This window comes from Dermacentor variabilis, chromosome 2, assembly GCF_050947875.1.
Source record: "Dermacentor variabilis isolate Ectoservices chromosome 2, ASM5094787v1, whole genome shotgun sequence".
NCBI classification, from domain to species: Eukaryota; Metazoa; Arthropoda; class Arachnida; order Ixodida; family Ixodidae; genus Dermacentor; species Dermacentor variabilis.
The window spans coordinates 238,858,205-239,002,383 of NC_134569.1; the positions used below are offsets into that span (position 1 = coordinate 238,858,205).

Here is a 144,179-nt window from a genome sequence, read left to right on the forward strand (position 1 = left end):
GTGTATAAGACATAACTGGCTGAATCAAAGAAACATTGGCAAATGCATGTACTTTCCTGAACCGAAGAGTGATGAGGCTGAACCAAAGATACTTACAGCATCTTTCAATGTATTATGCCAGCTGCACGAAGCTGAAAAGCATGAGCTCTTGAAGCTAGCACCAACGCTCACTTTGAAGGCACTGAACCCCTCAAACATGGAACGGCAGAACGTTAAACTGGCCTTAAAGATTTTTAACCCATCTGCTGTTGCTGCTCTCAGTGTTGCAACGTTCCAGCATGCAAAGGAAACCTCTCAATATGTCGACACCATTTTGACTTGGTGGAACATTGTTAACGTCAAGACGCCAAGAAAAGGACAGCGGTTGCGAGATCAATTGCAAGGTCCAATAGTTTCATCGTCATGTCCTCAACTAGAATTCTTAGAGAGAATAGTTCAATGGCTTGATCACTGGAGAAGCCTCGAACATGACAATGGCCGCTTGACACGTGAAACGCACATAGCTTTCAGCCACACTACCCATGCCTTGCACGAACTTGCCATATACTGTCTCAAAGAGCTCCATTTCGAGTATGTTCTTTTGGGCAAATTTCAAACTGATAGCTTAGAGGATCGCTTTGGAAAGTACCGGCAATTGTCTGGTGCCAATTACCACGTGTCTATAAGGCAGATATATGAATCTGAAAACAAATTGCGTTTGCAGAAGGTTCTGGACCTGCCAGATTTGGACATTCTACTACCACCGAGCGCGAACACGTTGGAGACAAGTGTACATTCAGGAAACGGCCAGTTTCAAGTCACTGTGACCGACTCCGACATTGAGAAAAAAACGTCAAGGCTACCGGCACTAACCTATGTTGCCGGCTATTGTGCCCATGCAGCTCTAAAAAAGCTGAAATGCGCATCTTGCAGTGAAAGCCTTGTGATGCAAGACGTCGATCTAGATGACCCTGAGAATGCATTAATCACGAAGATGACAAGGGGTGGCCTGAAGTTTCCACGAGCAGTTGTAGTTAATGCTGTACTCTTTACTGAAATTATATTGGACAAGCTCAGGACACCAGAATATGCCGTGCGATTTTTCAGCCTTCCTAGGCAGAAAGATACTCTTGTCGGCTTTGTGTTCGCTACCCTTCATGACTTTGAGGACGTCGATGTGTGTGAATTCAGTCATCCTGCACAGGAGGTAATGGGGCATGTTGTAAGTGCTGCAGCGAATACACTGCTGAACAACTTGTGCCGCACAGAAAACGACAAATTACGCAACGCCAAGAACGACCGAAAATTGCAGACCTTGAAGGCCTGAGATGTTTCTCATTATTTATTTTTTATTCATGAAGCTCTGTTTTGTTGAACATCTACGTATGTTTGTGTTGACAGAACCCTTGTAAAAAGAAACCTGTGGCGTAGCTAGGACTTATTTGCCTACATTATCAAAATTTAAAGGGACACTAAAGGTTACCAGAAACTCAAGTTAAAGTGGTAGAGCAATGTTCTAGAACGTCTAAGGCGTCAATATAATCGCGAACAGAGCTTTAGTAACCGAGAAATTGAGGTAAATGCATGACACGATTTGAGACCCCCCAGCGACATTCCGGTACTAGCCCGATGACGAAAGGACTCCTCATAATTTGTGTTACTAATACTCAACTACTCATATTAAAAATATCATTTCATTCGATTATAAGACGGAAAAAAATGCTACTTGTCTACGTCTATTCGATTCTAAGAAAAAATAACATTTTGACGTTACCCTTTAGTAATATGGGTGTTCGAAAGGTTTCGTTTTCGCTCGACTCTGCGCCGCGCACGCTTTGGAGTTTCAGTAGTTTCGTTATCGCGTCGTGCTGTGAGGGTTCTGCTGGCTCGCGAAACTTTCATTTGGAACAAGCAGCGAGAATGCCACGTCCATGTGATGTCGTGGGAAGCCCTCGTTGCTTTCCCGCTCCGGAGTGCCGGTGTCGAGGCCGCCGTCGTAGTACGCAACGACGCCGGCAGTGCGAGCCCTCAGCAGCAGGTCGCGCTCGTCGGTGCTCAAATCGCTGAAGTTGAGCCCACCATCGCGAGCCAATCTGTCGGTGTCAGGGTCCATTGCGACGAGCGCCGAAGTTAGCGTCATAGAATGAAGTACCAGCTTATGGGCGTCTTGCGCTGGAGTTTGAGGTATAGTAGCGGCGCCTGGTGGCGGTGCGGGAAACGACATCTGGGTCGTGCCAGCTTGGGTCGTATTGAGCCCTGGCTGTGGCGAAGCACGTTTCTAGGCCGAGTTTTGCGTCAATTCGCACATTTTTATGCCCTGTTGCGAGTGCGAAAAGGCTCGTCGCTTCTCATAGACCACGCCGACCACGCTGCGAGCTCGCCGCAGCCTATAGTTTAACGAAAACGGACTCTCCGTGTGCCGTGGGACGTAATGTGGGACGTAATTCGTTTCTCCTTCCGCTAGCCACGATACTCCCGCTTTCGCTCTGCTGTCGGCTCTGTCTTGGCTCTGTTTCTGGCCGCGCGTTTGCGTTTTGCGCAGAAAAGCCGTAGCGCCGTCTGCGGACGCCGTTCTACTCACTGATGGCGCAACGTCACTATGAGGCCATGATGTCAGTACTCCTCGACCGGAGGGCGGGCGATTTGAACTGCGCTAGAGGTACGCGGACGCTTCAGAACGCATTTTCTCTTAAAATAAGTCTCTCCTTGGCACGAAACAAGCGTTTCGAGGTTTCTGTGATGGTATTTCAACAGTCCACGTTGACTTAATAGTAACCTTTAGTGTCCCTTTAAACCCTGCATTTAGGCCAATTCAAATATTATTTGAGTGTATTGTGCTACCTGTTTATGATTCGAACTCTCCATGCTACCGCAATCCATTAATTGCATGTTTTCCTTTAGGACTGAGAGTAGGTCTTTCGTTTTTACTTACTTTTCACCATTATCTCAGTATTTTATGAAGACCAATAAGGCCTGCAAACAAGGCGGGTGGAAATAAAATAACCACAAGAAATGGTACAACAAAGACGGAAGCTTATTCTATTTGAGAATTAGTTGTGCGTGACCCTATAATGATAAAATTTTCACAATAAAATTAACCTCGATATTCGTGTGTCTAGCGAGGACTGTTTTACGCAATGCAAGAGTGAGAATGATAATTGTATATGGAAGATTTAAAATGTTTGTTTCTGAATGCAGTTCTTATCATTTCTGAATAAAGTATATTCTGTGTCTTCAATATGCAGTTTTCCTCTTTCTTTCGTTCCGTCTAAAGTTGAGTGACTAAGCAGCATGCAGTTTGCTTGTCTTAGTCCCGACCAAACATCACAAGCACAATAAGGCAGGTCGTGTTGCGATACACGCAAAAAACAAAAATGTTGCCAATCAAGTAATCTAAGGAAGGTATGAAAGAATGCTGCTTTCTATGGTGGTGTTGACTGCGGTGAACCAGCGGCTCCCCCTTATTTTTTGCGTCAGCTATACGTGTCTTGCTTTGGAAACGAAGCATCTGAATTTATAGGTTGCTGTCACTTTAAGGACAGCACTAATTTTCTCATGCCATAGTATCCGCGACACGCAAAGAGACACACTGCAAGCGCAACGAACCTAGGCGCGGAGACGCCGACGGCGTCGACTGTCCGGCCCATCCGACTAGCGTGACGTCACACCGGCGTGCGGAGGCCTTACATTTTTTTCTAGGTGGCTTTGGCTGGGGCCCCGTCTCTCGGTCTGGCGTGACGTCACACCAGCGAGCGCCCTCTCTCGGTAGCGCCGCAGGAGCGGCGCGCAAGGCTTCGCCTCCACCATCGATGCCGCGAGCTGGGGCCCCGTCTTCGGTCTGGCGTGACGTCACACGGTCACGTGACGCGCAGCTGCGTAAGGAGGCGCCACGACCACCGATGCGCCGAAAGTGCGAGCAGTATTGCTTTCGCAATAAAACAAAGATTGCTACGACATCCTCGTTCACGGCGGCTCCTTCGCTAAGTGCTGCGCTCACGCGTTTCCTGTTCGTGGCGTCGAATCGAGGCGTTTCGTCGAAGCCGATTACCTTATTTTGATCGGTCGCAAGGATTTTGGTGGCGAAACCGCGGAACTCGTTGCGTTATGCGTGCCAAGGTCCGGCCTGCCCAGCAAGTCGCATCAGTTTAAAGACGAGTCTTTCAAGCGAGCCGGAGGTCTAAAAAAAGGCAGGTGTTACTGCGTAGCGGGCCTACGAAAGGTGCAAGCACTTGTTCGCGCAATGGCTCCAGCGGTACAGCTATGGGTACGATACTCGAATGCCTTCGATCTTCAAATGCAACAGCGCGCTGAGACTTGTGCGGTAATATATCACATATAGCATCTCACAATATATAGGCAGTAACGTCCGTCTTGCTTTCAAAAGATAAATACGGTACTCTGCACTGAGACTAAAAACTGTAACTTAACCTGGTCGGTGCCTTGGGATAAAAACAAATGAGTTTACATTCTGTTAGTGAGTCAGGGCCGCACCTTTCTTTTTATAGTTAGCCGATACGTGCAATAAGGTGTTCTGCGTTCGATGACTGGTGCTTGTTCGTACTTGCACTGCGCAGTGTTCGAGGCAGGGCTTGCGAACACAGCTGACTCCCGCCGCACGTAGAAATTCCCAGAGTGAGTAACAACCAATCGGACCAAGTTGAGCTTCTTCCAACAGGTTTCCAAAATTTAGCAAAGATTTTCCTTTGGACACAATCACTTGTATTAGTGTAAATTAATGATTTGGAAACGAACTGAAATAGTTGGAAGTCATTTGTGTACACGGTGTCGGAAAGCAAACTAGCAGCGCTGTGCACGTCGAATGCTCCAAAGGTGGAATGAGCGATGTTTGGTGTTGTTGCTTCTGAATTTCTTGCGAGCAAATAAACTGACAACTCAACTTGTTGAATGAGAAAGCAGCATCTTCTGCTTTCACCGCTAAACTAAAGCATGCTACGAAAACGATATGTTGCCTCACGGCATAACATGCATCATGATTACTTCAGACCATCCAGGGCAGTTATCATTCCTGCTACCGCGCCTGCAGACAAAAGTACATTATCGAGAATATTCCTGCTGCCTGAAGCATTAGTAACACTAATGCTGGGGCAGAAAGCTATAAACGAACAAAAGCAAATGAAGTTTAAGCGTGCATCACTATAATTTATTAAAATGCCAGCATACAACGCACACTCTGCAATTTGAAATGCCAGCAAGATATTGAAAGCAATGTTTTGCTCGCCGGGAAGGAAGAAGTCCCGAGTGAAGTACCGTATATACTCGAATCTAGGCCGTTCCCGATTCTAAGACGACCCCCGAATGTCCGAAGCCAGAAAAAACAAGAACTTCCCTCGAATGTACGCCGAACAACAACAAAAAAATTGAGGACAGCGTTCACAAAATGAAAACAGCATTTATTGAATGTGAACATGCCGAGCTCACCCTACGTCATCATCGCTGCTAGCCTAGACCACACGCACGCTTGCAGGACGCGCGCAAGCTCGCGTCCGCAAGCGCAGACAGTGCGGCACGGCTCGCATGCGTCGAAATGCGGCGCCATCTCGATGAACAGCTCTCTCTGTTATCGCGCGCTTACTTTCCTTATCGCTGTGACCTCGTTGCGGCGCGTTCCCCGTTGCCCCCTCCAACAACGGACGTTTTTCCCATCGAAGTCCCGCCCGGCTTGAACGTTTGACGATGCTTCTGCGGCTAGCACAACGTTTCGTTTGAAAGCGGCACTATAGTGGCGTCACTTGTTTCGTGTCATTACGATAACGCCACGCTATGGGCCACGCCGCACTCATAGAGGTGCCGCACCCCGATACGACACATAGGGGCCTAATCTTATGACGGGTCGGAAGGGAACCGGTTCACTTGGCCTCATCTGAATGGTCAAAATTTTGCTTGCGTCAGGAGCCGTCAGACACAGCGGGGCGGCACCACAAATTACGATCACGTCACACATCTGTCAATCATTTCCAAAGCCAACCCGTGTTTGGCTAAGAGCGGAACCGGCGAAGGGGTAGTCCGCTTTGGGTTCCGTTGCTGTGGCTTGGCTGTTGGCTTGCGACCTTGGTCGCGCGCGCCGGTCGCGCGACCCCGGAGACACGCGGGCATCGTGCGCGCGTTGGTTGCTTCGGAGTCTATCGCTTGCCTTTGTCGCCTGCGTCGCTCTTTCGGTGTCGACCACGGCTGGAAGTGCGACACGCGTTCGAAGAGATGACGGATAATGAGTTGCACCGCCCCTGCCGGCTTTCTAAGCAGACCTTTTGCAGGCTACGTTAACAATTGGAGGAAACTCGGGTGCAAGCGTACCAGTGGTCATTCCACGCAGAGGGAGGAAATGCGCGCTACGGTTCAACGCCACCGGCCTGCAGCTCCCAGGGGCCAGTCGGACGCGAAGCATTAATCGGAATGGCTAGATCTCTGATGTCGACACTGCCCACGAAGTTGCTCTCGCAATTACTGTGTTGGCCGGTTAGAAGGGCTGGGTCAGCTTTCCCGTGACCTCCGCTTAAAAGCCAATGCCAAGGAGATATTTCCATGGTGAGATCGAATTCCCAGTGCTATCGGAAGCGTGAATAGCTCGCAGATCGCCATTCAGCAATCAGAAGGATTCAACTTAGGCTGGTCCAGCGCTTCCTTCGTTAGGCTGATAAAGCTATGCAGTCAGGGCGGAAAACTATTGCGGAGATCTCTTATTTGGCTGAACCCGCTGTGGTTGCTCAGTGGCTATGGTGTTGGGCTGCTGAGCACGAGGTCGCGGGATCGAATCCCAGCCACGGCGGCCGCATATCGATGGGGGCGAAAACACCCGTGTACTTAGATTTAGGTGCACGTTAAAGAACCCCAGGTGGTCGAAATTTCCAGAGTCCTCCACTACGGCGTGCCTGATAATCAGAAAGTGGTTTTGGCACGTAAAACCCCATAATTTTTTTTATTTGGCTGCCCTTTTTTCTCTAGTTCGGGAATGCCGCACTTTGTTCCTCAATTTCACGGCACAGCGCGCACCGTCAGCACCAGGCTCTTCGATTTTACTTCGCGCAGGCAATGCAGGGCCCGTATATCGTAATGTTCGATTTCAAGTTTCATTGCTTCTATCATGCGACGCGCCGTGGTGCAGATCGCAGGATTAGCGGCAGCGCGATGGCGAGCGAGTCATGTCCGAGCCGATGACAAAGGGCGATAAAAGAAGGAAAATTGATATAGATGTCTAGTAACGGTGACCCTAAGAACCAGTTCACAGTTTTGTCGCGCTCGCTACTTAGGAAGTGCTGGCAGTGCATACCTATTGCGTGCATCGTGCCAGCTCCTGGTAGCAGACGACATAGCGCTGCGCTCTGCCAACTCACTTACGCTTGCAATACCACCTGTCGGTTGAGAATGAAAAAGAATAACATTAATAAATTACTTCTCCATGGCGTACACGCCCGGCGCCACACGTTTATACTTTAGATCTTGCCGTATAATATTTAGTTTATATTTTATATTTATTTAACAAGCAGAAACATTCTGCAGTTCCTCTATTAGCTCGTCATATAATGACGTACACTTCAGAGGTGGCACCCTCTCATCTATTCGTCGCGACCTCCCCTTCTTCCACCACCGGCACGGGAGTGGCACATTTAGTGACGTAAGCGGCGAAGTTAACGGTTAGTTTTCCGAATCGTTATAAGATTCCGTCCCAGGTCTCGCTTCTCGTAATTAAGTTCTCGTACACTGCGGTTATATTCCGTACACATTGGTTATATTCCGCACAGGGGCAGCAATGTTTTCGGCCGCACCAACAACCCAAGGACGCAAGTAGACGTGCGGTCTGCGCATGCGCAGTACCGTCCGGCCTCGGAAACTCTGCCGTTTCCGCGAAGCAACTCCGCTTACCTTGCGGAGATCGGCGCGCGCGGCGTGCGCCGATCCAGAATAAAGCCACTATAGTTTAAGGGGCTACTCCGTAAAGGCTACCCAACAATAGACTATATTCTCACTATCAATCAGGTGATAGAGAAATGTGCGGAATATAACAACCCCGTATATATAGCTTTCATTGATTACGAGAAAGCGTTTGATTCAGTCGAAACCTCAGCCAGGGCCGCTCGATGCAAAGCAAGGTGCACCTTGTGCTTTTGGATCGAGTGGCCGTGCCTCAGCAGTCATGGAGCCATTACGGAATCCGAGTGTGGACGAGCCGTATGTAAGAATACTGAAAGATATCTATAGCGGCTCCACAGCCAACGTAGTCCTCTATAGAGAAAGCAACAAAATCTCAATAAAGAAAGTCGTCAGGCAGGGAGATACGATCTCTCCAATGCTATTCACAGCGTGTTTACAGGAGGTATTCAGAGACCTGGATTGGGAAGAATTGGGGATAAGAGTTAATGGAGAATACCTTAGTAACTTGCGATTCGCTGATATTGCCTTACTCAGGGAACCAATGGCAATGCATGCTAACTGACCTGGAGAGGCAAAGCAGAAGAGTGGGTCTAAAAATTAATCTGCAGAAAACTAAAGTAATGTTTAACAGTCTCGGAAGAGAACAGCAATTTACAATAGGTAGCGAGGCACTGGAAGTGGTAAGGCAATACATCTACTTAGCGCAGGTAGCGACCGCGGATCCGGATCATGAGACGGAAATAATCGGAAGAATAAGAATGGGCTGGGGTGCGTTTGGCAGGCATTCTCAGATCATGAACAGCAGGTTGCCATTATCCCTCAAGAGAAAAGTGTAAACAGCTGTGTCTTACCGGTACTCACGTACGGGGCAAAAACCTGAACGCTTACGAAAAGAGTTATACCTAAATTGAGGACGACGCAACGAGCTATGGAAAGAAGAATGATGGGTGTAACGTTAAGGGATAAGAAAAGAGCAGATTGGGTGAAGGAACAAACGCGAGTTAATGACGTCTTAGTTGAAATCAAGAAAAAGAAATGGGGGGGGGGCATGGGCAGGACATGTAATGAGGAGGGAAGCCAGCTCCACAGCCAACGTAGTCCTCTATAAAGAAAGCAACAAAATCCCAATAAAGAAAGTCGTCAGGCAGGGAGATACGATCTCTCCAATGCTATTCACAGCGTGGTCTTTTTACGGACTGGATTCCAAGGGAAGGGAAGCGTAGCAGGGGGCGGCAGAAAGTTAGGTGGTGTTACGTTTCGCCTACGACGCGCGGTTTAGCCGGCGCGACTGCAACAAAGCGGCAGACATTTTGGCCCGTTCGGCGTCGCCGCTACGCTCCCCGCCAAGCGCGTCCAGGCATGTTCCGATGCCACGTGTCTTCATGTGCGTGTGTGAGTGTATGTGCCATTGTGCCCGACCGGAGGCCCTACGAGAGTAGAAGTCACCTTCTCCTCCCAGCCATTGTGCCCGACCGAAGGCGCTACGAGAGTAGAAGTCTCCTTCTCCTCCCAGCCATTGTGCCCGACCGAAGGCGCTACGAGAGTAGGAGTTACCTTCTCCTCCCAGTCTTTGTGCCCGACCAGCGGCGCTACGACAGTATGCGTCACCTTATCTCATTGTACAATCACGTGCTCGTCTATTGAGGGGTTCCTTCTTGCCCTCAACTGCGAGAGTATAAAAACAGCTGCCCCCGGACGCCAAAAGAGGGCTCCGATTTCTTCTGTTGAGTAAAGTGCTCTCCCGTCTCTCTACTTCGGTCAACCTGACCGCCAACTCTTTGTGATGTTAAAATAAACAAGTTGTTTTGTTGTTACCAGTCGACTCATGCTTTGCCGGGACCTTCGGATGCTTCCAGTTGTACCCCAGGCCGCCAGGCCAACGCTACCCTTGGGGCTTGCGACCCAGGTGCAACCACGGGCGTCAGCGCCGAGTTCCCAACAGGTCGTACCATCGGTGCGACCACAACAACCGTTGCCATCGGTGGGATCCAAACAACTGTCTGCCAGCGGTGAGATCGCGACAACGGAGGCCAGCAGCGAAGAGATGCAGTTGACTGTATGCTGAGCAGCTCAACAACGATCCGGGAGCAGTGCAACGAGCCCTGTGTGATGACTGGTTGCCTGCAGCGGAACGACTGTGCTGAACTCTTGACTGCGAGGTTTGGTGAGTGCGGGACTTTCTTCTTCTGAGCTTTGCCAGGCTTTTGTTAGTGTTAGAAACAGAGCTGGTAATTGTGGTTGTCGTTGCTGCCGGGTTAGTTTGCGGCAAGACAATAGTAAGCAGTAGAGAAAGCAGCATTCAGAGCAGCCATGGATTTGAAGTCGTTGCGCAAACCGAAATTGCTGGAGCTTGCAAGAGAGTTGGGTCTGGATGTCTCAGACAAACTCAGAAAACCTGAACTGCTAAAGGCTATTCTGGAGTTAGAGGCTGAGGACGACGAGCTGTCGGAATGCCTTGAGACCATTGAAGAGAGGGAGACTGCAAAAAGACAGGAGCGCGAACTTAAAGAACAAAAAGAAAAAGAAGAGCGCGAACTTAAAGAACAGAAAGAAAAAGAAGAGCGTGAACGTAAAGAACAGAAAGAGCGAGAGCAACAAGAGCGTGACCGTCAACACGCTTTGGAAATGAAGCGTCTTGAGGTAGAGATGGAACGCGCTCGTAATGGAAGTCAGGCACACGGTGCAGGAGAACGCGTATTGTTCAAAATGACTGACCTGATGCGGCCGTTTAAGCTTGGAGAGGACATTGGTTTGTTCCTGGTTAACTTTGAGCGAACGTGCGAGAAGCAGGGGTTCTCTCGGGAAACGTGGCCACAGCGCTTGCTCACTTTGTTACCCGGCGAGGCGGCCGACGTAGTCGCTCGCTTGGATAGAGAGGAGGCAGAGGATTTCGACAAAGTGAAATCGAGTCTGCTAAAAAAGTACAGGCTGTCAGCGGAGGCGTTCCGTCGGAAGTTTCGGGAAAATGAGAAAGGCAAGAGTGAGTCATATACAGAGTTTGCGTACAGGCTTATGACAAACATGCAGGAGTGGCTCAAAGAAGAGAAAGCGTTTGGTGACCACGATAAAGTTCTGCAGTGTTTCGGGCTAGAACAGTTTTATAGTCGGTTACCGGAGAACGTGCGGTACTGGGTCTTGGATAGGCCAGACGTTTGTACGGTGGCTAAAGCCGCTGAGCTAGCCGAGGAGTTTGTGACGCGTCGGGCTCGCGGAGCTAAGGACGGTCAAAAGGGTGAATTTGGCTCGAAGTTTGAGAGGCCGAAATTCACGCCCATGAGATTAAAGGGGGACACGCGTAGTGAGGATGCGAGTGAAAGCAGTCCGACCAAACGTAAAGAGACGGCGGCAGCCAAACGCAGAAAGCGGTTCGAGATGAGGCGAGCGCGCGTTTGTTATACGTGCCAGAAGCCGGGTCACTTTTCGGCGCAGTGTCCGGAAACAACACCAAAAGTTGTGTTTTTTTCATTAGGCAGCACTGACGAGAACATGAAGCTTCTCGAGCCTTACATGCGAGACCTCCTCGTGAACGGGAAAGAGTGCCGAGTGCTTCGCGATTCCGCAGCTACGATGGATGTAGTTCACCCGTCTTACGTAGAAACCCATATGTTCACGGGCGAGTGCGCATGGATCAAGCAAGCCGTGGAAGCTCATAGCGTGTGTCTGCCAGTAGCAAAAGTGCTTATCGAAGGACCTTTCGGAGCGCTTGAGACGGAGGCCGCAGTGTCATCTATGCTGCCCCCCCAGTACCCGTACCTATTTTCAAACAGGTCCGATCACCTCCTGCGCGAGAAGGGACTTTTGTTCGGTGAGGCTAGCGTTCAGGCCTTAACCAGATCGAAGGTTCGGGAGCTCGCTGCAAAGGCGGTAGTTGCGGGGCCGACGTTATCGAACAATGAAAAAGGGTCAGAGGCGCAGCAAGCTGATATTCAGAGCACGCCCGAACTGAATAAAATTGAGTCTGTAGCGTTGAAGGCGCCAGATACTGGAGAGGAAAATCCCGATGCGGGAAAGTTAGAAGAGCTATCTACTGATTTGCTCATCGCGCCTACGTCAGACGGACTGGATAGGTTGCTAAAAGTCAGCCGGTCGGCTTTGATAGCCGAGCAAAAGAAGGATGGTAGCCTAGAAAACATACGCTGCAATGTCAAGGAAGGTATCGCCAGGAAAAATGCGCGTTTTGTGGAAAGAGGTGGAGTCCTGTACCGGAAGTATCTAGACCGCAGAGGAGTGGAGTTCGATCAGCTGATCGTTCCTCAATGCTATCGTCAGGATCTGTTGCGCTTGTCACACGGGGGTTCGTGGTCCGGACACCTAGGAGTTAAGAAAACTAAGGACCGTCTCTTGCAAGAGTACTATTGGCCAGGGTATTTTCGGGACGCAGACCATTTCGTAAGGTCATGTGACACCTGTCAGCGGGTGGGCAAACCAGAGGACAAATCGAGGGCGCCGTTTAAATTGGTACCTATCATTACGGAGCCTTTTAGACGGCTCGTTATTGATACAGTGGGACCTCTGCCGGTAACAGCCACGGGGTACAGACACATTTTGACTGTGATCTGCCCAGCGACAAAGTTCCCTGAAGCAGTGCCGCTTAAAGAACTCAGCTCAGTTGAGATAGTCAATGCACTACTGTCCATATTTGCGCGAGTTGGTTTTCCTGCGGAAATCCAATCAGATCAGGGCACAGTGTTTACTAGCGCTTTGACGACAACTTTTCTCGAAAGGTGTGGGGTAAAGCTGCTACACAGCTCAGTGTACCACCCACAGTCGAATTCCGTTGAGAAGCTCCACTCCGTCATGAAGCGCGTGTTGAGAGCATTGTGTTTTGAACATCGAACTGACTGGGAGCTGTGTCTGCCTGGGGTGATGTTTGCTTTAAGGACCGCGCCGCATGCGGCTACGGGGTTTTCGCCAGCTGAGCTGGTGTACGGTCGCTCGCTTCGGTCTCCGCTTCGCATGCTTCGAGAATCGTGGGAAGGCAGGGGCGACGACCCAGTCGTGGTGGAGTACGTGCTTAAGCTCCTCGAACGCTTAAGATGGGCACAGGAGTTGTCAGGTGAAGCAATGGCAAAGGCCCAGCAGAGGGCCAAGGTTTATTATGATCGGACAGCCAGGGCCCGTCGTTTTGAGGTGGGCGATGAGGTCATGATATTGCGCACATCGCTAAACAACAAACTAGACGTGCAGTGGGAGGGCCCAGCACGAATTGTTCAGAAACTGTCGGACGTTAACTACGTGGTAAGTCTGCCAGGAAAGCGGAAAGCACAGCAAGTTTACCACTGTAATCTGCTCAAACCCTATAAACAACGGGAAGCAGTGGTGTGCATGATGGTAAACGTTCCTGAAGAGCTTCCGGTCGAGCTTCCGGGACTAGGCTCAGTGACGAACTGGGAAGACACCGGTCAAGTCATTAGTGACTTAGTCAGTGGAGCATCGCTGTCGCCTGAGCAGAAAACCGAACTACACCAGCTATTACAAGAGTTTCAAGGTCTGTTCTCTGAGAGGCCTGGTAGGACTTCTGTACTTACTCATGATATAGAACTTACCTCCCCAGAGCCAGTACGATCCAAGGCGTACCGGGTGTCACCCCGCCAGAGCGATATTATGGAGGCTGAGGTAAGGAAAATGCTACAGCTCGGTGTTATTGAGGCAGGTGAGAGTGATTATACCTCCCCTTCGATTTTAGTTGAGGTACCGGGCAAGGAACCTCGTCCTTGCGTCGACTACCGCAGGCGTAATTCCATCACTAAGGATCAAATTTATCCGATCCCTAACATCGAGGAGCGCCTTGAGAAAGTTAGTAGCGCTCAGTTTATTTCCACCCTAGATCTTGTCAGGGGTTATTGGCAGGTTCCACTTACAGAAGAGGCTAGTAGGTATGCGGCGTTCATTTCACCAATGGGAACATTCCGTCCTAAAGTGTTGAGTTTTGGTTTGAAGAACGCGCCATACTGTTTTTCAAGCCTCATGGATAAAGTGTTGCGGGGACAGCAAGAATTCGCTTTACCGTATCTAGACGACGTAGCGATATTCTCCGCATCCTGGTCTGAGCATATGGCACACTTGCGGGCAGTGCTAACCCGCCTGCGCGAAGCGGGCTTGACAGTCAAGGCTCCTAAGTGCCAGTTAGCACAGGCCGAGGTTGTCTACCTCGGTCACGTGATTGGTCAGGGTCGTCGCCGCCCCTCTGAAATAAAAGTGGCCGCTGTGCGAGACTTTCCGCAACCGCGCACGAAGACCGATATTCGGTCGTTCTTAGGTGTCGCCGGCTACTATCAGAGGTACATCCCCAGGTACTCTGATATCGCGGCTCCCCTGACGGATGCTCTAAGAAAAACAGAGCCTCAAACAGTCGTCTGGGACGAGACAAAGGAAAGAGCTTTTAGCGCCCTAAAGAGTGCCCTAACAAGCCAGCCTGTGCTACGATCGCCAGACTATACAAAAGGGTTCGTTGTTCAGTGCGATGCTAGTGAGCGAGGCATGGGCGTTGTACTGTGCCAACGGGAAAATGGAGAAGTAGAACACCCCGTCCTGTATGCTAGTCGTAAGCTGACCAGTCGTGAGCAGGCGTATAGCGCCACCGAGAAAGAGTGTGCATGTCTCGTGTGGGCCGTTCAGAAATTGTCATGCTATCTAGCCGGCTCGAGGTTTATCATTGAGACGGATCACTGCCCTCTCCAATGGCTGCAGACCATCTCTCCCAAAAATGGCCGCCTCCTGCGCTGGAGCCTCGCTTTGCAACAATATTCCTTTGAGGTGCGTTACAAAAAGGGGAGTCTCAACGGTAACGCCGATGGCTTAAGTCGAAGCCCCTAACGTAGGAATCAGCCTCAAAATTGTTTGTTACTGATGTTTTTCTTCCTGAGGCAGGATTTTTAACATATTGCTTTTGTTTAGTGTTTCAAAGTGATGACATGCTTTCTAGTGCAATTTTCCAATTTGTGGACGCGTTCTGAGTGATGCTAGACTACTGTAAGGAACTAGGCAGTGGTATAAAAGGGGAAAGAGCCTGGCAGGGCTTAGTGAGGGTTGTGCCGTGCTTGCTGACTGAGCGGTTGAGTTTCAGCGTAGTTCTAACGCTTGCCGGGAACGAGAACAAGAATGTGAACTCTCCCGAAGTCACTTTGCAGTGTCCCGTGCGAACCTGAACGAGAGAACGAGGCCTTCTCTGTGCGCTGCGCTCAAGAAACGTCGAGAGACGCCCGACTTCGGTTATGAGCATCATCGAGCGACATCCCTCCGGACAGCGGATGCAGTCCCCTGTCCATCGGGATCTCCTTCCCCCGGCGGGGCGGTCTGTTACGTTTCGCCTACGACGCGCGGTTTAGCCGGCGCGACTGCAACAAAGCGGCAGACATTTTGGCCCGTTCGGCGTCGCCGCTACGCTCCCCGCCAAGCGCGTCCAGGCATGTTCCGATGCCACGTGTCTTCATGTGCGTGTGTGAGTGTATGTGCCATTGTGCCCGACCGGAGGCGCTACGAGAGTAGAAGTCACCTTCTCCTCCCAGCCATTGTGCCCGACCGAAGGCGCTACGAGAGTAGAAGTCTCCTTCTCCTCCCAGCCATTGTGCCCGACCGAAGGCGCTACGAGAGTAGGAGTTACCTTCTCCTCCCAGTCTTTGTGCCCGACCAGCGGCGCTACGACAGTATGCGTCACCTTATCTCATTGTACAATCACGTGCTCGTCTATTGAGGGGTTCCTTCTTGCCCTCAACTGCGAGAGTATAAAAACAGCTGCCCCCGGACGCCAAAAGAGGGCTCCGATTTCTTCTGTTGAGTAAAGTGCTCTCCCGTCTCTCTACTTCGGTCAACCTGACCGCCAACTCTTTGCGATGTTAAAATAAACAAGTTGTTTTGTTGTTACCAGTCGACTCATGCTTTGCCGGGACCTTCGGATGCTTCCAGTTGTACCCCAGGCCGCCAGGCCAACGCTACCCTTGGGGCTTGCGACCCAGGTGCAACCACGGGCGTCAGCGCCGAGTTCCCAACAGGTCGTACCATCGGTGCGACCACAACAACCGTTGCCATCGGTGGGATCCAAACAGTGGGCGGACGAGATTAAGAAGTTTGCAGGGACGACATGGCCACAATTAGTATATGACCGGGGTGGTTGGAGAAGTATGGGAGAGGCCTTTGCCCTGCAGTGGGCGTAACCAGGCTGATGATGATAAATCCAGAAGGCTGTGCCCTTTCGCCCCTCCTCTCCACTTGCCCTCCCACGTAACTGCCTCACTTTCGACTATCCTCGCACGCTCTCAACGGCCCGGCGCCAGCTTAGCCCGCTGCATGAAGTTCCATGTTTCGTTAACACTTCCGAATGCCTAAAGACAACAGGTGAGCGTGCAGAACCAAGGACACCAGAAGGCGCATGTACACGAACGCGGCCCTCTGCATGTGTATGTGCTCCATCAGTCTCCGGACGTCGTTGCGCCTTGATTGTGCTACGCGTCCCTCTTACCGGCTGTTAAGAACGGCAAGCTGCAGTGCAAGTTTGCCAGCCAGTTACGCCAGCGGTGGTAACCTCATCTTGGGATACCGCCGCCAACCTCTACCCTCGTCGCCGTTGCGAGTGAAGTTCTACGAAGCCCCTCTGACGTCGGCTCCGGACCTCACCTGTGTGTGTGTGTGTGCGGCACGTGTACGACAGCCCTCATCCTCCAAAAGGGCGGGTCATCTTGAATGACGTCGAACTATGGCGTCGTGCAGAGAGCTTATAAGCAGCGATTGTCGGCTGCTGGGTGTGCTCGTTGCGTGCTCGTTGTCGTGCTCGAAATGTACTCGTGAGCTGTGTGCTCGTAAGCTGTTTGCTGTATGTCAGTCTTGCGGGCTCCATATGGGAGTCACGCTAGACTGTCGATATATGTCTGGTCTAAGATGTAAATAATGTAAATAAATCCTGTTCACCGAGTTCCTCTCTACGACCTTCAACTCCTTCAAATGGTGGCAGCGGCAAGATCGTCCGACGAATCTAATATCTGGTTGGCAGCGGTGACATCGGCCTACGGCTCCTAGATCAGCCTACGGCTTCTAAATCGGCCTACGACTCGGAGACAGCAACGGCAGCTGACGGACGTTGGCACATGGTGACCGACCGGTATCCTGATCAAGTTGGAGGCGACGTGAGATTGACCACCTCTTGCAACTGACTGGATACGGCGGAGAAGGACTAGTGATATGGTGCTGCTTCAGTGGGTAAGCGTTTGGTTTTGGCTGTAAGATTTACCAGGCTTCAATTTCTCTGTGTTTTTTATTTGATTCGCTGGGATCTTTTACTTGTATTCTGATTTGCGTGGGTATCGCAACAAGTATTGTGTGTCAGCAGAGCCAAAGCTTACAGTAGCGACCATGGTCCTAATGTGTTTGACGTGAGCTGACCTGTTGTGGTTGTGTGAAGAGATCGAGGTAGACGTAGAGCAGGACTTGACGAAAACAGAAATTCGTAAGACAACTCTAGAAAGTAACAATGATTCGAAATTCACAGAACAAATGGGCAAACGAATTCTAAGTAAGAAACGGGAACAGGAAGCAATTAGGCAAGAACAGGATGAATTTAGGCAAAAACAGGAAGAAGCTAGGCAGAAACTGAAAGGGGTTTCGCAGGAAGAAGGCCTAACAGAAGTAACGAGGCAGTACGTTGCTGCATTGAACAATGAGATTCAAGGTTTTGAGCAGTTAATCGAGCAAAGTCAACAGCGGCTTGAGAAATCTGTAGGCTGGACGCAGCGAAAGTGGGAGGAAGTAGACAGATTTCAGTCGAAAGCCGAGAGAAGGAGTAGTACCTGTGAGAGTAGCAGCACGTTCATAAGTGAACTCGAAGTGCTAGCAGCTCACAATGCCTTAGCGGCAGCAGAGGCCGTTAAAGGCCAGAGTGAGAGCGACGAGGTGCTGTGCCAACAGAGCACTGTAGGGACAGCTAGGCCAGCTGTGAATGAATTGGCACAGTCACCGCGCGTGTGCGTTGCAGGTAATGTTAACGAGTTAGTTAACGAAGTACAGAGTACCGCTGACCCGACAGACGCGAGCACCCATGTCGAGATAACTGTCGAGTCGGGCTGCGTGCCGAAGTGCAGTGCCAGCGGGACGATGCAGTTGAGGGTAATTCTCAGGATTGCGAGCTGAGTAGCTCAAGAGAATACAACTGCATTGTTCAGGGATCGGTGCAGCTCTCCGACAGTCTAGGTAGCCAAGAGATGGATGATTTAATTAGGAATCATTCGGACTGTTCGCGTGAGACAGCGATCGATACCGACGGGCTGTGTGCCGATGCACAGCGTGAGCTGGGCAATGCAGTGGAGGGCAGTTCGCAAGAGTGCGAGTTGCATAACTCGAGTAAAGCTTACTGCATTGTTCCAGAGTCGGTTGAGCTGTCCGCCAGTCGAGGCAGAGAGAGTGTTGATTTAAATGAAAATCAAACAGACTGTGCGGGTAAGAGACCGATCCGGGCCGATGAGATGTGTAACGGCCTGCACGAGGCGCCAGAGGACGGCATAAAAGGGGAATTCCAAGAGAAAGCGCCGCAGAAAGAAGCGCCATAAGGATCGGAATGCGGTGACTAATGTAGCGCAGCCAGAGACTGCGACAGTCGCTAAAAGGCCAGGCGCGAGGAAAAGAAAGATGCGGTCGTCGGTGACGATGTTGACGCATCAAGCACGTTCGAGCCACCGGTCAAAGAGAGACCGAGAAGCATGTTCTGCACGGGCGCGGACAAAGGGCACGGGGCAGTTAAATTCCTCGTCGTTCCGTCGTTCTTTTCGAAGCTCAGCGTGTAGTACAAAGAAGCGCAATGTGGCAAGACGAGACCAGGTGGGGAGTAGCGACGCGGTCAATCGAGGTCGTGATGAAAACGGGGCGCCAGGACGCAAATTGGCAGGGGATTGTAACGCCTTGGGGGAGCTGATAGTGAGTCAGCCCTTTTGTTGTTCCTCGGTAGCCAGAGTAGCTTTCGGACCGCGACCACCTCGGGTACCGCTCAAAGTATGAGTCAGACGTAAGCATTTGGAACGGGAGGCCAAGATAGCTTCCGTGGAAGTAAAGCATGTTGTTTTGTTTTATTTTTGAGCACTCGGATAATTTTCGCGATTTATGTTTCTTTCAGTAAGTAAAAGTATGAGCTTTGTTTTTGTTTTGTTCGAGAAGCTCCGAGATTGGAAAGATGCATTTTAAGTAAACATGTAGTATCGCGAGGTGTTCATTAATAAGTAGATAGGCTTTCTTTTTTTGTGTGTGAGTAACCTGAGTGTCAAGGTTATCGGTGAGAGGCTTATCGTAACGCGCGTGTGTTTTAGTTAACCTTCTTTTTTATGCGTTTTTTTTATTTTCTAAGGTTAAGCGCGTAGATTTTCAGTTAGTGCATCATTTGCACCGAGGAGAGCTCTTAGGTCCATTAGCGCGTGTCCTGTGCGGACGGAAGTAAGCAGAAGGCTTATGACTGGGTTGCTCGTGAGTGTTGAGGGCAGCCGTATTCTGACTTCTCTAGTACGCGTGCGCAGAACTAGTCGTTAGAAGACACATTTGTTTAAAGGTTCTTCTGTGTTGCGTAAGTTACGCAAGTTTGGTTGTTCGTTTAAGGAACATGTCCTGTGTGGATTAAAGGAACAAATATGAGTAAGCGTGATGAAGACTTTGTGTATGACGCAAGCCCGTGTTCGGAAAAGGGACCACAAAGCTAGCGCGATTGTGATTACGTACCTGTGGAGTTGGCCAGACTGTTCAGTGGCAACAGTACGTGCGATAAGTACGCCACTGCGATAGGATAAGAACAGGCTGTTCGCGAAGTTAGGCTGCTTAAGTTATGTTTGGGTATTGGTGTTTGAGCGCCTTCGGTTTAATTCTGCGTAAACCTTTACTCCTGTGCAGCGCGACGGTCGGGTTTGGTCGAACTCAAGAGGAACGTGAACGATCGCTTTAGCGGCACGAAATTTTGGGGCAAAATTTTGGGATTCCCAGTTGAGTGACTTGCACTGAAATTTTTATAGGAGACCTGGTGGGTTAACAGCTGATTCCGGGCGTTTGCACGCTGAGTGGTATTGTGTTGCCGGGTCTACGCTTCTGTGCCAGTTGTTGTGAGATGGTTGAAGGCATTCCAAGTGCGCAGGGGTTGCAGAGAGCAAAGCCAGCGTCTTGCTCGCCAGCCATTGTCTTCCTGCCCAGCGGTTGCCAGCACTGGACAGTCGAGATTTTCCGGGCCATGGAGGCGCTGTTAAGAACGGCCAGCTGCAGTGCAAGTTTGCCAGCCAGTTACGCCAGCGGTGGTAACCTCATCTTGGTATGCCGCCGCCAACCTCTAGCCTCGTCGCCGTTGCGAGTGAAGGAATTCGACGAAGCAGGCTTTGTGCTGAAACCGCCAACTTCTAGCCTCGTCGCCGTTGCGAGTGAAGTTCTACGAAGCCCCTCTGACGTCGGCTCCGCACCTTTACACCTGTGTGTGTATGCGGCACGTGTATGACAGCCCTCATCCTCCAAGAGGGCGGGTCATCTTGAATGACCTCGAACTATGACGTCGACCAGAGAGCTTATAAGCAGCGATTGTCGGCTGCTGGGTGTGCTCGTTGCGTGCTCGTTGTCGTGCTCGAAATGTACTCGTGAGCTGTGTGCTCGTAAGCTGTTTGCTGTATGTCAGTCTTGCGGGCTCCATATGGGAGTCACGCTAGACTGTCGATATATGTCTGGTCTAAGATGTAAATAATGTAAATAAATCCTGTTCACCGAGTTCCTCTCTACGACCTTCAACTACTTCAAATGGTGGCAGCGGCAAGATCGTCCGACGAATCTAATACGGCAGAGAGAGCTGACAAATGGATGTTCTTCCTCATTAGAGAGTTTTAGAATAGGGGCCCCAAAGAAATAGCGTCGAAGCCACTGCGCATGCGCAAGACGCAAACTCCGTTTGGGTTTTGCGTTGGGAACGCTATTTCACTGATTTACCGGGAGCCCAAATAGCGGCCCCAAAAGCTTTGCGTCGGAAAACATGGCGGCACCCATCGAAGCGACGGCTCTAACCTAGCACAAAACTGAGTTCGATTCGCGGTAACGCGTGAAGTTCGCAAGCTAGGCGAAGTGAGTGCGGTTATCGCTTTCTCTCAACTAGCGTGTGTTATGAAGATTGACTCATTAGACGCCGCTGATTTTGAATTCGATTGTGGATATTGTTACGTGTAGCTGACGTACGAGTCTACAATATATTTACACGGAGACAAGCGGTGGCAATGATGGCGACGCTATATCAAGCGGTGGCCACGTCGTCTTCCTTCTCCTCAGTGCAGCCACACTGTGGCGGCTGTTCCGTAGCATCACCCCCGGCAGTAGAAGCGCCGTCCCGGTGCTTAATCTACACATCCGCGGCGAAAGGTGTGTGATATGGCTTTAGTCTCGCCACGTGAACGATGTCACTTGCAGCCGACGATGACGCTGAGAGGCTGGCGGGGATGACTTCATACGTGACATCGGTCACTTGTCGCACCACACGGTATGGGCCAGTGTAGCGGGACAGCAGCTTTTCGGAAAGGCCCACACGTCGAATGGGGGACCAGAGAAGCACCAGAGAACCCGGAGTAAATTGTACGTCGCGATGGTGGCAATCATAGAGGCGTCTCTGATGCTCCTGCGAGGCCTCGAGACGGGTGCGGGCGAGCTGGCGCGCTTGGTCGGCGTGTGCGATCGCGTCGCGGGCGTATTCAGTGGTTGAACGTGTGGCCGAGGGCAGCAAAGTGTCCAAGGGCAACGCGGGTTCTCGGCCATATAGGAGATAGAATGGTGAATAGCCGGCGGTGTCGTGACGCGATGAATTATACGCGAACGTCACAATATTATGGCTCGTAGGCCTAACACGGCTAAGCTTGGCTGGTGAAAGCTAGTAAAGTTGGTTTGCTCAAAACTAAGCGCAACTAATTGTTTGCTGCTTACAGAGAATAACCTCTAAATTGTAATTAAACGCGAATACACGCAAGTAAAAATTATAATTACTATCATAAAATGGTATCTTTTATTTAATTATTTCTAATAGTTTTTCTTTGACGCCGTAGTGGCGCTGTCAGCGCAAGACGCTATCCGCAAACGTCAAACCCTATTCTAAATCTCTTCACTCCTACGTGCCCCAACGCTAACACCCGCAAAGCTCTTTGGGGCCCCTATCCTAAAACTCCCTATTGTCATTGCAGTCTCATTCTGCAACTTCACTAACTAGCCCAGCTTTCCATCCCACTTTCAGTGCTTTTTCTGTGTGTCACCGTTGTACAAACGTACTAACAGCTGAAAAATTACTGTTCGTGTTTATGTATTGTCTCAGTAATCGCCGATGGGAAAACCGCGCTAACATTCTTCATGTCTAGGCATGACACGCTTTTTTCTGGAAAGCATGGGCATTGCAGTTCGTGATTATTGCGCAAAGGAGTGCCCAGTAAGTATGACTTAGTGCCTCAAGTGACGTAATTTTACTGCTAAGCATTGCATTCGTGGTGAAATAAAAGTCGTGTTGTGGGCTTATTTCAACTGGTTTTTGACTGAAGAATAGGCCTTTCTGCGAATGTTTTGTATGTGCTGCTGCAAAAGTTGACACCTTCTGCTCCCCCTTGCCACCGTTACTCAATTTGTGGCTAAGTGCAAGATAATGTGTATTTCCGTTTTTAGTGCAATGTCATTTTTGTTCTGCCATGTATTTTCCATTTTGTTCAGTAGTAATGAACATGTCAGGCATTTCATGTGCTTTTGTGCAGGTTTATAAGTAAACTGTTTTTTTTTATGGCTGTCAGTAAAACAATCTTAGCATATTATTCCATTATTTAGGTATTTTGCAAGTCATTGTTTTCGCCATTACCGGTGAATTTTCCCTTTCTTGAGTTGCCATGACTATGTCACACACGTCGTCCAGTTTTGTGCGCTATCTCCGCGACTATATCAGAAGCTCTCAGTGCGCATATCAGACGTTCTACACTTTGGTCTTTAGGGCATTATGTAAAAATCTGTTGTGTACATGAAACGGCTTTCGCGTTTTCGTTTTTTTTTTTATTTTATTTCACTGTCTGTTAACTTTTGTGTTCTTTAGTAGTCATGTACAGGCTCGTCCACTCTAAAAGGGTGAACACGGCTCACCGTGGCAGCGCTCCGCGGGGCGCCAGTGCGTCCGGCGCGGCGGCGCATCGAAGCGGCGCAGGCGCAGCTCGGGGGAGGCGCTTGGCGTCGTCTGCTACAGCGCTGGAGCGCGCCGCTCTGGCTTTGGTGCGAGTACATGTCACCAAGCGCAGGCGATCGAGGTGGCTTCGTGGGGAAGCGCGCCTCACACACTGGAGCATTTTCCGGCTGGTTTTCTCTACAGCTGGCAAACAGCCTGCTTAGGCAATGTGCATGAACAGAAACGAGCTTCTCACCACATAAATCACTTAGCACTTTTTAAATAAGAGGGTAAAAATAGTCATTTTTCGCGCTCTTTATTAGACTGGGGCAATTTTATTTTACTCTCACAGCACTTGGTATAGTGCACACCGAAAAACCTATTAGGCGCGCTCTTCTCCGTTGGAGCCATCACGTGATGAGCCTATAGCGCGCCGTGTCGCGCATACCGTTCTAGGATCACTAGAACGAATTTGCTTAATTTACTTAAGAAAACGACCGAAACCCGCAATAAATTTCACAGAAAGTTAGAGAGCGAGTCTTCAATCATGCGTCATCATGTTTGCCATCGATTTTACCATTAGGGAGGGCAATATTACTGCGACAGCAACTAAGTGACATCGGCTGCTTCGCGACTCTCTTATTGACGCGTTTTAAGCCCAGACAACACGTACGCTTGCGGACGCGCGCAAGCTCGCGTTCAAGCGCCTACGCATGCGCAGACGGTGCGGCATGGCTCGTACGCGTCGAAACGCGGCGTGATCTCGGGGAACAGCTGCGCCATAGAGTTTCCTACAAAATTACTAGAGGGAACTCTGGCGCTGCAGTCGTTGTCCTACCATGGGAATGATGGGAAGTACATGGATTTGTCTGATCTTCGTGCTTGTGGATTCAGACGTTCTTGTGGCTTTGTATATTACGCTATATAAATCTTATTGTCGTATATTTCAGCGCAATCTATATTCTTCGAAGTGTAGAAGACGCCGGGGAACGCGTACAATTGCTATTAATTGCAATGATTGAGCTTGTTTATGTGCCCAAATCGAAACGCACCAAGCGTCTCAAAGCACTGGCATGCCCGCGATAAATTCATAAGTGCGTTTCATTCGCTTGTCGATACATGCATCCGTGGCTTAATGGCCTCTGGACACGGACGCGTTTGGACGCAAGATGTCGAGCTCTGCAAGAGCGGTTTCAGCGGCCGCGTCTGGCCGTGGTAACGGGTCTTCTGTCGCCCCACCGGGCTATCGGTATGTACTACCGACTTTGCCATCAGGCGAAACTATGAAGGAGTGTCTGTTCCTACATTGTGACGTTGCCGGGAGACCATACCGCCTCGAAGACTTCCGTGATCCGCTGCAAGAACTCGGTGTATTGAAAGACATGACCGGTATTGGGCCCTTCCAAATGACGCATGTGTGGCTCATCAAGCTACGAACTCCAGAGGCGAAGGAAGTGCTGGTTAGAGCGGGAGGCCTGGAGGTAAAAGGGCGCTTTTGCGCCGTCATTGACCCAGTGCAACAAGACATCACACTTAAAGTGCACTGGGTTCCATTCCACGTTACCGGGGAAGCATTGAAGAAGGCTTTCGACCACTATGGCGAAGTGAAAGAAGTAAGACAAGAAGATTGGAAAGTGAGGGGCTTCGAGCAAGCCGAGTCTACCACGCGTATTGTGCGGATGACGCTCCCAGAGAACTTAACACCGGACGCTCTGCCCCATTTGTTCAAGATCTTTGGTGGCTCTGTGCTGGTTGTCGTTCCCGGGAGAGCTCCGATTTGCCTGCGGTGTCGACGCAAAGGACACATTAGAAGAGACTGCAGAGTGCCAAGGTGTTCTGAGTGCCGGGAATTCGGCCATGAAGCACTTGATTGCGTACGTACGTATGCAAGAGTTACTGGCAGCACGCAACCCGACGACGAAGGTCTCGAATTGATGGAAGAGGAGGTAACGGAGAAACTGACAGCGTCCTCGGAAACGCCGGTTCAACAGGTGGCAAGTGTCGCAAAAAAGGTGGCAACGCCATCTGCGTCGACACAGGACGCCACAGCAGGAAGAAAGCAGAGAGAAAGAAGGAATGAAGAAGGGAAGACACCGCCTGTGCCCGCAGAAACGGACCACGGGTGTGACGCGTTTAACGTGGAGATGGACGCGGAGCCAGAGACGCCATATGAGACGCCGGATGAGATGGTCACTGAGGAGCCAGCCGTGCCTTCCAAGAGGCACCGAAGCGATGCTCCAGAAGAGGAGACGCCGGCTGACAGTGTTCAGCGCCTGGAGCCGCAGTGGATGGTGGTCCGGTCGACGCGGGCCAAGAAAGGGAAGTCCGCCCCACCGCAACGGTCAGCGTCGCTCACCCGAGAAGGGCAGGCGACGCAGTGACCAACGCGACTGGTGTCGCGGGTGCCCGTTGAAGCTGTCTTGCCGACAGGGACGCTCAGTTTGTGAGGGTTGCTCTTTGCTGGGGGCCTTACTGTTGTTTTGCTCTTGCTCTTTGAAATGGCTATGTCGTTAGCTCCATTGCGCGTGGGAACCCTCAACGTTAGAGGTTTTAGGGCGAGACGGCGGCAGCGTCAGCTCCGACGCGTAATGTTGGAAGAAGATTTAGATATATTGGCGATTCAAGAGACTAAAATAGAGAGTGAGAGTCAGACTGATAGTATGGTTGCACAGTTTAGTGACCGCTATACTGTAAGCGTTAGTCATGCTGTTGGCACAACGGCCGGTTGCTGTATGTTTATTAAGAAAGGTTTGGGTATAGTTGAGGAAACAGTTATAAGTTGTCAGGGTGGTCGATTCGTGCTGTGCAATTTTGTATATTGCAACATAAAATACCGAATATTATGTGTGTATGCACCAACGAAAGTGAATGACCGGCTAAGTTTCTTTCAAGAAATATCGCACTATCTGAATACAGACAGATGTTTGATAGTGTTAGGAGATTTCAATTGCGTTTTGAGCTCGGACGATCGTTCGAGTGATGGATACTGGGCTGATAAGAGCGTTGTCTTTCTGAGGGGGGCCATTGGAAGAGCTCTGTTGGAAGACATTGCACATTACGCGAAAGAAGGCAATAAGCGGCATTATACTCATTTTCAAGGCAATAGCCATGCAAGGGTAGACAGAGCTTATCTTTCGCAAGAAATCGCCACAATGTGCGATGACTACAAGGTGCTGAACATAACATTTAGTGACCATTGTTTAGTAGCCTTCACGATAGGGAAAAAGATCACCGCAAAACCTAGAATGAAATGGGAAACATGGAAATTAAACGCGAAACTCTTAAAGGACGACCAATTTCTAGAAAGTGTACGCACAGAAATTGCCAAAGCAAATAATGACTGTGAAAAAGGATGGGGTGAGCGATGGGAGCGATTTAAAAAAGTCGTAAAAATGAATGCCATAGAGCGAGCAGTAGAAATACGTTTTAAAGAGCGCCAAGAGGAAAATAACCTTAAAAAAATGCTTCAGGAATTTGTGGATGCCGAAACTGCAGCGCCAGGCACCTTTATGGAAGAAATAAGGGAAACAAAGAGTAAAATTGAGGCTATCGACACGGAAAAATACCGTGGCGCACTTATTCGCGCACGAATGGGAAAGATCTTGGATGATGAAATGCCAACAAAGCGTGCATTGGGAACTGAGAAAAAGTATGCGAGGAGAAACGAAATAGTTGAGATTGAATACAAAGGGAAAATATCTAGAGATGCCGAAGAAATCAATTATGCGTTTACGGAATATTACAGGGAGCTCTTCAAGTGTAGAATACCGAGCAAGGCTGGGTATGAAAGCCATTTTCTAACCACTCTACCTAGGTTAGATGCCGAAGAAACAGATAGATTATCAGAAGATATCACAGCAAAGGAGATCGAAACGGCCATTGAAGACCTTAACCCTGGAAAATCGCCAGGACCTGATGGCCTAACAGCAGTTTTTTACAAAGCCTTTTGCTCGAAGATAGCCAACTTATTAGAGCGTGTTTTTATGGAGGCGTATCAAAAAGGTCGTTTGCCACCGTCCTTTAAAAGGGCGTATACAGTCTTGATACCAAAAAGCGATGATGCAAATAAACTTAACAAAGTAACAGGCTACAGGCCAATTACGCTGACAAACGTAGATTATAAAGTTTTAATGAAGATATTTGCGCGGAGACTACAGGGGGTTATTGGTGCTATAGTAGGACCGCATCAGACCTGCGGGATAAGAGGGAGGTCTATATTTACTAATATTCATGTGGCTCGCAGCATTCTTGAAACTTGTGATGCAGATTTTAGGAAAGTCGCTATGTTATAAATTGATCTAGAAAAGGCGTTTGACAGAGTATGTCACAATCTCCTGTTTACAATTCTTGGCTATGTCGGTGTTGGATCACTCATAACAGAGGGAGTTAAAATGGCATACAATAATTGTACAACTAACCTCATTGTCAACCATAAGCTAACTGAAAGGATTGAAGTGCGTTCCTCTGTTCGTCAGGGGTGCCCCCTGTCACCTCTTTTGTTCGCAATATATCTAGAGGCTCTCTGTAAAAGAATTATTGATAGTCCGGATGTGCGAGGATTCAGCCTAGAAGGATGTGAGGTACGTTTATTAGCTTACGCTGATGATGTTGTTGTTTTCTGTGACGATAAGGAGAGTGTTCGAGCTACCATGACAATTATGCGTGAGTTTTGTGACATGACGGACAGCAATATAAACCTGGATAAGTGTGTCGGCTTGTGGCACGGCCGGTGGCAAACAACGCCGCGTGTTTTTGAAGGTATGCAGTGGAAGCTCACGCCTGGGATTTATCTTGGTGTACCACTAGGCACACATCGAGACACTAAAGACTTATGGAATGGCAAAGTGCAGGAATTAAAAGCTCAAACTGATAAGTGGGCCGGACGTGACCTCTCTATATTTGCACGTGCGGCTATCTGCAGAATCTTCTTGGTGAGCAAGCTGTGGTATCTCATGCAAGTCCTGAGTTGTTCCCGATTCAACCTCAAGAAATTCCATAGAGTAATTGCTGTTTTTGTGTGGCAGTCTGAATATGAAAGAACAAGCAGGAACAACTTGTTTCGCAAGTTGGGTCAGGGGGGCTTGTCATTACCAAATTTATACTTAAAGCAACTGATTTCTAGATTTTTGTTCTTACGAGACACGACAAATCCTTTCTTACGAACAGTTATTCAAGTCAGATTGAGCAATGCCTTACCTAACTTTGTTGTCTCGATGAGGGAGGGTGGGTGTTACGCAACGAGTAAATTTCTACGTGAGGTGGTCGTAGCATTTAGATTTTTAAACCACCACTTTTCCATAGAATATTTGGCTGCAGTCAGTCGTAAGCGGATAAGCTCGGATTTAATAGATATTATGTTCCCAGAACCCTTATATCGATTAATGTACCGCGAAGGCCAAGGGAAAGATGTCCTAAAACGTGTGAAACGAATGATTGTACCAGGGGGAGTGAAAACATTCTTTTTTAAACTACATACTAATACCTTGCCTGTAAAAACATGGCTAGAAGAAAGAGGGGACTATTTACCATGGGGGACTAACTGTTTGATTTGCAAGAAACCAGAAACTATAGAACACGTTTTTCTGGACTGTTGGAGTGCGGTCTTCTTTTGGGATATTATGCAAAGAACTATTAAAAAAGAATTGCCGTTAACAGCGCATGGTATCCGTTACCTATCCACAGTGCAAGACAGTATACCTTATGACATGTTCTTTCTTCTCGGCCTTCACAGTATCTGGAGAAACCGCATGGCTGTAAGGAATTGTGATATAAATGTGAGAACAGTAAACTCGTATTTTGCTGAGAATATCAGTAAACTGCGGGAAGTTTTTCAGAAGTTAGCGTATGACGATGATCTGTTATCATTGATGGATGCCCTTGCCAAAATGAAAGTTTTGTAATCTCAACCGCAAGCTTCAAGCGCAGCGGTGGGAAAGTGAATATTGTCAGATGGTGGGAGCAGTATGTATTGATGTATTTGTTGAATGTCTGGAAATAAAGAAAAAAAAAAATGCATCCGTGGCTTAATGGTTTCAATATCAGGCTTCTATACTAGAGTCCCTGTGTTCGAATCCTGCAGTCGGGCAATTTTAATGATGTTTATTTAATTATTTATTACGCAATAAACTATTGAAAATGACGCATTGAAGCCGTTTGAAGCCAAAAAGGACGAAGTTTAGGCAAATCCATGTACTTCCCATAATTCCCATGCTGGGACAACCGCTCCCATTGTAGCTCACGTAGACACTAGCGCCAGAGTTCCCTCTAGTAATTTTGTAGGAAACTCTATGAGCTGCGCCACAGGCTGCGCTCTGTTATCGAGCGCTTCGGTTGACTCGCGTCGGCGCGCCTAGCTACGCAGCTACGGCGCGAAACGATCAACTCTCGGTGAAGCAGATTTATATCATGCAAGAAAGTGGTTCTTCTTTCCTTTTTACGCTGCTCTAACAGTTATAAAAATATCACAATTACGTTTTAATAAATTGAAGCATTTTGAAACACTCTCGATAACCAAGTACGAAGCGGTGCCTACCAAGGCGTCTGTGAGTGAGCCCAGCGAGCGTGCGCTGTCGCGCGTCTTTGTGGATGCAAACCGCGAGGCGCGGCAGGCGCTAGGCGCGCGGACGCGAGCTTACGCGCGTCCGCAAGCGTACGTGTGGTCTCGGCTTCGCTGGTAGGGGTGCATGGAGCGCTTTACGTGAAGTAGGAAAGTGCTCTCCCCGGCATAGCAACTGATTTGGCGGCAATTTTACTCCCCCTTTTCATCTCTCTACATCCTATAAACAAATTAAGTTCATTTTTGTTGTCGTTTGAGTAAAATCAGCGAAGCGGTGCCGGTTCTTTGACGGCTACCTGACGCGAGAAGTCACATTCTCATTTAGAGGAATCGTCGGTCAATTATTTGATATTAGGTGGAGTAAAACATGTGGCGCCGACGTTTCTTTGTGTGTATCCTTGGAGAAACATCACGCAACATGCGAATGCTGTTTGTCAAATTTTAATAGATGGCATGAGTAAAAGATCTATAATCGACGCATCAGTTTTCTAGCATACATTGTCTGCTTTGAGAAAGTTGCAAGACAAGGACGCTAAAGAGGAAAGAAACGAGTGTCATTGTTACGTTGCAGAAGTCACATACAAATATGTATTCACAATATTTACGAGAGTGACAACGATGCATAAACAAGATGGCTGTCGAGAGCGATACTGTACGAATCCTGAGCTAACCTTGTACATGTCATGCATTTCTCACTTTTGTTGATTTTCTGAGCGTGTACCTACCAAGTTATGTGAAAATATTTGTTTTTGGAAACGGAAGTCAATAAAACGAGGCCAAAGATCTGTTGTGTTGGAAGTGCAATGTATATATGTTCCGGCATATGCTGGCATACTCAAAGTATGGACAAGACTGCGCGTGTGTTAACGCATATAGAACCCACGGCGCACCACGCGCCAGTTCACAAACAATGCCTGGGGTAGCGTGCGCGTGCGATAAGAAAAAAAAAATATGCGCCGCTGACAGGCAAAAAGAAGGCAAAAGTGAAGGTGCGCGGGGCATGGGGAACGGTGGAGAGGGAGCGTGTCGTCGCAATGAAAACAAAAAGGAAAAACAAAGCGCCAGGGTGAGCAGGCGCCGCACAGCTGCTGTTCCTGTTGCCATGACAGCATAAGCAATCGCGTGCACCGTCACTTTGCCAAAGTTTTGCCTCCAGCTAGGGCCGCAACTGAAGGGGACCGTATCGCTAGCGTCGAAAGAGCCTCTGCGTAAAAACAGCCAAGCGGAGATTCATCCCTGCGGTACTGTCGCCTAAACTAAAACTGTCTTAACTCTGTGGAAGGAGGGCGGGGGGGCAGGTGAGTGCGCTAGCGTGGCCGCGCGTGCCTTATCTTCGAGGTAATCTGCAGTGTATAAAAAGGCTTGTGCCTTCGTGTGCGCTGTGTTTGAGGTCGCATAAACGCAAGTTTCGAAGAGGTGTTGCAGCCAGAGGCAGCAGGAAGCATGCGCTCGCCGCGGCAGCCACTGAATCACGCTAGCGTTCCAGCATTGCGTGGGCATTGGCCGATATCTGTTTGCCTGTGGATGCGACGCACCGTGCTTAATTCACTTGGTTAGCGAATACTTCCTGCAATTTACACAGCATATAAAACTACAAACCTTACTTCGTACAGCTGTCTAATGAATTGCTGCCATAACTAATGTTTCACCTTTTGGGCAAGAAAATGAATTTTTTTTACAACAACGTATATATTGAGGCACCTGCTAACATTTGCACAAGAATTTGCACTACTTAACCGATACCAGTTCGATACCACATTTTAGATTTCAATACACCAGTAGAATACTCCTTTGAAATAAAACATGGCCAGTCGAATATCATATCTACTTTGTTATATCGAGGATAGACCGTTTTTGCTAGCTCACATTCTCTTATAAAAATAGCAATAAGTGCCCCTTTCGTACATTCGCACTGTCAGTTAAATTTGGCAGAGACAACTGCTTACGTGTAGGAATGTGGAAGCATTAGTCCCTTTGGTGAAATGTTTCTTTCTGCGCTCGCTCTCGCCTGCTTTCTAACTGCGCCTCAGTAGGGCCAAATCAGAAGGCGCCAAGCTTCTTGTGTGATGTGTGAAATGACTCTCGCACTAGGCACACCTTCAGTCGACCAGCAGAACTGTGGAGCCACAGTAGTGTCAGGAAGGAACGCTCGTCTCGCAGTCCGGATTCGGTTACCACCCAGACAGAAGTTTAAAAAATTTTCTTTTCAAAGGCATTCATTTACTTTGTTCACAGAAACCTCCCTGACAAATGCGACGTCAATCCAAGCATTTTGCGATGTGTTTTTACTCTTTGTGGCATCGGTCATTTTTGGTACTATCTCTCGGTCAGGCCGATGGATATTCAAGTAACGGGGCATATAATGCTTTTGCATTAAAACACTTCAAACCCCAAGTAATGTAGAGGGATCGGCCAGTACATCTGTATTGTGACTCAATGTTAACCAAAAAAGATGCTCAACTCTTTACTACTACTGTACATGGTGGTGGCGATTTATTATGTATAAAAAGAAAAAAAAAAAGGCAGTCTGGTCCGAGCTGCACACTGGGTGTGCTCACTGCCACATGAACAGCAACATACTATGTGAAAACACTATGGACAGGGGCGGATGAAGAGAGCTGGCGAACATGTTCAGTCAGTCCACTTGCCCAAGACATCGCTGTCCCGAAAGATGTAGAACTCCTAGAAGAAAGAAAACGGAGCTTGTCAGAGCTCTGGTCACCCCAGTCAAGAACACGAGCCAGCAATCCTCAATGGCATACAATTTATGGACTCTACAGCTTGTCAGAAAGCTCTTTTCATTGCCTGTAATCAAGATACAATGTTTTTTTTTTAATTTCTGGAAAATTTGTCACACTTTGTTTCAAGAACAATATTTCTGCATTTCTTTTCCCTAGGGAAACATGTTCCTTGTGTGGCTTATTTCTTCTATCATTCTTTTTAAGTATTGGTGTGCAAGCTCTTTCCCAGTTTGGTGACATGAATGTCTCCTTTGAAAACTTCTGGAGTAATTCCGGTAAAGAATATGTGACATTCTTTTGATCAGTGTAAAATAAATGGACTTGAGGTAATGGCATAGTAACTAGGCATATACAGCTGTTTCAAGTACCAGCCATGCAACTGAGTGAACATTCCTAAATGAGGTAACAACTGTGGAAAGTAGTCACATAATGACCCCAGCAAAAGGTATGCTCAGAAATTAAATATAAGAAAAGTTATCCCAGATAATCAGTGTGTGTCGCCTACATGTGAATGTCAGAAAGCAAACCAAACCAACCTATTGTACAGCTGTAATTTGACCTCAGTTAATCCAACGTCTTAATTCAAATGCACTCAAGAGTACTGGGATAAAAACTATATTTTGATACAGAAAGAAATCTCATTTATTTCGGACGCATGCAACTTAATTCAATTCCCACCGACCTCCCACAAGCGCCTCCTCAATCATGCAGTGGGTACTACAGTGCAGTCCACTTATAATGATACCACCATGTAACGATATACAGTCGCCGACTGATTTTCCGGATTCCAAAAATACTGACATGCTCGATTATTCGGTCTGCTACGCGGCACCGCCATTCTCCCCATAGACTATAATGTATAACAACTGCCGAAAGTTCGGACACCTTGCAACCTCTTGTCTGATTTTTCGGACACTCCTTGACCAACTCGATGGAGAGCACCATGCACCGACTCTGACCGGTGCATGGTTCGACTTGCTGAACGCCATTTTTGTTTTGAATGAAGCCTCCTTGCTGCCCCACGAAGTGGCGCTACTGCAAATCTCCACTCATCATCACCGTTTCTGCCTGGTTCGATAGAGTGGCGCTACAGCAGTTCTGGTTTCAGCGTAGTAAGCCATGTCAAGACAACCCAGCAGCTGATTTGTTTCTTCGCGCACGACGCTTCGAGTAGGCCACGTTTTTCGTTTGTGTGACTGGCGTCGGCATGGTGGTGTTTGCTTTGTCTGCTGTGTCGAGGTCCTGGCAAGTGGGTGCCGCGAGGCCTAGGATTTATTGCCTTTCTATGAGCTGGCGTCGGCATGGTGGTGTTTGCTTTGTCTGCTGTGTCGAGGTTCCGGCAAGTGGGTGCCGCGAGGCCTAGGATTTATTGCCTTTCTATGAGCTCCCGAGTGACGCCGAAAATGTCTGCCGAGACCTGCGCAGTGGTTGCATTGCGATTCCGGACACCGTCTCATTTGACAGTTTCACAGATGCTGTACTGACATGTGCAGAACTCGACGATGGCGAGATCATTCGTCAGGTTTCTGCTGCATCACCGGACGAAGACTCCGAGTCGGAAGATGACGCATCGTGTGCATGCAGAGCGTGTACAAGCAACGACTGTGCATTCAGCCGCGTATAGTGACCGCATGACCCTCTCCGAGATTAAGACTTATCTAATTGCTCGTAAACGGAACAGCGTGCAACGGCACATTCACAATTTCTTCAAGCCTACTGCTGAGCCCGAATAAGTGCGTGGAAATAAAGGATTTCTTTTTTTTTCCCCCTTCTTAATCTGCTTTTTCAGACACCTGTTTATTCGGACATTTCCGCAGTCCCCGTGAGGTCCGAATAAACGGCCGGCGACTGTATCGGTTACAACGATGAGTCGACTTCATAGGATCAATTGATGCATAGGGCTATGAGAAAAAAAGAACAAAAAACGATGTTATTTATTGCATATCGGATATAATGATCGAAATTCTACGTTCTGGGTGGCGTTTTCCATGCAAAATTGTCGTGCAATTTGCGTTGCTAAGTTCCCCTGAACCGAGACAATGTGAAACGTTTGCATACGCGAGTTTGTACCTGCCGCCATTACCGTGCTGTGCATCCCACCAGCGCGCCGATTACGAAAGTCGCAGAGAGCATCGCAAGTTGGTGCATCGTGCCACAACATGGCTCCAGCTGCTTCGAGTCCGCTTCGCCGGCAAGGATAAGGAAAGAAGTGAACCGCGCCTGCGCTCCCTTTCCACAATCTCGCTCTCTTCCTCGGCGAGTGTGGAAAGGCGCCGCGGAAGCAGCGGTGGGTGTGTGGCAAGGCGCAAAACTCTGTCGCTTTATAAAACGAAGCTGCAAATTGCAAGACTCGAAGCACGACCTCGCGCAGTCGTTGACATCGACGATTCTGAAAACCGCGAGCGCGACGATCATGAAGGCTAGAACCAGTGACCATGCCAATCAATGGAAGTGGCGGGCTTTGCACGCCAGGGCAAAACCCCCATGTGTGAAACCAACACTGTGGCAGCCACTGACATTAGCTTTAGAATAGGGGCCCCAAAGAGCTTTGCGGGTGTTAGCGTTGGGGCGCACAGCAGTGAAGAGTTTTAGAATAGGGCTTTGCGTTTGCGGATAGCGTCTTGCGCGTGCACCGCCACTACGGCATCAAAAAAAAAAAAAACTCTTACAACGGGGGTGTTCACCTAGCAGCACCAGTTCTAGGTTTGTAGAGGTAGGCTGAAACAAGTATGTGCTATAGCGAAACGGGCAAGCAAGCACCTTCTCGGTGTCTTCTTTTCACCAGTTCCATGCCCACTGCCCAGTTCCTTCAGTACACTATTATAAACAAAATATACCATTTTAAGTTAAAAGTAATTTTGAAAATTGTGCTTCCCCGTTTAATTACAATTTCGAGGTTATTCTATTAGCATCAAGCAATTAGTTCCGTTTAATTTTGAGTAACCAACTTTACGTGCCTTCACCCAACGTTACTAGACTAGGTTCAGTTTTCAAACTCCTGTGACTGCGCGGACCAACCACTGATCCTTGCATCTCGTGGCGCTGCTGTCACACTTTGCTCAGTCAGCACGGTGCAGATGGTGCGGCGAAGCACTGTCTGCGGCTGTTCATGCGTTTTGGCTGTTTGTATAAATGCGTGTTTTGCTGCAGCCTCTGTGCTTTTTGCAACACTCTTGTTCGTTTTCAATGCCGTGTGCATTTCGACGAGTTTACGGCCCGTATCATCCAATTTCATTTAGTGACGCGAATGCATAGTTATTCTCCGTTCCTGCAGCGAGAACCTGTCTTGAATGTGCAAGTCTGCTCGCAAGCGAGCAAAGCTCACATTGGTTTTAACATTGCGTTTGTGAAGGTGATGAAAGAGTGCTAGCTATTTGAGAGAAGGTGCCTTGGATTTATTCCTACAACTTTAAATGTGCACCAATCGGCTTGCTGACCTCTACAACTGCTGACAAGCAGCACCTATTAGTACTAAATAATTACCCGACTGAACTGCGGACAGCTGCAACAGCAGATTATAGCAACTAATTGTTTAATTGCATGACTCAATAATTAAAATTCGAGGGGCACTGCGTTGTCGAAATATTTCATTTGTATATCTTATGTTCTAATAAAGAAATAAAGACGTAGTTACCCAGGTAGATGAATGCAAAACATTGCCACTACCAAAGGTTAAGGGTTCGACTCTCATCAACAATCGTAGGTTTGAGTGCGATAAGTAACCGTATTAACTTTGGCTTAAGTATCACAAAAGTAAGTGGGTTCGACTCCTACCAATGGTCGTGGGTTTGAGTGTCGTAATGAACTCTATCATAATTAAACCTGTATCTCAATTATATCTACCTTAATTAACTTCGCCTTAATGACCAACAAAGGCCGTGTATTGCACTCTCACTAAAGGCAGGGTGTCTACCAAGTTGACATTTCCAAATTCCCCGAGTTTTCCAGGTTTTCCCTGAGTGCCGTTGCACACTTCCCTGAGTGATGCAGAACTATGTTTTATGTCAAGACGGGCTGAAACCATATCGCCTGATGCTGTCACTCTCTAGTAAGCACATGAAAAAATAATAAAAAGTGACTTCATCCAATTTAAATACTAAGGAGTAGTGTTTATGTTATTCAAAAAGAGAATAGAAGGCAGGGGTTAGTAAAATGCACAGCAAATAAAGTGTCTTCGAAAAAAATTGCAAATGAAGTCGGACATTCACAAATACGAATAAAAAGGAGATGCATATAGAAGCAAATATATTCGAATATGAGCTATTTCTATCAACTGATAGCAAGCTCATGCAGTGGTATGAGGCCCGAACTCTGTCAGAATTGAGATTCTCTCTCAACCGCTCGTAAGTCAACCTCAACTGTCCTGACATGCTCTCAGCCCGCGCATGACGCCTGAGTGTTGTGTTTCACTGCTTTAAAGAGTTTATTTTGGTTTGGATGAGGGACACCTGCATCTCGCCATCAGCCAAAATTTTGTTTTTTTGAGCTCAAACTTCTTCAAAACGGCGGCAGCAAGCTTCCTTTCCCGTTTATTCCTCAATGCATACATCATTTCTGTTCTTGTCCTCATTCTGCCACTCGTTCACCCCAAGGACCATTTGAAGCATCTTGGCCAGTTGCACAGTACACGACCGATTTTTAGAACTCCCTAGGGGTCGGGAAAACGTTCGAAAAATCGGCCAGTTGGAAAAAAAAATGCGCGTCATTTACTGCCCTTAGGGGCTCAAACTGCGACAGGCATGTTCGAAAACGCTCTGAAGGCCTGTCGGTACACATATTAGGCATATCGGCGCTCGTACTGTGACAGGAAATACAGGGTGCGCGCGTGTATAATTAAGGAATGCATACTGTGTTCCGTGCCAATAGCCCCTTCCCATGCTTGTTATGCTTCACTGTAATACTTCTGCGTATGCTTCACCATGTAACATTTCTGTACAGAGGCGAAGCTGATTTTCGAGAACCGGCATTATGCAACGCACCATGTTTTCTAAGTTCCTAAGCCAATCACGAGGACCACAAATTCAGAGTCCGTGACACTGCTGACAGCAGCTAATTCTTTCAATAAGAAACTCTGCATCCAACGGCAAGAAGCTTCATAGCGAACGTCGAAGCAGCTAGACCTAGCGTCGCCGCAGTGGTGGCAACGGCTGCCAGCGGATCTATGTGCAAGAGTGCCGGTTCGAGGTGGCGAAGTAATCAAAACGGCAGCGGTGGTACCTTTGATTATTGCCGTTTCGGATCCGCGGTCACGGCAAAACATCCGGAAAATCAGACGGCGAAGAGTTCTTGCGTCCGAAATTTCACACATTCTAATACGTTGACTCTATAAGTTATGTGGCGGTGCCGCGAAGCCGCCCGAATTATCGGGAATCCAGAAAGTCGGTCGTTGACTGCACACTGGCAACTCCTCCAGCCGACGACAGTGCGTCAAAGACAATTCATTATGCTTCCTGTCTGTTGCTCGAGCCAGCATTACCGCGACTTTCGATCCTTTCAATAAAATTGGCGCTAATTTTCCCTGATAGAGGCCCAAATTCCCTAAGTTTTCCCTGACTTTTTCCAGACTACTCAAAATCCCTGAGAATTCCCGGTTGGTAGACACCCTGAAAGGTCATGGGTTCAAGTGCCTTAAATAGATCTTTGACATTGGGCCTTAATTCACACGGCCCTAATTAACACCAACGGTCACGGGTACAACTTCCACCAGTCGTCATTAACTGTGCCTTAGTTATTTTCGCCTAATTCACTCTGCATCAACTGCCTTGGGCAGTTGACTTTTTGGACCATTCTGTGGCCGCGCTACACGACCACATGACGAGTCATGTCAGAGCATCGCACATGTAATGTGAAGACGTGGGATCGTTCCCCAATCGTGGCAAGTTGTTTTATAGTCCACCTTCATTTCCAATAGTTTATAATTTCTTTATTTAAATTAGCAAGTACAAGTAATTTCCCGTGTTGTCCTTGGTGTCTTTGTTGGCTTCTTATGAAACGCTGTCTCATGAGTCATACAATGTGCTCATGTCAATAATTAGTACTAATGAGCAACACCTGATTACAGCTAGCAACCAGCTACTTACAGCTACTCATCAGCAACAGGTGATTAGAATAGAGTGCAGTGGATGGCCGGGGCTGCTGCGGCCCTGGACTAAGGACTCCACAGCGCACTTCGGGAGAGCGCAGCAGCATTTTCACATCTACATAAAGTTTTTTTTATCAATCTGCTTAATGCGAGACTACAAAAACATTAAAAAACCTATTACTGAAAACACTTGCTTGGTTCGTAAGCTGCAAAGTCAGAGGGACCCGAGCACCTCTGCCAACGCAGAGCTGCACCAGTGTAGAGCTACCTGCGACGCTCCACCCCTCTTGCGGCAAACCAAGGCACGGGGGGCGGCCCCAATATATGGCGCCTACAGAGAGTTAAACAACTGAACCTAGTCTAGCAATGTTGTCTTCACCAGCCAAGTTAAGCCGCATTAGGCCGACGAGCCATGAAATCGACAATCGAATTCGGAATCAGCAGCATCTAATGAATCAATCTTCATAATGCGCACCAGTTCAGAGAAAGCGATAACCGCTGTCACTCCTCCTAGCTTGGGAACTCCGCACATTATCAGGAATCGAGCTGTTTGGTGCTAGGTACAGGGTGTCTACCAAGTTGACATTTCCAAATTCCCTGACTTTTCCAGGTTTTCCCTGAGCACCTTTGCGAAATTTCCTGAATGAGCCAGAACTGTTTTATGTCAAGACAGGCTGACACTATGCTGCCTGATGCTGTCACTCTAGTAGGCATGTTGAAACAAAAAAATGACTTAATCCAGTTTGAAAGTAAGGAGTAATACCTATGTTATTTAAAAAGAAAACAGAAAGAAGCCATTAGTAAAATGCACAGCGAAAAAAATGGTAAACCCATTCCGAATTGAGTCGAACATATTCAAATACGAATGAAAAGGAGATGCTTACAGAAGTAAATATTTTCGAATATGAGCTATTTCTATCAACTGATAGCAAACTGATCGGTATGAGGCCTGAAAATTGTCACAACTACCTAAGATTCTCTCTCAGCAGCTGGGAAGTCAACGTCAACTGTCCTGACATACTCTCAGCCCATACACAACACCTCAGTGTTGGCTTTCACTGCTTTAAAAGAGTTTATTTTGGTTTGGATGAGGGACACCTGCATCTCGGCGTCAGCCAACAATTTCTTTTTCGAGCTCAAGCACCTTCAAAGAGGCGGCGGCACGCTTCCTTTCCCGTTACTTCCTCAGTGCATCGGTCCTCTCTGCTCTCATCCTCCTTATGCCACGCGTTCACCCCATGGGTAATTTGAAGCATCCTTTTTCAGTTGTACAGTCAACGCCCAATTTTCCGGACTCCCTAGGGACCGCAAAAACATCCTAAAAACCGGGCAGTCCGAAAGAAATGAATGTCTTTAACTGCCCTTAACTGCTAAAATTGCCACAGGCACGTCCGAAAAAGCTCTTAAGGCCTGCCAGTACACTTATTAGGCATATCGGTGTTCGTACCGTGACAGGAGACGGGGGTGCACGCGTGTATAATTAAGGAATACGTACTGTGTCCTGCGACAATTGCCCCTTCCCACGCTTGTTATGCTTCGCCGCGTAACACAGCTGTACTGAGGCGAAGCTAACTTTCGGAGACTGGCATTACGCAACGCGCTGTGCTCTGCGAGCTTCGAAGCCAATCGCGAGGATTACAAAGGCGAAGTCGGTGCCATTGCTGACAGCGGCGAATTCTTTCAATGAAAAACACGGCAGCACATGGCAAGAAGTTTAATAGCGAACGTAGAAGCAGCTAGGCCTAACCCTGCCGCAGTGGTGGCTACGGCTGCCAGTGGATCTGCGTGCAAGAGTGCCGGTTCGAGGCGGCGGCGGTGGCTTTGATTAATGCCATTTCAGAACTGCAGTCAGGGCAATATGCATTGACTATATGGAGTACGTGGTGGTGCCGCGAATCGGTGCGAATTATTGGGCATATCCAAAAAATCGGGCATCTGTAAAATCGGGCGACTGGAAAATCGGTCGTTAACTGCTCTGGAAATACCTCGTGCCGATGACACGATTCATTGAGATCCCTCTGTTACTGGAGCCAGCATTAACACGACTTTCGTTCCCTTTCAATAAAATTACAGCTAATTTTCCCTGATAGGAGCACAAATTCCCTGAGTATTTCCAGACTACTGAAATTCCCTGACAATTCCCAGTTTTCCTGGTTGGTAGACACCCTGTAGGTTAGAGCCATCGCGTCGATGGGTGCCACCATGTTTGTTAACGCAAAGCTTTTGGGACAGAGTTTGGGGCTCCCGCTAAATCAGTAAATAGCCTGTCCGACGCAAAACCAGGGTGTCTACCAAGTTGGCATTTCCAAATTGCCCGAGTTTTCCAGCTTTTCCCCGACTGCCTTTGCAATATTACTTGAGTGACACAGAACTTCGCTTTGTGTCAAGACGGATTGACACTATGTTGCCTGATGCTGCCGCGCTCTAGTAAGCTTCTTAAAAAAAAAACGACAAAAGGACTACTTCATCCAGTTTGAATGGTAACGAGTAGTGTTTATATTATTCAAAAGGAGAACAGAAGGGTGGGGTTAGTAAAATGCACAGCAAATAAAATATCTTGGAAAAATATGGTAAAACCCATTGGTAATCGAGTCGAACAATCTCTATATAGGAATAAAAATGGGATGCACACAGAAGCAAACATTTTCGAATAAGATTTCTATCAACTGATAGCAAGCTCATATGAGGCCCAAACTTAGCCACAAGTGAGATTCTCTCCCAGCAGCTGGTAGGTCAACCTCAATTGCCCTGACATACTCTCAGCCCACGCACAATGCCTCAGTGTTGCGTTTCACTGCTTTAAATAGTTTATTTTCGCCTGGATGAGGGACCCCTGCATCTCGGCGGCAATAAACACTTTTTTATAGCTCAAGTTCCTTCAAAGAAGGAACTTCCTTCTTCCCGTTCATTCCTCAATGCGCATGTCCTTTCAGTTCTCGTCCTCCTTCCACTGCACGTTCGTACCACGGACCATTTGAAGCAACCTACTGCTCAGTTGTACAGTCAACGTCTGATTTTTGGGGCTCCCTAGGTGCGATGAAAATGTCCAAAAAATCGGGCAGTCACAAAAAATACTTAATATTTGCCTTTAGTGTCCATTTAAGGGCTCAAATCGCCACAGGCACATCCGAAAAAGCACTGAAGGCCTGCCAGTACACTTATTAGGCATATCGTTGCTCGTACTGTAACAGGAGATGGCGGGTGTACGCGTGCATAATTAAAAAATGCACATTGTGACCTGTGACAATTGTAGCTTCCACGCTTCACCGCAATGCTTTCGCGTATGCTTCACCGCGTAACACTGCTGTAATGCAGCGAAGCTGACGTTCAGAAACCGGCGTTATCTAACGCATTGTGCTTTCAGAGTTTCGAAGCCAATTGCGAGAACCACAAAGGCGGAGTCGGTGCCATTGCTGACAGCGGTGAATTCTTCCAATGAAAAACATGGCACAAAACTGCAAGAAGCTTAATAGCGAATGTCGAAGCAGCTAGGCCCAGCGTTGCCGCTGCGTAGCTGCCAGTGGATCTGCGTGCGAGAGCGCCGGTTTGAGGCAGCAAGGTAATCAAAATGGCGGCGGCGGAGGCTTTGATTAATGATGTTTCGAACCCGCAGTCATGGAAAAAAAGACTGGAAAATTGGACGGCGAAGGGTTCTCACATCCAAAATTTCAGACGTTCCTATACATTGACTATGGGGGACGTGGTGGTGCTGCGAAGCCGTCCGAATTATCAGGCATCCGAAAAGTCTGTCGTTGAATGTACACTGGCAACTCCTCCAGACTATGACACGGCCTCAAAGAGGTTTCATTACTATTCCTCCCTGTTACTCGAGCCAGCATTACCGCGATTTTCGTTCGTTCAATAGCACGAACGATGTACAATTTTTTTTCTATGCTGAGCATCCGGCGCCTTTTTTATCCGAGCTTCGACATGAGGCGAGTCCTTGCTTGTGCGACGCCACAACGTGCCCTGGCACGCCGCCGAAATGATGATGTGGCTTCATGCGCAAAGGCACAGGGCGCTTGGAGGCTGTTGTTCCGATCTCTAAGGCTTGTTCTGCTGAACCGCCCGAGGGAGACGACGCACCGCCGTGTTTGCGCGACAAAAAGTGGAAACACTACTTGTTAACCAATACGTACGCAATAATGGTACTGTTTATGCGGATAGAAAACACATTATGTTCAATGGCCACTAAGTCGGGGATGTGACTTTACTACCGTATTTACACGATTGTAAGTCGACCCCTTTTTTAAAATTTGAAAGTCTGAAGTTGGGAGGTCGACTTACAATCGAAACCAAAACATGGCCCCGCCAAAAAAAAAGCGATACCAACGAGAGCTACAACATAGTTACAATTTTATGTTTGCTCTATGGTCCTACCCGTATCTTTTCGCTATCCCGCGTGTTTTTTCGCTTTTCGGAAGGGTTTTTCAACATTTTTCAGTCTTACAGTGCATGCAACACTCATAGGGGTGTCGATAGTTGATGGAGGCGCCGCTGTTCCCATTTGCGGCGGCACCCTTATAACGGCAGCGCTTGCGGGGAGTATCGGTAGTTCATGGAAGAGCAGACACCGTTCGCGGGTTTCTCTTTCTCTGTTTAAAGGCATTGGCATTGGTTTGACCAACTTTCTGACGCGCTCCACTTGACTCCCGGCTACGTGCTACTTCTATGCTTCCCCAGTCGTCATGAGTGCTGCAGGCCCACTAATCTTTCGGCACTCGTTCACAGCAGCGTTCAAGAAGGCTGCCATCCTTTACGCCAAAGAAACAAATCAGTGCGCAGCGGGCCGCAATTTCGATGTTTCTAAACGGGTGGTGCGAGAGTGGCGACTGCAGCGAAGCGAAATTTTCACCCTGTGGCGGCAAGTGAGAAATTTCCCACGTGCCGAAGTCTGGACGCTTTCCGGAGCTGTAGGCTAAGCTTGCGGCAGCGTCGCTGAAATGCGTGATCGGTCCCTGCCAGTGAAGTGTGACGTAGTCATGAAACAAGCCCGGACCTTCGGCTTAATTTTAAGGTTCTGCTCCGCCATGAGTACGAGTGGCTGGCGGCAGAAGACTGCGAAATTACGCCAACCGGACCTGTCAAAAGAGCCTCCCTGACGGCTGCGTGTGGTTGGGTGCATTTTGCGTGGGCTGCTGTTCTGCAAGATGTCCTGGTGCGGTCGTTTGCCAAATCTGAAATTTCGCTAGACCACGACGCGCTGTGGGACCGCAGCAACGATGACGATGGCAGCACTAGTGAAGAAGAGTAGTCCAGTGACCATGTCAGCTACTAATAAATTTTCGTTATCGAATGCGCCCTCGGGCTTTTTTTTTTTTTTTTTTTCGGGCAAGCGATATTGGGGGGTCGACTTACATTCGAGTAGACTTACAATCGTGTAAATATGGTACTTTTAAAACGATACTACTGTTTAAGCGGGTACGGTTTAACATGGTTTTACTGTATTACCGAACTCTGAGCACGTTGCTACTAGGGATAGAATATATGGTGCACTGATGGAGGAGTTTGTGAGTGCAGATAGCACTGCCTCGTTCTACAAAGAATCTACGGCAGGGCAATCATTGTCGCGACAGACGACAGCATTGTGCGACGGAGGCGATGACGAGATTGACAGTGGCCTTTTTTGACACAAACCCCAATGTTCACGCAAAGTACACTGTCGTCGATAGAGCCACCCATTGATTGCATGCACGCTAAATTATAGCCGCCAGTGTTCGCGCAGCCGGTGGACACGATGCACACCGCGGTTGGGAACCTGAAACTTCTGCGAAAGCAAGTGCAGATATCTGGCAATTTCAGCGTGCCTAATGCTTGACACGCTGTTTAGAGATATAACTAAACGCTTCATTTTCCACACCCACTTTTCTCAAACGTCAATATTTTATTGTAAGTGCCAAATTTGGTTTCGGAGCTACAAGGGTATGTTTGGCAGCTTTTTTTTTACAACAGTCTAGGTAATGCAATTATCTGTTATAACAATAAGATTTTTCGTTCTTGAGATTATAAGTGGACTGCACTGTATAAGGTTTGAAAACAAGAAATTCAGCAGACGATACTGCTTCCCTAGATGTGAAGCTGTTTTATCTAAATTTATTTTTATCATTTAGCAGGCAACGCTGCCAAGCTCAGCCAGTGAAGCAAGTATTGCCGCTTGTTTTGTGTTATGTAATGCTGCGCCAGTGTTTGCTCTTCGCCTCTTTCTCGATCAGTCCGAGCAAGAAACAAGAACACTGTTGACTACTTCAAGCAATAAAACAAGATTTGCATTCGTTCATTTTGCTTATGTATTTTAATTCGAATTTTTGGATAATTTGACCAAATCTTGCCATGCTGCCAGGGTCTAATTAAAGGGAGTTCACTGTAATGAGTGGAAATCTCAATTCTACACATTGCTCACATAAAATGCCACTTGTATGCGAAGTGTGTGCTGCTACCATGATACTACAATAGGACCTCGTTGATACATTCCCGGAACGCACGTTTTCCCAGCGCCAATGTTCGCAATCAAGAAAACAAAAAATTACCCAATATAGTTGCACTTATTTTTTACCGGTTCTTATCTTCCGGAAAACAATTTTTCGGCACCAACGTCCAGTACGTCACCGAACTGCAATTGTACAATGGGTGAGGCGCATGATCGAGAACAGTATATAGCTGCCCGCCACAGCAGCTTCACCACAATACTCGCTTGCCCGTCTTGGGTGAAAACGACAGCATGCATGCCTTATTCCGGTACCAGCAAGGCTCCAGCCGGGTTGTCGCATGCCGCATTCACAGCTATTGCCGCTGAACCTATTGCAATAAGCATCTTCACACATCTGTTTACAGTGCACGGTGCGTAGCGCCATTGGTAGTGCATGGCATGCTTTTATTAGGCAATAACACAAACGCGCCTCCACTTTTTTCAGCAGGCAGTGCGATGTGGGTATCGCGTTTCACTTCGGTGGGATCCGGCGTCACCCAGCAGCTCGTTTCGGTTTCCCGTCGCCCACTTAAAACACCACGTAACAGGAAAACAACAAAATGCGTCTCGCTGCCGGAGCACTACCAGCACGATATGCGTCGACATCTCGTGCCACAACGATCCGCGTGACGCTTCGCATTCCCTAGATGCCAACAATAGTTGAGACTGTCGAATTTTTTTAGGTACTTCGGATCGCATGTTTCCCGGTTAGTGTGTTTTTTCTCGCAATATTTTCCAAAACGTATGAACGAGGTTCTACTGCACATGCAGAGATGCTTGACACCCATGCTGCCTGACATATGACTTTCCTCCAGTTGTTTTGTTATCGTCATGCAGTTATAATGGAAGATGGCAAGGACGTTACAATGCAAAACCATGAGATGGTTTAGGCCTGAAAACATGCACGACAAACATTCATGGTACTCAAAGCTGAACACCAATTTGACAAGGCATTAGTACACCTTGTACTTCAGCTAACTGGCACTACTGTATTAATTAAACAAGCCATAAATGCCTTCTACGAGTTTGTCATTTCATTTGCTTTCGTAAGCAGAGCTTGCATGGTTGGCCTCTTTCAGTGCACTTATGATTACAAAGTTGGGTCGGCAGTGCAAGAACAGAGTTTGCTAACCGCACAACCTTTTTGGGTCAACACATAATATCTATTGCTTTGACAAACAGTACTGACTTGCCTTGTATGAACTTCTATGACATAGAACAGAGAAACTGCAGTTTTCGGGCTACACAGAACCCCCCTGACATAAATGCCTTGGGCCTGAACGCTGTTTGGTTGGTTCTATGAAAGCACTTGTACAGGTGCTCAATAAACATGCCGGCCACAGAGCTCTGTGTGTGTAAATGTGTAAGTGGGGAGAGAGTAATCTCTGGGACAAGCCAGAAGCACATAGCTGTTGGAGAACACATGCAGCCATTAGCGTAAGCAATGCATGCATACAGCCATTGCATGTCGTTCTCCTGCATGCACTGTACAACATGAGGCCCTCTGGACGGTTCCTGTTATGGAAGCTCCCAAAGTGACACAGAATGTTTATATACGATTTGTTTTTCCTTCTGCTATATTAATAAACTTCAATGTTTTACACTAGAAGCCATGCTTCTGGAGCAACACAGCTGAAGCTGCTAGCTTAGCTCTGTGGTAGTGTATTCGACTGGAATGCAGCAGAACTGGGATTGTATCCTGTCAGAGTGTGCATTTTTTTTCTTCTTACTTTTTCTCTTCAACATGTGGCTCATGTTAGTCACGTTCATATTGTTGTACATCATTTTGAGACTGTGAAGAGCCCATCACAGGTATCGCTCTGAAACAGGCAGAACGCTGCTTACCTTGTTTTCAATTTCCACCTTAGTGCCACCATACTCGGGCAAAAGGACCTTGTCGCCTTCCTTAACAGCCATTGGGATGGTCTGGCCAGACTGCAACATGCACAATAAAGGAGGACCCAGTTACCAATGGTGTAGAGTTCATTGCTGTTTATTATGTCAGGGTGCTAGGTACAAGTTGACACTTTCACAGCCTTGCTCCAAAGTACACAAAAATCAACCCTTGCTACCAACAAGCCTAAGGCACTTCTCTGAATGCCTACAAGGGACCCAAAATACCACTGCTTATAGTACCACAAACTGAAAGTAAACTCTGCCACTCAAAAGGCAAGACAGGATAAGTGCTTGTGCAATTGGCAGTTCACAATGTACATAACAATGGATCCCTCCACAACAGTGTAACTCGGCAACCCTATGACCTAACCAAACACGTTTTCACCAGCCTTTCTAGGTTTTCCGCTGCTGCCACAACAGTGAGGCACTAGTGCAACAATATGTTCTCACATTTCCTATTGCAGAACAGCCTCGCTCAAATTTTGCTCTGCTTATCCTCAGCAGTTTGTGCGCAGCAAAACATCACATTACAATTACTTTTTCATCTGGTTACTTCATCACATGCCGACACCTGTTACTGTTAGTCCTATGTAAAGACCGAAACAATGGACTGAAGTATACACTATTTTCCTGTTAAACCACATCTAGTGCATTGTGGTGATAAAGGACGCCATATAAAATGTCGAAGTTCTGCCAGGACTGCAAAATCACGAACATTTTTCTTTAAATTACACTGGTTTCCTGCACAGTACAACCTCTGCAATTGATGCACTCCAGCTCCAAGCACTCACTGTCACCCTGGGAATGTGACCACAATTAGACAGTCTCGATCATGTGTCTGCGACCCTAGGAAGCCATGCTTTTGGGAACAACACTCAAACACAAATGAATTTAAGAGTGAACATATGCTATTGTGCACCAATGCATAATGCAATGATAAAAAATGCTGATATGCAAGTTAAAAGTGCAAATGAGTATAGGAAGGAACAGAAGCAATTTTCTTTAAATAAGAAAGTGAAGCAATATCAGACCACTCATGTGTATCATTCTATAATTTACAGGTGAGATACTAACTGGCCGATAAAATTTAAGAGGAATAGTTTGGGTTCCCTGTGACAGATGTAAAGCTTAATAACTTTAATTAGCTTCCTCGATCTTTTTTTTTTAGTGCTGCAGCTATTCATGCAGTTCTTAGCAATATATGTATAAATCTGAAGGCTCCATTCTCAAATGATAGGAGCAGCGCCTATCTTCTTTTGTATTTTCTTACTGCAATCTACAAGGTGTTACATACAAACAAGTGTTTATAAAACAAGGGCCATGAATTTGCAATAGCTAAATGCAAGCACAATTGGAGCACATCAAGCATGCAACTTCCCATATTCAGGTTTGTTTCTTTAATTCAATTTTATTTTCCAGCATAAATATATGTGCTGGTGGCCACCTAGGCAAGAAAGCTGCATCAAACATCTCAATGTGACAAAAGTTAGGTAGGTGACAGAGCACAAAGAATAACAAAGTACTTTAGTGACGAAACATCAATGATATTAAACATGACTGAGAAAACAGATTAGAATAAGTCCATGAAACAGTATTCCCATGAAAAAAAGAATGAGTAGGAGTTTGAACTCAAGTGAGGAGTGTTACCAATGAAGCCAGTGCACCAGCCAACAAACAATCTGTCTCGTAGGGGAAACAGTCTTGGCGACTTCTCTCAATAAAATAGACAGGTCAGTGTTCCCACTAGCTGGGGAAAGAGTTTCATGGAACCAGAAGGCGTGCACACACAATGCATATAGGAATTTCCTTTGCAAAATCCTAGAGTGACGAAAAAAAAAAAGAAAAGGGGAAAAGAAAAAGCTTTTCTAATGCTTATGTGTATATGCACTTGCTTTTTCAGGTATACTTCTGCACAATTTCTAAATGCAAGTGCCCATAGGACTGCACAAGTTTGTGTGTGTTTACTATAACTGCAAGTGGTGAGAACCAGGCTTCACAGGCTTCATCAGAAAACCGATGTGCTGTTCTATGCTATCACCTGGGCGTGTGTCATCAACAGTGGATCGAAAGAAAGGAATTGAGAAAATGGAATGATTACATTACACCGACCCTCTAACCTAACAAACAGGGAAATTATTCCTAGGAACTTGTGTGGTACAATTTAATGTATGAGGTCAGTTGCTTATGTCCCAAGATTTTGGATAAACACGCTAATGATGAAACTGTCTACTTCAAGGCATCATTAAATTTGGAAGTGGAGTGCAGCCAACTACTATACTGCTGACTCCCTGTGTGTTCAGATTCTGCAGTTTACAAGCTCATCTTAACCACCACCACCATAAGTCTATTTTATGTCCACTGCAGGACGAAGGCCTCTCCCTGTGATCTCCAATTACCCCTGCCCTGTGCCAACCAATTCCAATCTGGCGTCTGAAAATTTCTTAAAGGGCCCCTCACCAGGTGTGGCCATTTTGAGCTGACAAGTGCAGAGCATACACAGCGCGATAATGATCTCAAATTTCAAACCGAACGCCGTTTTTCTTTGTCCTCGCGGCTGCCACCCTTCAAGACGTAGGATGACTTACTCTTGTACCTGCGCCTATGTACTCGTGTCTGCAGTGTGACGTTGCTCGTGGCAATATGCGACTTTGAGAATTGTTAAAGACATCTGTTATCTGTGTGATCAGATGCTTGAATTGACAAATTGAAGTTTAGAGTAATAATAAAACATACAAACGGAATGTCTGCGTGCTTTCTGTTTTACTTTGCACCGAACCAAGAGAGAGATACTTCCGCTTCGTCTGCTTGTTCCCACGGTCGTGCGGTCACATGCGCAGTAACCGAAACTATACCATTTTCTACCGTGTTCCAGCGCGTAATCATGCTCTGCGATCTGCTTGTTCTGCCTCAGCATTCGTGCAGCACTGAATTATAGCGCTAGTCATGTGTCCTTGAGCACAGCATATAAAATCGTGCTCTGCACGAAACGAGACAGCAGCTCGCATGCGACGACGTCAGCAAAAGTGCGCAGCGCCAGAAAAAAAAAAAAAAAAAAAAAGGCAGGGCCTTTGACTTATGCATCACACGATCCTCGAGGTCCGGTATGGAAGAACGCAGGAAAGGAATTTTGCTTGCCTAGGCTAGATGGGGCGAGTGGAGAGAGCGTCTTGCTTGGTAGTGCAGCCCGCCTGCTGAAATCATGGGTTCGCAGCACTGGAATATTTCTATCTCGACTATTAATGAGCCGATTTGAAAAAATTTTGCAGCAGCACGCTCCCTAGAGGACATGTAACAACTTCCAGTGTATAACCAAAATTTGCTATTAGGCCTGGTGAGGGTCTTCTTAATTGCGTCACCCCACCTAGTCTTCTGCCATGCTCGACTGCATTCCCATTGTCTTGGCACTCATTCTGTAACCCAAATCATCCACCTGTTATCCAACCTAAGCATTACATGACCTGCCCAGCTCGATTTCTTTCTCTTAATGTCAATTTGAATATTGGCTATCCCTGTTTGCTCTCTGATCCATACCGCTCTCTTTGCGTCTCTTAACGTTATGCTTTACATTCTTCGTTCCATCGCTCCTTGCGCAGTCCTTAACTTGTTTTCGAGCTTCTTCGTCCGCCTCCAACTTTCTACCCCATATGTCAGCACCGGTATAATACCCTGATTGTACACCTTTCCTTTTAACGCTAATGGTAAGCTTCCAGTCAGGATCTGACAATGTCTGCCAAATGCACTGGAACCCATTTTTATTCTATGAATTTCCTTCTCATGATCATCGTTCCTTGTGATTAATTGACCTAGGTAAAAGCAATGCTTCACAGACTCTAGAGGCTGACTGTCAATCCTGGACTCTTGTTTCCTTGCACGGCTATTGATCATTATCTTTGTATTCTGCATATGAATCTTCAAGCTCACTCTTACACTGTCTGATAAGGTCCTCAATCATTTGTTGCAATTCATCCTCCAGTGTTGCTGAACAAGACAATGTCGCCTGCATACCGCAGGTTGCTGATATTCACTGTTGATCCTTACTCCTAAGCCTACCCAGTTTAATAGCTTGAATACTTCTTCCAAGCATGCAGTGAATAGCATTGCAGAGATTGTCTCCTTGTCTGACCCCTTTCTTTATAGATATCTTCCTACTTTTCTTGGGTAGAATTAAGGTTGCTGTAAACTCGCTGTAGACATATTCAAAGATATTTACGCAAGCAGTCTGTACTCCTTGATTACGTAATGCCTCTATGACTGCTGGCATCTCTACTGAATCAAATGCCTTTTCATAATCTATTAAAGCCATACAGAAAGGCCGAGTGTACTCTGCAGATTTCTCGATTACCCGGTTGATAACATGGATGTGATCCATTGTAGAGTATCCCTTCCTGAAACCTGCCTGTTCCCTTGGTTGACTGAAGTCCAGTGTTGCCCTTACTTCTATTTGAGATTATCTTGGTGAGTATTCTATATAATTTTGCAAGTAAGCTAATGAGCCTATTACTTTTCAATTCTTTAATGTCTCCCTTCTTGTGGAGTAGTATAATATTGGCATTCTTCCTGTTTTCTGGGACCCTTGAAGTCGACAGGCAGTTCATACAAGGGGCCGCTAATTTTTCAAGCATTAGTCTCCACTATCTGTTAGGTCTACCGTGTTGGGTCTGTGCTTTGTTGCCTGTGCTTGGGCTCCTTGGTATATCTCCCACGATTGTAAAACGAACGCTCTCATTACACGATCTTTTCCACGGCAATCGAAAGGCACGCAAAAAGCCTGTACAGACCACGGCAATTGACCTAGACTGGCACGTTTTGTGCTCTCCGTCACGTGAGCCATGTCCTATGCCGCGGTCCCTGCGGCCGAAACGAAGTTTACTGCAACAGCCCGGGTCACTCTGATGTGGATTAACACCTCAAACACGACTCCTGTAATCCACGAGCGTCTTTCGCCTAGTAGCCAAGCGCAGCTCGTGGCACGTGCCGGGCCCGCGCCGCTCGTTGCACGAGCCACGGGCATGCACTCGCGCTCTACTCACGTCTGTACGGCCACCGGGTCCGACAGCGACGACCGTCGCGCTGTGCACTTTGGCCTGCGCCTTCTCCGGGATCATGATGCCGCCCTTGGTCTTGGCCTCCGGCACGAACCGTTCCACCAGGATGCGGTCAAGCAGCGGGATCAGGCGCTTGCCCACACCGGCCTGAGCGTGCGGTCAGACAAAACGGTCAGCGCTTGACACAGCGTACTACCGAACGGTCGCGCCTGCATTTCACGGCGGTCGGCCAGCGCTTCGGCAACGACCCGGCTTGGATGCAGCGGCTACCAGCGAGCAGCACGCGGCGGGCAAAAAAGAAACGCTGTCCGGCGCAGAACGATGCGTTACGATAATGTCACCGTTGTCGCTAGCGAAAATATGGTGCGGGCGCTTTGATGTCCAACTTACCATTATGAAAGTTTGCGCACGAGTTCGACCAGCGAAGCTTCTGGAAACCGTAAACCTAACGGCGGCAGCCCGGCGTGTGCTGACGAAAGGGCGACACGGGCGAGCACATGGTTTTCAAGGACGCAACGGCGCATGCGCTCAGCAGCAGACAACCTAAAAAATTTTCACTAAATCAAAAAATACCCTTTAATAAATATTAAAAATATCAACTATAAAAATAAATTGCCTTAGAAATTGCTTGTATGCAAGAATTCTCGAAAATAAGGAAATATATTTATCTGTAGTAACTTCTAGAACTTTGGGGCCCCAGAATAGCATAGTTTGTTACACTAATTAGAATGTCTAAAATGTAGCCTTTGAAAATTACCTGTTTTTTAACGTCAGACTGCTAATTATTACATCCAGCATGCAAATTACGTGATAGCTGTTTACTTTTTTGTAAAATTTAAAACTTATGCATGACGCAGACAGAGTATGCTGCTTTGGGGCCGCTTTTAACAGCTTGTCTACCGCACGTCGTATCCAACAGTGGCCAAAGAGCACCGGAGCCGGCGTGGAGCATCGTACGCAGGGGCCGATTGCAGACCAAAGTCTTTAGCATTCCTGGCAACGTTTTGCAAACAGTAAGTAGATAGAAAATGTCGATCGTTCTATGCATTCTTTCTCGTGTCTAGCGATTGACAAAGGCTGTTTTCTGCAGCTCCTAGCGGTGCGCGTGCTTTAACTAGCCCTAAATCCACGTGTAGTAGGCGCCGGCGTGCTAGTCCCTCGAGCCGGGTCGCGGCGCCGAAAGTAATCGATGTTAGTAGCTTGCAAGAGCTCTGGTTGTTACTGAAGCGCGCGTGGGCATCGCTCCCGTGTCCAGCACAAACGCGCCCGTGCGGTTTCGCGAGGCAACGCGATGTTGCGGCGCGTGTCGGGCACGGTGATTTGCTCGCGCGACACGGCGCTGCGGTGGTCACCGGTCCCTTCTTCCGTGTCTAGACCGCCGGCAAGTTGCCGCCCAAGAGCTTCGGTCTGGTGCTTGCATAGCGCTCAACTTTTCACCCGCCATAGTTGCTTAGTTGCTGTGGTGTTGGACTGCTAAGCACGAGGTCGCGGAATCGAAACCCGGTCACGGCGGCCACATTTCGATAGGGGCGAAATGCGAAAACACCCGTGCACTTAAAAATTGGTCCACGTTGAAGAACCCCAGGTGGTCGAAATTTCCGCAGTCCCCTACTGCGGCGTGCCTCGTAATCGGAAGATGGTTTTGGCATGTAAAACCCCGTAATATATATATATATATATATATATATATATATAAATAAAATTTGCTCAACTTTTTGTGGGCAATGCCTAAACGTAGCGGCCCGTGCTAGCTTCACGACTAGTAACCGCTTTGCACAGCGTATTCGACTCCAATTTAGGTCGAAGTGTGCGACTCGGAGATAGCGTGCGGGTGCCTTGCCGTCGCCTGCAATAGAGGGGGGGGGGGGGTTAGGAGGGGGAAGCTTGTGATCACCGCAGCTGTAACGACTGCGGAGTGCCCTCTGCTTAACGAGTACGCCTACGTCACTTGGTGCTACTGTGCTCTCGGTGTTGGTAGTTGACTTTTGAGGAGTGATACCACTTCTTGGGAGATCTCAGTGGTTGCTGCATGTGCCTGCCTGTATCGCATGCTTTCATTGTCTCTCAGAATGTGCCGTCCAGGTTACGTTTATTGGAATAAATTTTTGCCAAGTAGAGGTTAGCATTTACCTGCAGGACAAACGAGGCACATGCAAAATAATTTTCATTGGCCAGTTTTCGAAGCGGTTACCTCTGAATATAGAAATTTCATCACTTCTCAGTGACTCCGAGCTCCTGTGCCAGTGCCAAGCAACACTGCATGGCTGAAATCTTCGGTGCTCGCAGATTGGCTGAGATTATATGGAGCCTCCCATTGTGACCATGAATCGTATAAGGACTTGCCCACTAAAGTGGCCTAGTGGTCGTAGTACTCTGCTGCTGCTTAGTGTGAGGTTACAGGTTCGATTCGCACTCGCATTCCAGTGGGGGCTGTAAGCAACAATACCTGTGAGATTTCATTACATGCTAAAAAATCCCTATACGGTATTCAGCATCACCATGCTAAAGAACCTTGGGCAGGCAGAATTAGCTCGGAACTCGCTGCTACAATATCTCTCGTTGGCCAGATTGCTCTTGACCATTAGTTGCCATCAGCCAGTTGAAAAACACTTCTTCATAATTGCATTTGAGTAGCTGGACGTTAGCAGCCAGCCACTTTAAAGGAATTAGTGGCTATGACATTGCACTGCTGAGCTTGAGATTACAGGCTTGATCCTGGCAACATTTCGACAGAAGTGAAAGGCATAAATTCTTGTGTGGTTAACTTTATGTGCACATTGTAAAAGAAGCAGTTGGTCAAAGTTAATCTGCAATTCCCTACTACATGCTGTAGTAGGGGCATGCTTATTGTGAGCCATGCTGCCTCATAATCAGTCTCTGGCTTAACCATGTATGAAACCCAGAATTTTATTTTTATTTGAAGGAATTTTTATCGAGTTGTGAATAGGAATGCATGGTTGATGAGCCTTGTACAAGATTGTGGGTTTGAATTCTTGATTCAGATGTACTTCCCTTGTCCTCCTTAAGTGAATTGTGTTTTGCTGATTATTCGAAATCTGCGTGCATTCCCTTTCATGTGGCAAAAAGCTCTCTCAATTTTCTAAAATTGGTCCAGGCAAACTGCAGTCATTTTGTTGTCTTCCTTGCTGTTTGCAGCTCGTAAAGGCACGTGTTGCCATGCAAGTTAGGTAATAGATGCTAACTTTTGTCAGGAGACCTGCAGGAGACCATATTTGTGAAACATTCCTCTAAAATGTTTTATCCAAAGCAATCATCCTTGACTCCCATATTGTGTAAAACTTTAACGAAGTTACCATGTTAAAAAAAAAAACATGCGAAATTGATCTTTACTGAAGAAATTTGCAATAATATTTTGGTTGGTTTAATTTTGAATACATGCTTAGTGGAGCCTCATCTGTTTTAATGGTAGGTAGTCTTTTTGGTTGCAGTAGTGTGGTATGCTTGATACTAGAGTTCTTGCGATTAGTGTGAGCGCTGCATGTGCATTTTATCATATGTACATACTCACTCGGCGCCGTGATAGTGGGTGGCTCACTTGCTGAAATGAAAGGAAGACTTGCGGCCTAACCGTTGTCTCACAATAATTCACAGGAATGTCAATAAATTTATTGTCCCACCATGTTTTCTGTGCATTCTAGGGCCATATGTTGTATTGACACTTTTAATCTTTTTTTATTTATTGTGATGATTGGTCGATCTTGGTATAATAGCCATACAGCAACGTCCAGACCGGTAATGGTGACCAAACGAATGTGAGATGAATTGATTCAAAGTATGGCCCCTGAAGATACTGAATTAATTATTTGTGATTATGTTGTATTAGTTATATATATAATATATAATTATTAAATTAATTATTGATTTCCTTAAATTTGTTAACTGGCTCAGAGGTAGAGTATTGCACAAAGAAGAAAAGATAGAAGAGTATACAAGAACTTACAATTCAAGAGAGCCAGGCCATTGCTTATATTGTCAACAGTCAACGGCTATCACTTGGCTAGTCAAGACTGCACAGGTTTTAGCAGGTCTTTCAGTCAGACAGGAGAGACTCTGACTCAGCCCCACTACGACATCTTTTGTCTTCGCCACTGTTCGTTACATTATCCACGGCCGGTGAAGCACCCTCCCAATGCCAGTTTAGTCAAAATGGGTTATCACAGTTGTAACACTTGAGGCAGGAAACGTGTACGATGTCACTTCGTGGTGTGGCCATCCGTGAAGTGGATGCCATGGAAGTTGTAGGTGACAGGAGTCGCCTGGTGCAGCATGTGGTAGGGCTCGACGTAGTGCGACATTAACTTTTCATAGAGGCCGACACGATGAGATGAGAGCCAGAGAAGGACTAGAGAGCCCAGTGGGAAAGTAGTATCCCGGTGTCAACAAAGTACATGAAATCCAATGTTGCACAATAGTTTGCAATAGTCGCGTTTGGGTAAATAATTGCCAGTTTTGGCTTGGGCAGAGCAGTGAAGCGGGAAGCAGTTGATGGTTCATTTATAAGACAGTCACACAGTTCTGTATGCACATTCTTCTACTTTGTGTCAAGGGGGTTTTTGGTGCCTATCTGTGCACTGATAGCTTGTACTTCTCTTGAAGTTGGGCAGCTCGGTCATCGATGCTTGGGCCAGAAAATGGTGCAAGGGATAGGGTGAACTAGAAGGGACAGTGTGTTGTCAGTTTTGTGTCGTACTACATTCCCGATTCTGTCTCGAGTGACGCCTGCTTGGTAAACTAAATGGTACCTGCCGTGGTAGATTAGTGGCTATAGTGTTGCATTGCTGAGCTCGAGGTCCCAGGTTTGATTCCGGCTATGGGGGTGAACTGTAAAACGCTCATTCTTTCTCAGATAAAAAATAAAACAATATGGGTAAGAGAGAAAGGCGGGAGCCTGCACGGCGGTGCAAAAGTTCAAAGGCTGGTGCTACTTTAAGCATTTCGGGGCTTTAGCCCTGTCTAGCCTTTGCAAGCAAAATTCCTTCCCTGCGTTCTCCCTTACCGGACCTGGATGATGATCGCTTGAGGAATACGTCACAGGCCCTGCCTTCTTCTTTTCCTCTCTCTCATGTTTTTGCTGAGTGGCGCACTTCCGGTGACAGTCTTGTGCGCAAGCTGTCGCATTTGTCTTGTTTTGCGCAGCAGTCAATTTTGCGAGCTCTGCACGGGAACACCCAATTAGCGGCGTAACTCAGCACCACAATCACGAGCACTGAGGCAGATGCGAGAGTACGAAAGAGTATGATCGCAGTTCTGGAACACGGTAGAAAATGAGTTTCGTTCTCTGCGCATGCGACTGCATGATGTGGGAACAAGCAGACGAAACGGAAGTACATACCCCTTGCTTCAGTATGAAGTAAAACAAATACACGCAGACATTCAGTTAGTATGTTTTATTATTTCTCTAAACTTTAGTTTTGTCTATTGAAGCAACAGAATAAACAAATAACTGAAGTTGTCTTGAATAATTCTTGAAGTTGCGTGCCACTGTGAGTGACGTGACAGCAATGCTGTGTAGCTAGGTGAACTTATGCTATTGATGCCGACGCTCCTGCTTGGAGTGCAGCGCCTGCAAGGAAACGGACATATGCCATTTGTTTTGAAGTTTAAGCTCTTTCTGTCGTAGGGATTGAGTACCTGGTAGACACGATCATTCGCATGCATTGTATGCACTGCGCTTGTCAGCTCATGATGACCAGACCGGGTGAGGGGCCTTTTAAAGAACTCAAGTGGTAAAAACTAATCCGTAGTTCCGGCTATGGCATGCCTCATAATTAGATTGGGGTTTTGGCATAAAAGACCGAAGAAATCAATGACTTAATTAATGTCTCTGCTTCCTTGGTAACTAGAATATTAACTGAACTGAATGGTTGAACAGATGTTCTTAAATTGGTCTTGCTGGCTCTACATCTGAGCACAAGTTATTGAGTTTTTCATGCAGGACTCTTGGTAGCATTTAAGCTTGAAATTTCCAGTAGTATTTGACTGATGACTGGAATGACCCAATTGCTGATGCAATGTTGCAGATAGCTTGCATATATTGCTCTTAATATGCAAGGTAAATGTGCGCCTTGATTCAAAGGGCTCCACACTTTTTGTAGTAGCCCATGGTGTTGAGTTTTTAGTTTCCTTTGCGTTGACTGCCAACATTGAACTGGGCTCATTTTGAACTCTCTCATTGTGGTATAAACAAGTAATTTAATGCTTAATGTGGAAAAAAATCTATTTTAAAGTGTGTTCTCTGTGATAGAATCAAGCTGGGGCAAGTGGAATAATGCCTCTGCCAGATGGGAAGATTTAGTGTCATTTTGATGGAGTGCACTTCAACATTAGTGTGAAATACAGGCTGTCGCATGGGAAGGTTTACTGACACTTTCCAAAGGACGCACTGTAACTCTTTAAAGCAGTGAAATGCAACACTGAGACGTTTTGTGCGGGTTGAGAGTATGTCAGGACAGTTGAGGTTGACACACCAGCAGTTGAGAATCTCACTTGATACAAATTTCGGCCCTCATACAAATGAGCTTGCTATCAGTTGATAGAAGTAGCTCATATCCCCTTCTGTCACGGTGTCCACATTTGTGGACATGGGCTTTTTTTGACATTTCTGTGCTGTGGTAGCATGGAACACAGCACAAACATTAAGCTTATGGTAAATTGAACATTCTGATAACCTAAATGACTTCCATTTTATTTCCGAGTGTTATGTATCATCGCAGAGTACCGCTTTGGTGAAGACTCTACCGTGTTTTACATAATGTTTTACGTGGGGCATGTTGACAGCAACCACAAAATATGTAATTTTCCTTTCTTGAAATGCTTGAGTCCAATGAATAACTTGAGCATGTAATTCGAGTTGGCGAGTTAATTCTTTTTATGCAGATATGTAGCAGTACTTACTTTACAATATTAAAATATTTATTTACTCTGTAATTATAACTCATCATAATGCTCAGTCATTCTACCACCTTGATTTGCTTTCATTTGAATCTCAAGCACCGTCTATGTTCCATACATGTATCGATAGTCATAATTCGTGACTGAAGGAGATATTCGAAAATGTATTTGTTTCTGTATGTTTCTCCATCTTATTCGTATTTGAGAATGTATGACTCAATTTGCAGTGAGTTTTACTGTTTTTTTTTTTTTTTCAAATATATTTTATTCACTGTGCATCTTACTAACCCCTCCTTTCCTTTTTTTTTTTTTTTTTTTTTGAATGAAGCAAGCACTACTGCTGTTATTCTTCTGAGCACAAGACTGACTTCTATAATGGCACCCATGCCCCAAAATGGGCCGAGATTACAAAAAGAGAATGCATGTTCTTAGCTTTAGATGCAGCTAAACACCAACAAGCTGTAATTAATTCCCCTCAAAATTGGCATCACCATTCCCCTCAACATGGTGAATGGTGATGCCCTTCTCAAGTGTTGACTCAGGATGTCAAAATGCTGTTGATATACCAATGAATGTAAAGCATGGTCATTATGCTATGTGTGCTGAGCACTATAATGTGGCCAGTGCAAGAGGGGACACAGAACACAAAAAAGGTGACTAGGACAAGCGCCGACTTCCAACTGGCATTTATGACACAAATGCATGAATATATAAGCTTGCGCACATGATCACAACCAGATATAAATGTACGAGTTAACACGAGCACCACAAATCAACAAGAGTGCGCCAAGGCCTAAGGCGGCCCCCCGCGTACAAACCACGAGTAAGCAAATTCTTTATCAGTCAGTGCTATGGACAATTTACCAAAGCAGTTGCCTCCTGTGATGTGTCCCCTCTTGTGCTGGTTACATCATCATGGAATACCAACTAGCCTGCTCCCACACCTTGCTCAGCACTGTCAGATGATCATATGTAGAACCATTCTTATTGCTTCCTATGCATTGTACAGATTGCACTCATGTGGAGAGATCTCTGGTTGCAGGCAACTACCGAGGCAGCATGACCCCCAAAAACTTGCTTGTGGTAGTGTAAAAAAAAAGGGGGGTGGGGGCAATTATTTGCATGGGGCAACATGTTGCCAAAGGCACCAGTGCAAACACGAAGTGCAACCCAGGAGTGGGTAAAGCTATCTTGTCATGTTTGATTGGCACACATTGGTCTTGTTTGCTGCAAAAAAAATTGAAGTGTAAATGCATTCCAGCAAATGGTTCCTGCCTGCAGCGTGACTGAACGTGAGACAACAGTATCCTAAGCTCTTGGTGCAAGATTTCTCAATAGTGAATCTTGTGTTCTCCACTATGAGATGTAACTTTTGGGTACCTGACATGGCAAAGACTTTATGCTGCAGTTTATAGAACATATAAATAAAAGAAAAACAATGCTCTCCTGATGCGAAAAATGGAGATGGCGATGAGATGAGTTAACATTGGGCTATACTGGAGTCTGGAAAACGTAAACAGGGTACAAGCTTTGGTCAACACTTGAAATGGCTTTTTGCTTGCGCCACCCAGCATCGCCCTCGAAACTGCTTTTCTGTCATGTAGCTGACATAACGTGACTTGACTAGGGCTGTGACTCTGTTACAATTAGGGGAAAAGGGGGGCTGCTCGGGCTGGTCGGTGAAACATTACTTCAGGCTAGGAAAACATTCTTAGTGCACAGAAGGACGTAGAAGGAAGGTGACAGGACACAGTGCATTCCTGTCCTGTCTCCTTCCTTCAACCTTTTTTGTACACTAGGAAAGGTTTTTCTTGTCTGAAGTATGACAAGGCCATGACGGTTAAAGGTGCTGCTGTTTATCACTGTACTGTGCAGCCTTATTTGTTGCAACTCTTTGATAGTTATCGTGGGATAACCTTTTCCTGGGATTTCTTTCTTTACAGCACAGAGAGCATCATGTACCGCCTTTGCCGTGTCGTGCCACCCATGCGCGGAGCCCTCGGCCAGAGCCTGCGTCGCCATTACGCCAAGGACATCCGCTTCGGCCCCGATGTGCGCGCCCTCATGCTCCAGGGTGTGGATGTGCTTGCCGACGCAGTCGCTGTCACCATGGGACCCAAGGTAGGAGAAGGAGGGGAGACGAAATGGCTAAAGATGCGATATATCCCATCAGGCATACTCAGTGTAGTGGCCATTTCAAGTAAGAATACAGGATGACAGCATGGCATGGAAAGGGTTAAGAACCTCAGTAATATTTAATCCTGTTTCTTCACTATGGCATCTTTTGCAGCCTGTCTTGCTTTGGCATGTTTGAGCTTGCTGATCGATCAAATTGATAATGCAGGGACGCAACGTGATCTTGGAGCAGTCATGGGGCAGCCCCAAGATCACGAAGGACGGTGTGACGGTGGCAAAGAGCATTGAGCTCAAGGACCGCTTCCAGAATGTTGGGGCCAAGCTGGTGCAGGACGTGGCCAACAACACCAATGAGGAGGCTGGCGATGGCACCACCACGGCCACGGTGCTGGCAAGGGCAATTGCGCGCGAGGGCTTCGAGCGCATCTCCAAGGGGGCCAACCCCATTGAGATCCGCAAGGGCGTCATGCTGGCTGTTGAGCGGGTTGTCGAGGAGCTCAAGAAGCTCTCCAAGCCAGTGACCACGCCCGAGGAGATCGCTCAGGTTGCCACCATTTCGGCCAATGGGGACCGTTCCATTGGTGACCTCATCTCGGATGCCATGAAGCGTGTCGGTCGGGACGGTGTCATAACTGTCAAGGTAGGCCTATATCAGATCTTGGCCTAGTGAGTGTTTACTGAAGGACACATGCCCTGCAGACGTGGACAAAAACAATTACATGGGTAACTCTACTACATAGATGACACACCAATGTTGTCATTTTTGTCCATGCCTGTAGTTAGTCTCTTTAGCTATGAATATGTCCTTTAAGTACCTTGGTTCTCCACAAGAAAAGTAGGATACCTATAAAGAAAGGGGTCAGGCAAGGAGACACATTCTCTCCAATGCTATTTACTGCATGCTTGGAAGAACTATTCAAGCTATTAAACTGAAAATGTTTAGGAGTGAGGATCAATGGCGAATATCTTGGCAACCTTCTGTTTGCAGATGACATTGTATTGTTCAGCAACACTGGGGACGAATCGCAAATGATTGAGAACCCTCACAGAGAAAATGTAAGAGCGGGCTTACAGATTGATATGCAGAAGAAAAAGATAATGATAAATAGCCTAGCTAGGAAACAAGAATTCAGGATCGCCAGTCAGCCTCTAGAGTCTGTGAAGGAGTGCATTTACCTAGGTTAATTACTCACAGGGGACCTTGATCAAGAGAAGGAAACTTGCAGAACAATAAAAATGGATTGGAGATCTTACCGCAGGCATTGCCAAAATATGGGTGCTTACCACTACAGTCGCTGACAGATTTTCCAGACCTCGTGGAGAGCGAAAAAGTTAAAAAATCGAACAGCCCGAAAAACTCGTTCAGCCAAAAAAATAAGACTTGTTAGACTTAGAGCGGCTTAAAAATCTGATAATCGCCTGCCTCATACTACGCTTGGAGGTGATCAGATTAGCTTGGATTTGTGGAAGAGTGACGTCTCCATATAGTCTGACAAGAGTGTCACCGCTTTGGCGATCTGCCATCTCCGTTGCCAGAGATCACCATGGAGATCGAAGGAACGAGCCAAGTTTCTTTCTGTCATCAAAGGCACTGTCAAGCTCCACCATGGCAATGCCCCCAGCCACACGTCCTTCATTAACAACTTCCTGGCCCGGAGCAACACCCCGCTGGTCCCCCATACCCCTTACAGTCCCGACTTGGCTCTGTGCAACTTTTTTTGTTTCCCCGGCTGAACAGAGCACCGAAAGGAAAGCATTGGGAGACCGTGGAAAACATACAAAAGCACATTACAGAGTTCCTGAGAGACATTCCCAGTGAAGACTTTCAGGGTGCCTTTCAGACGTGGCAGACATGTCTCCACAAGTGTATTGATGCAGGGGGAGAGTATTTTGAAGAATTTTAACCATTTGTACAGGTTCGGTCAATACAGTCGAACATCGATATAACGAAGTCCAATTTGCAGCTGAAAATTTCGTTAAATCGCGAGTTTCGTTAAGTCGAGGTTCGCATGTTTCAGCAGTCCGAATAAAGATGCAGGTTCTTAGAACACTCCTGGCGTATGGCACCTTGTAGATAGCAAAATTACAAAGATAACCAATAAACTCCGGAACTAATAACACAACCAAGAGTGTGATGCCCGGTAGCGAGCGGGTACAAACGCATTTTTCTCCATTACGCGTACGGTGAAGAGCAGGTCTGCAGCAAGCACCGCGCCTGGTGCTCATAGCTGCCACTAGATGTGGCCATCAGTGCCATCATCATCATGATTTGTCATCACTAAAGAAAAAAAAAAATTTCCTTTCACGAAGACATGGCAACCGGTGGCGCAAAGAAAAAAAAATTATGCGCGTACCAGAGCTATCACCCTGAATATTCTTTCGAAGAAAATTGGAAGTAGTATTAACTTGGTGGATCCATGAGGCCACCACTTACCATTAGAGCTCTTAACGCTCGCAGCTATCGGATAATAATACTGCGCTCAGTAAAGCAATGACGACGTTGATTCATGAACGCTGGGATATTTTATTTAACTTCCCGCAGAGCAATTCTATGCAACTCAGATGGAAGCGAAGGACTCCGTCGGTTTCATCTGCCGCTTTTTAATAAGCATCGGGGTTATAAGGCGCACGTAGGTTGACAGCGCTGCTAAGACTTGCTCTTGCGAGTGCGCGCCCGCATACATGCGTAAGAGATGCAGCGCATTCATGACTTGCTTCGGTGTAGCTATGCTGCTTGCCGCCTGGAGTTCTTCATCCGAGTCGTCGTCCTGCATTTCTGTATCTGTGACGCTCTGGATTGTTGCGTCATCGTCCAGCTCTTCAGTTGTCACAGCGCAAGCATCGCTGAAGACAGTCCATGAGTGTCACGTCGCTTGGAGCACCTCCCTGATCACAGAGCAGCTGCCACGAGTCAACGACATCTGTTGTGTACGCCATACTTTCGTCACCATCATTGTACTCGCGGCGGAGCAGGGCCAGGCTTGTTTCATGACCATGTTGCACTTCACTGGCAGGGATCAATCATGCATTCCAGCGACGTACGCCGCAAGCTTAGCCTACAGCTCCGGAAAGCGTCCAGACTTCGGCGCGTGGGAAATTTCTCACTTGCCGTCGTAGGTGAAAATTTCGCTTCGCTGCAGTGGCCACTCTCGCACCACCTGTTTGTGATTTTTCTTCAGCGTAAAGGATGGCAGCCCTCTTCAACGCTGCTGTGAACGAGTGCCGAACGATTAGTTCGCCTGGAGCACTTATGACGACTGGGGAAGCACAGAAGTAGCACGTAGCCGGCAGTCAAGTGGAACGCGTCAAACCAATGCCAATGCCTTTCAACAGAGAAAGAAACCCGCGAGCGGTGTCTGCTCTTCCATGAACTACCGATACTCCCCGCAAGTGCCGCCGTTCTGAGGGTGCTGCCGCAAATGGGAACAGCGGCGCTTCCATCAACTATCGACACCCCCCCGCCCCCCATGAGTGTTGCATGCACTGTAAAACTCTCAAAAATGTTGAAAAACCCTTCCGAAAAGCGAACAAACACACGGGATAGCGAAAAGATACGGGTAGGGCCATAGAGCAAACATAAAATTGTAACTACGTTGTAGCTCCCGTTGGTCTCGCTTTTTTGGTGGGTCCATGTTTTGGTTTCGATTGTAAGTCGACCCCCCAACTTCAGACTTTAAGATTAAAAAAGAAGTGGGCTACTTACAATCGTGTAAATACGGAAAGCAACTGAGAAAACGTGCCCAACGACCGCTGTTCGTAAACTTACTTCCGGTTGGCGTTTTCCTGTTCCAACAGGCCGGTGACGTCATAGCGTGACGCGTTGCGGAACTTCTGAAGCACACCCGCTAGCACTACAGGAGAGCGTCCGCTGTGGGTTTCATACGTACACGATAGATGGCGCAGTGGTACGTTCTGCTCCACGTATTGAAGCACGCCAAGAACATTTGAGCATTAAATGGCGCATGCAAATCGCTGTATGCCCGGCTAAAGTTTTCGTCTGCCTGTCAGGGAGGCTCCTGGTACGTGCATGCAATGCGCGAGGACTTAGTTAAATCAGAAGTACAGTATAAAGTGACCGCATTAAATTGTGAAAAAAAAATACATGGTTTTCAATGGGGCAGAGATTGGGGAAAATAAAAAGTCCGTTATATCGAGAATTTCCTTAAATTGAGGTTCGTTATATTGAGGTTCGACTGTAAATCTATTTCTCCCAGAGAATGCGCATTACTTTTATAATGGACTCTGTACTTTCAGTTCTCTGAAACTCTTGAAGTTATGAAACATTTCCTGTAAAGGGCCACAAAAAGCTTAAAAAAGAGGGGGGTAGACTGTATGACAAAACTAAGCCTGACAGGTGAGCAGTGAATGACTGGAATGTCGATGACTATACCTAAGCTGTCGTAACAAAACTGTGTTATTTGAAATGCTGCTTCAAAGTTAACTTGTGGTCTTGACTCCAGCGCATTCATTTCAGACTGGAATGTTTAAGGGGGGACGCGGGGATCAGATCGCGAAAATCGCAAAAAAGATCGATTTTTGGCAACGACGCGTTTCGGTATCTGCAATGCCTAATCTACATTGTATCAAAATGGTTTAACTGAAAACGCACTAAAAGTGCCCGAAAAAAATTAATTTATGAGTTCGTAGGGCGAGAAAACAGCTTTAAATCGCGTAAAATCACCGCAGTTCGCGGAGCCCTAACTCGTCTTTCCAGCCACCGAACGCCGCCATCTTGGTATCGTTCGAAAGCTCGAAGTTTCGCCATTCCCTTTCCGAATTCTTCGGTCGTCGCCATCTTGTAACAAACACACACACACAAAAGAAGCGCGGGTCTGCTAGAGGCGGTCACACGGGCCCTGCGATGAAAGCGGGCTTCCGATTGGTTGCCGTACTGAAAGGCGTCTCGCCATTGGTTGCTGCTGCAGCAGCGGGCAAGCTGGCAACCACAGCGGACCGCAGTTGTCTGCTTTGAAAACCACGCCGGCGTGTTTCTTCGTTTGACACTCGCAGAATTCGGATTTATGAAAGCTCCCAGGTCAGTGATGGATCGTCACTCGTTTGAAAAGAACTTTTAAATGAAGCATGCCTTCGGAAAACGGAAGCGCAAGCCTCCTACGGCGAGAAAAAGACGGCGGCCAGCGGGAGAAGCGCAGAACCCGACTGAACACGCGGATAGCGTGCCGCGTTATCTTGCACCGTGCGATTCCAGCAGCGAAGCCGACAATCGCCCTGTGACATCGACACTGATAACCAAGCCACCGGAGGACGTGCCAACGGAGACTCTCGCACCTGTGCGTACGGCCGCTCGAGTCGGCAACCGAGATCGCGTTGTTGGAGGCGACGCGGGTCGAAGGTCTCCATCGCCGATAGAGACGGTGTGCGTTTCCGATGCATCGTGCGACAGGGACACGCAGCCTGCGAGTGAGCCCCAACCGTCGACGAGCTACATACTGTATGGTGACTCAAGGCTCACCAGACGAATCGTTGCACGATTCAGACGCGCCTCGAGCCGCGTTTTGTGCCAGCGGTGACTGCAGAAGCGCAGGCATGCAGCGTTCGCGACTCCCTTCGCGCAGTGTCCGCGACTGAGTGGAAGCAGCAATGCCAAGAACAAATTTCGGCCCCTTGTGACTGTGAGTTCATTATTATGCCTGTTTCCGCGATGAACTCTTTGATCGCTAAAACTCAGTGCCCAAGATGCCAACAGCGTTCTGTGGGTGTACACTGCGATACCAGGCTCGGTCTGGCAGTGAAAATTGTGGTCATGCACTACTCCAGACGGCACAAGAAAAGGATAAAGAACGCCTGAAGAAGGCATCCAAAGCCCACCAAACAATGAGGCAAAGGTTTAAGAAGATGCCTGACAGCAATGATTCAAAATATTACAGCCCTGGTGCTTTTGAATAAATTTGCAGTGCTGTTAAAACTTTGCAGCCAGTTTTCTCAATTGCATTTTTTTTGTCAATCACCTCGCTCGTGGAAAGCGTAGCACGACAATGGCTGGACAGATTTTGGCCCAGTTTGTTTTGCTGTGATCCACAAGCTGTGCTGTACTTAAAGACAGTCTTGAAATGTTTCTTTATCTTTCCATTATTTAATTATTTCACAATTACTACATGGCTCCATGCAGTGAAGCACAGTCATGTGCATGTTATGTTGAGCAAAAAATTATTAGCGCTTTAAAAAAAAATCGAGCAGTGTCTTGATGTAGTTTAGACATCTGTGCAAACATACAAAGTATTCCCTGCTCCCTATCATGTTTCGTTACTGTGCCAGGCTTTCCACAAGCAAGGAACTTATAAATTCTTATAAAACAAAAACTAATTAAGATATCCAAATGAAATTTTAGATTTGTCTTTTTATTGCAATGTGCAGTGTGTGTGCCAAATTTCAGCCCTTTCTGTCAAGAAACAAAAAAAAGTTAATTCTGATCCCCTCCTCCCCCCTTAAAGTGCAAAGGTGTCAGAGTTCATTTTAAACGAAGTGTATTGGGGGCAGTTTGCATGAGACTGCTTGGTGCAACATTTGCAACGTGCCTTTGTAATTGAACATGGAACTCAACAGTCCAACACGTGGTGTGCAAAATGATGCAGGACGGCAAGACACTGAATGATGAGCTGGAGGTGATTGAGGGGATGAAGTTTGACCGTGGCTACATCTCTCCCTACTTCATCAACACAAGCAAGGGAGCCAAGGTCGAGTTCCAGGATGCGCTGCTGCTGCTGAGCGAGAAGAAGATCTCAAGCGTTCAGGCCATCATTCCTGCCCTGGAACTGGCAAATTCTCAGCGCCGGCCCTTGGTCATTGTGGCTGAGGATGTGGATGGCGAGGCACTCAGCACCCTTGTGCTCAACAGGTGAGTTGCTCGGGCGTTGCTTTGGTGGAGTGCCTTTGCTGTCAGACTCGCAGCTGTGTTGCAGCTGGGATCTGCTACAACGGCATTAAGTGGTACGTGGGTCTTTAGGGGCTACATGGGTTTTAGATATAAAAGAAATCTAGAAAAAAATCAATATTTTGCAAATGGTATTTTCGGAATTTCCAACTATTATTCTACCATTCTGCCAAATTTTGCACATTCTAAATCAATATTTTAGCCGTAACATAAATTTTTGGCACCAGTGTGGGCTAAATACGAACCAAAGTTTCCGTAAAAAGACACTTATTCAACTGTGCTTGATGGCCCCTGCAGTCGTTAGGTTGCACCGACCCGTCTATCATTTGAAAGAGCAGTCTCTCTTCATTTTTCCACCACCACCGGTTCTGTCCGCACATTGGCAGTGAACAAATTCCACCTCAAAAAGAAGACTCTATGCATGCTGCAATTGGTCGACAAAGGTACGTGACCCTCAGCGAGCCACACCAATGGCTAGACTTGCGTCATCTGCGTCACTCCATGACCATTCCGCACATGCCGTGCGTGCCAATGAGGTTTCCCACGCTGACAGTGATGTCAACCTCGACTCCGAAGTTTGCTACGAAGTACAAATTCAGGAAAAAAAAGAGGAGGAAGTCGGCATACAACGAGAAACGACACTCCGCTTCCCGATGACATTGATAAGGCGCATTTATAGTCCTACGTTATCGCCGCATGGGCAAGCGTTGCTTGATGCGGGGCGCGTCGGAGTTCGTTGGTCGCATCCGCAGTGTGTTGAACCATCAATCTAACAATAGACACTGTTGTTCTCGCCGTGACGTAACTTGTGCATGCGCTCACGCTACGTCGGACTATATTTAGCCCGCAGTCGACAGACATTGGAGATCCCGATGGCGTGTTAGGCCTAGTCCCACAAAGGGCTCCTGAAAATGGCCATGTTTCATTGACATTTTGGCACGACGCTACTATTCTGTAGGCGGAAATTTTTTCGGCTTGTTGACAGTGAAGCTCAAGGAGAACTCTAAGCATTAGGGCCAACTCCTGCTACTGACCGAAAATCTGAACTACTAGGTTGTGTTGACGACACTGCTGCCGGGACAAACAAGATGCTGGCTACGTCTGCTGAGCATGCATCTGCTGAAAACTTGCAGCGGCTGCTCAGAAGGCATCATCGTAGTGACACTAGCCTAACAGACTACATTCCTGGAGGCTACTACAGTGAAATTGTTAAACGGTAGTACTGTATCCAACGGCATCCCACGCACCGCTTGCATTGACCGTCGCAAGAGCATTCACAAAGAAGTGAGTCCTCGTAGAGAAGCTGGCTCGCGACCATGTCGAGTACGAAGATGTCATCGTCGCTGCAAGACTGCCACGGCCTCAAGTTAAAAATGGATTTCTTACTGCCAGCCCACAAATCGAGCTCATCTGTATGTGCTCGAGTGAGAATGAAGACGTAGTTAAGTCTATAGCCGCCCATTGCCACTGTTGGTTAATTAGTACATCACTTGGTGTGTACCTGATCCATGTTTCCTGCCAACTTTGGTTTAACAAGGCTTTACTGTATATCTGTGTTGTTCAGATTACTTTTGACAGTGGCTACGTGCAAAACTATAGTCGAATGCTTCTTCACCTGCAGGCTGAAGGTGGGCCTCCAGGTTGCAGCAGTGAAGGCTCCAGGTTTTGGAGACAACCGCAAGGCAACGCTACAGGACATGGCGGTTGCAACTGGTGGCATCGTGTTTGGCGACGAGGCCAACCTGATCAAGCTGGAGGACGTGCAGGCGTCTGACCTCGGCCAGGTCGGAGAGGTGATCATCACCAAGGATGACACGCTCCTACTCAAGGGCAAGGGCAAGAAGGAGGATGTTGACCGCCGGGTGGGACAGATTCGTGACGAGATCGAGCTCAGCAACTCTGAGTACGAGAAGGAGAAGCTGGGCGAGCGCCTCGCTCGGCTGGCTAGCGGCGTGGCAGTGCTGCGTGTTGGCGGCTCCAGTGAGGTACGTATGGGGTTTGTGCAATCATGTCTTGGCTAGGAACTTACTGGGCATTGGTGCAGCAGATATCTCTGGAAATTTGTTGCAAGTACAGTGCAGTCCACTTATATAACGATATCAATGAGAACAAAAAATCCAGTCGTTATAACCGATCATCGGTATATCTGGATTGCCGCTAAAAAAAAAAAGAGAGAAATGCTGAACATACCTTCGAATCTATGAAATCAAGTGTGACACTTGCACTAAAAATAGAAGTACAATGTAGGCAGTGAAAAATGTTTATATCTCCTAACAGCGTGTCAAGCATTAGGCGCACTGAAATAGCCGGAAGTCCGCACTTGCTTTTGCAGGAGTTTCAGTTCACAATTGTGGTGTGCATCACATCGAGTTGCTGTGCGAACACTGGTGGCAATAACTTAGTTTGCATGAAATCAATGAGCGACTTGATCAGCGTCGGTGTCGGAGGGGCCACTCTCAATTTCGTCATCGCTGCTGCTGCTGTTCTTGCCTTCGTCGCACAACACTGCCTTCTGTTGAGACAACGATCGCCCAGTCGGATATCTCTTCGTAGAATTTCCATCGAAGCACCACCTATTTTACTATCAGTAGCGTTGAGCTCCCAGAGCTCGGTAATGTCAGCAGCTACCAGCGTGTTGCTTTCACTATCATGGGGGGTTTCGCCTTGGCACACAAAGGCTGCCTTAATTAGTTGATTGGCACGGCCCCTGGATGCAGCCATCATGATCGCGGCACTCCGGTGCGAGCTTGTACTTCTTTGAGTCCAGCAAAATTTATAGGTTTGTCTCGCCATCTCACCGGGAGAGCCCACTCCCGGTGAGATGGTGAGACAAAGATGGTGAGAATGGTAACAGATGGTGAGAAGCAGCAGGAGAGCCCTCCTGCTGCTTCCACGGTGCATTTATGCGCTTGCTGAGAGATGCAGGAAGGGCAGGTGCCGGTTTCTTTTTCGCTTTTCTTTTTCCTATCTCTCTTTACGCATGGAGCGTAGTTTCGTCACATAATGAAGCATAATCGCGGGCGACGTGGTGATGATGATTTATTGGCATCCTCTTTGAAACGGGGCGGGTACAAATCATCATCTAGCCTGCTTATGTTACTCAGATATGCTATCAATGCTTTTCCTTCTAGCATTCTTGTGTAAATCTCTTTGTACGTGGTACCACTGCCTATGCCTGGGATGGTTTCGGTGATATCAATCTCTTCCCTGCTTTTCCGCCAATACTATAAACGTCTGTTGCATGTATCAACTCCTCACCGGTTAATACTCCCTTCTAAATCCAAGCACTTCTTGAAGTAGTACATTACGTACTGGTATCGCTGGGTGTGCTGAGTGGTCTGCGAATTTTTACTGCAGCATACACATGCCTCATCTAATTGCGAATATTTGCTTCGGTATGTTTCTGTCCTTATGAAACCGGCTCGAGCATCAAATAGCAAGGCACTTCCCTTTGTGTTATCGTACAGAATTTGCAGTTTAATTTCTTTATTTCTATTCTTGTAAATGTCTCTCGTCTTCATCATTTCCATTCTTTGCATCAAATTCACTGCCTCTGTTTCTCTCACTTTCTTTCTGATGATTCCAGGTTGCCTACTTACAGTTTCAATTACCCTGTACTTGGTTGCCAACTTTCTTGACCTCTTCCTCCATTGTGTTTATGCTTTTTAGGTACAGATACTTGTGCACTTCAGCCGGACATTTTAGGCCCTTGGTCTTGATAAAGACCCCCAATGGGGGGTACTACATGAGGGATGGGCACAAGTATAAGTAATTGCATATAAAAAAAAATAATTATTGGTTAAATATGGAAGTTGTCCATTGAAATTTTTCATTTGTATAAGTGGTTGCAGTGACGTCGTGTGGAAGGCCATTCCAGTCTATGGCTGAGCGATGAAAGAAGGATGCAGCAAACGTTGTGTGAGTACGTGGATGGGCAAATTGCAGGGGACGACCAATGCGGAGTGAAACGCGTGCCGGAGGGTTGATGTAGGGCAGAATACGAAGCGAGCTGAAACAGAAACTTATGGAACACACACTGGCGATTTGACGACGACAAGCAAGATTTGTTAAACCGGAGTTTGCTTTTAAAGATGATAGGCTGGTGTTGTATGAATAGCACGAATTGATGACTCTAGTGGCTCGATTCTGTAGTGATTCTAACGAAGTTATCAGATTTGGTTAGGGCATCCAGATAGCGGATGCATATTCTAGTTTTGTTCGTACCAGGGATGTGTATGAGAGAAGTTTTACTTTTAGTGGTGTGTGCCTCGTAAGTGGGCAGGGGACTCGCCAGTGCTGACAGCCACTGGAGTAAACAATCGTAAGTCTTCATGCATGAACACTTTTCAAATGCAAGCCATTTTTCGTGCACAATGTTTTCGTACCTTCTGAGGCTGTAGTATCAACTGAAGGTTGTGCTGTTTTGTGAGCTGCATGCACTGCCAATCGTCGCCTCTTCTGCCATTCGTAGCGGGCTTCACTGGCTTTGTCAACGGCGTCGCCGTAACCCAAATGGAGACTCGGCGCCCAGTCTGGATTGTAGTCACCGAAAAGTTGTGACGGCGACCCTGCATGATTGTAAAAGTGCACACGCTAGATGTACATAGCACAAGAGCTCGCTGCCTCTGCGTAAACAAACCGTTCCAAGCGAGCAGCGGTCGCTTGTACAAGCCGCCGTGCTCCGCTGCTCGAATCAGCGTTGGCTTTTACCTGTAATGAAGTGCCGGGAGCAGACGTCTAGGTCAGGATCAAGGTATTCTCGGTGTATCGGTGCCACCCATTCACACCGACTCCTTTCTGAAAGCTTCTTTGTTTTGCGCACTTGTTCTGGCGAACTTTGGGTAACTTGAAAAAATGAACATCCGGCTTGTTGCTTCGAAGTTTTTGCTCCTTCGTCTGTGACCGTTCGGTGCACCTGATGATAGCGCAGGCTGCCATGGCTACCAGAAACACGCTGTCACGACGCCCCTCGCAACAACATTGGTTGTTTCCACCAAAGATTGCGTGATAGGAACAGCTCAAGCTGCGCGCAACTGTGCTGACTGCAAGCCGCCTGTACCAATGCCAGTGCCTGGTACAAAAAGATGGCGGCCGCTCCCAGAATGCATCGCTATTGTGACGTGGGTGCATACTCCCTATAGGGATACACAGCTTTACCCCTTTTTACAACCTATTTCGTTAAAGAAACGAGGAGAGTCAAAAGCTGCCTTCTTTGCCTCGGGAGAATTCAAAGAGAAGTATGGGTCACAAGATTGCAAATCTGGTTCTGGATGAGATGGTCTCCGAATTTGCCTATTGGAACCTGTTGGCTATGTGTTTGGACAACGTCAATGTCATGATCGTCAAGAGAAAGTGTTTCTACTGTATTAAGAGAGGCTCAAACAGGTTTGATAGGGCTTGGTTGCCCGTGCCATCTCGTCAACTTGGCCGCCCAAAAAGGAGCTTCATGTCTTTTTGTAAAGGTTGATGAGGCTTTGGTTGACATTTTTTTTTTACCTAGAGAAAAGCCTGAAACGGAAAGGTCGACTTAGAGTTCCAAAAGATGCATGATGCCAAGGTCAGAAAGACGTTGAAGCATTCGCCAACACTTTGGCTGTTGTTGGGAAAGGGAAGGGGCTGGTCGACCAGTAGAAACCACTACTAAGATTCTTCTTTCTTTTTTATCTGAAACAAAGCAGTGCAATAAGCAGATCTTGTTTTTGGAGTCATATTAAATTCCAAAGATTTTCTTGCAAATACCCCAAGAACCCTGCACTGACCCCAAAGTCTGCTACACATCTTCGCAAGACTGCTGTAGGCCTCGGGGAAAAAAAAAAAAGCACCGACGGCAATGAACTCTCGCTAAAGCGGAAAGGAGCTCATTCTAGACCTCAAGCAAAACTGGAACTCCATACCAAGGATTCTGGGGAAGCCAGCCACGTGACCCGTGAGGAGCGCCTGTTTTATTTTTTTGTCATCTGAGCAGAATGGGGTATTCTGTCTTTTTCTCCAAAATGTTATACAGTCGCCGACCGTTTATTCGGACCTCGCGGGGACTGCGGAAATGTCCGAATAAACAGGTGTCCGAAAAAGCATATTAAGAAAAAAAATGAGATCCTTTATTTCCACGCACTTATTCGGGCTCAATAGTAGGCTTGAAGAAATCGTGAGTGCGCCGTTGCACGCTGTTCCGTTCACGCGCAATCAGATAAGCCTGAATCTCTGAGAGGGCCGTACGGTCATAGGCGGCTGAAAGCACAGTCACTGCTTGTGCACGCTCCGCATGCGACGGCAGCGTAGCACATGATGCGTCATCTTCCGACTCAGAGTCATCGTCCGGCGGAGCAGCAGAAACCTGACGAACGATCTCGCCGTCGTCAGGTTCTCCGCATGTCAGTACAGCAGTGTCAGCACTTGTGAAACTGTCAAATGAGACTGTGTCCGGAATCGCAATGCAACCACTGCGCAGGTCTCTGCAGAATGTTTTCCGCATCAGTAGGGAGCACATCGGAAGGTGACAAATCTTAGGCCTCCCGGCACCCGCTTGCCGGCATTCCCCAGCGCAGTCTGCGCGGGCACTGTCGGCGCCATTAGACCCTTGACGCGATGTTTCCGTACGCGCCGCGTTGGATCACCGAAACCTCGACACAGCACACAACGCAAACACCACCGTGCCGACACCGGTCGCACAAACAAAAAACGTGCTGCTGCTCGCAGCGTCGTGCGCGAAAGAAAGAAATCAGCTGCTGGATTGTCCTGACATGGCTTACTAAGCTGAAACCGGAACTGCTTTACGACCACTCTATCGAACCAGGTAAAAACGATGATGATGATTGGGGATTTCCAGTAGCGCCACTTCGTGGGGCAGCAAGAAGGCTCAGTTCAAAACAAAAATGGCGTTCAGCAAGTCGAACTACGCGCCGGTCAGAGTCGGTGCATGATGCCCTCGATCGTGTTGGCTCAAGGAGTGTCCGAAAAATCGGACGAGGGCTTGCAAGGTGTTCAAACTTTCGGCAGTTGTTATACATTATGGTCTATGGGGAGAATGGCGGTGCCGCGAAGCTGACCGAATAATCGGGCATGTCCGAATTTTTGGAGTCCAGAAAATCGGTCGGCGACTGTACTTTTTGAGAAGGCAAACTGCCTTCCTCAGGCACAGGCTCCTCAGATTTATGTACTGAGGGGCCTCTTGAACCGCCTTTTCGACAATCTCCTGACTAGATTTATTCACACAGGTGTTGTCAAGGCATGTCATTAATTGCTGGAAGTTGACTGTGTAGCTGCAGAGAACCAGAAAGGTAATGAAGACATAGTCAATGGCAGCACAACCGACTCTGTGGTTTGGACACTAAGCTGCATTGAGAGAGAGCAGTTCTTCTCTGCTGTACGTCTGCACTTAACGGCAGCATGCAGTTACATTCGCCACAAATTCCCGCTAGAAGACGTCACTCTCAAGATGGCTGAAGTTGCTCAAGTACAAGCTCTGGAAATTGCTTCATTCAACAGCATACATCGTTTTATAATGGTGTTGCCTGCTATCCTACCCCAGCAGAGCAGCGAATCAAAAGAAGCAATCGACGCACTTGCAGTAGAGTTTGCCAACGGGCAAGCATATCAGGTACCAGTCGACACATTGAATGAGCCAAGGTTTGATGTGCAGTGGTTGCACTTAGGAAGCGTTCGAAGTGTCGCTGGATCGCTCGGGTTCCACAGAATTTCGGTGGTTATGCTGGGTATTCTCTCCATTCCCCACAGCAATGCTGAATGGGAGAGAATATTTAGCACTGTGAAAAAAACTCAATTTCGCTCATCTGTGTGTGAGTAAACACTCGAAAGTCTACCGATGGTCAAGGGGCACCAGAGTGGTACTTGCTTTGAGCAAACCTACATGGAGAAGTTTCTGAAGCAGGCAAAGTCAGCAACAGCAAAATCATTGCAAAAATAAATTGAGCCCCAGTGGAGTTTTCGCTCTTTACTCTCCAAGACACAAATTTAACTTGCAGTTGTGAAAACGTGAGTAAGCTTGTCACAAAAGGTAAGTCCTTTAAAAAAAGTGCTGCCACTCATCACCTCCTTTCATTCCCCCCCCCCCCTTTGCCGTGATAGTTTTACGAATTTCCAAATCTTCAGGTTGGCAGGTATGATATTGCTAATTTCGTACCAAGAATATCAGTATTTTAGCCGCAATGATGCCTTATACGACATGTACTAGATGAATTTCAGGCGAAACTTGAGAAATGACTGAGACTGACTCTGACCGCGGAGCTCTCGTCAAAATGGAGCATGTTGTAACACAAGCAGACAACGCTTGCTGTGTGCCGGAAGTGCTTAAATGTAGTGAAAAATTGTTCGTGTGCATTCTCTTTTTGTTACTTTCTTTCTATAAAAACAAATTGACTAACATTCCAACTATTATGAACATCATTTGTTCACCATAAAGGTGGAAAAATTATAGATGACGCGCCCTAAGTAGCGAATCGGATAGCTCGCCCATGCGACGTCAATTGGCTGATATGGGTAGGGGCAGCTGAAATTTCCGCCAAGCAGTGTGCTGCGATCAGCTGCGATGTACATTTTTAAAACCTTATAATTAATTACACGCTTTATGCAGAGCACTTATATGCGTCAATTAATGATCAGGAGGACTCAGTACGTTTGTACAAAATCGTTTCAGGGTCCCTTTAAGGTGGGCTGAGATTCAAGGATGTTAAATAAACGCATTGAAATTGATAAAAATGGTGCATAGGTAGCACCATCTAGAAAAGTCCGTTTCGCAGCTACTACTAGCCGCGCCAGTAGCCAGCTGAAGTACTTGAGTGACATCGCCATTCTGACCTGTAATGTATCGGCATGTGGCATTGTATTATCATAGTGGCACCAAAAAAGCGAATGCCACTACAGTGCCACTTCAAAAGAAAAGTTGTGCTAGCCACAAAGGCATCATAAAACGTTCAAGCCGGGTGGGACTTCGGTATTGATGAGAAAAACGTCTGTCGTTGGAGGGGACAAGGTGAGATGACTTTTACGTGCGCCGCAACAAGGGTGGCATTTACTGGACCCAGCAGCAATGATGTAGAATGAGCTCACCATGCTCATGTTCAATTAATGCTACTTTCATTTTGTCAACGCTGTCCTTGATTCCCCCCCCCCCCCCCCTACATTCGAGGCAATTTTTTTTTTTTTCTGGCTTTGGACTACGGGGGTCAGCTTAAGATCGGTGCCAGCCTAGCTTCGAGCAAATACAGTATATTTCTTGATTGCAAACCCATAGCGGCTGGCACCATATTGTGGCCCGCTGTGCCAACTCGCGATGCTCTCTGTGGTTTTCGCAGTTGGTGATGGGCGGGACATGCTTCGCGGTACTGGCGACAAATAAAAATTCGTGTAGGCAATCTTTTTGCCCTGTCTCGGCGTCGTTCATTAAAGGTGAACTTAGCTACGGAAATGTCAAATATTCTGGATGGAAAATTCCATCCAGAAGGCAAAATTTTGATCGTTATATCTGATGTGCGATGAATAAAATGTTGTCTTTTTTTTTTGTCATGGTGCTAATGCATAAGTTGATACCCTTAAGCCGACTCATAGTTATAACCGATACATTGTTATATGTAATATTGGTATAAGTAGATTGCACTGTACAGCCGTACTTGCGAAAACCTCGGTGACCAATCAGTCACCGACCAGTCGCTTCCAGTCTTTCTAACGTCAGTGGCTGGAAGGCATTTTCAGCAAAGCAATAAACAAGTAAAAGTAGCATCCAACTCTGAACAATGCTGCCTTGTCTCATGCTGAGTTCTTTCTTGCCATTTTTGGCATCTTGCCATGGCACGATTTGAACAGCCATGTTTCTACGAGGATAACTCATTATGTTGGGCTTTGGCCACTAGGACCCTTAGTGAACAATCGACAGCATTGAACTTATGATTTGTTAGTGTACGAAAATCTAGTACACATTAGAATTGAGTAACTGCTGTACCTTGGAACCTATGACATCGTAATAACGCCATGAAACTGGCTTTCACTTTGTAGACTAAGATCAGCTCTTTTCTGCCAAATAAATTGATTGTTTTGAAAGAATGCTCCTGCACCAGTCTAATCTGATTCGGTGCTGTTCTTTAGGCTGCGGTGAGGGCGCATTGATTTCCTCACAGGCACATTGCACGGATTTGTTTCCTGTCCTTGCCGACACAGGTGGAGGTGAATGAGAAGAAGGACCGCGTGAATGATGCGCTGAACGCAACACGGGCTGCTGTGGAGGAAGGTATCGTGCCAGGTGGTGGCACTGCCCTGCTGCGCTGCCTGCCGGCACTGGAGAGCATCAAGACAGACAACGAGGACCAGCGTACAGGCGTGGGCATTGTGCGCAAGTCTCTCAAGCAACCCTGCATGCAGATTGCCCAGAACGCTGGCGTCGATGCGGCTGTTGTGGTCCAGAAGGTAGTAGAAGGCAAGGATGACTTTGGATACGACGCCATGCGCAACGAGTACGTCCAGATGATCGAGGCCGGTATCATTGACCCGACCAAGGTGAGTGCCCTTTGCAGCCAGTTTCTTTTTTGAGAGCCTGCGATAGATAGGCTTGCACGAGTTCTTTGCTGCAAGACTGTATCTGTATTTGTTTTTGTCCCAGTTGCACCAAGGAGCCAAAAAGCTCCGAAAGCATAACACACGCAGAACGTTTATTGCTCCTTGTATACAATAATGTAAGCATGTATGAATAGTGATTTGGGGTGAATATTTTCTAATTGAATGCAGGAGATTCTTGGCAATAAGAATTTTTAAGGGGGGACGCGCCACTTCGGAAACGAAAATTGGCCAAAAAACCCAATTTTCGCTGGCCTTATATCTACATTCCCGACTTCATTCTGCACCAATTTACACATTTTCGTAGCCGAATGCCATCAACTTCCATCGTTATCAGAGTTTAAAAAACGAAAACCGAGTGCCTGGCTCTTTAAATTGAGTACAGACAACCCAGGATTTCTGATCTTTATTACACGAGAACTATGTGCTCAATCAGCGCCATTTGGGCTCATTCGAAAGGATGCACTTCGAGCTTTTTCTTTTTTTTGCGGTAAGCAACCCCAAGCATCCTCTCTGGACGAAAGACAAGGCCTCAGAGACAAAGAGCAGCGGCCACTGCTATTGGTTAGCCGACGCATGGGACCAAAATGGCGCTACCCCCCGGTTGTCTAGGAGCAGCTGACTTGAGGTATTCATACTGCCCGGCACCATTTTGAAAGGCTTGCGTGTACTACGCACTATGTCTCAGCAGAGAATTGTGTTGCCATGCCTGGAAATGTGAAAAAGTATCGTACCCTGCATGCTTTCGTTCGGAAAAAACTGAAAGGTCACTGGAGGAAGCCTGACCGGTTATCACATCCCTCGGTCGGCTCTGGGCAACGAAGTGTTGGTGCGCCACGACCATGCGATATCTTTGAGACTGATCGTGTTCCCTCCGGCAGCGGTGATGGTGGTAATAGCACTGAAGCATTGACTGAAACTAACTCCGGTCGCCCAAGAATTGACACTGAAGTGTTGACGGATGCCGAAGTGAAGCAAAAGTGTGCCCATGAAAAAGTGATGCTCGAGCTGTTTTCGTCAGCGCCGACTGATCGCGTTCCCTGCGGCAGCAATGACAGCGGAAACTGCACTGAAGCGAACTCTGGTCGTCTAAGAATTGACGCCAAAGTGTTGACGAATGTCGAGGTGAAAAAAAGCTACGCACGAGCGGCTTTTGTCGGCCCTGGCAACAGCGCAGAAAATACAGCCCTTCGAGGCTTGCAGCGAGGCATCGGCTCTCGCATTGGAGCACTTGCTACAGCTCGCTACTTCGATCAGGTGCCGACGACAATGGGAAGGGACCGCACCAGTCGGACTGGATGTTATGAGCGTCCCCTTTGGAACGGGGCGGTGGGTTGCGCCACCAAGCTCTTGCTATTATACTGCCTAATGTCCTACCTAGGTTAAAATTCCAAAATTGTGATTCCAGAATTGTGAGCGCCACCTGCAGGGAAAACGTAGAACCTCGCACCACGCCTTTGGTTGAAAAATAAGGCCTAGGCTAGCATGCAGTCCATGCTCCGTGTATCGATACAGACTCCTTTCTGCGTCGTTTCAGTGCTTTATTGAATTGCTTTCAATCAGTGCGTGAGTAATGATTGAAGAAGACACGGGACTTGAAGCACACGGGACTTCTCAGAAGTGCTCTGTAACGAATTATGGCGTGTGGCGGTGTCTGTCATCGAACACTTCGACCGATCGTCAAGTGCATCGACGCTGGGCATTACATGACATACTATTTGGCAAATCAACGTATAAACTTCACCACTGCTGATCGAGAAGGTGGACTGATTGGTACGAGCGATGTGCAAGCCGTCCATGAAGATGGGCAGCGAGTACGTTGTGTCCGCGTGGTATATGACCGGATCCTGTGTTGGCAGCTCCTATACATCCTATCCTATACATAACACATACCTGCCAACCCTCCCGATTCACCCGGGAGACTCCCGATTTTTAACTGAACTTTCCGATTGTACGATCACTGTCTTATATCTCCCGAAAAGTGGTCTCTGTTCTCGCAATAATGGTTTTATGCGAAACCGGCACTGCAAAATCTGAAGCCACATCGTAATCGTCAGCATCACCAACAACGGCCGCACTAGCACCATTGGTATCATCAACTAAGCAGCCGACTACGGTGCCTATTAAGCCGACCAAAGCCAGAGCCAATGTAGCTCTTGCATTTCATGTAGGCCTTCCTCCATGGTGCATCTTGTTGCTGCTGCTTGCAAGGCGTTGCTGCTTGTGTGTATGATTAGTGTTGGCTAGGCCGTGTGTATGCGGTGCACCGTGTAAAGCTACAATCCTCGTGTGCTTGATGCCATGGTGCTATTAAAGCCCAAGAAAAGGTATCTGCAGAAGTTTTTGCGATCGTATACTTCTGGATTTCCGTGCTTTTTGGCATCAAGAAAAGGAGGAGGACCTTATGCATTTTGTGCAACGTGTAGATGCGACGTCAGCACACGGTGGCAAAGGCAACTTGAAACTGCATGTTTCCACGGCGCACCGCTGAGCAGCAAGACAACATAGTGAACTTTCTCTGGAAGAACTGCGACGACAGTGTCATACGTGTGGAGTGCCTGTTTACGGGATTCCTCATCGAACGCAACCTGCCCCTTAGTGTCACTCACCATGTTGGGCCTCTTCTACGGAAAATGCTTCCGAAATGCGACGAGGCCAAGCATTATGAATGTTGACGCAACTCGGAAGAATGCAAAGGTGGCGAACCTGAAATTTACTTCTTAGGCATTGCTCTCGAGTCTGTTTTTTTATTCAGAGTTTCCCTCAACTGCTGCCCCGAGATTCCATTGAATCTGCTGTAGGTGCTTTAGATGCTCTTGAAACCGAGTTTGCTACACTACAGGCATACACTCTTCAAGAGCACATTCTGAATGAAGAAAGGTGGGACGTGCAGTGGTGTATGGTTGGAAAAAAGAAAAACACTGATGGAAAACATGTTTCACCAAGTTGCTAAGGTGATGCTCGATTTACTCGTCATACCGCATAGCAAGGCAGAGTGTGAGAGGATTTTTGCACTGCGCAAAAAACTAGGACTGAATTCCGCTCATCAATGTGCAGCACAACCCTCCGACACCTGCTGCTAATGAAGGGCCGTCAGTCTGGACCACGTTTTGAGAAAAGCTACTCAGACAAATTTTTGAAGCGAGCAAAACCTGCTACTGCAAGGTCCCTGCAAAAGGACTCTAATACTGCCTGAAAGTTTGAACCCCCCCCCCCTCCCCCGTTGGCACGAATAAAGTCTCCCGATTTTTGATCTCACCAGGTTGGCAAGTATGATAACATATGTTATATACAGCCAAGCAACAATGTTTAGACACTTTTAGGAATTGTTAAAATGTCAAATTTCTTTACGCTCAGATCATTAACTACTGTACTATAATAACACATTTTTGCTGCCTCTAAGTTGCAGGTTATGATAACTTTTCAGTAAGCGGAATTGCTAGTGGACCACATTATTGTACAGCAATGTAATATGTTTCTGTTACAAGCAAATACAGTTGACTGTACAATTTAGTGCGTCGGCTTCATAAAATAACTCGCATGCTGCATTTACATTCGAAACTATTACCAGTGTGGCTGCGTGCAACTCAAAGCAGCACAGTGCTAAATCGCTGGCTCAAAAAAAGAAAGAGGGGGGAGAAAGGAAAAGAGCGGTTTGGCTCACACTGTCCTGTTAGTGTGTCTACCAAGGAAACGTATGAAACACGGCCAACCGTGGTACATACGTTAAAACACGCAGAAAATGAGTGGTGGATATTCAGCTAGCCGAAGAGACAACGAACCACCTTCACGTCGGCACGACGACGTGTTGTAGGCCTTATGCGAGTGCCTACAGTAACAAGGCAGCCAAACTAGTGACAGGGTCAGAACTATTTAGAGCTGAGCGAACTCGAATCAACACCCCGATGGGATCCTACACTCCTTTCACACCCCCTATGCATGGTGACGTAGCATCGTGACCCACCGCAGGGCAGCAATACAAATTTTTTCACAGCACGTTCGCCTATTTAAGTTTGCAGTCCTCTTGCCTTTTCATGCAGCCTCGCCTGGAGTATTGCTGCACATGAACACTGTCGGCACATAGTCCGTATGATTTATCAGCTTCGACGGCTGGCGTACGTTTGACAGAGGGAGGTTGCGACACGATGGTCACTCGGAGTTTTTTAAAGGAAATTTGCCGGTGGTGAAGTGTGCCCCGCAGATTCAAGAATGCTCTGCTGGCTGCCTCAATGAGCCGACCGGGTTTGCATGCCTCGCTGCAAATATCCACATGAGCCTTCTTCGCATACATTTTTGTAGATGGAAATCGGAAGGAGCTCGACTTTTTGTTTCCCTAGTAGTAACTCTTGCACCCAAAGGCGACACAATTACCCGCATACTCAAAAAAAAATAAAGAATACAAGCTCAACCACTAGTTTTTCCGTAGCAACACCGTATGGAGTGTCCACGTTGCCCAGCGTTGTTTTCCAACCAAGTCTAGTTACGAAAACCACCGCAAGAGGGACTCGCGTTGCGCCAGTTTAGTGCATGCACAGAAAGGTTTTTGGAATTGGTCAATTCGCATGGCACCTCAAAACCAGTGTCATATGTTTCATAAAGAAACAACTTGATTGTGGCAAGGAAGGGTCCTGCTCAAAGTCTCAACAATATAAATAAAATTACGCAGGGCAAAGTTACGCACAGGCTTCGGAACATACAAAAGTACAGTGAAGCCTCGTTAAACCGTAGTTGGCCGGAGCTCAGGAAAGGTATGTACTATACGGTAGTACTGTTTAACCGGATAGCATGAGATCGCCCACTTACCTGTCGAAAACGGAACTCGGAGCCAGTGCGATGAAAGGGGAAAAAACATGCAGTACAGTCGCCGACCAATTTTTTGGACTCCAAAAATTCGGACATGCCCAATTATTCGGTCAGCTTCGCGGCACCGCCATTCCCCCCATAGACCATAATGTATAACAACTGCCGAAAGTTCGGACACGTTGCAACCTCTCGTCTGATTTTTCGGACACTCCTTGAGCCAACTCGATCAAGAGCATCATGCACAGACTATGACCGGCGCATAGTTCGACTTGCTGAACGCCATTTTTGTTTTGAACAGAGCCTCCTTGCTACCCCACGAACTGGCGCTACTGGAAATCCCCGCTCATCATCATCGTTTCTGCCTGGTTCGATAGAGTGGCTCTACAGGAGTTCCGGTTTCAGCTTAGTAAGCCATGTCAAGACAATCCAGCAGCTGATTTGTTTCTTCGCGCACGACGCTGCGAGCTACGTTTTTCGTTTGTGCAACTGGTGTCGGCACGGTGGTGTTTGCTTTGTGTGCTGTGTCGAGGTTTCGGTGATCCAACGTCGCGTCGTGTCTAACGGCGTCGACAGTGCCCGCGCAGACTTCACTGGGGAATGCCGGCAAGCGGGTGCCGGGAGGCCTAAGATTTGCCGCCTTCCGATGTGCACCCTACTGACGCGGAAAATGTTCTGCCGAGACCTGTGCAGTGGTTGCATTGCGATTCCGGACACCGTCTTATTTGACAGTTTCACAAGTGCTGACACTGCTGTACTGACATGCGCAGAACTGGACGACGGCAAGATCGTTCGTCAGGTTTCTGCTGCACCGCCGGACGATGACTCCGAGTCGGAAGATGATGCACCATGTGCTACGCTGCCGTCGCATGCGGAGCGTGCACAAACAGTGACTGTGCTTTCAGCCACCTATAGTGACCGTACGACCCTCTCCGAGATTCACGATTCGCATTCACGATTTCTTCAAGCCTACTGCCGAGCCCGAATAAGCGCGTAGAAATAAAGGATTTCATTTTTTTTTTTTCTTAATCTGCTTTTTCGGACACCTGTTTATTCGGACATTTCCGCAGTCCCCGTGAGGTCCGAATAAACGGTCGGCGACTGTATTTATTCACTTCGCGCGACAACAGCATTATTTTCGTTTGATGCCGCGGCGGCCTAGCACGCCGACGACAGCGGCCTCAAACTTACTGAAGCTGCGTGCCAGCTTTTCAGCCAGCCCCCTCTTCTCGGCAAACATTCGCATGGCAGATTCCTCGTTGGCGTTACGTATTCACTGTGCACGTGCGCAGTAGTGCTGCAGAAGTCCTGGGGGCGCCTTTTTCATTACGGGTGCCGGAGTTTGGAATAATTTTCATTTGGAATAGAGTTACGTTATCGTGCCCCTATTGTCGTCGCGACGATTGCATTCATGAGGCTGACGCAACGCGCAGCTTATGCCACTGTTGGGCCTGAATCGCCCGTGCTATCGCTTTCCGTGTCATCCTCGTCACTGTCGCTAGTCGACACTTCGGCAACAACAGAGGCAACGATGGCGAAAAGTCGAACCTCGTAGCCGAGATATCTTCGCGGTCGCAGCAGCGCTGCTGAGCAACTTCTTCGCATTCCAAATGCCACACACTGTAGTCAACAGCAGATCCCTGTTGCGTGTCAGCGCCGACTTCTTCGTGTCACGTTCGATAGCACGGACGATGTCTAATTTTTTTTCTATGCTGAGCACCCGGCGTCTTTTTTATCCAAGCTTCGGAACGACGCGAGTCCTCGCTTGCACGACGCCATAACGCTCTCTGGCACCGCGTCGAAATGATGTTGATGTTGATGTGGCTTCACGCGCAAACACACAGGGCGCTTGGAGGTCGTTGTTCCGATCTCTGAGGCGTGTTGTTCTGCCGGGCCGCCCGATGGAGACGGCGCAGCGCCGTGGTTGCGCGACGAAAAGTTCAAACGCTACGTTTTAACCGATGCGTACGCAGTAAGCTGGTACGGTTTATGCGGATACGAAACACATTATGTTTAATGGCCGCTGAGTCGGGGATTTGACTTTACTACTTTTAAAACGCAACTACTGTTTAAGTGGGTACGGTTTAACGAGGTTTTACTGTACTCGCATTAAGTCGCAGGGGAACTCTTATTTCACAGTGTGGTCCTTTTTGGCATTTTGCTTACAGAGTGGCACACAACAGTTGCACGGCATCGCACCACATGAACGAGGCTGGATATGGCACACACACACACCGAAGAGCCTAAACAAAGCACAGCAAGCACAGGCAAAGTTGCTCATACACCCACACAAAAAAACACGCGGTGAATTCATATTGCATGAGGCAAACACGTTCGGACGCGAACCAACTTGCTCACACACATGCACGTGAAAAGCACAAGATGAATGCATATCACACGAGGCAAACACGTTCGGACGCGAACCAACTTGCTCGCACACGCGCACGTGAAAAGCACAAGATGAATGCATATCACACGAGGCAAACATGTTCTGATGCAAACCAGCTTGCTCACACACGCTAAAAAGCACGAGATGAATGCATAGAGCACGAGGTAAACACATTCTAATACGAGAACCAGCGCCCGCTTAGCCCCGGCTCGAAGTCACGAAAGTATCCCCGAGCAGTGGCACCCTCACCAAGAAAAGCGGTCACAACTGTGAACTCAGCGGTCACAACTGTAAACTCGGCCGAGACGCACCCAGCTATTGTCTGCTGTGACGTGGCTGGCTGCACCTTGCTTTTGCATCGAGCTGCCATGCACAGAGGCTTTCAACTGATGCAAAACAGGTATTTCATGATTGCTGAGATAGGCCATTGTCCCATATAGAAGCTGTTGATAGTGACTCAGTGTAACAAAACATTTGTTGCAGCAACAATGAAGTCACCTGATTGCATGCTGCTATCTAACACATCGGAAATGTATTCCGAATGTGCAGGGCACACAACACAGCAAACATGCAAATATAGCTTTAACTTAGAATCTTGGCTCGGCTTAGTTTGTCTTATGGTTTGGCTGTGGTCAGTGGCTACTGTAGTACTGAATTTACTAGGACATTGCAATTGCAGTAGTGTGCTTCACTACTTATGGTTTCGGGTATGTGCTGGCAACATATCGGACACTGGCGGTAGTTGCTAATCTCAGTGGCAATGTAAGGTGTCTGAAATTTTGTTGGCCCTGATATGGTCGAACAGACTCATAACAATATTCAAGTGCCACGAAAATTTGATTCTTATAACCGATAATTGTTATCACCAGGTTGCATGAAGAAAATCCGAATGGGGGGTGGCAGAGCTGTTGTGATAAAACTATAATGGTAGAGAGGCCAGTGCCCCTCCCTACCACCTTCCACCATCCGGCTGTGGCTGCTGATTGTGTCTACTCGTATAACTGCTTAATTTTGCTTCCTGCATGCTCTGATCCTGTGTAACAAGCCACGGCTGTCGGCGTTCAAAAATGGCATGGCTATAACAACTGCAAAGAGGGGTCACAGGCAGCAGGTGATGTGCGAGCTCTGCCAAGGCATCGCTTTGGTAGCCTCAAAGGGGCCTTTCTAAAAATGCAAGCAGGTTGCCGCGGCAGCCTCTCAGCTTTAGAAATCTAGAAGAAACGCTAGAGCGAGATGGCCACGTGCGTCTCGCTACATACTTCTCACTAGCTTGCATGAGAAAACCATATGTCTGCCTGCTTTGCTTAATTTATGCAAAGTTTCCCAACATTCTTCTCAAAAGGCATCCAGGTGATCTGTATAGTACAGCAGGTCCCTCACAAAAAATAAATGCTGGAGGGACTGAATCATCTGCAGAGCCCCTCGTGCAAGGACAACTTCGAGGCTGCCTGCCCTGCCACATTATCGCTGCCGTCGCCACTGTCACTATTCGATGCAAGCCCGTTTGCACCGATTGCCTCATTGTTTAGAAGTACTTTGTTTCTAAATCTATAGCATTGCACTTTCTTTTTACTGGCAACGTCATGCATTGTTAATGATCAGTGTGCAGATTGCCCATCGTCTGTTTTGGCGGTGAGTCAAACGAGGCTCAACAACCCATGTGGCCAGGAATGACTTCGACGCAACCGGCAAAGGCTAGCACGACAGACTTCATCCGTTGGCAGAAGTGCGCAGAATGAGGGGCCTGGAAGCAGCGAAGCACTGTCAGTGCAGTTGGCGTGCTCCATACATGTTTTATAGGGTGGCGCAGCGTAGAGCTATGGGCTCAGCCCATTCTTGTTCCCAGGGGTGGAAGGGTGGCAGAAAGGCACGTGAGGCTGGCAATGCTGAGAAGGCTGGAAAACGAGCGCGTGGCAGCTGTTGGGTAGCTGGTCATTGTGGTGTGGCTAGAATTTAATTTTTTTTTTTCTTTTCTAGGATTTCGCATTTGATTACCTTTTGGCACGGACACCCAGCAGGCAGGCTTTATCGTTACAACTGATAATCTGGCATGGGGGCATTGTAGTGAGTGGGTTATTTCACCTTAGCAAACATACTAAAGTTGATGCTGCAGCAGCTTTCCATTATTATAATCGATATATTGTTAAAATTGGTATAAGTTCGTTCGACTGTAGAGTCAAAGCTTGATATATGGGAAACACTGATACAGTGAAGTAAACCCCGAATGTTTCTTGCTAATATCGATTTGTAATAGTTATGGGTTATGACGGTACCTTGTCTATGGGGAAAGTTGCAGTGCCATGAAGCTGTCCAAATTATCGGTCAGTAATTCTATGTGGTGCATCTACCCCTCCTTTGTCTTGAGTTGGGCCTGGACTGTCTCCTAAAAGCAGTCTAGAACTATCATCTTGGCAGGAATGTGTGCACATTACTGGCAAATGTTTACTGCAACAGATGCTGCCTATGTGAGAGCCTCTTGCAGCATGTAATGTGCCAGCTATTGCTGTAACTGGTTTGCACATTAATTGCAGCTGCCACTATTTGCTGTAGATGTATGTTCTTGTCTGGCACGGCATTTACATCAAGAATTGTTCATTAAATGTACAGTGAACCACAAAATTTCACTCAAGATTGTATCTGAGAAAAAGCTTAATATCTCCGCTGCCTCCACTAGTATGTGCAAACATTGTGATGCACATTTTTGCTGGAAGCTATTACAGGCTGCTCTTCAGTTCAGTGCTTTCTCAGATCTCGTGGCCCATAAACTTTTGTGGTTGACTGTACAAGGCACTGCTGCTGTCACTTTGCGACGTGACTGTGCTTATGCTGCAGCCAAAGTAGTCAATGCCCTCATTGACTACTACAGCATCTGCATTGGGTTATTGCTAGCAAGACATTGGTGTGAGCCAAAAGGCATGAGAGGAAATGGTGATGAAATGTCACGTGTGTTTCGGACACTGCTTATTATTATAGCACTGGTTGCTCTCCTGTGCAGGTTGTGCGGACAGCATTGCTGGATGCATCTGGTGTGGCTTCACTCCTGACCACAGCTGAGGCTGTAGTTGTAGAGCTTCCGAAGGAGGACAAGGCTGACCCCATGGGTGGCATGGGAGGCGGCATGGGTGGAATGGGAGGCATGGGTGGCATGGGCATGTAAAGAGAAAGCGACGACCAACACCTCGCCCAGCTGCTAGAGGAAGTGCAGCACCGCAATCAGCTCGTGACATGTCTGCAATGACAGCAGGATCTGGTCGACACATCCGGTGGAGCATCTCGGTTGAGACTGATCGGGGCTTTCAAGCAGCAGTGCTCCGAGTGCAGTAGTAGTGTATCATAGGGACTTGCTGCAGGGTATTAACGAGAGCTGGAGGTTTGGCCTACCTTTAGTTGCACTCTGCCCAAACGTTTTTTATAGCGAGAATATGTTGAATTAAACGTATCGTGTAGTGAATGAGCAGTGCCGAGTGCAAGGCTCAAGAGCTTATAAGCAACTCAGAATTGCATGTAGCCTTGGGCTCTGCTGTCGGATGTGTGCAGCATATCAAGAGACTGATTATGGTGTTTCACAGTGCATCCTCGGTTGCCTGCTGTAAATCGACATCGAGAGGACACCACGTGTAGAGACTGGAAACGGGTGGCTCATGCTTGGGGCCAGTCTTTTCTTTCCATTGTGCATAGTATGTCAGTTCGCATCTTCTTGGCTCCTCTCTGTGGTGCCAGATGCCATCCATTGTTTCGCTCCGTCATTGTTCATAGAAAAAATGTGTAATAATAAATATGCGTCTCCTTTTTCATGTTCACATAAAAAATGCTTGACTGATAATTGTGTGCTCCTGTGTCCATTGTACACGGGATAAATGACACTTCTTTTTAAAATGATTACATAATGTTACCTTGCATGCATGTCAACACCACGACAGCACAATGGTGCTAACGGTGACTATGCAAACTCTCCGTCCGTATAATTGCTATCACAATAGTGTCGAAATGCGAAAGCACCTGTGTACATAAATTAAGGTGCACGTTAAAGGACCTCGGGAGGTCCAAATTTGTGGAGTTCCCCACTACAGGGTGCCTCATAATCAGATCTAGGTTTTGGCACATAAAACTCCATAATTCAAATGTTTTATTACAATAAAGCATTTCCTTCTGTGAAGACACAGCAACCGCCTAATGAAGTTACCAGTACATCTTATTGCGATAGCAAACGCAGTCAAATCTTCATGTAATGAAGTTGTACTTGCGTGGAAAAACATAGTGAAATCTGGTAATTTCGTTAATTTGAGGTTTCAAAGCTTTAACAGTAAAAATAATTTCACAAACTTCCAGAAAATTCCTGGTGGGTAGTATCTTGTCAGTAATCGCTTATAAATTCGCAGTTCCACCAGAAAGGCGAAGCACCGATTGCGATAGCAAATTTGTAGATAGCTGTGTGAAGTAAGGATAGTAGCTTCATCAGCTGTATAAGCTTCTAAACATTCGCTTACTAAATAAACATTTGTAGAATACGTAAGCGTGACTTAATGAGGGTGTATTTCTGTCCTTGTTGCGCTTGCACATTCTATCATGGATTCAAACTAACTAGCGCGGTGTCGCGCACACAGGTAAGCATGAACACTCGTCTCTCGATGACAGTGGAAACTGTCTGTGAACAAGCTGGAGTTGGGAATCGTGGCAGCAGCCACGGGCCGCTTGACCTCTGTGCCATATGTTGCTTCAACGTGTACAAAACTTCGAAAGATCAGCGCATACGAAGCTACCAGCGCTGAGCGCACTCTGCAAATATTGCAGATTGCTTTGAAGATGAGGACTTTAGCGCGCACTTTAGCCACGTCGCAGACCACTTTCAACACACGAGCGCTGGCAACGCATCCCTACGGTGTCAGAGATCCGCATGGCCAATGCTGCAGTAGACACCGCGGTTTTGTTCACTCTGTACGGAGCAGCGGGCAAAGAGGACATTGAGGCACCGTAGCAGCCGCTGGGGGATGCCCCTCCTCCTCCGCGTGCCACAGGAGAGGGCACGCATCCATGCCGCGTTCCTCACTCACGCGCATGAGATTGAACCGCGTTAGCCTGGCTCACCCTCGCGCACTTACAGTAATACGGAACCTCATGGTAACGTCGATGGCAGAAATCCACCTGGAGTGTCCATAAAATTGCTATCGCAATAACAAATCACATGAAGGTCGAGCCATAATGGCGTAATTATGAGCATCTGCGCTCGTAGTACAGATCGTGCCCAGAGCGATGCATCGGTATAGCTCACGACATCCAAGACTAGTGGGTGGCGTTGCGCGGCACTGTAAATCTTTGACACCATGGCTGACCATGCTTATGCCCGCAGCCATCATCAGATGGTGCAGGCACTGTGGCACCAATTCATAGCATGGGCTGTAGTTTTTTTAGCCAGGCAAACAGGAAGGAAGATTAAGTACTGGCTGCAGCAACACGCTAAGCAAAGGGCAGAATAGGGCCACAAGGCAATAGTAAAACGCACACAAAGGACAAGAATAGAGAAGCTAATATATTGCATAAACATGCAGGGTGGTGTCGCAAGCAAGAAAAACTACTGGAAATTCGAACGTAGCTAAATGACGAAGTGATCAGCATGTACGCCTTAACCGAAACACAACTACGAAATTTGGAGCAGCCACCAGCTATTAACAATATTGTATGGGAGGGTTGCAACAGAATGGCTGGGTCAAGGAAAGGCAGATGTGTAGGCATGCTAATTAGGCAAGGGCTGAAGTGGCAAAAGGTAAAGAAATTCGCATTTGTGGATTAGTGGCACATGGCAAGGGAAGAAGACGTTGCTGGGAGTGCTTGCCTATGGACGGGTAATGATAGCAGATATAACAATAAAGTGACTGCACTAGAAACAATATTAATGAGTTAATTAGTGAGAAATCTGGCTAGGTGATATTAGTGAAAGATGTGAATGTGCCCATGGATGATTTAAGACGGATATACTGATTACAACGGTTCGCTAGTGCTGGATCTGTGTGATGAAAACAACCTTGTAGCAGTTAACAGGAAGAATAGGTGTCATGGACAGGTAACGTGGCAACGCGCAAACAGGCAGTCATGTATAGACTACGACCTAGTCTTAAAAATGGTCAACGAAGAACTAGACCAAATGATAATAGATGAACATGTAAAAAATAGCCTGCTTAGTGATCAGTGACATCTAACATTAAAGTTTGAGAGAGATACAAATGCAAAACATGAACCAATAGCATCAGAATTTCTAAATATGAATGGAGAGCTAACAACAGATTGCAAAAAAAACGGAAGAAAATGGAGGCTTTTCCTACAGCAGTCTGGGAATATATGGAAGTAGTAGTCATTATGCAGCAAGAAATAAGACAAGCATGGGAAAGAAATTGTTGGATTGGAAGGAGGTAACCACGAAAGTGGTGGAACAAGGAAATAAAGCAAGCTATAGAAGCAAGCACCGATTGCGATAGCAAATTGGTAGATAGCTGTGCGAATCGAAGGAGGTAACCACGAAAGTGGTGGAACAAGGAAATAAAGCAAGCTATAGAAGCAAGCACCGATTGCGATAGCAAATTGGTAGATAGCTGTGCGAAGTAAGGATAGTAGCTTTATCAGCTGTATAAGCTTCTAAACATTCGCTTACTAAATTAACAATTGTAGAATACGTAAGCCTGTGTATAGCGATTCGAAAGCCGCCATCAGGGCATACCAGAAATGCCGGGTCGCCCGGCAGGTAGTTCAAATTCTGAAAGGCGCCAAACACGGCAACACCTCCATGCACTCGATCCTTTGGTTCCCTGCACACGTCGGGGCGATTGAGGGGGTTCCTCTGAACCTCAACGAGTCTGCCCACGAGGCTGCGCGTGGCTCTTACCGACCGCGCTGCCCTCGGATCGGGCGACTCTCTCCCCGGACACAGAGACGCTCCTCTCACACACAACGAAATCACTAAATTCTTCTACTTAGAGAGAAGGGTTTTCCCCCCGCCTCACTCCAAGTTAAGCAGGCCGCAAGCGGTCACACTAAGACTTCTGCAAATGAACTCGTACCCGAATCCGGCGTCCCTTAATAGCATATATCCCGAGATTTATCCGAACTGTTCTTGCGTGGCCTGTGGTGAGGTAGCTACGTTGCCTGCTCTGGGAGTGCGGGTCGCTGGGCCAGAAGTTCACCAAGGAAGAGTGGGACGCGCTCCTGCGAAGTCCCGTCTTTGAGAACCAAATCCTGGCCGTCCAGCGCGCCCGCGATCGGGCCGGCAGACTAGATCTGTCAGTCCCGTCGTGGGAGAAGCCGAGTGCGCGTTTTATCGCGCTTTGCTGGACCAAATAAAAGTTTATTCACTCACTCACTCACTCAAGCTATAGAAGAGCGTAATCGAGCATCTACAGATCACCGAGAAGCCAGAAAGTTGGGATTACACGAAGAGGTAATCCTTAGATGTAACAAATACTAAAGGAAAGGGTGGCGAGTAAACTCGTGCAAGAGAAAAGGCGCACGTTAACGTTGGGTGCATAGCATTCGCAAAAGAGAGAAAGGTGCCCCAAAAAGATTCTGGAACCATATAAAAGCACTCGGAGCTCCAACTAAAATTTTGCAAACGTCTATAAAGGATGGGGACGGCAACATCTATGAAGGAGACAATGCGCTGTGGTACACCAGGAGCGTTATTAGGGGTAACTTTGGCACAAGAGAAAGTATAGTTCAGGCTCTGGCAACAACAGAGAAGCCCGAGAAATTTATTGAAAAAAAAAAAGCAGATGTCCCTAATAACACTGCAGCAGGACCCGATGAAATCCCAAAACGGCTAATCAAAACAATAATGCGGAAAGCCCTCTGGGCGTATGCCCCAAATACAGTGGGGCTCTGGGACCTGAGCCCCCTCCGATGTTTTCCGCCCCCCGTCTCCCGGCAATGCCGACGCCTGCTCCCCCCTCCCCAAAAAGAAATGTCATTTCCAAAGTTGCGTTACCCACACCATTTGAAGTTTCTTTTAGGTTGCCTCTACCTTCTCTCTCAAAATATTATTGTGGCTAAAACCTTACTGCATCATTGTTCTTTCGGACGTGGACAGCTTTTAATTGATACTTTCGCTTTATTTCTGCAAATCCTGACAATAGGAGGACAAGCGCATTAGAAGCACCAGCGGCGGCTACCTGAGCCGTACTTTATCACTTCAACATTTAAAAAAAGTTTTTAAAAAATGTCCTGTGTAAAGACCAGGCACAGACAATATATTTCAATATACACATGGGACAAAGTTCACTCGTATAATTCACTCGGAACCAGAATGATTAGTTACCATGCGCGGCGGCGCTTATAATCGAACTCGCAGTTAAAAAAAAAAAAAAAAAGGCGGCACAGTTCCTCCGGAAAGGCGACGCAGTATTAGTGATAGCAAAGTATAAGACGATTACGCGAAGGAAGGTTCTTACCGTATAAATCCGTGTAAAGGCCGCACCCCCAATTTGATGGCCAATATTAAAAAAAAAAAAAAAAACGAGAAGAACCGCGTTCGGTGCGCTGATTCCGATCGCGCTCAAAGCGTACTTTCGCGCGTCGCTACTGGATGGTGAGGGGAGGCGACAGCGGATAAATAGTGGATGTTTATGGTGGGTTTCATACTCGTAGTTGGAAGAACTAGATCAAATTGGGCCGGGTCCCATGTAAGGCTCGCAAAAATCGCGACAAAGAAGTGCGGCCGTTACGCTAGTCTATTCGTTAGTTATATGGGCTATATAAATTGTATTAAACATTAACTTACTAATTAAGATAAGCATAATGTAATGCACGGACCATGTAGACCTGCAAATATCCCGAGCACTCGCTGTCGCAACGCCGCCCGAGCTCGGGTGCTCCCATCCAAATACACGTACAAGGATAATGCGTTTTTCTCGGCAACCACTGCACCTAATTTCGCGAGGTTTGTTTCATTTAAAAGAAAAACTTGAAATCTAGTGACTGTTCGTTTCGAATTTTTTTAGTTAGGTCGTCAGTTTTATTAAATATTGGCAAAAATCGGCAATTTTCAAAAAACGAAACTATCAAGTTTACAACTCTGTAATTCAACAACGAAAAACGATAATACAATTCTGTGAATTGCATCAAATAGCACATCTAAAGCGGACAAAATTGATATGTTACACATAAATATAAAACTATTTAGTAATATGGAAATACAGCTTTTGCAGAAAACATTTACAGAACCGCGATGTCTGTTCTTGATGCAGAGCTATGCATTTGTAAACTTCGTGCTGAGAAGAGGTTTATTGGCGGCTCCTAAGGCAAAAGCGCGGCGACCGGGAACGGCGAGACAGCCCGAAGCACTGTCCAAAAAAGGCGACAGTAATCAACAGCGCGAGCGGGGCCGAGCCGCACGTTGGCGATGTGTCTGTGCCGCGAGGCGCGTCTTCTTCTTCACAATCTCCCCCCGGACAAAAAGAGCCATCCTGGCGCCTTAAGAATCAGGTGGCAGAGGGTCGTGGTAGGGCTTGAGACGCGAGACGTGGACAATGTCACGTCCACGCCGGCGCAAGTCTTCAGGTGGTGACAGTGGCTCGATTAGAAAATTCACCGGAGATATTTGCTCCAAGACTCGGTAAGGCCCTTCGAATTTTGGGACGAATGTCGAGGAAAGCCCCGAAGTCTGGAAAGGCACAGACAACCACACAAGAACGCCTGGAGCGTAGGTCGTGTTCGGAAGCGTGTCGGTGCGGTTTTCTTTCTGGCGCTGCTGTTGCTCGGCCGTAAAGGAGCGCGCTAGCTGGCGGCATTCTTCGGCCTGTCGGGCGACGTCGGACACAGGTAGACACTCGGAGGCGTCAGAACGGTATGGAAGGAGCGTGTCGATGGTATGCGTAGGCTGGCGGCCATACAGGAGGAAGAAAGGTGAAAATCCCGTAGTGGCCTGGATCGCGGTGTTGTACGCGAACGTGATGAATGGAAGGATGCGGTCCCAGTTACCATGATCAGATGCCACGTACATCGACAGCATGTCACCAAGTGTGCGGTTAAATCGCTCTGTGAGTCCGTTAGTCTGGGGATGGTATGCCGTGCTTGTCCGATGAATAATACGGCATTCCGAGAGCAAACTTTTGACGACTTCGGAGAGGAAGGCGCGACCTCGATCGCTGAGGAGTTCTCGAGGTGCGCCGTGTCGAAGCACGAAGCGATGTAGAACGAAAAAGGCTACATCCCGGGCCGTAGCACTTGGTAAAGCAGCAGTTTCGGCGTAGCGTGTCAAGTGGTCAACAGCAACTACGATCCACCGATTGCCGTCTGGAGTCATAGGAAGCGGGCCGTATAGGTCGATGCCGACGCGATCGAAGGGTGTGGTAGGGCACGGGAGCGGCAGCAAGGCACCAGACGGGCGTAAAGGCGGCGATTTGCGGCGTTGACAGTCAAGACAGCACCGAACAAACTTTTGTACAAAATTGTACATGCCGCGCCAGTAGTAGCGGTGGCGAATTCGTTCGTACGTCTTGAAGACTCCGGCGTGGCCACACTGTGGATCGTTGTGGAAAGCGGCACATATTTGTGACCTTAAGCTGCGGGGAATCACCAGAAGCCACCGACGGCCTTCAGGAGAGTAATTGCGTCGGTGGAGCAGCTGGTCACGAATGGCAAAATGAACTGCTTGGCGTCGGAGGGTTCGGGATACAGGGATAGTCGATGATCCAGAAAGATAGTCGAAAAGAGAAGCGATCCACGGGTCACGACGTTGTGCGGTGGCAAAGGAGTCCATGTCGAGAGATGAGATGGAGTGTGCGGAAGTTGTTCGGCAGGCCGAGTCTGGAGGTAAAGGTGAACGAGACAGGGCGTCGGCGTCGGAGTGTGTTCGCCCACTGCGGTATACGACGCGAATATCGTACTCCTGGATGCGTAATGCCCAACGGGCTAGGCGGCCAGTGGGATCTTTCAAGTTGGCAAGCCAACAAAGCGCGTGGTGATCTGTGACCAAGTCGAATGGGCGCCCGTACAGGTATGCTCGGAACTTGCCAAGTGCCCATACTAAGGCCAAGCACTCTTTTTCGGTCACGCTGTAATTGGCCTCAGGCTTCGTCAGCGTGCGACTCGCATAGGCGACTACGTGTTCGGGGTAGCCTGGCTTTCGTTGGGCGAGGACGGCGCCGAGACCGACCCCGCTGGCATCTGTGTGTACCTCAGTTGCAGCCGACGGGTCGAAATGGCGAAGAATAGGTGGGGAGGTGAGAAGACGACGCAGCGTAGCGAAGGCGGAGTCACAGGCAGGGGACCAGGAGGAGAGGGTGGTGTCACCGCGCAGAAGCTGAGTCAATGGCGCCATGATCGAAGCGAAATTCCGAACAAAGCGCCGGAAATATGAGCATAGGCCCACAAAGCTCCGAAGTTCTTTGATGGTCTGAGGCTTCGGAAACTCAGCGACAGCTCGAAGTTTTGCAGGATCGGGTAGAACGCCGTGCTTGGACACAACGTGGCCTAAAATGGTGAGCTCTCGCGCGGCGAAGCGGCACTTCTTGAGGTTGAGTTGGAGGCCAGCGTTCGTTAGACAGGTCAAAACAAGTCTGAGGCGGAGCAGGTGAGTCGGAGAATCAGGCGAGAAAACCACGACATCGTCGAGGTAACACAGACATATGGACCACTTGAGGCCACGCAGCGTGTTGTCCCTGAGTCGTTCAAAGTTGGCAGGGGCGTTACAAAGCCCGAACGGCGTTACGTTAAATTCATATAAGCCGTCAGGCGTAATGAATGCGGTTTTCTGGCGATCGGCTGCAGCCATCGGTACCTGCCAGTACCCCGAACGCAAGTCAAGGGACGAGAAGAATTCTGCTCCCTGAAGACTGTCGAGGGCGTCGTCGATGCGCGGCAAAGGATAGACGTCTTTGCGCGTTACCTTATTTAGCCGACGGTAGTCGACGCAAAAGCGAATAGACCCGTCCTTCTTGCGAACTAGAACGACAGGCGATGCCCAGGGACTGTGCGAAGGTTGAATAACGTCACGGCGCAGCATATCTTCGACGTGGGTGGTAATGACACGACGCTCTTCGGCCGAGACGCGGTAGGGTCGTTGACGTAACGGCTGATGTGAACCGGTGTCAATGTAGTGCTGCACTTCCGACGTGCGGCCCAAGTGAGGTTGTGAAACGTCGAATGAACTTCTGAAGTGGTGCAGGAGATCAAGAAGGTCGGCGCGTTCGGCAGGTGTGAGGGTATCGGCGATGGCACTCGAAAAAGCATCCTTGGACGTCTCTTCAAGCGCGGAAATCGAAGACGACTGGCCGGAGTCGACAGCAAAAGAGTCTCCGGGGACGTCAACCAAAGACGAAGAGTCGAGGAGTTCCACGATGCCAAGGCATTCACCAACAAGCAATGTAATATAGGCGCACAGAGGGGATTGCAAAAGTATATATTGCTACAGCCGCCAGCCATGTCAAGTGTTGCGAAGGGTAGTCGGAGAGATTTACGGCTCATGAAGACGTCGGAAGGTGTGAAGAGGACCGTTGCATCAGTGATGGCATCGCAAGAGACGGGTACGAGAGCGAAGGAGCCAGGTGGAATATCTGTGTCCTCGCGCACGGTAAGTTTAGAAGGGCGGTCACAATCTTCGTGCAAGGGTGCGTCACAAGGGGAAAATTCAACTTCGGCGCGTGCGCAGTCGATCACGGCTTTATGACGGGATAAGAAGTCCCATCCGAGGATGACGTCATGCGAGCAGGTGGGAAGAACAATGCACTCGACTATGTAAACAATGCCGTGAATAAGCACACGTACAGTACAGGCTGCGTGCGGAGTGACGTGCTGAGCGCTTGCCGTACTAAGCGACAGTCCAGAAAGCGGCGTGGTCACCTTGCGCAGCGAACGGCACAGTTTGGCGGCTATCACAGAAACGGCTGCGCCGGTATCCACAAGAGCGAATGCAGGAACACCTTCTACACTAATTTCGACCACGTTAGCAGAACAGGCACGAGGACTTAGACAGTTCGAATGGGGCGCAGTTCTTGCCTCGTGAACTGCGACGATCAGTTTTCCTGATCAGGTGGTGCGGGTCGCCGACGCATTGGGGAGAGCGAGCGTCGGCGAGGGGATGGCGAGCGACGCGAAGGAAATTCTGGAAGGTCAGCACGAGCATACGGTTGGTGGGAAGGAGTGGCGGATTGGCGAAAGGGCTGGCTGCCGTACTGGAAGGGCCGAGAGGCGTCGCCGAACGCTTGAGGCCGACGTCGGCAATATCGGGCGACGTGTCCAGGAGTGCAGCAAGAATAGCAGATGGGACGATTATCAGGCGTCCTCCAAGGATTAGCTCTCGGTGCGGTCCAAGATGCAGCATGGGCTTCCGGTGGCACCGGTTGGGAATGGGTCGCGAAAGACGCAGGCGGAGGCCTGCGTACTGCCTGCGCGTACGTAAGAGGCGCAGCCACAGGCAGGACTGGCTGCGCATAGGTGGGAGGAGTCGCGACAGGCTGCACTGCCAGAGCAGAGTTGAGATTCGTGGCTGCAGGCGGCTGATGATGTGCGGAAGGGACAACTTGAGCGACCTCTTCGGAGATGAGAGTGCGGAGCGTGTTTGGAAGACGGGAGGTGGGCTCCTGAGTGAAGGGGACTAAAGAAGGTTGGCGGGCAACTTCCTCACGCACGAAGTCCTTGACCCGTTGAAGTAATGAGCATGGGTCGTACATGCTGTCAAGGCTTGCCACCAAGTCGTCGCTGCCCAGAGCACGCCGAGTCGAAGCGCGTTGCTTCCGTAACTCATCATAACTTTGGCATAGGCTGACGACTTCGGACACAGTGCGCGGATTCCTGGCTAGAAGCATCTGGAAAGCGCCGTCATCGATGCCCTTCAGTATATGGCGAATGCGCTCAGCTTCGGGCATTGCCGCGTTGACTCGTTTACACAGGTCCACGACGTCTTCAATGTAGCTCGTGAATGTTTCTGCCGTCTGCTGTGCTCGGGCGCGCAAGCGTTGTTCAGCGCGCAGTTTGCGAACAGCGGGTCGGCCGAACACTTCTGTAAAGGTTGTCTTGAAGATTGACCATGTGGGTAAGTCACTTTCGTGGTTGTGAAACCAGAGTTGGGCAACACCAGCCAGATAAAAGATGACGTGGGTTAACTTCGCTGGATCATCCCACTTGTTGTGCGCGCTCACCCGTTCATATGACGCCAACCAGTCTTCTACGTCTTCGTCGTCTGCACCGCTGAAGATCTTGGGGTCGCGTTGTCGTGCAACGCCGGTGCAAGTGACGGACTGTGGCGTCGGCGCCGTTCGGGATGAGCTGTCGGTCATGGCGGGCGATAGCGTTCTTGATCGCAGCTCCAGGGTTACAAGCGACGGGGTTTGAGTCCCAGCACCTCCACCAATTGAGAAGAGGTTTATTGGCGGCTCCTAAGGCAAAAGCGCGGCGACCGGGAACGGCGAGACAGCCCGAAGCACTGTCCAAAAAAAGGCGACAGTAATCAACAGCGCGAGCGGGGCCGAGCCGCGCGTTGGCGATGTGTCTGTGCCGCGAGGCGCGTCTTCTTCTTCACAGTGCTTCTATTTTTTTCGAACAGTCGAATATTAGAATATCTTTTAAACAAAATTCAGGCCCATATCAAAATTCCGCTTCGAACAGTCTCTAGAATTTAACTTTCTCTCTCAAATGCAACAAATTTCATTAATATCGGTCCAGGGGTCATTTCAGAAAAAAAAAAGAAAAACGTTTCTGCGTTTTACATTCGAATAGGCCGCGTCGGAGTTGGGCCTGAGCTAAAGCTTAAGGCGCCCTGCTTCCCCTCCACCGCTGTTCGTTCGTGCTCCTCCTGCAGAGTCACTTCAGTCGGCGCAGCCAATATCGTACCACGAAGCTGGGCACGCGCCGCCGCCCTTTGCTCACGCCGCTCCATGGTTGCCCATCGTGCGGAGCAACCGGTCCGCTGCATCGACGATAGACGCACGTCCTCTCGGAAGTCGGATGTTTGGAGGAAACCCGATCGCCAGCCTCTGTGCTTTCACTGCGGTGAGGCTGACCACCTGTACCGGCATTGCCCAAACGGCGCGCCTTGGACTTCGCAGCTTTTCCGCGTGCTCGCCGCTGCCCCGATACGGCTAGCGATCCCGGGACATTAAGGACTACCTCTATCATCAGCGCTTGCCACCGCCTGCCGGGCGGCAGTTGCGGTCACCGTCTCCGAGACGATTTTCAACTCCGCCCCAGCGGTATTCTACCGCGCGGTCGCTTAGTCCCCGTCAGGAAAACTAACTAAAGCGATATTTGGCGACGAGGTCGCTGACGATTAAAGTTCCCCCGATCGACGCAGACACGGACAGATCCCGATCAGACACCGTATGCAGGTGAACGGTACGACCTCTTTCTCTCGATATAGCAGTGACTATTGACGGTTACGCCATTAGCGCTTTAGTGGACACCGGCGCCGACTACTCTATACTAAGTTCGAAAATGGCAACGCAGTTGAAGAACGTAATCACGCCCTGGTATAGCTCGCACGTTCGGACAGCTGGCGGCCACGTCGTTACCCCACTGGGCGCCTGCACGACTATTTAATTTGAAGGATCCACACTCGTAGCGTATTGCCTTGTTACGCGAATGCTTCCGCGACGTTAGTATTGGCGTTGACTTCCTGCAGGAGTATGGCGCTATTATTAATCCTCAAGGGCGTCGTATCACATTTTCAGCCGAATGAGCGATCGACGTGCAGGACGATCAACGGCGGGCCGACGTACTTCCTGTTTCTGGAGACAGTGTAACGCTTCCTCCACGAGCCAGTGTTCTCGTCGACGTCACATGCTGTGGCTTACGCGATGGCCGAAACTAATTTGAAACATCTCTTGAAGCAAGGTGTTTGTGTGGCTAGAAGTGTTGTACAGCTTCGTGATGGCCAGTCGCAATTGCTTGTTACCAACTTTGGCAACGAGCATCGACATCTTTTCCGCAGCACTTCGATAGCATTTGCAGACGAAGTAGCAAATGTTAACAACTGATTCACGTCGGAAGTAGTGGAGACAGCAGACACGTCTCTGGGCCATATCGACATCAATTCTGAACTGTCCACCGATAGCTAGACACTGCGCAAGCTCTTGCATGAATTCCGGACCTACTTTGCGAGTTCTTCAAGGGTACGCCAGACTCGCATCACTAAACACAGGATCATATCACGTTCGAAGACGTATGCCCGATACACCAGCAGCCTTACCGCGTTTCGGCAAAAAAGAAAACCGCAAAGCCATACGTACGCAGGTCCGCGAGGTGCTTGACGATGGTGTCATTGAACCTTCCACCAGCCCGTGGTCGTCTCCGGTCGTTCTTGTCAAAAAGACGGAACGCTCCGCTTCTGTGTCGACTACGGGAAGCTTAACAATGTGACTAAAAAGGACGTGTACCACCTGCCGCGTATCGACTACTCGTTAGATAGGCTACGGCGTGCCCACTATTTTTCTTCTCTCAATCTAAAAAATGGCTACTGAAAAATCGAGGTAGACGAACGAGACCGCGAGAAAACAGCCTTTGTGACTCCAGATGGTCTCTACGAATTTTGAGTCCTTCCTTTTGGCTTGTGTTCACCCCCGGCTACTTTCCAGCGAATGATGGACACTGTCCTCACTGGACTGAAGTGGCAGACTTGTCTTATATGTATCTTGATGATCTGGTCGTATTTTCTGAAACGTTCGAGCAGCATCTTCGCCGCCTACGGAGTGTGCACGAGGCCATCCGCTCGGCAGACCTCACACTTCAGCCGGAAAAGTGCCACTTCGGTTAGGAAGAGCTCAAGTTCTTCGGGCATGTAGTAAGTGCCAAAGGGGTCCGACACGATCCAGACAAGCTGGCTGCTGTGGCCACATTTCCAGCTCCTGCCGATAAGAAGGCCGTCCGGCGCTTCCTGGGTTTGAGCGCTATATACTATCGCCGGTTTATTAAGGGCTTTTCGAAGAAAGCGGAGCCTCTGACTCGCCTTACAAGGGACGACACGCCATTTGTCTGGCATAATGAGCAACAGGCAGCTTTTGCTGAATTACGACAGCGCCTACAGTCAGCACCTGTTCTTGCATATTTTGACGATGATTCCGATCCATGCGTGCATACCGACGCCAGTAGCATTGGCATTGGCGCAGTGCTCGTCCAGCGTCAAGATGGAATGGAAAGAGTATAAATAGCCTACGCCAGCCGCTCACTGTCATGTGCCGCGGTGAATTATTCTACTACTAGGAAAGAATACCTCGCAGAGTGTGGGCGATTATCATGTTTCGTCCCTACCTCTATGGTCGTCCCTTCAAAGTAGTGACGGACCACCATGCCCTCTGTTGGTTGGCAAGCATGAGCGACCCTTCAGGACGATTGGCATGGTGGAGCTTGCGGCTACAAGAATTTGACGTCACTATCGTTTATAAGTCTGGCCGTAAGCACGAAGACACTGATACATTGCCCCGCGCACCTATTGATCCTGTCAGTCAGGAAACAGGACGATGACGGTTTCCTGGGCACCATTACCCAGGTCGTCGGACTTGATCAGACGGCAGCGTGATGACGCTGAGATTCGAACGGTCGCCCATTATTTAAAGGGCCACGGCGCAGCCATACAACGCCATCTGTCCCGTTCGTTGACGTCTTTCTGCCCACGAGACAACGTGCAGTTGAACAGCCGTGCCCGTTCGAACAGCCGTGCTTAGCTCCTCGTGGTTCCAAGAGACATGCGAGACGACGTCCTCTTCGCTTGCCATGACGAACCCACATCTGGCAATGAGGCTTCTCACGAACACTCGCTAGAGTAACAGAGAGGCACTATTGGCCTGGACTTTCGGCAAACGTAAAACAGTACGTTAAATTCAGTCCTGAATGCCAGCGCCGAAAGACACTATCCGTTAAACCCGCTGGCTTCCTTCAGCCAAATGAAGCACCTCACACGCCTTTCCACCAAGTCGGCATGAACATTCTCGGACCATTTCCTCTTTCTGCCGTCGGCAACGTGAGCGTCGAGACTGATTATTTAACACGCTATGCTGAGACGCAGGCGATCCCACGAGCCACGGCATCAGAGGTAGCGGAATTCTTTATGCGCGACATCGTACTTCGTCAGGGTGCTCCCTCTACTGTCAAACAGACAGAGGGACAGCATTCTTATGGATGAAGTTTTTGAATTAAGCAACACCGGGCATCGAACGACGACCACGTATCATCCACAGACCAACGGACTTAGCGAGCGACTGAATAAGACGATCAAAGGCATGATCTCCATCCCAGGTAGCACAAAAGAGATACGTAACGTTTTCGTAGCGTTTATCCAAGACGATAAAAACGGGTTAAAGAAGACACGAATGAGAGAACTTCGGCGGGAAAACGTCGGATATCTCTGCTAATGTCCGGCTTAATTGCTTTCTTGAGACGATCTAGAACAGGTCTGCAAGACGTATTCGAAAAGCTGGTCTAGAAATAGGATTGGGAAAGACACAAGTAATCCCTTTGCCAAAACTATTCGTAACCAATTTCTAAACGTTTTTATGACGTTATCAAAAAGCTGGTCTAGAAGCGGTCTTGAAAGGTTTACGATCATCTGAAGCTAATTTTCGCGGGTGACGGGCGCGATGAGACATCGTTGTTCAAAACACGCGTTTAGTTTCGCCTCACGCGACTGGCCTATGCCGCGCAGATGTCGTCAGCCGCACCCGTTGGCACGGCCTAGGCCAATCGCGTTAGGTGAAACTGATCGGGTGTTTCGAACAACGATCTCCAATCGCGCCCCAGATGAGTAGAAGCGTCGGTGTTGACTGTAAGAGCCATGGCGCAGTGCCAAGCACTGTTCCCCGCATGGCCGGCGCATCGTCTACCAAGTCGCACGAAAATGAGCCTGTTAGGAATAATAAATCCTTAATACCGCCTTTAGTAAGCTACGATGCTTACAACCACAATGGGAATGACATCCTGCAAAGAACAAATGGCCACGTCTTGGCAGGTGGCCAGACCAAGCCCTTCATGCCAAGAGTGCATGAAATGAGAACATTGTGACAAAGCAAGAACACTTTATTAAAATGTAATGCTTATGCAAGGTTCGAACAAACTGTGTGAGAAATGCAAATAGAAATAAAAGTACATCAACAATGACAAAAGTCGCAGAAAGGATTCGTAATGAACTCGAAAGTGAACATTCACTAGCACATAAACAAAATTCCAAGTACATATACAAAAATGAACAGAAAAACCTGGAGTGTACTAAAGTGTCTAATTTATCATAGTAAAGTGCGCGTGCTATTAGATGGACTAGAGTTATGCAGAAGTGACATCGGAGCGAATGGAAGAAGTAGACTGAAAAATGCAAGAGTATGAATTAGATGGTAACTGCCTCCAAGCAATGTTACCAATCATCTAGAAGCTTGAAAAGAGCACAAAAAGAAATACCACCGCATACCATCATAAAACAATCCTGTGACAGAAATAAAAAAAAATGGGAACAATGCAAAATTGGAAATATTGCCTTTAGGATATATCAAAGAAGGTAATGGCGAGAAAAAAATAACCATACAACAAAAAAGCAATCAAGTGAAATTAGTACAGAATACTTAAACGGGGGATTCAGTGTAACAATTAAGTGAACACTACTGTAGTACAGCGAACGATGAGACAGTAATGCTGCATCTTGCCACTCCAGAACGTGAGAAATGAATATGCAAGCCTCATATTAGAAACTTACATAAACATGGAAATAAACTGGAATGCACTGGAAGCTGCATTTGTGTAACAAAGGAAGCAATGGTCATAATAAATAGTAAGTGTTTTATCTAAAAAGCCCTTTACAAGAGGCAAAGTTGTACCTCTCTGGCAAAAACAAAGTTGCAACGAATAATTTGCAAGCCAGCAAATACAATAATTAGCACACTGACATGTCCCACTTTGCGCACATCTCCAGTCTCCTAAAGTAAAAAGAAGCACTCTGAATGAGAAAAACGCTTAACACATGTAGCCCAGAGCAAATTCTTTGCCAGTTCACTCACACTTTCACATCCAAAAACATTTGCCACAAAGTCCAGGCACAGTTCCACTGATGTTTACCAATTCACCCCCACTTTCACGTCCAAAAATATTTGGCACACAGTCCAGGCAGAGCTTCATAGATAAACAGTTTGAGAGCACCCTACTGATTATTGTGCAGTCCCGCTGCTGGAAATAGAACTGCCGCACATGCTGGTAGTGGTTTCAATCTAGACACACTTGCTGCACTGGACAGGTATGTTCAGATATCTGCACTGGTGCTCTATTTTGTCGAAGTAGACACATTGATGCACTACGCTGGTAATTGAAATGTTTTGAATGCACAAGTATTGGCTTCACCAGAAAGACTTGCCCACATACCACCACTGGCATATATATGCACTTGCTCTTCACTCAGTAGCATTGAACTTAAAGTGTTCCCTATGTGGGAGCCATGTGTAAAACCGGTGTCACACGACCACTCTCGATCGCGATCAAGCCCGATCCGGATCGAAATTATCGATGCGACTGGCTCACTCTCGTAGCTTGCGCAGAGGAGCCATCACGACCGAGAAATTCGATTTGTAACGGACTGGATAGCGGCTAAAAGAGCGCCGTGTGAAACCGGTACCAAATAATGCACAGACGTACGCTAGGAAAATGTGTTGCACAAGGACAAAGAACTGCGACATGCCCTGTTGTGCGAAGCGCGCGAACAGAACACATGTATATATATATTAAAAAAAACTGCGAGAGCGCTTCGCGAACTCCATGCGCACACATGGCACCCGCACGAACTCGGCAGGCCGCCGTAAAGCGCGAAGGGCGCACAGCGTACATTCCGACACATTTCCCAAACTGCAAACAATCGTACTACCTAAAGCATACAAGTTATTTTATACCAAGGGCATACTCGACTCACGTATGCAGTATGCACAAGCGAGTTATGCAGCGTACATGCTGTATCCATTCGCCAAATAGTAAAATTGATAACAAGCACAAAGCTACAAGGGACTCAATACATTACTACCATTTGAGGCGTCAAATAAAATCGAATTTGGCCGTTTCATATATTGGACACAATATATGGACACATGTGGTACACGGTAATACCATGAAATACCCATCACGTGGGTAAAGGGGGCGAAAACACAATCGAGAACCTGAAGCGCAAACGATAAAAGCACGGTATGGTGCACGCAAAATTCTGTCAGTGCGCTGTAGCGCGAGGGAAGAAAATAGGGTGAGCACTTGACCTCACCTTTTGGGATACCGCACTAGTAGTGAATCATTAAAAAAAAGCCTGTTTGAACCAGTTCCCTTGTCTGCAACACTCTTGCTAAACGGGAGACTAAAATACCACGATGATGGCTCTATTGCGGAGATCGGCAAGGTGCGCACAGACAGAAATTTTGCCGCCTTTCTTCGCATTCTGCAAAATGCTTTCTTGTTAGGATCACGCATAGCGGCCGACCCCGACGCTAGGGACACACAGGCACGATTTCGTCCCTCTAACTTTCGTCCTTATACTGCCCTTAACGCCTTAATTACAGCGTCAGTGAAAAGGCGCCTCACATAACACAACAGTGAACTTGAAGAGCTGATTAGTGCCCTCCACTCCGCGCCCTCCAATTGAAAACACTACTGATTTCCAAATTAATCTACACAAACAGATCGCACAACCCAAACTAATCCCAGAACGTCGTTTTCTTGACGGCAAAACCCTGCAACACTTACATGACAAAGGGCAGCGGCAGCACATTCAGAACAGCCGCTATCATACCACAGCGCAATGCAAGTGCGATAACGTTATTATGCCCGGCTCAAACAGATCGCACAACCCAAACTAATCACAGAATGTCGTTTTCTTGACAGCAAAGCACTGCAACACTTACATGACAAAGGGCAGCGGCAGCACATTCAGAACAGTCGCAAACAGACCATAGTGCCATGCGAGTGCGATAACGTAACTATGCCCGGCTTCACGAATAACGTGGCCGCCTTGATCAAATAACAATTGAAAACACTACTGATTTCCAAATTAAAACCACACAAACATATCGTACAACCCAAACTGATCACAGAATATCGTTTTCTTGACAGCAAAACACTGCAACACTTACATAGCAAAGGGCAGCGGCAGCACGTTCAGAACAGCCGCAAACACACCACAGCGCAATGCGAGTGCGGTGACGTGACGACGCCATGACGACGCGACTATGCCCCGGCTCGCCCGGCTGCCCGGCATCACGAATCACGTGGCCACCTTGGTCACATGATTTGACGACGGTATCGCCACCTTGCGCAAGGTTTGATCGCGTTGATGGGTTGTTGAATATTGTAGAAGCCGCTAAAGAGGCTGACGCGCCGTGGCGTGGCGGTGGCGTTTTGAGTCGTTTGCAAAACGTATTCACCCCTCGTTTTTAAGCTGTCTGGCTTCCAACGTTATCAAAACGTATTCACCCCTCGTTTTTAAGCTATCTTGTTTGGAACGTCTTTGATGCGTCGATTTTGGTCAAAAATCCTTTTCAGACGTTGAATCCCTTAATACGACGTTTTCAAGACTTTGTGTGCTACCTGGGATGTACATCGACGTTCAACGCAAAACATGGGATCGGATCTTGCATTGCGTGACCTTCGCGTATAACACCGCCGTGCGAGAGGCGACGCGATTCACACCATTCCGCTGTCTCTACGGTCGCGAAGTCCAGACGATCTTGGATGCTATGCTTTCCGGGTGAAGATGCCGACCAATTGACAACCGACGCCGATGAATTCGCTGAGCGTGCCGAAGAACCGCGGCAGCTCGCGCGGCCGCACATCGGCCAGCGGCAGCAGACGGACGCACGACGTTACAACATCCGCCACAGGGACGTCGCCGACAACCCCGGAGACCACGTTTGGGTGTGGACTCCTCTTCGCCGCCGCGGCATTTGTGAAAAGTTGCTGAGCCGGTATGTTGGTCCGTATAAAATACTGCGCCGTGTCAGTAAAGTTAACTACGAAGTGGTCCCGGACACATCATCACAGACACGGACCCGGACACAAAGTCAACCGAGCTCGGACATAGTTCACCTTGTGTGCAAGAAACCGTACACCGCCCGTTCGTAATTATTTTTTCTCATTCACCCTTCTTTGTTTATACTATTCATTTATCTTTGTGAGCGCAGCGGAGCGTTTCTTTCTTTTTTTTTTTACTTTCGCTTTTCGTTGTGGTCAGTGGCGTAGCTAGGTCGTCTGGCACCCGGGGCCCATAGGTCTTCTGTCACCCCCCTTCCCGGGTGTAGCTGGCGGAAAGAGGGGTGTCTTCAGACGCATATGACACCCCCCCCTCCTCTCTGGCCGCTTGCACCCGGGGCCCACGGCCCCCCGGCCCCCCCTGTTGCTACGCCACTGGTTGTGGTGTATTTTTTGTTTGTTTTGTTTTTATTGCTTACGCCTATTTTAGAGCATCGAGACGATGCCTCTATTCGGAAGAGGGGATAATGCCACATATAGGTAGTGGGTCGAGGGCAAGAGTAAGTCGAGCCCAAACGAACAAAGAAAACCGCGCGCTTTCCCTGCTCGCGAGCCAACCCCGACGGACGCGCTTTCCGAGAGCCAGCTGCTCTAGGGTTAATTAAAACCCCAATAGTACTTCTGAAGGCTCATGACAGTACGTGTTGCATCGCGCCCACAGATCCCACCGCACTGAGCATCCATTTTAGATTACACGGTCTTTTGCCTGCACTACAACTTTTTCAGCACCCTTCTTCCCACAAGCAATTGTCGACTGGAATGCCCTGCCCTACGAAGTCGCTGCATGCCATCACAAGCCCATGGATCCCCCATTTTTTGATGCCGTGACCACTCACATCCAAAGACTGTACCTGTACTGTTATTTATCTGTCAAATGTGCAACCCCACCCCTTATGTAATACCCCCTGAAGGGGGCCTTTAAGGAAAATAAAGTGAAGTGTTGTGAAATTGGAACGCCCTTCCGAGATGGAAATCCAGTTTTGTTCGGCCCTCGATAGCTCCTCTGCCTTGAGAGGAATGAAGAGAACGCGTCTGACGGTCGAGGCTTCGCATATAAATTGTATTGGAAGCGTATGTGTGAGCCAGCCATGGATTGACTTGCATAAAGAAAAAAAAAATGAAATTCCTAAACAGTTATCTCTCTCATTGGCCGGCACCTGTGCCTGATTAAGAGGTGGCGCTGCCATACCTGAGCATGCGCAGATAAGTTTTGTGTTTACCTTCGTTTCTGCCACTAGCGCGCCTTGTAGTGGGATCAGAGGATGGGGTGGCCTGATGTGTTCCATGTTGCTGCCGAGAGGGGGCGGCGGCAAGAAGTTCCTCCTTTTGTTTGTGCATGCTTTGAGCTTGTTTCTGTTTCGATTTGCGTGATTTTAGCCTATAAATAATAATTGGGCAGTTTGCGTTTTTTTTCTTTTTCGAGTGCGTGCGTGTGTATCGTAATGTTTGGTTCACCAGGATAGTCGGAGAGTCCTTTCGCGCCACGTGCTTCAACACGTTCAACCAGGTGGGACGTCAAGTCTTTATAGCCCTTAAATACATGGACTTTCCTACAACTCTATGCTTATATAGTAGCTTGGAAGTGGCAAGACTAATAGCTATTACTGGCTTTACTGTGTGTGTTTTAGTATCGGAAATATTGTTTTGTTAGGAAAGCGATAGCGTGCCCGCGTGGTTAAACATGTGCTAAAACGTGGCATACCTTAAGTCTGTGCGGCATTGATTGCTTTTAAAAGATTGGTGAAAACTACTTTGCAGCATTTTAAGTATTTAGATACTGTGCGTATTGGTTTTTGCTAGAAGGCACGTGCTCTGCATTATTAGCGTATTATAATATTTACATTAGAAAAACCCGTGAAATATATGGCAAGAAAGCCGGGAAAGCGTAAAGTGTGCGGGAGGTCCCTCAAGGCAGACGAGGGGACGGATCAAAATCGAGAGGGAGTCGAGTCAATCGGCCCAAACTGTGATGTCGATGCTAGGCTGAAGAAAATGGAGGCTTTCCAGAATGACCTTGTCAACCACGTCGAAGAGCTCAAAAATGAGCCAAGTACGGCGCGTGGTGCACGGGAGGTAGTGGAAAAACAGCAGCAAGGAAAAGCTGCTGAGGAAAAGCTTTACAGGGTCGCCATTGTGAACTAGAATGATCGTGACAATGTCCACCGACGTGACAAGAGAGGGAGTGGCAGCAAAGTAAGTGGAATGCGTGCAACATGGTGAGAGGGTAGCTGGAAAGAGCAGTACCTATACCTTAAGGCCGCCACGCTAAAAAAGCAGTAGCGCAGGGGTCAGTGCTCATTGTCAAGTCCGAATCACGCGGAAAAGGACGAAGGGAAGCAGGGAGAAGGAGACAGTGAAATGGTGATTATCGCCAGCGACTCAAAGCTGGCGCTGGCTAGGTCCTCAGAAGCAATTCTGGAGAGGGTGAAAGGCCATAAAAGAGTGGCAGTAGGGACATTTCCAGGGCGGACACTGGGTTCTGTCATGGAGCGAGCAAAAGCAAAGCTCGCGGAAAATGCCCGCGTGCGGAACCTTGTCATAGTATCAGGTGGGCTAAATGACGTCGTAAACAGGAAAAGGACTAGCCCAGCGCTTGGCGAAGGGAGTAGACGACTTGCGCGAGCTATCCCGTAAGGTGCAGACCGTGGTGTGCACGGTGTCGGAGATGCCTGTACGTGGCAGTCACGTACAAAGAGACGTCCCACGAAACACAGAGCCGCTTAAAAGCTTCTTGAAACGGCTACGAACGGCTATAGACGTCTTGGTCTATGATAAGACTGAAAATAGAATTTCTTCTAAACATAACCTCAGCACTTGGAATATGCTAGTATATATTCTATCTGCGGTAAAACCGCATACTGGTGTCTCTAGAGTCTATTTTGGTAAACACATTCAGAACGCATAACCCAAGAACTTTGTTATACCTTTTTCTCTAAAAGTGCGTAGAATGCCAAACGACGTTCGGTTACCTCGGCCGTCTGCGTTAGTGAATAAAAGACGCCACAGACAAATCGAACTCGTTGGAAGCAATATAATAAGTTGGCTTTAATGTTAAATAACTTCGCACGAGAACTTCAACAATCAAGGGCTTGTTATTGATTTTCCATACGGGGCGCGCACACGACGCCTGGAAACCATTCTATGTCCGCGCAACAGGTACTGACAGCAGCAGGAGCGAAACGCCGGTGTTGCACAGCGGTGTCACATAGCCACCGCACTGCGACCACTTCGGCGGCAGTCAAGTAGGCACGCTCCAAATTTATCAGACATCTCATTCCGTGCTGGAAACACCGGGAGGCAGGAAGTTTGAAAAAACGGCCACAGCCGCCCTCAATGTCTCGGTCGTGGGTTCGTTATGCCAGTTGTAGGTCATTCTAAGCCGTTCTGTACATTTATACTGGGTGTTAACTGGACTCATTTGGCTGTGCTGATGCTGTTTTTGCATCAGTGCTTCGTTACATCGGCTGTAGTGCGTGTTTTCGCCGACGGCTTACTACCACAATGGCGGGATCTTCGTTCGCCGCCTTCGTGTCTTGGTGCGTCTTTGTACGTCGCACGTTCGGATAACACTTTTTCCGGTAAGTCAAATACATTGCACTTCGTTTTTCGACAACAATATTGTTGCGTGTGGAAATACACAGACAGAAGAGGCTATTTACAGGCTATTTACACTGGAGCCACGCAGCCAAGCCGACACTCGCTCGCGCCAAGCGCACCGACCAACTTCACCGTCGTTCTCGCGGCGGCTCGTTTCTTGAGCATCGCTCGATGATGTCGTAATACCACCCCCCCCCCCTTCGGCAAAAGCACCGTCACGGTGCTGTTAAATATCCAAGGCCCGTGGAGAGTTGTAGGGCTTGAGTCGGGCGACGTGGACAATGTCACTGGTTGTCACAGCGGAGGACGTAGTGGGCGTGGCTAGAACGATTTCATCGGTGACATCAGTCACTTTGCGGAGCACGCGATAAGGTCCTGTGTTACAAGAAAGGAGTTTTTCACGTAGGCCAACTTTACGCGAAGGTGACCAAAGCAACACGAGGCTGCCGGGCAAAAAGTGGACATCGCGGTGCCGGAGGTCGTAGCGTTGCTTCTGCTTGTGTTGAGACACTTGTAGACGAGCGCGCGCAAGTTGGCGAGCGTGGTCAGCATGGGCGATTGCATCACGGGCATAATCGCTAGTTGAAGCTGTGGCGGACGGAAGCACAGTGTCCAGTAGTAGCGTTGGTTCGCGGCCAACAAGAGGTAGAACGGGGAAAAGCCAGTAGTTTCGAGACGGGAAGTGTTGTATGCAAAAGTAATGTAAGGTAGAGCCAGGTCCCAGTCACGGTGGTCGTCGGAAACGTATTTGTATAGCATGTCTGTAAGGGTGTGGTTCAAGCGCTCAGTGAGGCCGTTCGTTTGGGGACGGTAGGAGGTGGTAAATTTATGCCGTATTGAGCAGGCACGCATGATGTCGTCGATGACTTTGGCCAAAAACGTACGGCCACGGTCTGTTAGCAATTGACGCGGAGCACCATGCATCAAAATAATATCATGTAGGAGGAAGTCCGCAACATCTGTTGCGCAACTGGTCGGAAGAGCACGGGTTACGGCGTAGCGGGTCGCGTAGTCCACCGCGACGGCAACCCACTTGTTGCCTGATGTAGATTCCGGAAATGGGCCGAGAAGGTCAAAGCCGACACGATGAAAGGGCTCGGCAGGAATGTCGAGCGGCTGCAGGTAACCAGCGGGGAGCTGGGAAGGCTTCTTGCGTCATTGGCAAACTTCACAAGCAGCGACGTAACGTCGTACGGAACGGGCAAGACCCGGCCAGAAAAAACGACGACGTACACGGTCACAGGTTCAAGATACGCCGAGATGTACTGCCATTGGTGCGTCGTGGAGCTCTTCTATAACGGTGGAGCGGAGATGTTTAGGTATTACAAGGAGGAACTCAGAGCCGTCCGGACGAAGGTTACGACGGTACAGAGCACCGTCGCGGAGGACGAAGAGGCGTAGAGTAGCATCGGCCGGAGAGTGCTCAAAACGGTCGATGAGTTCTCTGATGTAGGCGTCACGGCGTTTCTCGTCGGCGAAATGAAACAGCTGTGATACAGAGAATACGCAAGAAGCACTTGCAATATTAGAGGAGTCAGAGTCGTCAACAGGGTAACGCGACAAGCTGTCAGCGTCTTGGTGCAGGCGACCAGACTTGTACACCACGGAATATGAAAATTTTTGTAGCCTCAAAGCTCATCGACCAAGCCGGCCTGTAGGATCTTTTAGCGAAGAAAGCCAGCAGAGAGCGTGATGGTCAGTGACTACGGAAAAAGGGCGACCGTAAAGGTAAGGACGGAACTTCGCAACCGCCCAGACTACAGCAAGGCATTCTCGTTTCGTAATGAAATAGTTGCGCTCCGATCGTGTGAGGAGGCGGCTCGCATAAGCAATAACGCGATCCTGGCCACGCTGACGCTGTGCTAAGACGCCACCTACGCCATGACCGCTGGCATCTGTACGCAATTCTGTAGGGGCATCAGGGTCGAAGTGGGCGAGAATGGGTGGTGAGGAGGGAAGAGTAACGAGACGAGAGAAGGCGGCGGCTTCTGCAGTACCCCACGAGAATTGTACGCCTTTCTTCAAAAGATTAGTGAGGGGTCTAGCAATTGCCGCAAAATCTTGAATAAAACGACGAAAGCACGAGCATAGCCTTACAAAACTTCGAACGTCTGCGGCTGTCTTCGGAACCGGAAACTCTCTGACAGCGCGAGTTTTGTCGGGATCAGGCTGTACTCCGGAAGCGTCAACGAGATGGCCCAGAAGAGTAATTTGCCGGTGGCCAAAACGACATTTGGACGAGTTAAGTTGCAGCTTCGACTTTCGAAATACATCAAGTATAGTTTTTAGACGCTCAAGGTGAGTGTCGAACGTGGGCGAGAAGACGATGACGTCGTCGAGGTAGCAGAGACATGTGGACCATTTGAAACCTTGGAGCAAAGAGTCCATCATACGCTCGAAGGTGGCAGGGGCGTTGCATAATCCAAACGGCATCACTTTAAATTGGTATAGGCCATCAGGTGTGATGAACGCGGTTTTTCTCGGTCCATATCGTCATCAGCAATCTGCCAGTATGCCGACCGAAGATCAATAGACGAGAAATAGCTGGAACCGTGCAGGCAGTCAAGGACGTCGTCTATACGTGGGAGCGGGTAGACGTCCTTCTTAGTAATGTTGTTCAGATGACGGTAGTCTACACAGAGAGAAGTGGTTCTTGTGGGGAAGGAGAAAAGGCTAGCACTATTTTCTGCAACCCATGCGGGAGCACGGCTCAGCGCCAACACAGAAGCGCCACGTGTCGTCCTTCTTAACCAACACCACAGGTGACGCCCAGGGACTGGAAGAAGGCTCAATGATATTTTTATCTAGCATTTTGTTGACTTCGTTTTGAATTACTCGGCGTTCCGACGCAGAAACTCGATACGGTTGTTGGTGAATAGGCGTAGCATCACCAGTAAGAATCCGAGGCTTGACAGCTAGCGTCTGGCCTAAAGGGCGATCGTCGATGTCGAAAATATCTCGGTAGGACGATAATACTTGGCAAAGCTCTTCAGCCTGCGCCGAGGACAGGTCCGTCGCAACCATTTCCTTGATATTGGGATCGGCTCCCGAGACTGGCGCGAGGGGCCTGCTAAGCTCGCGAGAACCATCGGCCGATAACGCTGCCACGTATTGGTCGCCGAGACAATCAACGGTGGCAAGGCAAATACCTTGCGGTAGAATTTGCTTTGCCAATCCAAAGTTACAGACAGGCATGCGATTGCGGTTCCCAGTAATCTTAAGTATACTGTGAGGCACTGTAGCGTCATACCTTATTGGAATGTCGTGCAGAGGAGTGACGAAGTACTCGCCATCAGGAACTGGTGGGAAAGACAACAGTTCAATGTAGGCTATTGACTTTGGCTGCAGGCGAAGATAGCCGGTGGGACTTAAGCGGCATCGGGGTGCGTCAGAAGGCTCTGCGAGCATCGGCAACTCAATGCGAAGGGTACTGGAAGAGCAGTCAATAAGAGCAGAATGTGCGGAGAGAAAATCGAGGCCGAGAATGAGGTCGTGGGGGCAATGAGCAATTACGGTGAAGAGGACAGGAGTGTGGCGGCCGGCGATGCTGACGCGTGCCGTACACATGCCGACGATAGGCACAGTACCGCCATCCGCAAAGCGGACGACGCGTGCAGACGCTGGGGTGAGGAGCTTTTTGAGTCGTCGTCGGAAGGCAGCACTCATAATTGAAAGATGTGCTCCTGTATCGATGAGTGCCGTGACAGGATAGCCGTCAACGTCAACGTCAAGAAGGTTTCGGTTCGTGGGTAACGTGAGCAGAGGATTTTAGGGCAGGGTCGACAACGCCACCTCCAGAAGCTGCAGTGCCTAGTTTTCCGGCTGGGTCCGGGAGGCGATAGGCGGCGAAGAGAAGCGACGGGGTTGAGGCGAACGAGACTGATGGCGTCGAGGTGCGGGAGAGCGGCTGCACCGAAGTTTCGGAGCAGGAGCATCAGCGGCAGTGGATTCATGGCGGGTGGTATAGGGAGCGGAAGGCCCAAAGGTGCGGGAATAAGCGGCTGTGTATGTCCGAGGAGGTGGTGGCCATCGGTTGCGGCAGTGACGAGCGACGTGGCCGATGCGACAGCAGTGGAAGCAGATCGGCCGGTCATCAGGGGTACGCCAATCGGACGGGTTGCGACGAGATGTGACGGAATAGGACTGCTGAGGACGAGGAGGGCCGCTAGAGAACTGGGGAACGCTGGGTTGAGACGTGGAACACACGGAGTTCAGACCCATGTTCTCAAATTCCTGTCGGACGACGGCCTGGATCATCGCAATGGTGGTTGCTGGCGGATCGGGAGGCATCGAGGAGAAAGCTGGTGAACAGGCAGCCTCGAGCTCGCGGCAAACAATACGGGTTACGTTGTCGCAGGTGGTGGTCTGACGCGGTCGACCCTCACATGTCGACGTAGCAGCAGTGTTGGGTAGCAGCATGATGTGGTGTGTGATACGGCGGCTCTTAGCTTGTTCAAGGCGACAGCATTATTTTATGATGGCGTCGATAGTCGAGACGTTGCCGAAAACAAGCAAACTGAAAGCATTGTTGGTGATGTCTTTTAAAACATGTGACACTTTATCTGCTTCAGATAGCATCGTCAGCTTTGCGGCATAGAGCCAAGACGTCGAGGATGTATGAAACATACGGCTCTGTAGATGTCTGAACACGAGACACAAGAGCCTTTTTCGCGACAACCTTGCGGCCAATGGGGTCACCTAACAGTTATTGCAGCTTTTCTTTGAAACTGTCCCAACTGGTTATCTCGTCGTCATGCATTTGGTGCCACATGCATGGGGTGCCACCAAGATAAAAGATGACATTGGCGAGCATAATCGTTGGGTCCCACCTGTTATTAGCACTGGGGTGTTCATAGAGCTTGATCCAGTCGTCAACATCCTGGCCCTCCAGGCCAGAGAACACACCTGGGTCGCAATGCGGGGCGAACGCGTAACGATTGGAGCAGTGGGACAAGCCGAAGCCGTTGCAAAGGTGGGCGCGTCACCGGGAGGCATGGTGACAAGCTCGGTGTGCCGACGACTTCTGAGTTCCGTGGTGAGGACGGAGATCACTGACCTCCACCAGAATGTTGCGAGTGGAAAGACACACACAGAAGAGGCTATTTACAGGCTATTTACACTGGAGCCAGGCAGCCAGGCCGGCACTCGCTCGCGCCAAGCGCACCGACCAACTTCATCGTCGTTCTCGCGGCGGCTCGTTTCTTGAGCATCGCTCGATGATATCGTAATTTTAGTAATTTTTAATTAAAACGAATAGTTTAGGTGTTACCCGCGACAATTCTTGATGGATGGGCTCTTCTGCCCTGCGGGTTTTCGTCATCTTTACTTTTATACGAGGGTTCTGCTTGTGTTCAGCAGTTCAGCAGTTCAGCACTACCGCGCTACACGACTTCCGCAACTCCAGTCAGAAGTTTGTCCTGCTTGTTAGTCTGTTGGTTAGCGTAGCACGAATCAACCGAAGGGAGTGCATTCGAAGACGACGCGCTGGCTGTAATCCTGAACCAGGCTCAACTCGCCCTATTTTGTGTCCTTTTGTTCTTGCATGGGTTACAGCGTTGCGTGCGCGCGCGCGTGTTACTGACTATGCAGCTTGTAGCATTTCCACTTTGTAGCAAAACAAAAATATAACCGCAATGTTTACTTCATCTATACATTTCCAAATGCAATCGTCTGCTGATGTACAAATTTCACTTGTATGTTGTTCTAAATAAGCAGCAAAGCTTTTAGCCTAGTACGTGCTTCATCTGTGAATGACCCTGCAGGAGGACTTAAAAGTGAAGCCCGCACCGTGCTTCTCCAGTGGGCGACGCAGCAGCGAAATGGGCAACATGCTCAGGAACACTTTTTTCTACGTATTCCAGGTTACCGCTCTCCTGGCAAGGTGCGAGCTTTTGTTGGGATGCTGCTCTGCAACTGCCTCGTGGAATCACGATATAGGACGACTTCGCATCCCGTTATCGGATCCTGGTGACATCTGCCACGTCAACAAGATATCGAGCCCTGGCATCACAGCGTACACACGGGATCAGCCATGGATGACGTCGACTCACGTGACCCTGCAGGAGGACTTAAAAGTGAAGCCCGCACCGTGCTTCTCCAGTGGGCGACGCAGCAGCGAAATGGGCAACATGCTCAGGAACACTTTTTTCTACGTATTCCAGGTTACCGCTCTCCTGGCAAGGTGCGAGCTTTTGTTGGGATGCTGCTCTGCAACTGCCTCGTGGAATCACGATATAGGACGACTTCGCATCCCGTTATCGGATCCTGGTGACATCTGCCACGTCAACAAGATATCGAGCCCTGGCATCACAGCGTACATACGGGATCAGCCATGGATGACGTCGACTCACGTGACCCTGCAGGAGGACTTAAAAGTGAAGCCCGCACCGTGCTTCTCCAGTGGGCGACGCAGCAGCGAAATGGGCAACATGCTCAGGAACACTTTTTTCTACGTATTCCAGGTTACCGCTCTCCTGGCAAGGTGCGAGCTTTTGTTGGGATGCTGCTCTGCAACTGCCTCGTGGAATCACGATATAGGACGACTTCGCATCCCGTTATCGGATCCTGGTGACATCTGCCACGTCAACAAGATATCGAGCCCTGGCATCACAGCGTACACACGGGATCAGCCATGGATGACGTCGACTCACGTGACCCTGCAGGAGGACTTAAAAGTGAAGCCCGCACCGTGCTTCTCCAGTGGGCGACGCAGCAGCGAAATGGGCAACATGCTCAGGAACACTTTTTTTCTACGTATTCCAGGTCAGTAGATATTTGCCGACGGCCTGCTATCGTAGCGATATGTTTTTACTGCTTCTGCCTTGCCCACTGTGTCTTGAATGCCTTCTTGCTCGACTTAAAAATATTCCGGTAAATATTTTGCTTTGTGGCGACGTTGAGGCCAACCCTGGCCCTACCGAGAAGGAAATATTGATGGAACTTCTTGCCGGTCAAAATTCATTGAAAACAGCTATACATGATGTACAGGCGTCTCAGAAAGAGATTGGCAAGCAAGTCAGTTCATTAACTGATCGTGTTGATGGTTTAGAGCGCCAACTGAGGAACCTAAGTGTAGTTACTAAGCGGGTCGAGGATATGGAGACAGCGATGTCTACGGTGAGAACAGATCTAGCCTCCATTGTTGAAAAACTAGATGACCTAGAAAATCATAGTCGAAAGAACAACTTAGTCATTTACGGTCTTGACGAACCAAGCAAAGAGTCTTCTCAGGATCTTGAAGAGAGAGTAAAAGATTTGTTTCACAGCAAACTTGGTATCTCTGTGGTGAATATAGAAAAATGCCATAGGATTGGAAACAGAAATGCTGGCCATATACGACCAATCATGCTCAGGTTTCTCGACCATCACGAAAAAATGTCAATTTTGAAGGCTGCTTACAAATTGAAGGGTACAGCGGTTTCAATATCGCAAGATTTCTCGCGTAGAGTTCGAGAAATTAGAAAGAAACTCTGGAACAGTTCTACTCTAGAAAGAAATAATGGCTCGAAAGTCAAACTTGTGCACAATAAACTGAGCATAGACGGCGTAATCTTTGGCTGGGACGAAAAGAAAGGTACACGTGTTCAACAAAAGAAAAATCAAAATTGACGTTTTGTACAAAAGCCTCAGGAGCTTAATATACTTAACGTAAACTGCCGGAGTGAGGTTAATAAAGTCACAGAATCTTGGTGGCCCATAACCCTGAAATAATTATCCTCACGGAAACATGGTTAAATGATTCTGTCAAAGATAACGAATTTGTTCCTCGTGGGTACAGTGTGCACAGGAAAGATCGAGGGAGCAAAGGTGGGGGTGTGCCTTTGCTGTTCAAGGAGCGTTTTAATATTCTGAGAATGCCAGATATACCGAACATTGAGGGAATATTCTGTAAAGCCTATCAGGGCGCAATTAGATATGTATTGGGAGCACTTTACCGACCACCTAATTCCTCTCCTGATTTCTTTGCTCATCTGCAAAGTTACCTGATTGCTCATGTGAAGCCTGGTGATCGATTAATTCTGGGCGGAGACTTCAATATGCCAAACGTAGATTGGCCAACCTTCACACTAAACGTTTCTAATGACAGGCTACAAGAAGGGTTGTTTGATATGATTTTTTTTCTTTTGATCTACGGCAAGTAGTTGACAGTTTCACTACAATACAAGGTAACTCCCGCTCCATCCTTGATCTGTTTTTCTTAAGTGGATCTATTACGGGGCAAACAAAGTGCGAAGTACTGCCTGGAATTTCCGATCGCTCTGCTGTGTTGTTGACCCTTTCGGGCGTCTCTGTGAAGAAATCTGTTGATGTCACTTCCGTGCTCAACTTCTCGCGTGCAGATGATGTCGCCATATTGGATATGCTTTCGTTTAGTTATGACTCATTTAAAGGCAGCAGCGCAGACATTCATACACTGTGGAATCAATTTAAAGATCTTTTAAATGATTGCATCAAACGCTTTGTCCCTTGCATGCTAAAGAAAAGGAAAGGCAAATCTCCTTGGATTTCTTGAGACACACTGCAATTAAGAAGATTAAAGCGCCTGAAGACAAAAAGACGTACCGCAAGAGACTTGGACGCTTTGCTTACTAAAATTTCCGAACTCTCCTCCGGGCTAAAAATGAAAGTTTCTTCAGATAAGCAACGCTACTTTGGGGAGAAACTTCCTAAATTTATTTCAACATCTCCTGAAAAGTTCTGGAGGCTAATTTCTCCCAGTAAGCAAATTAATGATGCTTTCGTCGTAAATGGTGTTTTGAGTAATGATAGTGCAGTAATAGCAGATGCATTTAACTTACATTTTAGATCTGTGTTTACGCAAGACAATGGTTCATTGCCATACTTTCATGCTTCATACCCTCCTATGTCTGACGTTACTATTAATGAGAATGGAATACTTAACATGCTCCTTAACCTTGATATTAGGAAATCACCTGGTCCTGATGGTTTGCCAAATGAATTCTTAAAGCGTTATGCGCCATGGGTCTCTAAATATCTGAGTGTGCTCTTTTCTAAATCACTTAATGAAGGCGAGATTCCAATCGACTGGAAAACGGCAGCAGTGAAACCTACCTTCAAAAATGGTAATAAGCAGCACGTCTTGCACTATCGTCCTATTTCTTTGATTTCAACATCATGCAAACTTCTGGAGCATATAATACATAAACATCTTACTGAGTTCCTTTCAAAGAATAACATATTATCATGCCATCAGCATGGCTTCAGAAAGGGTTTCTCTACATGCACACAATTAGTAACTACTGTACACGATTTCGCTAAGGCAATAAATTCAGGTAAGCAGGTCGATGCAATCTTCATGGACTTTGCGAAAGCCTTTGACAAGGTTTCCCACAAAAAGCTACTCCACAAGCTTGATGTTACTCTGGGTAATGCCAAAATTGCTACTTGGCTTTCTGCATATCTTTCAAACCGATATCAATATGTTTCATTCAAAAACCATGCCTCTCGGAGGCTTCCCGTTGAGTCTGGTGTTCCACAGGGTTCGGTGCTCGGACCACTGTTGTTTCTAGTTTTCATTAATGATATCGTCAATGACAGTCCCGTAAAAATTAGATTATATGCGGATGATTGTGTAATGTATTCAGAAATAGATAGCGTCAGTGACCAACTACGACTAAATGAAGCCTTTGAAAAAGTTGTAAAATGGTGTAGTGACTGGCAAATGGCTATCAATTTTGACAAAACTGTATGAAAATTTCGCGCAAACTTAGAAATCTGCACTTCCAGTACTCGGCGTGTAATGTCTTGCTATCTGAGGTTGAGCACATAATATATCTTGGTATTTGGATTTCTAAAGATCTTAGATGGAACAAACATATCAACACTGTATGCAATTCCGCCAATCAGAGGCTTTTCTTTCTCAGGAGGGCCTTGAGACTGACAACACCTGAAGTTCGCCTTCTTGTATTTAACGCAATTGTGCTGCCACTTTTAGATTACGGATCCATCATATGATATCCTTTCACTAAAAAAGATATTAATAAAGTAGAAGGTATTCAAAAGCGGGCTGTTCGATATGTATATAACAGCTTTGGGCGCACGTCGATGACAGCCTTGCTAAGCAGAGCCAATTTGCCAACTCTAACCCAAAGGAATCGTGTTCTCAGATTAAAATTTTTGTTTCAGCTCATTAAAGGATACTACAGCATAGATATTTCTGAGATTATTTCCTTTTCAACAGGTTATGCTACTAGGCAACGGCATGCACTAACAATTACCCCCTTCACTAGTCGCAAAAATTGCTTTAAATACTCATTTTTTCCTAGGGTCGTAACTGAATGGAATCAGCTGTCCAACGATGTGGTGTTGCAGCCATCTCTGAATTTGTTTATGTCCCATATTGTGTAATTTTCTTATTTGCGCTCTGTTACCTTTGCACTTGCAGTAGATGCATTGATTCAGTTGTACTCGTAGCGTATCTTTTATTTCATGATATCTGTATTGTCTTTTTTCTAGTCCATGTAATTTTTCTTTTGTTTGCCCTGCTAATCATGTCATAATGATGTATCCCCATCCTGCAAAAATCCCATAACGGGATTGCAGTATTTGTAAATAAATAAATAAATAAATAAATAAATAACGACTGCTTGGCATTTATTAATGAATGACTGTGACAGGGTCACCTCATTTGTAATTGCAAATCTGTCTTTCAACTGACTTGATGCTCTTTCATTTTGTTCCTTTCACTCCATAGACGGCTGGACAACCTTCTTGCATCTTGGCGCTAGCTAGATGACGGGACCTCATCATGATCAGTATAAGCCAATGTACTGAACCCTCTCTGGTCCTCCCAGTGCTTTGTATATGGATTAAGGCCAGGGAGCGCTTCGTAGTAAAATAGCTAGTTGGTGCCTCACAAACGAGCATTTTTTGCATTGGTCCCTTTTTGCACTGGTCAAGCAGGCACTGCTCGCGAGATGGAAGACTCAGCGCCATAACAGAATACTGCGCAAGAAAATTTCCGATATAAGATGATAGAGGCTCATTGTAAGGTGCTATACAAGCAGCAATGGGACGAGCTGTGCGACTCGGTGGAGGGCCAGCTCAAGAACGGTAAAAGCTTGGGTCTCCTTAGGCACCTACTGCACGATGGCAACACCAAGTCCAATCAGAAGAGAGCTTTGGCGAAAACTGTCCATTTGGCCACCGACTCGACTCCAGATGAGGCGGTCACGGAGCACCTCATAGACAAGTACCTGGCGGCCACGGACGATCCGGTGCCCCCCCCCCCGCCCCCCAGTTTCCAGAGTACGAAGGGCGTGACGTACAATCTATGGACGAGGATGTTGGCGTGGCTGAGGTCAAGCGGATTCTCGCATCCCTCAACGGCAGATCTGCCCCTGGGCTCGACGGGATCACCAACAATATGCTCAAGCATCTCGACGACGACTCAATCGAGTTTCTTACGCACAAGATGAATTATATCTGGTGCAGCGGCCTCATTCCCAAGAGCTGGAAAGCAGCCTACACAGTACTCATACCGAAGCCAGGTAAGGCGCTGAGCATCGACAATCTAAGGCCCATCTCCCTGACGTCGTGTGTTGGGAAGATGGCCGAGCACGCCATGCTTAACCGCCTCACTGACCATCTCGAGTCTAACGAATGCTATACACAAAACATGATTGGCTTTCGGTCGGGGCTTTCGACTCAGGACGCCATGAGACTTATCAAGCACCAGATCATTGACTCTGCCTCCGCCGACACTAAGGCAATTCTCGGCTTGGATCTGGAAAAGGCTTTTGACAACATATCGCACGCCTTTATTCTCAAGAGCCTGACAGAGTGTAACGTCGGCAAACGGGCGTATAATTTCGTGCGCTCCTTCCTTTCCTCAATGTCCACTAGACTCAAGATTGACGAGTTTTTAACCCACGAAATCCAGCTTGGGCCAAAGGGAACACCTCAGGGGGCGGTGATCTCCCCGACGCTGTTCAACATCTCCCTGATCAACCTGTCGAGAGCCTTGAACAAAATCCCGAACATTAACCACACGATCTACGCGGATGACATCACCATCTAGTGCTCCAGCGGATGTGAGGGTCAGGTCGAGGGTGCTTTGCAAGAGGTCATCGATGTGATGGAGCGGTACCTTATCCCCACCGGGCTGAGGTGCTCGCCCGCTAAATCCGAGCTCTTGCTCTACAAGAAGAGGCCCAGAGGCGATTCACACCGGTCCTGGAAGCCAGCAACAGCGAGCAATATTACATTATTCACCGGTAAGGGCTCCCCAGTACCGCGGGTAGACACTATAAGAGTCCTAGGAATGTTTATCGAGTCGAACGGGGCCAATGGAGCCGCCCCCAAACGCATTTGTTCCAAGACCGAAAGCGTCCTCGGCCTGATCCGAAGAATCGCCAACAGGTACCGCGGAATCGGGAAAGACAATCTGATACGGATTATCCACGCTTTCGTGCTATGCCACCTCGCTTATTCAGGGGCTATGCACAACTGACTCGTATCGGAGCGCAACGAATCAATGCCCTAATCAGAAGAGTCTTCAAGCTTGCCCTCGACCTTCCCATCCGAACGCACTCAAAAGACCTCCTCAATTTGGGAATTCACAACACGTTCGAAGAAATCGTTGAAGCCCAAGAATTTTCCCAGTTTGTCAGATTCTCCGGTACCCCAGCGGGCCGAGCCATACTTGGCAAGTTGGGACGTAACCCCACGGTTGTCAGTCTCGACGCTGTGAAGCTGCCCAGCGACGTAAGATCCAAGGTTTACATACACCGGATGCCACGAAACATGCATCCCACCTACAACGAAGGACGAAGACGAGCCAGGGGTAAAGCTCTGCTCGCCAGTGCCCGCTTGAACAAGGACCGAACATGCTTCGTAGACGCTGCTTCGTACGTTCAAGAACAGGCCTTCTCCTCAGTGTTCATTGACTGTGATTCTAAAATCCTTAGCTGCGCTACCATCCGCACTTCTAATTCCAGCCTTGCCGAGCAGGTTGCTATTGCTCTTGCATTGACGGACAGTGTACATGACACGATTTATTCGGATTCGAAGGCCGCTGTCAGGGCCTTTCAGGTGGGAATGGTGGCTCCTCAGGCCCTATACGTATCATCCAAAGTGCCGAAGACATGAAACATCACTCTTTGGCCTGGTTCCCTGCGCACCTTGGAACCATTGAGGGTGCCTCGATCAACCCCAACGAGGAGGCGCCCTGGGCTGCACGAGGTTTGACTGACCGTGCGCTGGGCAACGCGTCCTCTCCTGGGCGACCCGAGCCTCTCTGCTCGTACAACGAAATCTGCAAATATAATTATCTGCAAATATAATTATAACAAGCATGCACTTACCCGAGCCCCGCGGCGCTGCACACAATGTACCCCGAATGGTTCCCAAGCCCGGACTGCCCTCTGTGTGGCGATTATGCGGACTTCGAACATGTCCTGTGGGGCTGCCCCTCTGCCGGTCCCGCTTTCACCCAAGTGGAAATGATGAAGCTAATTAGGGCCCAGGATCAGACCTCTCAAATCCTGGCAGTCCAGAGGGCTCGCGAGAGGGCCGTCAGGTTTCACCTGAAGGTCCCCGAGTGCGCCTAGCCAGGTGACGTGGAGTTTGCTTACGTCTATAGTGGACCAAATCAAGTTGTTTCACTCACTCACTCACTGGTTTCTTATAATCTGCCACTATTATAACCAATTTCTCAGTTCCAGTGTACATATACAGTTTTACTATTAGTTTCCCTAAGCCTTACAAAATTTAACTGTAGGTAGTCAGTACTATGTAAGAATTCACAAATTAACTATGTTGTGTCATACGAGTATCCTCACATGAGTAAAAATTTGCTACAACAGTGTAGAATACACCTTGCTTCCCTAATGCAAAAATGTATTCAAGTCATAGTATGTGATTAGTTCTGTATTCTAAATGTTTTCTGTGTGGTTTAGCTTTTTTTACAGGAATTTACTGTACAACATCAGCAAGCAGTCTCGTTTATGTGTGCAGTACAAGGTATTCTTTGCCGCTACGATACAAGGACGAACTTCAATTTCGCTCTACCACCGTCAGCACTTGGCTCACGCTTGCAAAATGAATCACATCAGGTTGCTTGTGCCAGACTGTCTTTTAGCATTGTTATGAAGGGATCACACAGTGATGTGTGGAGGTGCCTGCGTCTGAGATAGAGATTGTGCTGCAACATAGAGGCATGTAGAACAGGCATGATGCTGAGGGTTCCAGCAGTTTGCAGAGGTGCTTTTAAAATTTTGTCATAACTATAACTTTACCTGTTCTGTTTTTTGTCATCTATTTCAATAATATCATTGTAGATGTTATCAGAATTTAGCAATCCATTTGCCCTGGCACATTAGGCTGCCAGGTTTGACCTTTCACTAGGTGGACAATTATTCAACATGGACCATTACTTGAATACACCTTCTTGTGTGCAGTGGCTTCTCAATTGCGAGTCAACGTAGATTCTCAACAGTACCTGAGGCTATAGATGCACTGATGAATTTGCTACTTATACGAGTCACTTTGCACTTTCTCACGCAAACAGCATGTTAACACTTGCAAGACAATGGGCAATGTTATCGTTTAATCACCTCATGAGACACTTTCAATTTTGTAGGACGCATTATCCAAGGTGATACATCAGTGGTGTGAGGCATTGCCCTAAGCCAATTAGGGTCACATGAAAATATATCAACAAAAGTGATTGATCCAGCTAGGAATATTGCTTTGAAACACTACTTTATCACCAGTCCTCCTTTGCATGCTACCTGCTTACTCTGTACTGTGTCATTTTTAAGTTGTAAAAGAAGGCAACAGCTAGGCAGTGCAAAATGTCAAACTTGCTTTTTGTTTAACGATATAAAACGCTATTTAACTTTTTAGTTAAGTGCGTACATCATTTAGCTGCATAGTGGATTACTGTTTTAAACAGACAATATTTTGCAGAAAGCTTCTCAGACATGTTTGACAAGTTGGTAAGTGTTTTTTTAGCCACAAAACACCATATAATAATTTCAAGGCTGACTTTGTCTGACTCTGCTCTGCAGTTTTATAACTATGTGCCAAGAAATATACTAGTAATCTTAAACATCATCACATACATACCTTAAATACCCGTAATTTAGGAGAAAGGAGTGCCTAAATTTATTTTTAATGTGAGCCAAACTTCTTACTTACCAGATATTGCTAATTGAAGTTCCAATTTCAACATTCCCATTTCCTCCCTCGCCTTTTCCCCCTCTTCTGTGCAGGTATTGCTTGCCTATGTCTGCAAGAAGTGTTGTGTCGAGACAAGAACCTTCACGCGTGGCCTGTGACACCAAGCTTTTGTGGGCAGCCAGTGCTCTCCTACGAAGGCTGGCCTGCTCTAGCAGCGCCGGCAATCATCTTCAAGATTTATCCATGCTCACCTTTGCTGTTATTTGTCACTCTTGTTAATTACACTTTCTGCATCTTTTCTAATTTATTAGTTAATAAAGTATGACTATGTGACATGGTGTGAAGTAGATGTCTTGCTGCATTTTGGCTTGCAATCATCTTTTATGCATGAAAAAAACTCATCGTACACTGTGTGAAAAAATAACAGCATATTATGATTTATCTTTCAGTTCCGGTAACATGCAACGTGCAAGGCATTCGCTAATTGATGGTGTATCGAAGGACTGACCATTATTTCTGTGCGATGCTGTACAATCATGTGGCGTTACTTTACAAGGGGCACCCACAAAGTAAGTTACAATTTACTTTTAAATGAAGTATGGACATCAGAAAGAAATATATATTTATATTGCCAGTTAGAGTGGTTCGCAGAGTGTGATGTGCCCCCTGTAGCTGAAACCATGTCATTTTTACCTGAACCGCAGCATCACTGACAAAATGTTTCCCTGCTAGAAAGTATTTCAATTTGGAGACCCAGCAGGGCGAACTTTTGTCAATAACGACGCGTTTCATGCAGAAGTGTTCTTGTTGAGGTCAATGGGCCAACATTGTAATGATATAAGCATACAATACAGATCTTATTTTATTTGCAAAATAATTCTGACAGGCGGCATTCAATTGATTGGTCTAAGTAAAAAGCACTAATTGACCAATGAGGCTGTACTACACTTCCAATGGTTCACATCTGGAAAAGCTACCTGTGCATCACTCTATCCGACAATACAAAACTTTTTTTCCGATGTCTGTGCCTCATTTAAAATAAATTGTAACTGTGGGCAAACCTCGTGTTACTGTAACAGCTGCCGCAAAAATTTCATAGTATGTCTAAAAGAAGTCTTCAATTGTTCTTGTCAAGCTGTCCATTAGGCAACCTTTAGCGTAACGTTAGTAGGGCTTCTGAAGTACTTCTAGACGTCCATGGCTACAAAATGTCCTGATTAAGGCAGTTACTAGACTTTTGAATTAGCCGCTCAAGACATCTTTTAGACATCAAATAGCTGCTTGCGTGTTACGTGGATTTCACGCGGCTGTGCCCCGTACGGGACCAAGGCTCGAAACAATAGTTGCAGCGACGGTTAGGCATTTTCGCCTACTTGGAACACACGTCTGTAACGTAGGCGACACGCAGAGAGAGGCACTATACGGAAAAGAAACCGGCAGCAAGCAACGGAGTCGCTGACATCCGACCGCCACTGCAGCATAGCACAAAGAATCCCACGCACGCGGGACAAGGTGGCGGGCGGACTGGCGAGTTCGGGATGGATGGGTGGATGGATGGATGGATGCATCGATGAATGTTATGAGCTTCCCCTTTGGAACGGGGCGGTGGGTTGCGCTACCAAGCTCTTGCTATTATGCTACCTAATTTTTTTACCCAGGCTAAACAGAAAAAGAAGAAAAAGAAAAAGGAACGCACGCTGAATTCTCATAACCGAATTTTCTGACCCCCCTATTGTGAACTTGGTTCTTGTAGGTCTCCGTTTTTTCTCGTTTCTCTACTTTTCTTGCACCAATCTCTAATCGCATCTTACTAATCTCTATTGCCGACATATTTACTTTCCCCCTGGTCTCGCAGAACCCAAGGGTTTCAAGGAGTCCAGTCTGTGGTGCCTAAATTTACTACTGGGCAGATATCTTCACATTCTAATAAAATATGCTCCGTCGTTACCCTAGCATTAAAGCAACAAGCACATGCTTCTTCCTTCTTATATCTCGCTTTATAGATGCGTGTTCTAAGACATCCTGATCTCGCTTCGAAAAGCAATGAGCTTCCCTATGTGTTATCATAAATTGTTTCTTTCCTGATTTCATTTTTTCCTCTTAAGTAGTTACTCATAGCAAGTTTCTTTTTCATTTCCGCCACCGATGAGATTATTTTAGCCTCTCTGACTTTCCGCTTTGTTGCTGTGTTGCTCACTCTCCAGGCCGCATACTTGCTGGTAAACTTCTTAATTCTTTTCCTCCACTGCGAATCAATGTTTCTTCTGTACAAATACCTCAACACTGTCCCAGCCCATTTAATTTCTTCCATAGTCTTCCATCGTTCTTCATAATCAATTTTACTGTGAGTTTCCTTCACTTCAAAACTTGTCCAGCCCATATCACCCTGCACAGCTTCACCTGTAGTCTTCCCGTGAGCACCCAATAGGAGGCGTTCCACTGACCTTTGGTTGCCATCGAGTCCCGATGGTACCCCTGATTTCAAGCAAACAACCGCATCTCTAAATGTAAGTCCTGGAACCATTGCACCTTTCCACATACATCGGAGCCCCTCGTACCTACTGTATCCCCATAGAGCTATGTGCTACATTATGGCTGAATTTCGCTTCCGCTTTACTGTTACTGTTTTTTCTTGTTTTTCCATATATCTATAATGCCTTCGTTTATCCATATGCCAATATATTAATATTCTTTTACAAGAGGTATTTCCTGGCCTTGTATTGCCACTGCATGTTCATTGTTTTCATTTAATACCATAAAAACTGATTTTCTAATGCTAAATTTCAAACCTGAAGTCTCGCCTTCCTGTCCACAGATATTAGCCAGACGTCGCAAATCACTTTGCTTGTTAGCTAGCAACAAAATGTCGTCCGCATAAAGTAACCTGGAAGCTGCTGCACTGCTACTGTACTCGAATGTTTGAATGAGAGATTAAACCCGATATAACTTTCTTCTAGCGCTCTCTCCATCCTCACCATGTACATCATAAACAGCAGTGGGGATAAAGTGCACACCTTCCTCAGTCCCTTGTTGATATCAACTTTCTCCTCGCTCCTCATCCCTTCCCATTCATCGCAAATAATATTTTTTTAGGTAAATGTGGTCTCAAAAGCGGTAGACAATATTCGCCTAAACCTTCCCCTTCAAAAATATCCCACGAAAGGTTGCGGTCTACGTTGTCATACGCTGCTGTAATGTCTAAAACGGTCACATATAACGGTCTGCTTTCTACTCTAGATATTTCAGTATACTGAGTAAGAACAAATAAGGTATCATCAAAACGCCTACCTATTCTGAAGCCATCCTGAAGTTCTCCCAAAATTTCATTATTCTCTGCCCATGCTTGCAGCTTTAATTTGATTGCCTGCATTGCTAACATGTCGATGTTCAATGGTCTATATGAGTGAATTCTATCTTTCTCCCTCTTACCTTTGTAAATTAAATTCATTCCAGTTTTGTCGCCAACTGTCTGGAATTATTCTATCTTTTAAAACTTTTTCCACTGCTTTCACCAGAGCTTCCTTACTTTTTAGTCCTAGTTCATTATTCAGCCCAACGAAAACTTCGTCTAGCCCTGTGGCTGTGTGCTTAGGAATTTTCTCTTCGTCTTTCTTCCAGTTGAAATTTGTGAGTACCAGCTCGTTTTCCATCTGGTTCTCTTTCATGCTATTTTTTTCTTCAAATATAACCTCGTCATTGCCTTGGAAAGATTCGGCTGTTATTTTTCGGATGTGATTTAATGCCGCTTCCCCTTCTAGTTTGTTTCCATCTTCGTCTAGGATATGTTAATTTGTTGTATTGTTGTGGATCGACTTCCTGCCTAATAATTTTATGTGGTTGCAAAACATTCTAGGCGCGGCCATCCTTTTCTCACGTATTTTTCACAACTAACGGTCACTTTCACCTTTTATATATTTGCTTGCACCAGTATTTCAACCACAGACTTTTTCTCCCGGTATATTTCCCATTTACCGGTTACTTCATCCTGCGGCAACTGTGCCTTCTTTGCCTGCTTGTGCTCTCGGGATGCTTTCTGTCGTTCAACGATCGCTTCTCGTATCTCCCTGCTCTACCAGCTTCTAAGTTAATTTTTTTTCTTTCCAATGAACATGTTGTTTCTCTTTCCGTATTTCTGTCGTTATTACACTTAGAAGATTACTATATTCTAACTATATACTTCGCCATTTACAAAGTTCTCCCTCGATTCTTATCCCTATATTTGTTCAGCGTTCAAATTTGGACTGGCCATTTTGCACTCCTCGCTTTTTTTCCCAACTACATATTCCATTTTCAAAATGATGCGTTTATATGCATGGTCACTTTCTATGCTGCTATACCCTTCCCCGTCAATGACCATTTCTCTCAACTTATCATGAATTCCTTCTGTCATCAGACAGTAATCAATGGTCGATTGCCGGTTTGCCACTTCCCACGGGATCTGCCCTTCACACTTAGGCCCTGTTTTCACCATAACGAAGTTATGTTGCTCACAATGATCTAGCATTGACTTCCCGTTGTTGTCGGAATAGCCATCTACATCCTCTATTTGGGCATTAATGTCACCTAATAGGATAATTTCGCTGCATTCTCGAAACCCTTAATATCAGCACTTGTGTATTCCACTAACTCTTGATTCTTCCTCTTGCAATTATTTCCGGTCAACAAATACGTTACGTCCAGCCAAGTATTTTTTCCACTCGTTGTACCTGATAACCAAAGATGCTCCTGACATTTTGAATTTACTCTTTTCCATTTGGCTCCCTGATGGATGAGCAGTCCGTCTCCCCCTCGTTTTCTTTCCGACTTAGTTCTGTTGCACCGTTCCCAAACATAATTCTCAATCACTGCCGGCTATTTCGAGTCTCTAACGTGTGTTTCTGCTCCAACATACAACCTTATTTGTTCTCTGTTTACCTACTCCTCAATCTCTGCCAACTCTTCCTTTCTTCTTCCGCCGTGTATGTTGATGTAGGCTATTGCATGGCAATCTCTCTTTCTTGTTTTACGCATGTTTGTGTTAATGACGGCGATGCTATTCTCAGGTTCCCCTAAGGGACCTTCTTCATTATTACTTACTCTGGCCTCCTGAGCGCCCGTGGGCGCCCTAAAGAAGCAACAGCGCGACCAGCGAGTCGCCAGCCCGGCACTTCTCGTCCAAACCTGTAATCGAAGTGGATCCCATCTCGTGAAATGCCACCACGCCTTCTCACTTCCCTCTTTACTGTGACAACCTCGAAACCTGTCTCTTGGCTCATTTTCCATATCGCCTCATTAACGGCTCTCTGTACGTGACTGTCACGTACAGGCACCTCCGGCACCGTGCACACCATGATTTGCAACAAAGTCACCTAGAAAAAAACTAAGTGGCGTTGTTTGCACCCGAAGGGATAGCTCGCGCAAGTCGTCTACCCCCTTCGCTAAGCGCTGGGCTAGCCATGTCCCTTTCCTGCTTAGGACTTCATTTAGACCACCTGCTACTATGACAAGGTTGTGCACGTGGGCATTTTCCGCAAGCTTTGCTTTTGCTCGCTCCATGACAGAACCCAGTGTCCGCCCTGGAAATGTCCATACCGCCCTATTGCAAGACCCAGTACCCAGTGTCCAGTGCCACGTCGGATTATGGGCCCAGTGTCGCGCGCTGGATGCTGGGAAGGCACTGCATCGGTACTGGCGCGAAAAACAACTCCAGCGCGTTAAATAGGCGGTGCCCAGCAACCGTGCGCGCACGCACGCACGCACGCACGCACACGAACGCACACACACACACATAAATAAATAAACGAGAAGAAAGGGGGCTAACCGAGGGGCCCGATTTTTATTAGTAATATCATAAGAAGCCAACAAACACTGACACCAAGGGCAACATAGGGGAAATTACTTGTGCTTAACAAATGAAAATAAGGAAACGATAAATTATTGGAAATTACCTTCGCGACCTTCGCGAAATGCCAAGGTTGTGGGTTCGGTTCCCACCTGCGGCAAGTTGTTTTTTCATCCACTTTAATTTCCAATAATTTATCGCTTCCTTATTTTCATTTGTTAAGCACAAGTAATTTCCCCTATGTTGTCCTTGGTGTCAGTGTTTGTTGGCTTCTTATGATATGACTAATAAAAATCGGGACCCTCGGTTTACCCCCTTTCTTCTCGTTTATTACATAACGAGGGTCTCGAATCCGGCAACATTGATGACTTCAGGTAGCATGTGCGGGTTTATTGAACAGTTGCCTTCACCCAAAAAGATCACGTTCTCGTGACGCCTGCGGCAAAAAAGGACGTTCCACGTCCGCCGCCAAGGTCTGTGAGTGGTGGCGCTGGCTGACACTCCCAGGGTTCTACTGGGGCACATAACTACCCAAGAAAGTGGATGGGGAAACGGCGCCGCTGTAGCTCAATTGGTAGAGCATCGCATGCGAAATGCGAAGGTTGTGGGTTGGGTTCCTACCTGCGACAATTTGATTTTTCATCCACTTTAATTTCTAACAATTTAGCGTTTCCTTATTTTCATTTGCGAAGCACAAGTAATTTCCCCTATGTTGTTCTTGGTGTCAGTGTTTGTTGGCTTCTTATGATATGACTATATTTATTTATTTATTACAGAACCCACAGCGCCAGTGTGGCATCACAGCGGGGGAGGGGGAGGTTCAAATAGTGTATACAACAAACAGTACAAGTCATTTCATAATAAATGCAGAATAATTTACGGCACAACGTATACATCCTGAGAAATACAACTTCAGTCAATAACAGAATAGGTTATATTAATGAAGAAAAAGAAAGATACATCAGTAGACAGCATTGGTCCTGAGAGCACAACTTCATTCATCAAAAGAACGTGTTATAACAAGGAATAAAAAAATGCATCATTAGACAGAATTGTTACAGAGTCCTGCGGTAAACTGTTCCAGTTCGAGATCGTCCTGGGGAAAAAAGATATTCTTAGCATTTCGATTTTGCATTTTCTTTCTCTTACCTTATACACATGATCTAGACGTAAAGATACATAATCGGGCTTAAGTATGTACTTATCGCGTTCAATACCAGCTCTAGACTGAAATATGTTATGAAAGAACTTTAACCTGAGTGATTTTCTTCGTTCCTCTAATAGTTCCCAGCCAAGATTCTCTTTCGCACGTGATACGCTGAAATGCCTAGAGTAATTACGGAACACAAAACGAGCCGCTAAATTTTGCACTCGTTCTAACTTTTGTATATCAACCTTTAGCCAAGGGTCCCATACAGTGCAAGCATAATCGAGGACAGATCTAACGTTCGTAATATACAGGAGTTGCTTAGTTTCTGAAGGAAAATGTTTTCTATTTCGTCGTAAGAAACCTAGTACCCTACACGCCTTGGCTGAAACGTATTCAATATGTCGGTGCCATGACAGATTGGAGGTTAAAAAAAAACTCCAAGATATTTGAACTCGGATACAGATGACAGCTGTTGAGTGCTTATTTTGTATTTAAATTGATGAGGAGTACGTTGTCTTGTAAAAGACAGCTGAACAGTTTTCTGCAAATTTATACGCATGCCCCAACTTTTTCTCCAATCCGTAACCTTGTTCAGATCCTCTTGCAAGGCAAGACAATCATTTTCATTATGAATAACTCTATATAACACACAATCATCTGCGAATAAACGTCCAGGAGATGAAATATCAACACATATGTCATTCAAGTAGATTAAAAATAGGAGAGGGCCCAGGACGGATCCCTGTGGTACTCCTGATGTTACCTCAATGTCATCCGAGTGTTGACTGTTTAAAACTACTTTCTGGTGCCTTGAGCTTAAATATTCCTTAATCCAAGCATTAACTGATGTATTTAAATGATACCAGGATAACTTCTCTACTAATAAATCGGGGGGAACGCTCTCTGTTGCTTTCGGTAGTCATATATATATATATATATATATATATATATATATATATATATATATATATATATATATATATATATATATATATGAATACAGAAAGCAACAGAGAGCGTTTTAGTGCAATAAAAAAAGAAAAAGAAAGTAAAAGTAAAAATGCTTCGACTGGGCGTCCGCCAGCGTGGGCAAAGACCCTACGAAGCCCGCACCTACAAGACCAGCAGGCTCGCGCAGCTGCCGCCAGGTACTCCCGCCCCTGTCGGTCCATGCCGTAAAGTTAGTACAACCCTGCGTGGGGGACGCCCACTGCGCGATGCCGTGCGTCCAGCAGGACCTTTATTAAAGTTTGTCCAATCCAATCCGCCAGCGTCCGCGCAACGAATGCGCGCTCACCAGCAGACGACGCACTTGACAACGACAGCAAACTTGAAGACGTCGTGTTGTATAACACATGCCTAAAATGTACATACGCAGCAAAAGGGTGTTAATAAAAAATTTGCAGTGGAAATAAAGCACTATTATTAGAGCGTGCACGCGCACTCTGTCTCAGGGCCCCCGGAGTTGAATGTGCCGCGAAGCGCGTCTCCACCCCAATGCAGTTCGGTCGCAGCACCTTCGCAAAATTTTTCCACGCGCTGCGCCTCGGGGCGTAGGCCTAGCGATGAGATCGAAGAACGTTAAGGCCGCGGGGGACGGGGTGAAAGTGCAGTGCGACGAGTGCCTGCGATGGTGCTTCCTCGACGAGACTAAATTCCAGAATTTAGCAGACGCAGAGGGGTCTAGCTTCACGTGCAAGTCGTGCGAGGGCGTCAGGGAAGCCGTACAAAAACTGAAAGGGAATTGGGCGGCTAAGTTTGAAGAGCTTAAGGCAGACCTGAGGGAAGAGCAGGAGAAGCGGGTAGCACTGCAGGCGAAAGTTGACAATTTCGTCAAGGTGGAGGCGGCCTAGGTCGCGCAGTTAGTAAGAACCGTGGCCGAGTTTGAGGAAGAGAAAGAAAGGAGCGCCGAACTTGAAAGGCGGCTCGACGCGCTTGAGACGCGGGCAGCGGAGAATGTCGGGTCAGGACATCAAAGCGGTGGCAAAAACTCAGAAAGTAGGGTAGACCCTACAGGTGAAGTAGAAGGCAGGGAACCAGATCAAGCGGTCGTCAGCTCCCCGCCGGTGAATCGGCGTAGTTATAGTGAAGCAGCGCAACACGCCCCGAGTGAGGCGACGCTGCAGCCACAGGGACGCCACCGGGCGCGAAGGGAGGGGCAGCGGACACAGGCTGTATGCGAACGGTTCGCACGCAGAAGGGTCCTGGTGATAGGGGACTTCAACGTGGGGAGGGCCGAACAAGGCGTGATGGCGAGAGTGAAGGCGGACGGACGAGTACAGGTAGAGGCGCAAGCGGGCAAGGGCATGGCGGAAGCAATGACCAAGGCGCGGGAAGTGGTAGGGGACAGCACGGAGAGCGACAGCTTGGTCATTATGCATGCTGTGCTCAATGACGTGCTTAAGGGGAGAAGCCAGGACCTTGAGAGGCACATTGAGACTGGGCTGAATAAACTTAGAGAGGCCTCCGGGAGGGTGCATGTGACCGTATGCACTATCCCAGAGGTGCAGGGCCAGACTTACCAGGTAGAAAGGAGGGTTGTTGAGGCCAATCGGGTCATTAGGAGTCTGAGCGGACGACTCGGGTATAGCGTGATGGAGGTCAACAGGGACGTGTACGGAACCGGCTTACGGCCTTTTGTGCAGGATGGTATTCGCTACAGTGGTGCCACTGGCAAAAGGATAGGGGGCAGGATGGGTCGCCAGGCAACAGCTTCTTTAGGGGGACCCAGAGCCCTGAAAGAAGCAGTGTAGGCGTGGAAGATTCGGGGCAGGAGCCACAAACAAGCAAACAACGGTACTGTAGAAGAGGCGACAGGAATAAGCACCAGAGCCAAATTAAGTCAGACATAGGGTTCACATGCAAGGTGGCAAAAATAGGATAAAATGGGAGGAAATCGAAAAACAACTAAGGCAGGAGAACTTAATGGTTTATGGGTTTGTAGAGACACATGTTAGGGACATGGAACAACCGCCCTGTAACCCTGATTGTGCATGGGAATACTGCAACAGAGTGCAGGGTAGCAGAAAGGGTGGGGGAATTGGAGTACTCATTCATAAAAATACAAATTGGCAAAGGGTCAAACAAGAATGCAAGGAGCATTTATGGCTAAAAGGAAAAGTATCGGGGGCGAAAGCACTTCTAGGCTTTGTATACCTTAGGACAGGATCAAATGCTAAAGAAGAAAACAAAAAAATGTTGTACAGTATAGCAGCGGACATCAATGAGCTAGGAAAAGGATGTGTGATAATTGTATTAGGAGACATGAATGCGCATGTTGAAAATATGGATGGGTACACAGACTCCACAGGTAACATGCTGCTGGATATGTGTGATAGGCATAACTTAGTCGTCTGTAACTCTACTGAAAAGTGACGGGATCATAACATGGGAGGTAGTGGGTTGACACTCAACAATAAATTATGCGTTAATGTCACATAGGATCTACGATAGATTAGGAGCCATGATTATAGATGAACAGGGCTCCAGAAGTATAAGTAGCGACCAAAAACATATCAACTGAGTTTTAACAGGGAAACTAAAGCACGAACGACGCGTGAGGAAATGCCAGATGTGATTTTCTACTCAGAAGACTAAGTGGAAATAGCGGCCAAACAAATTGAAGAGGAAATATCAGAGGGTACTGAAACTGATTGGACTTACCCAAAGTTGATGAGACTATTTGAGCGTGAGCTAGGTAAGGCGCGAGTCAGGAAAACAGGCAAAGGATACGAACACTCAAGAGCTGGCGGGATGAAAAGGTTAAGAAGGCCATAAAGAAACGCCAGGAAGCCTTCAGGGAACTCAGTTATTCCAAAAGTAAGGGAGAACCTGAAGCAGAAGTATAGAGGTAATGGGTAAACTACATAAAATGCAGAAAGGAAGCATCCTATTTGATCAACGAGAAAATCAAGACGAAAGGGTCCCAATGGCTGTCAGAAATAAGCAATAAAAAACATAAACAGGCAGCTAGGAAATTCTGGCAACATCTGAACTCCTTGGGTTATAGGACAAGCCTAGAGCAGAGGTAGATAGTGACAGCTCAAGGTACTCAGAAGGAGAGGAGGCAATGGAGCATATAGGAACCATGGTGAGGGAAAAATTTACAGAACAGAGAAATGGTACATGCAGTATGTCGGAGAGGGATAGCCCGGTCAACCCATTGCTTTCGCTTGGACAAAGAGAGTGGGAAAGGGCCGAGAAGAGGGTACCAAGTAGCACATCGGCAGGCCCCGATGGTATTCCAATTATGTTAATAGAGAAATTGGGCCCGAAATCTAAGATAGCATTAAGGGAGGCGGTGAGCAAAATGCTAATGGATGGTAAAGTACCTGACGAATGGAGGCTAAGTAGGATGAGAATGATATGTAAGGGAAAGGGGGACAAAGTTGACATAAATAACTACCGTCCTATAACAGGGACGTCAGTGATATACAGGGTGCTTATGCAGATTATAAAGGACAGACTGCAGGCATGGGTAGAGAACGAGGGGGTACTTGGAGAGCTACAAAATGGGTTCCGGAAGCATAGGAGGCTAGAAGACAATCTGTTCTCACTAACACAGTGCATTGAAATAGCTGAAAAGGAACACAGACCCCTATGGCTGGCTTTTTTGGATATCAAGGGAGCCTATGACAGTGTACTACAAGAGGGCTTGTGGGGCACGCTGGAAACTTTAGGAGTGCAAGATGGAGTAACCAATTTTTTAAAAGATATCTATAAAGGTAACCGGGTGATTATACAATGGGAAAAGCAGGTTTCGGAGCCTGCAATGATTTGGCGGAGGCTTAGGCAGGGGTGCCCATTGTCACCTCTGATGTTTATGCTGTAGCTACAAGGTTTAGAGGCCAAAATACAGCAAAGCGGACTCGGCTTCAACCTATCATTTTTCAAACAAGGAAAATTGATTGAACAGTCATTACCAGGACTGATGTACGCGGATGATATTGTATTAATGGCTGACAATGCAGAAGATCTGCAGGGATTGATTGGCATATGTGGTACAGAAGGAGACCCAGATTAGGCTTGAAGTTTAGCAAAGAAAAATCAGCAGTCATGATTTTTAAGGGTAACATTTGCGGTGAGCATAAGATACAGGAGGCCACACTGGAGATAGTCGATAAATACAAGTACCTTGGGGTGTGGATAAATAATAGCATTGAGTATCTGACAGCGTACGAAAAATATCTAACAACTAAAGGTAACAGAAATGCAGCCATTATGAAGAGTAGGGCACTGTGGAACTACAATAGGTACGAGGTAGTACGAGGGATATGGAAGGGGTAATGGTTCCAAGCCTGACTTTTGCCAATGCAGTTCTATGTATGAGAGCAAAGACCCGGCAACAATTGGAAACTAGGCAACGTGGTGTGGGTAGGCTCGCTCTGGGAGCATATGGCAAGACACCAGATTTTGGGGTGCAGGTGGATCTGGGATGGTCTTCTTTCGAGGGCAGGGAGGCTGGTAGCAAGGTAGCATTTGAGGAGCGATTGAGAAAAATGGGGGAAATGCGGTGGGCTAGGAAGGTTTTCAGTTACTTATACACGAGGAATGTTGACACAAGGTGGAGGAAGCGAACTAGAAAATTGACAAGCAAATACTTGGGCAGCAGTGGGGGGACAGGTGAGGAATAATCCGTCAAGAGAAAGGTTAAGGAGGCAGAGACGGGTATGTGGAAAACAGAGATGCAAACCAAATCGGCATTAGAGACATACAGGACGTTTAAGCAAGAAATAGCCAAAGAAAATATTTACGATAATTCTAAGGGAAGCTCAGTGTTGTTTGAAGCCAGGACAGGTATACTGCGGACTCAAACGTACCGAGCCATATACCTGCCTGGATAGATTTGTTGTGCGGGGCGTGTGGAGAGGAGGAGGAAACGGCTGAACACCCGATACTTGCTTGTAAACAACTTCATCCTGCAGTTGAATGTAACGGGGAACTATTCAAAGCTTTGGGTTTTAAAGACAGTGAAAGTAAGATAGACTATCTGATTGGTGGATAATATCAACGAAAAAGTGAAGTAATATAAATGTAGTATATAATTAATGTAATATATATATATATATATATATATATATATATATATATATATATATATATATATATATATATATATATATATATATATATATGTATATATATATATATATATATATAATATGTAAATACGTAAAAAGTATCACCGGGCCGCTAAAGTTGCAGGACAGACGACATGGTTTGCGCTCGCTTTGAAACAGTCGGTCATCTGTTCTTGCTTTTCTTCACTTGGTCATGCGTTGTGGGTGAGTAAAAATGTAATATGCGTGAATGGAAACATTTTATGAAGATTTTACTTTGAGAACGCGTTATTTGCGTAGCCATATCCACGTTTTAGATGAAGCCTCTTACAACACCAGCCAACGCGAGCCTCGCCGACACATATAACCATGCATATAACGTCATTCCCATGATGGCACGGTGCCCCCTTAAGAAACTCCCATAGACGGTGGCGCCAGATTACCCTCTAGGTATAACACGCCCCGAGTGAGGCGACGCGCTGCAGCCACAGGAAGCTGGAAAGAGCGGCACCTACCTTGAGGCCACGCGGGAAAAGCAGGAACCCAGGGGACAATGCCCTTTGTCGAGTCAGAATCACGCGGAAAAGGACACAGGGAAGCAGGGAGAGGTAGGAGAGAGTGAAAGGGTGATTATCGCTGGCGACGCAAACATGGCTGGGTGCTCAAAAGCAATTGTGGAGAGGGTGAAAGGCGACAAAAGAGTGGCGGTAGGCACATTTCCAGGGCAGACACTGAGTTCTGTCATGGAGCGAGCAAAAGAAAAGATCACGGAAAATGCCCACGTGCGCAACCTTGTCGTAGTAGCAGGTGGGCTAAATGACGTCCCAAACAGGAAAGGGCCGGGACTAGCCCAGCGCTTGGAGAAGGGGGTGGACGACTTGCGCGAGCTATCCCCTCAAGTGCAGATCGTGGTATGCACGGTGCCGGAGGTGCCTGTGCGTGACAGTCACGTACAAAGAGCCGTAATGGCTGCCAATGAGGCAATATGGAAAATGAGCCGAGAGAAGGGTTTCGAGGTTGTCGACGTAAACAGGGAAGTAAGAAGTTGTGGTAGTTTTAAACGAGATGGGATCCACTTCAATTACAGGCTAGCACGAGAAGTGGGCTGGCGACTTGGAGGTCGCGCTGTTGCTTTTTTAGGGGGCCCGCGGGCGCTCAGGAGGTCAGAGTAGGTAGTAATGAAGAAGGTCCCCTAGGGGAACATCAGAAGAGCATCGCCGTCGATAACAGAAAAAGGAAGAAATCAAGAACAAGAGCTCGCCATGCAATAGGGTACATAAACATGCAGGGCGGCAGAAGAAAGGAAAAGTGGGCAGAGATTGAGGAGCAGTTACATAGAGAACAAATAGGGGTGTATGCGGTTACAGAAAGGCACCTTAGAGACTCAGAAGAGCCGCCAGTCATTGAGAATTATGTATGGGAAGGGTGCAACAGAACTAAGTCGGAAAGAAACGGAGGGGGAGTCGGAATGCTCATCCATCAGGGAGCCAAATGGAAAAGCGTAAATTCACAATGTCAAGAGCATCTTTGGTTATCAGGTACAATGAGTGGGAAAGAAACTTGGCTGGGAGTTACGTATTTGTGGACCGGAAAAAATTGCACAGAGAAGAATAAAGAGTTAGTGGAATGCATAAGCGCTGATATTAAGGGTTTCGGGAATGGTGCTGAGATTGTCCTATTAGGTGACATGAATGCCCACATATAGGATTTAGATGGCTATACCGACAATAACGGGAAGTCAATGCTAGACCTTTGCGGGCAACATAACCTCGTGATCGTGAATACAGGGCCTAAGTGTGAAGGACAGATCACGGGGGAAGTGGGAAACCGGCAATCTACCATTGATTACTGTCTGATGACAGAAGGAATGCATGATAAGTTGAGAGAATAGGTCATCGATGAGGAAGGGTTTAGTAGCATAGGGAGTGACCATAAACGCATCATTTTGAAAATGGGATATGTAATGGGGAAAGAGAGCAAGGAAAGCACAATGGCCAGTCCAAATTTGAACGCTGAACAAATAGCAAATATAGTCACTAGAGTTGAAGAAGAACTTGGCAAGTGGCCAAGTAAGGAGTGGGAATATGGTGAGATTCTAAGTGCAATAACGACAGAAATACGGAAAGAGAAACAACATGTTCGTTGGAAAGGAAAAAAGAAACCGAAAAGCTGGTGGAACAAGGAGATACGAGAAGCGATCGCCGAACGACAGAAGGCATCTCGAGAGCACAGGCAGGCAAAGAAGGCGCAGTTGCCACAGGGTGAAGTAACCAGTAAGTGGGAAATATACCGGGAGAAAGAGTCTATGATTCAAATACTGGTGCAAGCAAAATTAAAAGGTGAAAGTGAACGTTGGTTGTCAGAAATACTTGAGAAAAAGAAGGCCGCACCTAGAATATTTTGGAATCACATAAAATTATTAGGCAGGAAGTCAACAACAATACAACAACATATCCTAGACGAAGATGAAAACAGACTGGAAGGAGACGCGGCAATAAATTACATCCGAAACGCAACAGCCAAATCCTTCCAAGGCAATGACGAGGTTGTACTTGATGAAAAAAAGAGCATGAGAGGGACCCAAGTGGAAAAGGAGCTGGTGCTGACAAATTTAAACTGGAAGAAAGCGGAAGAGAAAATACCTACGCGAACAGCCACAGGGCTAGACGAGGTTCCCGTTAGGCTGATAAATGAACTGGGACCAAAAAGTAAGGAAGCTCTGGTGAAAGCAGTGGAAAAAACTTTAAAAGATAGACGAATACCAGACAGTTGGCGACAAAGTAGAATGAATTTAATTTATAAAGATAAGGGGGAGAAAGACAGAATTCACTCGTATAGACCGTTGACCATTACATTGGTAATATACAGGCTAGCAATGCTGGCACTCAAATTAAAGCTTCAAGCATGAGCAGAGAATAATGGCATTTTGGGAGAGCTTCAGAATGGCTTTAGAATAGGTAGGCGTTTGGATGATAACTTGTTTGTTCTTACTCAGTGTATCGAAATATCAAAAGCAGAAGGCAGACCGTTGTATGTGGCCTTTTTGGACATTAAAGGAGCATACGACAACGTAGACCGCAACATTTTGTGGGATATTCTGGAAGGGGAAGGCTTAGGTAACGATTGTCTACAGCTTTTGAGAGAGATTTACCTAGAAAATACCGTTTGCGTTGAATGGGAAGGGATGATAAGCGCGGAGAAACTTCAAATCAACAAGGGACTGAGGCAGGGGTGCCCTTTATCCCCGCTGCTGTTTATGATGTACATGGTGAGGATGGAGAGGGCGCTAGAAGGAAGTAATATCGGGTTTAATCTCTCATACAAACAGGCAGGTACAGTAATAGAGCAGCAACTCCCAGGTTTATATTATGCGGACGACATTGTGTTGCTCGCTAACAAGCAAAGTGATTTGCAACATCTGGCTAATATCTGTGGACAGGAAGGCAACAATTTAGGTTTGAAATTTAGTGTTAGAAAATCAGGTGTTATGGTATTCAATGAAAACAGTGAACAGACAGTGGAGATACAGGGCCAAGAAATACCTCGGGTAACAGAATATAAATACCTTGGTATATGGATAAACGAAGGCAATGGATATATGGAAACACAGGAAAAAACCATAACAGCCAAGGGGAAGAGAAATGCAGCCATAATGAAGCACAGAGCGCTATGGGGATACAATAGGTACGAGGTCCTCCGAGGTATGTGGAAAGGGGTAATGGTTCCAGGACTTACTTTTGGAAATGCGGTTGTTTGCTTTAAAGGGAAGCTGAAACACTTTTCGAAAAAAAATGAGTTCTCTGCGGCATTGTACAGTTTTGAGTCCCCTGAACACGAATATCTGGTTCAAAAAGTGCGGAAACAAACGCAAGCGGCTGTTTTTTCAAGAAAACGCGCACCAGCGCCTCAGGGCATCGCGCTAACGCCGCTGTTGCCCGTGATTGGTCGGGGCCGCTGTGACGTCATTCGCGGCAGTCGCCGGTCGGCGCCGCCGTTTCAGAGCGTAGCACG

General features: G+C 47.5%; 2 protein-coding genes across 2 annotated transcripts; one reads left to right on the forward strand and one right to left on the reverse strand.

Moving 5' to 3' along the window:
• Positions 1-31,999: 31,999 nt before the first annotated feature.
• Positions 32,000-52,297, reverse strand: LOC142573175 (10 kDa heat shock protein, mitochondrial). The gene is made up of 4 exons (XM_075682745.1): positions 52,149-52,297; positions 51,744-51,905; positions 46,663-46,752; positions 32,000-32,210 (listed from the first exon to the last, which is right to left on the reverse strand). Exons 1-4 carry the CDS (start codon positions 52,149-52,151, stop codon positions 32,160-32,162), a joined length of 306 nt encoding a protein of 101 aa, XP_075538860.1. The 5' UTR covers positions 52,152-52,297; the 3' UTR covers positions 32,000-32,159.
• Positions 52,298-52,615: 318 nt separating this feature from the next.
• Positions 52,616-88,746, forward strand: LOC142573173 (heat shock protein 60A-like). Its single transcript, XM_075682744.1, has 7 exons — positions 52,616-52,771; positions 60,614-60,791; positions 61,015-61,446; positions 67,400-67,662; positions 69,320-69,683; positions 77,869-78,204; positions 88,446-88,746. Exons 2-7 carry the CDS (start codon positions 60,627-60,629, stop codon positions 88,605-88,607), a joined length of 1,722 nt encoding a protein of 573 aa, XP_075538859.1. The 5' UTR covers positions 52,616-52,771; positions 60,614-60,626; the 3' UTR covers positions 88,608-88,746.
• The last annotated feature ends 55,433 nt before the right edge of the window (positions 88,747-144,179 follow it).

Coding starts and splice junctions, on each gene's coding strand:
- LOC142573175 (XM_075682745.1), bottom strand. Junction 46,753..51,743: donor GACCCGGTGGCCGTACAGAC/GTGAGTAGAGCG, acceptor TGCATGTTGCAG/TCTGGCCAGACCATCCCAAT. Junction 32,211..46,662: donor AGGTGGAAATTGAAAACAAG/GTAAGCAGCGTT, acceptor TCTTTCTTCTAG/GAGTTCTACATCTTTCGGGA.
- LOC142573173 (XM_075682744.1), top strand. CDS start 60,627: ATGTACCGCCTTTGCCGTGTCGTGCCACCCATGCGCGGAGCCCTCGGC. Junction 60,792..61,014: donor CTGTCACCATGGGACCCAAG/GTAGGAGAAGGA, acceptor TTGATAATGCAG/GGACGCAACGTGATCTTGGA. Junction 69,684..77,868: donor GTGTTGGCGGCTCCAGTGAG/GTACGTATGGGG, acceptor TTGCCGACACAG/GTGGAGGTGAATGAGAAGAA.